The sequence below is a fragment of the Xiphophorus hellerii genome, chromosome 21 (assembly GCF_003331165.1).
Source record: "Xiphophorus hellerii strain 12219 chromosome 21, Xiphophorus_hellerii-4.1, whole genome shotgun sequence".
NCBI lineage: Eukaryota > Metazoa > Chordata > Actinopteri > Cyprinodontiformes > Poeciliidae > Xiphophorus > Xiphophorus hellerii.
The window spans coordinates 26,098,352-26,230,776 of NC_045692.1; the positions used below are offsets into that span (position 1 = coordinate 26,098,352).

The following is a 132,425-nucleotide window of genomic DNA, read 5'->3' on the forward strand; positions in this document are numbered from 1 at the left end:
CCTCCCCCCTCCTCCCTGTGCAGCTCGCGGGTCTCACCTGTTCTCACTTCTACCTGCGCCGCCGTCCGAACGAGCCGCTTCTTTCTTCTTCATCTCTCTTCGGTTCGGTTCTGAGAGGCGTATCTTAGAGCCGGGACCAGAACCAGAACCGGGACCAGGAGGAGGACTTAACCCAGAGGCAGCAGCAGCAGAGCCGGTACCGGTACCGGCAGCATGTCCCGGGGGGAGCAGCGCGACGAGGCGGACTGCGTGTGTTCGGTCGGGATGAAGCTGACCTGGGACATCAACGACCCCAAACTACCGCAGGTACCGACCCAAAGACCGGCCCAGAACCGACCTAAAGACCGGCCCAGAACCGAGTGGCTGTTGTTGTTTACCCTCTCAGGCTTTAGGCCCCGCCCTCCTCTGTGTGGAACCAGCAGAAAGGATTTCCTTCATTGAGCCGAACTTTCCGCAGCATTACCCACAATTCCAGAGCAGTGAGCCTTACTACAACCCCCACAATGCACTGGGAGAGGCCCCGCCCACCCTCCAGAAACCAGCCAACCCAAGACTGTACATGGGCCGACCCGGCTATGACTTCCAGGGATACCTGGCCTCACCTTCGTATCCTGTGACCTCTGACCTCTGCGACCCCAGGTCAGGCTCACACATCCAGCCCAGACCAAGTTCTGTTTCTGGTTCAGACTTCACTCAGAACCACTTTACTCCTGAGTTTCACCATGGAAACAGGATCAAGCAGAAGACTGGAGATTTAATTCAGATCCAGAACCAGAATCGGGTTCTTCTGATGCGCTCCGGTTTGACCAGAACTCTGTAACTCACAGATTTAGTTCAGAACCAGAACCAGAACCAGAGAGATAGGGTCTTTGCTGGGTTTGTATGTGTGACCCAGATCCGGGTTTGTTTCCAGGGTAACGCCCGTCCTGGGCTCCTCTTCAGCGCCTTCATCTTCCTCGGCTCCGCTCTCATCCTCCTCATCCTCCTTCGACCCGCAGACGAAGGCGCCGCCGGCCTGGAAGGATCTCCTGAAGAGCTCCGCCCCCTACGCCGATAACCACCACTACTACAGCGCAGAGTACCCCTGCCGTTACTCTAACAACGCCCCAGGGTCACCCGCTGGTCTGCAGACCATTATTACCACGACAACCAAGGTAAGCCAGGGTCAGTTGGGGGTCAGAAAAAGAACGGTCCTCCATTTTGTTTACACCGTCCCTTTCAGAACACCAGAGACTCAGCAGGTCCGAACCAGTTAGACAGAAATACAGAACAAACCCGGTCAGACAAGAAGACAAAACCACACAGATCAATGGCACATGGTCCGGTCCGGTCTGGTCCGGTTTGAACAGACTGATCTGGTCCAGTCCGGTGTAACCCTTGATACGGTCCGGTCCAGTCTGACCTGAAATGTAGCATCATCTCCTTTGATGCTTATCAGTTTTTTAAGGTAAGCAGGTCCTGCTGTTTGGATCCCGTCCTAGGTTTTGGAGCAGTCCTTCCTCCAGAGAAAGGAAACAGTCCAGGAGAATCAGAACCAAAACCAGGCTCAGTAAGCGCACAACAGACTGGAGGTACTTTCATGCAAAGTCCTCCTCAGGGTAGAAGGCTGCAGTGGTTCTGACGTGGCTCCTGTGGTGGCTCGGTCCACCATGGAGTCGAGGACTTCAGGACTCTGTCAGTCCAGCTGTGCCATGAAGGATGGCTGAAACCTCGTCCTACAGGTAGAGGACCTTCCAGCAGGGTCTCCTAACGGCCGCTGGACTTCTTTGGTTCAGATAGTTCTGGTTCTTTGAAGCTTGCTTGCTCAGTTCTCTCAGGGTCACATTAAAGTCCTAACCCAGAGTGCCCTGGAGCCGGTTGGACGTGTCCTAACCCAGGGTGCCCTGGAGCCGGTTGGACGTGTCCTAACGCAGCCTCAGTGTTAGCAGTAAATGGATGTCTGTTATCAGTGTACACTGAGTGTGTGTGACAGAGAAAGCGTGGTGTTTGTGGTGGCAGTGACGATGAGGGTGCTTTTCTCCTTGTCCTCTCCAGGTGTCCTACCAGCCCTGTCCCAAGCCTCCGGGGGCGCTGCCTCCCTACCAGTCCTGTCCCAAACCGTCGGCCGGCCTGCCGTCCTACCAGCCTGCCAAAGCCGCCGGTCTGCCCGGCTGCTCGTCCCTGCTGGAAGACGCGTCTCCGTCTTCGTACTCTACTGAGGTCAAGGTGACCGAGGAGTCCGGCGGAGTCATCAAGTCTCTGTCGTTTCCTCCAGAACCTCTGCAGACCAAGACGGAGCGGCTGGACCCCTATGACTACCACTACGCCTACCCCAACGCCTATCGCTATGACGACTACTGACTCAGCACCGACTCTGCCGCCATGGCAACTGAAACTGATGAACCAGACTTCCAGACGGAGGAAGGGTTCAGGTTCTGACCCGAATCACCAAACCTTCAGAGGACGAATCAGAGCCATCAGATGAATCTTGTTCTGGAGGTTCTGTCCAGACCGGCCCAATCCGTCCACAGGACCTCCAGGAGCCGGCTTCGGTCCTCTAGATGGTTCTGTAGTTCTGCTCGGGTCGGTTCTGAAGGCGTCAGATCTTATTAAATGTGCAGTAACTGTTGTTTTTTATGAATGATCTGCTTACCGTCCTGATTCTGTCACCGATCCAAACAAGATGTCCAACACGGACCCGAACCGGGTTCTGACCTGGTCCTGACCAGATTCTGACCGGACCCCGACCGAATTCTGACCCCTTGGTCTGAGGCAGCTCCACCCATCAGCTGCTGTCCTCTGGGTGGCGCTGCTACGCCTGCCGGGTTCCTGAACAATGACAGAGAATATTTTGTTGTTCTGGAAGAACCCGGAAGGTTCTGGTTCCGCCTGCGTGTTGCAGCCATTACCCAGCCAGATGTCTGTAACCGGTTTTATTCAGCCAACCGGATCATCATCATCCAGTCACATTTTCACCCTGTCATCCATTTATAAAGATTGAAGCTAAATGTTTAGTTTTGGACAACTGAACTTTTATCTCCAAGCTAAATATAAATCTAATATTCAGCTAAATTTGCATCTTAGCTAAACAAACATTAAGCTAAACTGCATATATTTAGCCTCACAGTAAATAGGTAACTTGTAAAATCAATATTTAGCTCCAGGCTAAATGTGTAGTTTGGAGTTAGACATGCTAGCTAAATAGTTAGCCTCAAGCTAAAAAGTTAGCCTCAAGCTAAATAGTTAGCATCAAGCTAAATAGTTAGCCTCAAGCTACAAGTTTGCAACTAAACATTTAGTTTTTAGCTAAACTCCAAACTATTAATAAGTTTTAACTCTAAATATTTAGTCTGCTAACAGATTTTTAGCTTCAAATTGTGTGATGTGAAACTGTGGAAATGTTCTGGTCGGGCTGCCGGTCCACAGAACCAGCAGGGAACCATCTGTTGGCCTGCCTGGTTCTGGCCAGGTTCTGGTTTGGTTCTGGTTGGTGAAATTGGACTCAGAGTTCTACAGATCCAGGAGTTTTGTTCTGCTGAGCATAAAACCAACCCAGAACCAGGTGACCCAGTTGAGTTTATGAGGACTGGTTTTGGTTCTGATGGTCTGTCCCACATTTCAGCTGATGAAGAATAAAAAGGTTCTGACATTTCTGAGTTGGACTTACTTTCCTTCAGCAGAACCGGCCGGGTTCTACCAACTTCACAGGAACATTAAGGGTTCTGTTCTGAAATGTTTCCTGCTTTCTGTTCTGGTTGGCCCGGCCGGCTCTGCCGGACCCGTCTGGGCCCGGCGCCTCAGGTTGAGCAGCCTGCAGCGGTGATCAAAGCGGTGGTGTTTGGACACGGGCCGGTTCCGGTCGGGGTGAGTAATAAATGTTGTTTTGACAGAAACGTGTGGGAACAGAACCGGCTCTGTCCTCAGACTGAACCTCTAAACCTGCCCGCTCTTCCTCCTCCTCCTCTTCCTCAGCTCACCTCATGCGGTTCTACAGAACCAGCTGGGCCCAAAGTTCAGGAACCGGAGCGGATAGGGACCCAACAGTTCTTTGGGTTTCTATCACAGGTAAAGCAGAACAGTTCTGGTTCTGGTTCTGTAACATCTTCAGGTCTAGTTCTCCTGGATCCTTCTGGATTCGTTCAGAACCAAGCTATTACTTTTGGTTCTGACCCACTTTCTGGTTTAGCAGCAGAATCTGAAGTTTGGAGTTTTGCTAAAAACTAAGATGAGTGAAAACATCAGGAAGGTTCTGAAGAAAAATCACCAGGCTAAGACCAGAACCAGAACCAGGTTGAGATCTGGATCAGCCGGGTCATAACAGAACCAACACAGGAAAGTTCTAGTTTTTATTAGTGATAAAGACGGAAGGATGTCGGATGATCCGGCTGATCTGGAATCAGATCTACTGCAGAGGGAATCCTGTCACCTGATTGGCTGCTGTGTTTCCTCAGCAGCCAGGAAGGGTTTATTACTATTATTATTATTATTATTATTATTATTATTATTATTATTATTATTACTATTATTATTATTATTATTACTATTATTATTATTATTATTATTATTATTATTATTACTACTACTATTATTATTATTATTATTACTGTTATTATTATTATTATTACTATTATCATTATTATTACTATTATTATTATTATTATTATTATATTACTATTATTATTATTATATTTACTATTATTATTATTATTATTATTACTGTTATTATTATTATTACTATTATCATTATTATTACTATTATTATTACTATTATTATTATTATTATTATTACTATTATTATTATTATTATTACTATTATTATTATTACTATTATCATTATTATTACTATTATTACTATTATTATTACTATTATTATTATTATTATTATTATTATTATTACTATTATTATTATTATTACTATTATTATTATTATTATTACTATTATTATTATTATTATATTACTATTATTATTATTACTATTATTATTATTACTATTATCATTATTATTATTATGATATTATTATTATTATTATTATTATGATATTATCATTGTTATTATTACTATTATCATTATTATTATTATGATATTAGATATTATTATAATATTATTATTACATGTGGTCTTTCTCCTGTTGATCTTCAGCTTTAGTTCAGCTGATTTATGATTCATCATCTACTGAACACAATAAACACAAACAAGTTTTTCTGTTTCTCTTATTAATATATAAATGCAGCACAAATCTGCAGCACAACAGTGAGCCGCCATTTTAGTAGCTTCCCTGAACATTTACCCACTTCCTGTCGCTTTGGGAAGCTTCTTCATCCTTCCTGTCTCTCCATCTTCAGCTGCCAGCCCTGAAGCAACTTCGTCCCTCAATCTGAAGGTTGCTGGTTTGATTCCCGCTCCACTTAGTAACACCGTGGCCACTGTCCAGTAGCTCTCCACCATCGGAGGGTGAGTGACCGGATGCAGGGTGAAGCTCTGGCAGTTAGCAGAGTGGGCTCAGGAAGCTAATGTTAGCTTGGGGTCAGAGGTGTTGATGGGGCTCGGGGGTTTGAGCCGTTGGGGCTTTTGGGGGTTTGTGTTTGGGTCCCACGTGTTGAACCAGGCTGATGTTGTCCTGGAAGCAGAGCAGCAGCAACGGCGCGGCGTTCTGACTGAGCAGGTTTCTGAACGACTTCAGGAGGAATAAAGCAAACAAAACGCCATTTATGACCGTCAGAGCTGCTGACGGCAACTGCTGCAGCACAAAGGTCGCGGCTGCAGCACAAAGGTTGCTGCTGCAGCAGGAAGTTGTGCTGCAGCAAACACTTCCTGCTGGAGACTCATAGATGAAAGTCAGATCTTGATATGATGGAATCTGAAACGTTTCAGGAAAACATCTTCATGTTTACAGCAACTGAACTGAAGAGAAACAAACCGGGACATAAACAGTTCGGTCAGCTGGAGGTCCGGTTGGCATGGCAACAGCAGTCTGGGTGTTTCTGCTGTTGAACAGAGAATCCAGGTTTGTACCTGGATGGACAGATTCCCTCTGAGTGAAGCAGCAGGTGGAGGGTGGAGGGTGGAGGCCGGCCCCTATCAACAAGCTGCTGCTGCTAACAGAAGTGAAATCATATCAACTTCAAAGCAATAAAGGAAACCAGATAAAGCAGCTGATGGAATCCATCAAAGTGCGTCAATAAGCAGGAACCTGAAGGCAATGATCTGCCGTTCCTCACTTCGTTCCTCACGGCGTTCCTCACGGCGTTCCTCACGGCGTTCTTCACGGCGTTCCTCACGGCATTCCTCACTTCGTTCCTCAGGGCGTTCCTCACGGCGTTCTTCACGGCGTTCCTCACGGCGTTCTTCACGGCGTTCTTCACGGCGTTCCTCACGGCATTCCTCACTTCGTTCCTCAGGGCGTTCTTCACGGCGTTCCTCACGGCGTTCCTCACGGCGTTCTTCACGGCGTTCCTCACTTCGTTCCTCACGGCGTTCCTCACGGCGTTCTTCACGGCGTTCTTCACGGCGTTCCTCACGGCGTTCCTCACTTCGTTCCTCACGGCGTTCCTCACGGCGTTCCTCACTTCGTTCCTCACGGCGTTCCTCACGGCGTTCTTCACGGCGTTCTTCACGGCGTTCCTCACTTCGTTCTTCACGGCGTTCCTCACTTCGTTCCTCACGGCGTTCCTCACGGCGTTCCTCACGGCGTTCCTCACTTCGTTCCTCACGGCGTTCCTCACGGCGTTCCTCACGGCGTTCCTCACTTCGTTCCTCACGGCGTTCCTCACGGCGTTCCTCACGGCGTTCCTCACGGCGTTCCTCACGGCGTTCTTCACGGCGTTCCTCACTTCGTTCCTCACTTCGTTCCTCACGGCGTTCCTCACGGCGTTCCTGACTTCGTTCCTCACGGCGTTCCTCACGGCGTTCCTCACTTCGTTCCTCACGGCGTTCCTGACTTCGTTCCTCACGGCGTTCCTCACGGCGTTCCTCACTTCGTTCCTCACGGCGTTCCTCACTTCGTTCCTCACTTCGTTCCTCACGGCGTTCCTCACGGCGTTCCTCACGCTGCCAACAGGGATCCTGATCCTCTTGGTATCGTGAGAAGTTCTTATCACAGCAGGACGACTGGCAGAAATGTACTGTCTTCTTAAAGAAGCATGACAGCCTCTCTGATCGCTATCGGCGCCGATAGCATCGGGCCGGATGAAGTTTGCAGCTCTCTGGAAAATCAGCATCTTTTTGTGACTCAAACTCTGATAAGAAGTCGGCAGCTGGAGACGACGACGCGTCACCGAGGAGGAACTCCGTAAAGGTTCATCTGTAGCCCGGGCGGATCTGACTCACCTCTCACCGCTCTGATGTTTGAGCTCTTATTGTGACAGGCAACAGGGTAGTTGCCCTTGCTTAGGTTACCAAAGGCAACTGGAGGAGCAACAAGGTTGAATGAGTGACACAAACCCGACGTGTTGGACATTCACTGGGAGACTCGCTAGAAAACCAGAACTGAAAACATTGTTTCCATGGAACCCTCCTGGTTTTCAACCATTATTGCGTAGACAAGTCAACCTGCTGTTCACAGCAACCTGAGTTGCTCCTGTACAGCAACAAAATGCGGGTTTGGAGCAACAAAATATTAGAGGCCTGAGGGTGGATCCTGTGGGATCCACATTTAGAGCAACACAAAACGTTCTGTGGTTCTAATCCCAGCGATGCCGTGAGGATCAACACAGACCAGGGCAACCGCAGCAGGCAACTATTTTGGGTTGTTGTCATTTGAGCAACATTCCTGCAGGAGGCGCCGCGACACACGGGCCGAGGAACAGTCCGCCACTCTGGGAAGTCAGAATGAGGTCAGATATTGAAGTTTTATCAAGAACCTGCTGCATCTCAGATATTTTCAGTTCCTCCAGAGGAAACACAATGCATGCTGGGAAGCATCTCCTGACCTCTGACCTCTGCTGTTTATTGAAACCAGCCATACCTGCCGCCTTCAGATCTTTGTTCAGCCTCTATCTCTTCTCTTCATCCGTCCATCCTCAGCGTCTGTTTTTATCTCCTCTTATCTTCACATCGTCACACTGTCAGAACTCGCAGGATCGTCACGTAGGCTGAGCGCGTCCTGGCCGCCCGCCAGCTGCAGCAACCGCAGCGCCGCAGCAACCGCGGCGCTGCTGCTGGTAGCTTTGAAGTGTCTTCAAAACAATCCGGCCAAATGGAGGAGCCGCGCCGCTACGCTGCCGACGCTAACGTAAACTACAGCCGACCCGCAGAGCCGCAGGGAAACAGGACCAGAACCAGAACCCGCATGTGTCCCGGCCCGGTCCTTCCCTGTGTTTCGGAACCGGGCCGGGCCAGCGGCAGCTCCTCCGCTGCGGTTCTGGTTCTGGTTCTGGTTGAGCGCTGAAGAATGAAGTCGGTTTACGTTGACTTTTATCTTTGAAGCGTCAGAACCGGACTGACAGAACAAGTCCGGACCCGACACAGATAATCTGCCAGCCGGGTCACTGGACCAGAACCTGAGTCACACTGAGCCGGGGTTACAGCCGGGTCACAGTCAGAAACCGGGTCAGAACCTGACGGGTCAGAATAAAGTCCTGCCCGGCCTCTGGCTGGATGGTTCCCATCAGAACCAGTCTGTGGGTCTCTGTGTTCTGCTGGACCAGGTTGTGGTTCTGGTTCCGGCCCAGCTGCTCCTCTCCAGGTGTTGGACCCGTCAGAATGATGGATCTGTTTCCCGGCCGGCGCTGATCCGGAGCAGGAATGTCAGCTATGCCGGGTCACATGATCAGAACCGGAGTGGGAAGTTCTGACACCGGATCAGGACCGCTTGAGGACGGCTGGACCTGACAGGCTTCTGAGCATGCTCAGTACGATCCATGAAGACCAGCAGAACTTACCTTCAGAACTGGGTCAGAGAGTCAGAACCAGAACCTGGACCAGAACCAGGACCAGAACCAGAACCAGAACCAGAACCTGGACCAGAACCAGAACCAGAAACTGGACCAGAACCAGGACCAGGACCAGGACCAGAACTTGGACCAGAACCAGAACCAGGACCAGAACCAGAACCTGGACCAGAACCAGAACCAGAACTTGGACCAGAACCAGAACATTTTAATAATTGTATTAAATATTAATTTTCTGTTTGTGATCCAAACCAACTAGCCAGAGCCTGCTGCTGGTTCTGGTTCTGCCCAGCATCAGATGTCGGTCCGTTTCGGCCCGGTTCTGGTCGTTCCTGGAATTAATGAGGCATCACAAGCTGAACAGAACCAGAGTCCGGTCCAAACAGTAGCCTGGGGGCGGGGCTCACCTGTCCTCACCTGTTGGCTGTAAACACACGGAGCGCCACTTTCTCCTCTTCCCATCATGCTCTGGGGCACCAACACAAACACAGCTGCTGTCCGCCATGTTTGGACCTGAGCTGGAGGACAGAGTTCTGGTCCATACAACCAGAGCGGTCCGGTTCTGGTTTTATTTTTTACAAGTTCTGATAAAATTAAATTCAGAATAAAACTGAATATTTTATTTTCAGCTTCAGTTTGTAGGGAAGAGGAAGAGGAGGAGGAAGAGGAGGAGGAGAGCAGGTGGCCCGAAGCGGGGAGGGGAGGGGGGGGGGGGGGTCCTTTCATCACCTTCATCCTCCTCTTCCTCCTCTTCCTCCTCTCACCTGCTGTTTTCATTCCATCATTAAGTCTCGGCCTTCGGCTTCAGAACCTGATTCTTCCTCGTTTGGTCCAGAACCGGGTCTGATACCCCCCCCCCCCCCCCCCCGGGTGGAGATGAAAGCGGGGCAATAATGGAGGAGCAGAGAGGAGAACAGCAGCTGCTCCCTGACTTAACATCAAGAAAAATCACTCAGACACTCAGGAACACTCCGCCTCTTCATCTTCATCCTCCTCACACACACACACACACGCACACACACACACACACACACACACACGTTGCTGTATCAGCGCCTGTTTTTCATCAGATCTCAGAGTTTCTCCGTCTTCAGGCCTTTTTTTACGAAACATTTTTATTTCCAACATTTGTCTCGTCATGAAGCTGATTGGCTGGTTATTGATCACTATAATAACAGGTCTGTAGCTCCCCCTGCTGTCTGAAAACAGGAACTGGTTCTAGAGAAAATCATCCAAACATTTACAAATAAAAAACTGAAAAGTGCGGTGTGCAAAAGTATTCAACCCCATTTTCTCTGAGGTCATCCAGATGCCTTCAGAAGTCACCTGATGGTTGCTAATTAGAGTCCAGCTGTATGTAATCTAATCTAATCTAATCTAATCTAATCTAATCTAATCTCAGTGTTGGTCCAGCTGCTCTGTGACGCCTCAGAGCTTCAGAGATTATCTAAATGGCATCATGGAGGAGTTCAGGGAGTTTACAGCAAGCTGATTGGACACGTCACCGTCCAATCAGAACCCAGAGTCTGGCCCAATGGAACCAAGACACGGCCCAGTCAAAGCCCAGCTGAACCTCCAGGCTGAACGAGGAGAGCTCTGATCAGAGATCAGCCAAGATGGAGACCAAATGATAGAACTAGGATCATTACCGGCAACCTGTCCACAAGGCAACTATCAGAAGTCCGGTTAGCGGTTAGCGGTTAGCAGTTAGCGGTTAGCGGTTAGCCGGTAGCCATGTTGGACTCAAACAGGAGGAACTTTGGCCAGATCAGAAATAAACTAAACTTTTTATCTGTGAAAATGTTTTGAACCATGTTTCATTTTTTGCTTCCTGGTTATAAAACACTTTTGTTCTTTCGCATTGAAATATGTATTTGGTTATAATGTAGCAAAATATGGAAAAGTTTAAGGGATATGAAAACTTTTGCACAGCTGTAATTTGGACATTTTGGGTTTTTCCTGTTTTATTTAAAAACTTTCAGGGTTTTTATTGTAATTGTGATTATTTATAATGTTGGATTGTTTTAAATGTAATTTTATTTCTGAATCTGTTTTAGGTTTTCTGTACTTTTGCTTTGTGAGTAGAAAATTATTATTGTCATAATTGTTCCCAGGAGAATGTCAGCAGCTCAGATTACGACTCGATAATATTAATGAAAACATGAAGGAGGTCAAACGAGGCATCAGCATCTAGTTTCTGCTGATCTGCAGTTTCCATCTGCTGCGAGTTTGCTGCCCCCCACTGGCGATGTGTAGGAACTGTTGGTCCAGCACAGACAATGGTCCAGACTTATGGAGGAATTTTACTGCCATAATTCCACAGCACACAGTTCCAGTCTGAAAGCAGGACTTCACTTGAACTCCAGGCTTCTGCTCCCTTCAACTATTCACTCTGCTTTCTCAAACCTTTCTCCTCGTACTCAAAACTCGTCTCTCTGCTCTCTTAAGAAACATTTTCTGCTCGTGCTTGGAACAGAAAAGTACTGTTGCCTCGCAACCTCTCAGCCAATTGAATGCAAGTGTTATACTGGGTGCGTTTGTTTCCTTCTTGTGGAAGTGAAGAATTCCATGTGTGTAACAAACTGTGTGTGCGTCCTTGATAAGCGTCTCAACAACTGTTACCTTGGACAAGCCCTGCAAACACCCAGTGGAAAGAGACATTTTCAATTTTCAACAGACCGGAAACAATCGAAACAACCTGCAAAGAGCCCATTTATCTTCACTCCGTCAGCCAGTGACAGGAAGAGCTGGTGGACCAACCAGTCACAGGAAGTCGCAAACCCGTCACAGGAAGTCACCAACCCATCACAGGAAGTCGCCAACCCGTCACAGGAAGTCACCAACCCGTCACAGGAAGTCACCAACCCGTCACAGGAAGTCACCAACCCATCACAGGAAGAGCTGGTGGACCAACCCGTCACAGGAAGTCGCAACCAGTCACAGGAAGTCGCCAACCCATCACAGGAAGAGCTGGTGGACCAACCCGTCACAGGAAGTCGCCAACCAGTCACAGGAAGTCGCCAACCCGTCACAGGAAGTCGCCAACCCGTCACAGGAAGTCACCAACCCGTCACAGGGAGAGCTGGTGGACCAACCCGTCACAGGAAGTCGCCAACCAGTCACAGGAAGTCACCAACCCGTCACAGGAAGTCACCAACCCGTCACAGGAAGAGCTGGTGGACCAACCCATCACAGGAAGTCGCCAACCCGTCACAGGAAGTCACCAACCCATCACAGGAAGTCACCAACCCGTCACAGGAAGTCACCAACTCGTCACAGGAAGTCACCAACCCGTCACAGGAAGTCGCCAACCCGTCACAGGAAGTCACCAACCCGTCACAGGAAGTCACCAACCCGTCACAGGAAGAGCTGGTGGACCAACCCGTCACAGGAAGTCGCCAACCCGTCACAGGAAGTCGCCAACCCGTCACAGGAAGTCACCAACCCGTCACAGGAAGTCACCAACCCGTCACAGGAAGTCACCAACCCGTCACAGGAAGTCGCCAACCCGTCACAGGAAGTCACCAACCCATCACAGGAAGTTGCCAACCCGTCACAGGAAGTCGCCAACCCGTCACAGGAAGTCACCAACCCGTCACAGGAAGTCGCCAACCCGTCACAGGAAGTCACCAACCCGTCACAGGAAGTCACCAACTCGTCACAGGAAGTCACCAACCCGTCACAGGAAGTCACCAACCCGTCACAGGAAGTCGCCAATCCGTCACAGGAAGTCGCCAACCCGTCACAGGAAGTCACCAACCCGTCACAGGAAGTCGCCAACCCGTCACAGGAAGTCACCAACCCGTCACAGGAAGTCACCAACCCGTCACAGGAAGAGCTGGTGGACCAACCCGTCACAGGAAGTCGCCAACCCGTCACAGGAAGTCGCCAACCCGTCACAGGAAGTCACCAACCCGTCACAGGAAGTCACCAACCCGTCACAGGAAGTCGCCAACCCGTCACAGGAAGTCGCCAACCCGTCACAGGAAGTCACCAACCCGTCACAGGAAGTCGCCAACCCGTCACAGGAAGTCGCCAACCCGTCACAGGAAGTCGCCAACCCGTCACAGGAAGTCGCCAACCCGTCACAGGAAGTCGCCAACCCGTCACAGGAAGTCACCAACCCATCACAGGAAGTCACCAACCTGTCACAGGAAGAGCTGGTGGACCAACCCGTCACAGGAAGTCGCCAACCCGTCACAGGAAGTCACCAACCCATCACAGGAAGTCACCAACCCGTCACAGGAAGTCACCAACTCGTCACAGGAAGTCACCAACCCGTCACAGGAAGTCGCCAACCCGTCACAGGAAGTCACCAACCCGTCACAGGAAGAGCTGGTGGACCAACCCGTCAGAGGAAGTCGCCAACCCGTCACAGGAAGTCGCCAACCCGTCACAGGAAGTCACCAACCCGTCACAGGAAGTCACCAACCCGTCACAGGAAGTCGCCAACCCGTCACAGGAAGTCACCAACCCGTCACAGGAAGTCACCAACCCGTCACAGGAAGTCGCCAACCCGTCACAGGAAGTCGCCAACCTGTCACAGAAAGTCACCAACCCGTCACAGGAAGTTGCCAACCCGTCACAGGAAGTCACCAACTCGTCACAGGAAGTCACCAACTCGTCACAGGAAGTCACCAACCCGTCACAGGAAGTCGCCAACCCGTCACAGGAAGTCACCAACCCGTCACAGGAAGTCACCAACCCGTCACAGGAAGAGCTGGTGGACCAACCCGTCACAGGAAGTCGCCAACCCGTCACAGGAAGTCGCCAACCCGTCACATGAAGTCACCAACCCGTCACAGGAAGTCACCAACCCGTCACAGAAAGTCACCAACCTGTCACAGGAAGAGCTGGTGGACCAACCCGTCACAGGTAGTCGCCAACCCGTCACAGGAAGTCGCCAACCCGTCACAGGAAGTCACCAACCCGTCACAGGAAGTCACCAACCCGTCACAGGAAGTCGCCAACCCGTCACAGGAAGTCGCCAACCCGTCACAGGAAGTCGCCAACCCGTCACAGGAAGTCTCCGCCTTCTGCCTGGCTCCCATTGCGGGGTTCCTCCACCCATTTCTATTTGAACACAGAGAAGCTCTGAATGTGTCGGAGTGGCAGACGCCCTGAAGGAACCGTCTGGGTTTCCTGCAGTCCTTCCCCAGTTCTGTCTGGTTCTGATCCATTCTCCTGTTTGGTTCCGGCCTCAAAGATCTCTCTGGAAAACTGAGGCTCATGTTTGAGTTTGTCATGCAGTACCTCCTGGTGCCACTAGAGGCGCTGAAAGAAACCAGAACCAGAACCTCAGACTGTGGACCCAATTGAGCTGCATCAGAACCTGATTAACTGGATCCGTTTGTCCCATAAATGAAGGGAAACGTTCCAGAAAGTTCTGCGACAGAAGACAGATTCTGAGCTCCGGCTCGGTCCGCTTCATCCAGATCCTGGAGCACCCAGGTGGCGCTGCTGGTTCCTCTGATCAGGAAGAGAACCAGAACCAGGTCCAGATCCACCTGCTTCTGGTTCTGGAGAGGTGATGGCCTGGAAAACACAGAATGAGCTGAAATGTGGTACCAGGACAGAGATGAGCAGACCTGTAACGGGTCACCACCGGACCTGGTACCGCCGAACCGGACGGACGGATGCAGTGTGGTGTCAGTGAAACTGAGGCTCTAAGCAGTTGGCTGACAGACAGCAGCAGCTGTGTGTGTGTGTGTGTGTGTGTGTGTGTGTGTGTGTGTGTGTGTGTGTGTGTGTGTGTGTGTGTGTGTGTGTGTGTGTGTGTGCTCCTGAAATAGAACTCCTTGTCCTGGTAAACACTCACAGGCGGCCCGGTCTCCTGAGGGTCGGCTCTCAGCGATTCCCGGGTTTCTCCTGGTGCCGTCGAGGCGTTTCGGGTCGTCAGGTAGGAAACGTTCATGAATGTTTTGTCTTAAAGCGCCAGGAAGAGCCTTTGGGTACCAGGCGGGTTTAGGTTCTGATTGAGTTCTTCTGGTTCGTCTCAGAGCTGAAGGCCTGAAGAACATCAGTTCACCACCAGGGGGAGACAAACTCCCACTGGCTGTTAGAACCGGTTCTGTTCATGATGACAGGTCCACCTGCTGCTGTGATCCACACAGATTACATTAATCCGATTCAGTAGCAGTTATCAAACAACACACACAGGTTCTGGTTATTATTTTAACTGGTTATAAGTTTTCTAAGTGTTGAAAGGCGGTTAGCAGAACTACAAGTTATTACAGAATCATGTAAACTAATAATCTGGAAAAAAACTTCCAGAAAACTGCTGAAATACCGAGTTCCTTTAAATCAAGGCTAAAATCCCACTTGGTGTCGTCTTTGATTCATAACTGTAAAATGATCAACTGTCATCGTTTCCTTCTGTTGGTTCTGTTGGTTCTGTTGGTTCTCTTGGTTCTTTGCTTTCATCAGGAAGAAACTTCGAACACCAACTACATCCAAACAGGTTTAGGTACAGAGTCTAAAGTATCAGAAATCTGAAGAACAAACAAGTAAACTGAATTAGATTTTTAATGGAATCAGTTTTATTTTAAAAGAATCCCATAAGAATAAACCCTGGATTATTCTTATTCTCCTCTATTGGTGAAAAATCTTTCTAGTTTAGCGAAAGTCTTTTTCAGCAGCGTCATGTCGGCTCCTCTATTGATCTGAAGCAGTTCACTGCAGTCTGGAGCCAAACTGCTGCAGGTATTATCTGAAGTCTAACAGAGGAAGAAACTCTACGGACACCATCACCGATCTGAGAAACCTCAGGATGAACGGCTGCTCTGTGCCGCCTTCCCACCACAACCCATAAATATTTAACAGCACTGTCTGATACAATGAAATTTTCAGGGTCACCGGGGTCATCGGGGTCAACGTGGGTCACCGGGGTCACCGGGGTCAACGTGGAGTCTCCCACGATCGCGACCAGATCAGTATTTAACACCAAACGGAGCCGAGGAACATCCGTCCTTCTACACAGAAGAACCAGCTGGACGCTGGCAGCAAAACGACATCGGCGATGGCACAAGAGTGAGATCAGCCCGGCTCCAGCTGTAGACATCTGTCTAGAGAGGAAGAGGAGGAGATGGGAGGAAGAGTGTGCAGGGAGGAGGTGAAGGAGGAGAAAAGGAGGAGTCCGGGCAGAGAGGACAGCCTGTCGTCTGCCGACAAAATCCAAAGATTCTCCAAGCAGTCTGGACACAACGTCCTGAGCCTGGCCCGCCGTGGACTCAAGGTACAGCAGCACCCCCTGCTGGAGGGAGGCAGCGGCGGTGCTACCTGAGGCGAAGGTGGAGCAGGTGTTATTGAAATAAAAGTGGTGCATGTTGCTGCTCCTTCAGGACGCTCCGGGGGAGCTGTGGGAGCTGCAGGAGCTGGAGAAGCTGAACCTGTCCCTCAACAACCTGAAGGCGCTGCCCCCTCAGCTGGGCCTGCTGTCCAACCTGCTGGTCCTCAACCTGTGGGGGAACCAGGTGAGCCCCGTCACAGCCCTCCTCCTGCAGCATGCTTTGGTCAGAACCGGACCTGACGCTGTGCCGTCTGCAGCTCAGCAGCCTGCCGGCAGAGGTCGGCCAGCTGAGGAGACTCCGGGTTCTGTTCGTCTACAGAAACAGACTGACGGAGGTTCCTGAGGAGCTGGGGGCCTGCACGCAGCTGGAGGTACGCCTCGTCTCAGGTCCGTAGCTGTGCGGCGCCCCCTCCGGAGCTCATCCTCTGATCGCCTCTGTCTCCGCTTCAGGTCCTGAGTCTGGCCAACAACCAGCTCTCCTCGCTGCCGGCTTCTCTCTCCAACCTGACCAGACTCAGGAAGCTCAACCTCAGCCACAACCTCATGGCTCACCTGCCAGGCTGCATCTACAGCATGAAGGCCCTGGTAGGTGTCCACCAGCCAGAGAGCGGCCCAGGCAGCCTGCAGGTGACCCGCTGTCCCCCTGTCCTCCTGCAGGTCTTCCTGGATCTGTCCTGCAACCGTCTGGAGAACGTGGCTGAGAACATCCAGGCTCTGCTGGAGCTCAAGATCCTCATCATGGAGGGAAACCAGCTCCAGTCTCTGCCCAGAGGCCTCTGCTTCCTCATCAGGTAACTCCACCTGAACGCCTGGTGCCACAGGACATTCAGCTGTGGAGAACTTATTTCTCCACCTGATGGCGCTCTCCTGATTTCCTTCAGGCTGGAGCTGCTCAACCTGGACTTTAACCACATCAGAGACCTTCCTGAGGTGAGCAACCGACCCACACTGACGAGGATGATGGTGGTAATAATGTTGAAGATAAAGGTAATAGGGGCTGCACAGTGGTGCAGTTGGTAACACTGTTGCCAAGAAGGTCCTGGGTTCGATTCCCGGCTTGTTCTCCCTGTGCATGGTGGGTTCTCTCTGGTTCTCTGGTTTCCTCCCACAGTCCAGAAGACTGTCAGGTTAACTGGTCTCTCTAAATTCTCCCTAGGCGTGTGTGTGTGTGTGTGTGTGTGTGTGTGTGTGTGTGTGTGTGTGTTCATGGTTGTTTGTCCGTCTGTCTCTGTGTTGCCTGGCAACAGACTGGCGACCTGACCAGGTGACCCCACCTCAGCAGCTCCTCCTGACCTACTGGGGACCAGGGGTTAGAAAATGGATGAATAATAATAATAATAATAATAATAATAATAATTCTCTGCTGCTTGCAGTTTTCCTCTCCATCCACTAGATGGCGCCTAGAGGCTGCACTACCTGGAGCTGCCTGCTGTATGGTAATATTAATAACATGATGAGATGGTGTTCTACCATCTCATCATGTAGGAGTACATGAGGAGCGGGATGCCAGCACTTTGAGTGTTTGCCAGTTATGGTACTCTGCGTCCCTCTGAGTTTTCTTTCTAGTTTCCTGAGGTTACCTCTTGCAATATTCTCCTGTCGATTCTCCTTCAGGTGTTTCCTCATGATGCCTTGGATTTATCCACTGTGGAGCCTGAGATCCTGGCCTTTTGGATTTTCCCCTCTTGACGCCGTGGACTGTTACCCACTGGTTGCCCGAGTCCCTTTCCACCTCCACAGAAGAACCACAGACAGTTCCTGGATTTTCAGCTGGCAGTCAGAGATCTCCTCATCTGAAACATACCTGTCTTCCCTCCACTGCAGCCTCTACCTTCTACCTTCCACAAACTCTCCATCTGAACCTCACCCCGGAACCTGGACCCTGGACCGCTTCAAAGACCCCTGCAAAGAGTCCGTAGCCCCGGAGACCGCGGTACCAGAACCTGACAGAACCTCATCATCTTCCTGTAAGATCACTCCATTTACCTCTGAGAACTCTTTTGTCCTACACACCTCGAACTCACCGTCTTTCCCTCACCATCCTCGGAGTGCAGACGGCCCCGGCTCCCATCGGCAGGACAAGAACCACACAGCTGCAAACTTCAATATTGTTTCAATAAACTTTCTTTTTCTGATATCTGTTCTCTGCTTGTGTTTCTGCATGTGGGTTAAAAGATTAGAACCAACATGACAAATAATAATAATAACAGCGATACTACTACTAAATATAAAAATAAGTGATTATCATCATTTATTATCAATAGTGATCATAATAATAACAATAACAATATTGTTGGCTGTGTGTCCAGGAGATGCACCATCTGTCCCGCCTGCAGAAGCTGGCCTGCCATCCTCTGGATAAAGGTCTCCACATCGTCCACAACCCGCTGATGAAGCCCCTGAAGGAGGTGATGGAGGGAGGACTGGCGGCGCTCTTCAATTACCTGAGATCAGGTGGTGAATAGGGGGTGGGGCCTCTGAAACCTGGGGGCGGAGCCAGTTCCCTCTTGAGGATGGCAGCGAAGCTTTCTGAAATCATGATGAAGAATTTTGAAGAACCAGAACTTCAGACCTACTTCAATCTTCCAGGCAGAGTTTTCACCCACCTGAGGGACAGGTGAAGTGGGCGGAGCTTCTTCAGAGGCATTACATTTCATTATGGGATGGAGAGACGGAAACAGCAGCCATCTTCTTGGTTCTCTTGCTGATGTTCTTCACTTTGGAACGACCACAACGTAAACAGAACCGCCTCAGAACCGCCTCAGAACCTCTTGACCTCTGGGCTGTTACTGTTACTGTTATCCTTACTGTTAGTGTCAGTGTTGTTCTCACTGTTAGTGTCTTTCACTGTCACTGTCCATACGGAGAGTCTGAGCTGGAGGCCAGAAGGCAGGAAATGAAGTCAGCATGTCAACAAGCTTGGCTTTAGTTTCCCTGATGGTGTGTTTTTAATCAGTTCTGTAAGTGAGCATTGTTCAACTCCTAAGATCTTATTCATAGTATTTATTACTGTGCCGAATACTAAGATTTCCAAACCAACAGAGGAGAGAAAACATCAATATATGATCATCTTTGACTCATCAACCTGAAACTTTGCCAGTTTTCTTAGAACAATCTTTGCTGGCTCTTTTTTTGCAGGTTCTCTGAATGGCAGGTAAATTTGAACTTATTATCCAAGATATTTATAGTTTTCTACTGTCTGACCTTTAATTACTGTTTGAGTTGAGTTATGAAGCTTCTATCTAAGATCACAGAACATGTTCTTTGTTTTCTGTACATGTAATAAAAGAAAAGTTTATCCCACCAGTCAACAAACTCATGGGCCACATGTTTGTCGTGTAGAAAGCTAACTATCAGAAGAAGAAGAATTACTTTATTCATCTCAGCAGGGAAATTATTTCGCAGTTACAGCAAGAATTTTTTATACACAGATTAACACACACGACAGGAGCTGCGTCTGCAGGCAGCCAGCTGAGCCGGCGCCATTTTTGAAGGAGGACATGCGGCAAAGGTCGTCGGGACCGGGAGTCGAACCGCGACGTCCGCGGGCCTAAGGCCTCCAAATGTGCTAACCCCCTGCGCCACCACAGCACGCCCCACCACTGAGTCATCTGCAAATTTTAATATGAACATATCATTGTTAATGTATTCACATGATTTACAATTTTCTGTTTTTTTTTTTTTATATTATTTTTATTAATTTTAGATTCGTTACAATATAAAGAACAAAGAAGAAACCTGTGCCGCCACACACATACAAACAAACAAACAAACAAACAAAAACAAAACAAAAAATCTACAACAAAATGCCCCACATGCACGAGAAACAGGGTGTCCATCCTGTCCTCCAGTCCACGCCACCCCTCAGCCATCAAGAGCGGAGAAACAAAAGCAGGCAAGAATAAATAGAGCTATAAAACAAAATAATAATAATAATAATAATAATAATAAAAAATAAAATAAAATCCTAGGGACCAAGCAGAAAAGACTCCAAAGTGTCAAAAATGTATCTGATTTGTGATTAAGATCATGGTCAGCTTTTCCAAAGGAAGGATAACAGATATCTGTGTGAGCCACATATTTACTGTGGGGGCAGAAGGAGAAGTCCGTTGGAACAAAATACATTTCTTGGCAAGAAATTGAAGAATTGTAGACAAGGATTTAGAATGTGCATCCAAATGATTGGGGGAAACATTTAGAAGATAGAACACAGGAGACAAAGAAAAGCGAACACCCAAAACCTTTTCAATCACCAAATGTACGTCCCTCCAAAAGGTCCTTCATAAATCACATGACCAGAATAGATGGAGAAAAGTACCTCTGTGCCTCAAACATTTGCAGCACAGATTGGAACGGTTGGGGAACATTCTCTGAAGACGAACAGGGGTAAAGTAGGATCTATAGAAAAGTTTGAAATTCTGTTCTTGTATAGAAATAGTAGAAGTGCATTGAGGAAAGGTTCCATTGCAAATCTTAAGCCAATCTAAAGGGCTGAATTTCATCTCCAGATCACGCTCCCACAACCGCTGACAGAGTCAAAGCTTGATGGTACAGAGCAGAGGAAGAATCAGTGTTGTCACTGTCAGTCTATACGGAATCCATTGGACCGAAATAATGAATCCATAAAATGTCAAATCTGAAGATATTTATAAAAATCTTTCTGAGGAATGTTGCTGATTTGATTAAATGATTTCATAGCACCGGAAATCAACAAATCAGAGAAATCATTCAGACCAGAACAAGACCAGTTCAATAGGCCAATACTTCTAATAGAAGTTGGTAGGTCTGGGTTTAAAGTCAGGGGGGATCTAACTGAGATAAAGGAGGGAATATTCAAGCATTTCCTTATGTCTTGCCAAGCTAACAAAGTACTATAAACTACCATGTTTTCCTTCAATGAATCCAATTGATCTAAGTTATTGATAAAAGGGAGAGAACTTAACCTTCTAGGACAGCATGAAAAAGATTGAAGGCCATAAGCAGGTGTCTCTACTAGAAAACCAGTCAGACATCATTTTAAGCTGAGCAGACCAGTAGTAGAGCTGCAAATTGGGTAAAGATAAACCTCCCAACTGCTTGGGTTTAGTAAGAGTGGAGAACCTAATTCGTTGCAATTTTCTGTTTTTGACAGAAAACATTAATTAATGAGCATAAAGTCGCACCTTTGTTAATGTCTTTCTGATTTTAAAAGTCATTTAATAAAACAAACTTGATTTGAATCATGATGTGCTGCAGTATACATCATGACCAGCAGGTGGCGGTAGAGACGCAACAGAAGAAGTGGAGGCCAGAATAAAAAGTTTTTCTCTTTTGTGTCAGAATTTACTGAGTTATGAATCCAGTTTCTTCTTTTTATTCCAGCTGTGCTCCTGGTTTAAAAATCTGCTTAAAGGAACCGGAAGCATGTTTACTAACATGATCTGGTCTAGTTTGAAAAGAACTGGTCCTCATATGAGAACGTTCTGTCTGGCTACCGGATACTTCCGTTCAGAGCCGGAGACCCGCGCAGTGACGCACAGCAGCCAGCAGGGGGCAGCAGCCGCTCCGGTTCCGCTTCACAAACACCGAAAAGTTCATCAGAACTCTGATTGATCCGGAACGTCTGACCCGGTATGACGTCATGACACTAGAACCCGGCCAACACCGATGTAACAGATTCTAACACAGCTTTCATCAAACCAGATAAAAACATGAAACCCGGACCAGAACCGGACCGAACCAATGAGACCTTGGTTCTGCTGACAGAGGCCGAACCGGAGGAAATGGTTCTGATAAACTTTATGGAGATAATAACATGGGGTTCTAGAGGTTCCAGGTCCAAACGGAACCGCAGCAGAACCTCAAAGTTCCCACAAATATTCAACAAATGATGAAATCAATAAATGTTCAAAGTTTTAACCGGAAGCAACAAAATAATTAAAAACCTGGAGCCCCCCCGTAATCCCCCCCCCCCCCCCCCCCCTCTCTCTCTCTCTCTCTCTCTCTCTCTCAGTGTCTCTCGACCCCCGTGACGTCACTAGCTCATCGGTACACCCTCTCGGCGTCTCGCGCTCTCCGTCTGTCTGTCTCGAGCGCAGAAACCAGCCGGAGGATCAAAGAGCCGAACTCACCTGTCTGAACGCTCACCTGGCCGCGCGCCGCAGTCCCTCCGTGTGCGCGTGAGCGCGTGTTGGAGCGCGAGGGAAGTCCAGAACCCCTGAGGAAGAGGAGGAGGAGGAAGAGGAGGAGGAGGCTCGGAGTTCTCCGGAGTTTTCCCAGATCATGGAGCGGACTGGAAGTTTCCCGCTGCCCGCGGTTCTCCTCCTGGTTCTGCTGGGAGTTCGGGGAGCGCGAGCGGACACCTTCCAAGGTAAGAGGACGATTCGGTTCGGTTCGGTTCGGCACCTGGTGGGGGCCGGGGGGTCTGCGGAGGGAACAGAGGAGCTCTGAGTGTTGGCATCCAAGTTTCCAGCTGGAAAATCTCCTCCTCTTCCTCCACTCTGCCCGTCGGTTCGGTTCGGAGGTTCTGGAAACTCAGCGGCCCTCAGAACATCCTGCAGTCTTTGTTTCCTCTTCCAGTTCGGTTCGTGTCTCAGAAGCAGCCCAGCAAGAACCGCCAGGTTGGAACAGAGAGGGATCTTCTGGTTCCGGTTCTGGTCACATTTCCCTCCTCCTCAGCAGAACTTTGGAGAGAACAGGTTTTATTCCTTAAATCAGAATTCATTGATCATCAATCAGAACCAGAACCAGCTGAGCTGTTGGTCGTGTTTGATCAGTAGAACCCAGTAGAACCAGGTTCTGAGCTGAGAGCTATTTATCCATCAGAACCGACTTCCCAGGTTGAAATTCCTGCTCTCTAATACATGGATCAGAACCGTCTGGTTGAGTTCGGGTCTTCCTGTTCTGCTGCATTGATCTAATTTTATTTTTGGTTCTGGTTTCCTGATTTGGGTCAGGTCTGGTCCGGGTCAGGTTCGGGTCTGGTCTGGTACCGGTCCGGGTCAGATGGGAACGTTTCCATGACGAAATACAAAGAGGAGGAACTCTGGGCTCTGAGCATTTATTAATAATAATAATAATAATATTAATAGACTTGTACTTTATTGATCCTTTGGGAAAACTCCCTCAGGAAATTGAAGTTACCAGCAGCTCCCAGGAAAAACACAAAGATAACACACAGTAAGCAAAAGAATACAAAATACAAATTAAATACTAAGGTACACACTAAATGTGAGTAACCAAAACCTGAAATTATGCAAGAAACAAGGAATAAGAATATAGAATATAAATGAATATAAATACAACACAAAAAAATATAAGAATTTGGCGGATAGATTGACCAGTGATATCGTATTGCACTATGTGGTTTGACCTGATAAGTATGGAGAAAAATACAAGGGGTCACTACTCCTTCCACCCTCTGTCCTGTGTCACCTCCCCCCCCCCAATGAGGAATTGTACAGTCTGAAGGCATGGGGGACAAAAGAGTTCTTAAATCTATTGGTCCGGCACTTGGGAAGCAGCAGTCTGCCACTGAACCGGCTCCTCTGGCTGCTGATGACGGCGTGTAGAGGGTGGCTGCTATCGTTCATGATGTCCAGCAGTTTGTTCAGTGTCCTCGCCTCTGCCACCGTCACCAGAGAGTCCAGCTTCATGCCGACCACAGAGCCGGCACGCCTGGTCAGTTTGTCCAGTCTGGACGTGTCCTTCTTGGATATGCTGCCTCCCCAGCACACCACGGTGTAGAAGAGGACACTGGCAATCACAGACTGGTAGAACATCCAGAGCAGTTTGCTGCAGATGTTAAAGGACCGCAGTCTCCTCAGGAAGTACATCCTGCTCTGCACTTTCCCATACAGGTGGCTAGTGTGTTTTGACCAATCCAGTTTACTGTCCAGCCACAGCCCGAGGTATTTGTAGGAGTCCACGACCTCAACCTCAGTTCCCTCTAATGCGACTGGTCTGGGCTTTGGTCTGGACCTCCCAAAGTCTATAACCAGCTCCTTCGTCTTAGCGGTGTTGAGTTCCAGGTGGTTTGTGTGGCACCAGAGAGCAAAGTCCCTCACCAGATTTAAATGATGATGAGTCTTGCACATCTCAGCCAATCACAGCTCTGGATCTGTTGGGGGAGGAAGAGGGGGGGTCAGATCCCATCAGGCTCCTGATGATGATGATGATGATGATGATGATTGTGAAGGCTCTACAGCAGTGATGAAGAATCTTGATTCTTCTGGAATGGACCAGGAGCTGGACGCCTTGAACCATCCTTGAACTGGTTCCATGTATCTACTGTGGGTCAAGGCCGGTTCTGATGACTCAACATGGTGTCATGAAATGTAGCGGTTAGCTAAAAGAAGCTAGCTCTGCTCGCTAGCTCGTTCTCCAGATGTTAAACCTAAAAATGAACAAAATTAAAATCATATAATTTACAGTAAAGTTACAGGAATCAGAACATTTCATCCACAAAGAGCAGAACCGGTTCTAACGACGCGCTGGACTTGATTTAGACCGCTTGTCCCTAGTGACACGGAGACAACCGACGGCCTGGACTGGTTTAAACTGGTTTTAAACTGGTTTTAGACTGGCTCTAGATTGGCTTTAGATTGGTTTAAACTGGATTTAAACTGGTTTTAGATTGGGTTTAAACTGGTTTAAAACTGGTTTTAGACTGGTTTTGAACTGGTCTCAGACCGGTTTTAGACTGGTTTTGAACTGGTCTCAGACCGGTTTTAGACTGGTTTTGAACTGGTCTCAGACCGGTTTTAGACTGGTTTTGAACTGGTCTCAGACCGGTTTTAGACTGGTTTTGAACTGGTCTCAGACCGGTTTTAGACTGGTTTTGAACTGGTTTTAGACTGGTCAGACCTGGCTCTGAAAAAATATCAATGTCATGATGCATCACATTTTCGTTTTAGAAGGATTTCTTTTTAAAAATAATTTTCTCTACCAAATCTGGGCTTCTGTAGTTCAGGTTGAAGTGAACCATCTTGTCTTCAGCCCACCCAGGGTCGGCCATCTTGTCTTCAGCTTGTATTTAGTTGAAATTTGTTTCCCAGAAGGGAGGGTTGAAATAAAAACTGGTTATGGAACTGAACACACACACTGAACACACACACACACACATTGAACACACACACTGATGACCCACTGTGTCCAGGTTCAGAACTGTCGCTGATTCAGAACTTTACCTTTTCCTCTGAGTGTGTTTTACAGGCTGCGTGTACGTGTGTGTGTGTTTCAGTGTGAGTTGGCGTGTGTGTGTGTTGCAGTGTGAGTTGGCGTGTGTGTGTGTGTTGCAGTATGAGTTGGCGTGTGTGCGTGTGTGTGTTGCAGTATGAGTTACTGTGTGTGTGTTGGTGTTGTGTTCAGGTGCAGTCAGCTCTTTGTTCTGTCTCGTCAGGGTTTTAATGAAGCTCACAGATTAACACACTATCCTCAGGTGTGTGTGTGTGTGTGTGTGTGTGTGTGTGTGTGTGTGCGTGTGTGTGTGTGTGTGGGTTCTCTGTGAGGCAATTATCTCTATTCAGAACTCTTTTCAGCTGGAGAACCTTCTGGACCGAACCGGAAAACACATGAGGAACACATGATCTGGTGGTTTGAACTTCAGAACCACTTGGTTCGGCTCAATGATCCGGTTTTCTTGACCGCAACACAGCTGAATGAGTTCAATTCTATTTTTACCAGAACCCAACAGAACTTCTGCTGGCCGTCTCATGGCCTCACTTGGTTCTGGAGGCAGGAGTCCGACCGGGCCTGGGTCGGTCCGATCCTTAGCTAAAAATATTGCAGCACTGTAGCTAAAATGTGTAAGCTAGCATTTCTTTAGTTTGTTTTGATTTTTGGCTCAGAACGTAATGAAGCTAATGCGATAAAGCTAATAGCAAACAGGCTAACTGCTAACACTGCTTTAGCAGCGTAACCGCTAGCTGCTCCAGCATGTAACCTCTAGCTGCTTTAGCAGCGTAACCGCTAGCTTCTCCAGCATGTAAACGCTAGCTTCTCCAGCATGTAACCTCTAGCTGCTTTAGCAGCATAACCGCTAGCTGCTCCAGCATGTAACCGCTAGCTGCTTTAGCAGCTTAACCACTAGCTTCTCCAGCATGTAACCGCTAGCTGCTTTAGCAGCTTAACCGCTAGCTGCTTTAGCAGCGTAACCGCTAGCTTCTCCAGCATGTAACCGCTAGCTGCTTTAGCAGCTTAACCGCTAGCTGCTTTAGCAGCGTAACCGCTAGCTTCTCCAGCATGTAACCGCTAGCTGCTTTAGCAGCGTAACCGCTAGCTGCTTTAGCAGTGTAACCGCTAGCTTCTCCAGCATGTAACCGCTAGCTGCTTTAGCAGCGTAACCGCTAGCTGCTCCAGCATGTAACCGCTAGCTGCTTTAGCAGCGTAACCGCTAGCTGCTCCAGCATGTAACCGCTAGCTGCTTTAGCAGCGTAACCGCTAGCTCCTCCAGCATGTAACCGCTAGCTGCTTTAGCAGCGTAACCGCTAGCTGCTTTAGCAGCGTAACCGCTAGCTGCTCCAGCATGTAACCGCTAGCTGCTTTAGCAGCGTAACCGCTAGCTGCTCCAGCATGTAACCGCTAGCTGCTTTAGCAGCGTAACCGCTAGCTTCTCCAGCATGTAACCGCTAGCTTCTCCAGCATGTAACCGCTAGCTGCTCCAGCATGTAACCGCTAGCTGCTTTAGCAGCGTAACCGCTAGCTTCTCCAGCAGCGGGTTAGTCTTTATTTTATTGCTCCAGATTGGAGGCGCTCGCTGTAAAGCACATTAAAAATCAGTGAACAGAACCGGCAGGAGGAACCAGAACCACCAGAACTTCTGCAGCTCTGGACCTCAGTGTAACCCATAAAGTCATGGTTCTGGTTCTGTGGTTGATCTGCTGCTGAGTAAACCCCAACCGAGGAAGTCCAGGTGCCGGTACCGACTCACTGTGGGCCGGTACCGACCCGGCCCGCCTAATGTCAGGAGCTGTCCTGGTGACTCACCTTGGTGGGTCATGTGATCGTTACCGTGACAACAGAGGAGCTCCTGATGCTTCTCAGATTAACCAAATTATTCCTGCAACAGGAGATTAAGTCAGCATGTCTTCCCCAGATTAACACACACACCAACACACACACACACACACACACACACACACACACACAGTGACACACACACAGCTGCAGAGGGTCTAATCCTGTCCAGAGATGTCAGTGTGTGATTAGTGTTTGGGTCCAAATCCCTGATCACAGTCAGGATTATTGTTGGAGACAATGCTGAGAGTGTGTTTCTGTGTGTGTTTCGGTGGGTGTGTGTGTGTCCACACCCCCTGCTGCTGTGTCGTATTGGACCCGGTTCTGGTGTGTGAGGAATGGATTCTTGCCGGTCTCTCGGGTCAGCAGCACCGGGTTCTGTTCTGGACCCGGTTACCTGAACTGGACCTCTTCTTCAGAAACCTGGATGAAGGGGTTTGGTTCTGGTCGGGCTCAGGCCAGTTTCTATCTGTCAGAAGCGGGTCGTGTCCAGAACCTGCCAGGCAGCGCGGTGCCTTCGCTGCCTGCGGGTCCGTCTGAGCGCGCTCGGTAACCTCTGAGTCGAGACGTCTTTGAGTTTCTGGGTCACGGCGAGCCGGGCGGAACCGACCCGCTTAGCGATCGTCTGCAAGTGTGTCAGAGCGTAACCATGGCAACCGGGACCCCTGGGACCGGCCCGGGTTAAGAGAGGCTAACGACTCCCTGAGACGCCAGACCGACTTCCTGGTTCTGATGGACCGGCCCAGTTTCTCTCTCTTAGCAGCAGGTGACCTTCTCAGGTCAAAGGTCAGGAAGGAGAGCAGCAGGACTTCTCTGGTTGGTTCCTGCAGAGGTTCTGGTGCGGTTCTGTTCGGGTTCTGGACCCACAGCAGGTCTGTTGTCCTCTGGTGGACATGTTGGCTAATGATGACTCTCCTCCTCCGGTTCTGGTCCACTCCCCCCGAACAAGGAGAAACCTCTAGCAGAACCAGAACCACATGAGGTTTTCAGGAGAACCAGAAGGTTCTGCTCAAGAACCGGTCCGTTCCATTGGAGAGGTGGACGCAGAACGTCCTCTTCCTCCTCCTCTTCCTCGCCTGGAGGCGCTGCAGCCAGAGTGAGGAGGAGGAAGAAAGAGGAAGAGGAGGGTCAGATAATCAGTGTGTATGTTACAGGGTAATTATTAGTAATTAGCATATTATTCTAATACCGTCATGCAGACAGCCTCGAGTGCAGCCGCATAACACACTCACAAACACACACACACACAAACACACACACACACACACCCTCACACTCACACACACCCTCACACTCACACACACACTCACGCGCACAGCCAGAGGCAGCAGGCTGAGTTCTGCATAATTCATGTTTGGCCGCAGGCGAGTTAGCTTGGTGTGCTAACCCTGATGCTGGTTCTGTTCCTGCTGGAGATCACAGTTTACACACACACACACACACACACACACACACACACACACACACACACAGTTCCAGAGCACATTTTACTTCTCTAAGACTGACGGAGCGTTCAGGGTTCTGTTTAGACAGTCCAGTTTGGACCTCGGTCCTTCAGTTTGTCTCCAGCAGAACTCCTTCCAGCCGGACCTGACAGGACGTCTCCTGTCCTCTAGTCTCCTGTCCCTGTGTGTGTTGGACGGCTTCTGTCATCATCACGTCTTGTCCAATCAGATGTCAGGACCCAGGGTGTTAGCTAGCAGCTAACTAGCCACATTAGCTGAGCCTGGTTCCACCCAGATAATTGGGCTCAGCGGGTCAGGAGCTGACTGAGCAGCTTCCGGCCTCCAGGGTTCTGCTTGTTCTTGAATAACCGACCAGAACCTTTGCAGCTCCGTCTGAACCGATTCTCTGGAGTTCTGCAGGCAGTTAGTTTGGATCAGAACCAGCTGACAATAAGAAAGTATCGCTTGGTTTCAACCAGCAGTACCAAAAGAACCAGGTTCTTCTTTTTTATCATTTTGGTTTGGATGGACGGACGGATGTTTTGAGTGTCCTAGTCAAAGCGAGGCGGTCCGGGTTTCTGTCTGTGGCGTTTCTGCTGCTGGAGGTTTTGTTGTTTTTGACTCCATGTTGGATCCAGTTGAGTTCAGCGCTGCTAGCTGCCTCCTGTTTCCTGTTTCCTGTTCCTTCATTTCCTGTCCGCTCTGATCCAAGCTGGGATTGTTTTCTGGCCCAAAGCTTCGCCTCAGCCCGAGGCGTTTTCCTCCCTCGGTTTCAGCCGGCGCATCGGGACGCCGACCCAGTTCTGGGACACACGTCTGTTTCTTTCTTCAGGTTTAAATTTCATCTTGAAGATCATAATCTGGATTATTTTAATCTGAACCTTTCTAATCTCTCTTTTATTCTCGTCCAGCTGTCCTCTCATTAAAGTCTGCTCTGTTTGGCCCGATGAAGCGTTTTCACCCGGACCGGCTCCAGCAGAACCTGTTGACCAGGCCCGATTCTGCTGGGGAAGGCGGGTTGGCGCCTACAGAACCTGATTCTAGAGGAGAGGTTCTGAAGCCCAGCGCATCGTTAACATTCAGCTGGTGATCCAACGCTGGCGACCGCAGAACAACAGGCTCTGTGTGTGTGTGTGTGTGTGTGTGTGTTCTGATGTCAGACCCAAACAAACTGGACCGTCTTCATTTACAATGATTAAATCAGAGGATCTGATAGATGAGCTGCTGGATCAGTTTGGTTCTGGTCGGTTCTGATTGAAACATTGAAACGGATCAGCTTTTCGGGTCGGACCTCGGACCGGGTCACTGACTCTGAAGGACTTGAAGTCCTAGGGCAGCCTTTAGAACTGAAGGGAAGAAGTGTTCTGGATTAAACAAGATGGTTTCCTGAGGTGGACCGGTACCAGCCGACTGTTAGAACCTGAGACCCGACTGAGTTTAACTTTGCTGGATTATAGAACAGCTGGAGACACTTTAAACCATAAATGGGTCAATTTCCTGATGAGATCATCATGTGACTCTGTCATCTCAGAGACAGAGACACGTGATCCGGTCCGATACATCCTGACCGTAGCTTAGCTTCAATCCGTAGCTCAGATTACAGACCGCTACTCTGGGTTTGTACTGATGGATCAAATTTCCTTTTTTAATCAAAGGGAAGCGTTTTAAAGCATTTCCTGGTTTCAATGAAGCTACCTTTAGAAGGGACCCGATGTTAACCCTAGTTCACAGTTAACCCTAAGCTACTGTTAACCCTGAGCTACTGTTAACCCTGAGCTACTGTTAACCCTGAGCTACAGTTAACCCTGAGCTACAGTTAACCCTGAGCTACTGTTAACCCTGAGCTACGGTTAACCCTGAGCTACGGTTAACCCTGAGCTACAGTTAACCCTGAGCTACTGTTAACCCTGAGCTACTGTTAACCCTGAGCTACTGTTAACCCTGAGCTACTGTTAACCCTGAGCTACGGTTAACCCTGAGCTACTGTTAACCCTGAGCTACTGTTAACCCTGAGCTACAGTTAACCCTGAGCTACTGTTAACCCTGAGCTACAGTTAACCCTGAGCTACTGTTAACCCTGAGCTACAGTTAACCCTGAGCTACAGTTAACCCTGAGCTACTGTTAACCCTGAGCTACGGTTAACCCTGAGCTACGGTTAACCCTGAGCTACAGTTAACCCTGAGCTACTGTTAACCCTGAGCTACTGTTAACCCTGAGCTACTGTTAACCCTGAGCTAATGTTAACCCTGAGCTACAGTTAACCCTGAGCTACTGTTAACCCTGAGCTACGGTTAACCCTGAGCTACGGTTAACCCTGAGCTACTGTTAACCCTGAGCTACTGTTAACCCTGAGCTACTGTTAACCCTGAGCTACAGTTAACCCTGAGCTACTGTTAACCCTGAGCTACGGTTAACCCTGAGCTACGGTTAACCCTGAGCTACTGTTAACCCTGAGCTACTGTTAACCCTGAGCTACTGTTAACCCTGAGCTACTGTTAACCCTGAGCTACTGTTAACCCTGAGCTACAGTTAACCCTGAGCTACAGTTAACCCTGAGCTACTGTTAACCCTGAGCTACGGTTAACCCTGAGCTACAGTTAACCCTGAGCTACTGTTAACCCTGAGCTACTGTTAACCCTGAGCTAATGTTAACCCTGAGCTACGGTTAACCCTGAGCTACTGTTAACCCTGAGCTACTGTTAACCCTGAGCTACAGTTAACCCTGAGCTACTGTTAACCCTGAGCTACTGTTAACCCTGAGCTACTGTTAACCCTGAGCTACGGTTAACCCTGAGCTACTGTTAACCCTGAGCTACGGTTAACCCTGAGCTACAGTTAACCCTGAGCTACGGTTAACCCTGAGCTACAGTTAACCCTGAGCTACTGTTAACCCTAGTTCACAGTTAACCCTGAGCTAATGTTAACCCTGAGCTACGGTTAACCCTGAGCTACGGTTAACCCTGAGCTACGGTTAACCCTGAGCTACGGTTAACCCTAGCTCAGCTCAGGGTTAACCGTAGCTCATGAAGGGGATGTAGAGGAATCTTGTTTGAGACTTTTTGGGCGCTGTACTTTGGGCCATCAGACAGGCTTTAGCGGTTCTGTAAGTCCAAAGCAGGAGCCGCCAGCGGTAGAGCAGGCTACCATCCCACCTGAAACATCGAACCTGAAACGGTGAGAGTCTGGACCTCAGCAGCTGGGTGGGTGGGATTCCTCTGCCGGGTGGGTGGAGTCGTCTGTGCCGCCAGGGTCCAGTGAGAGGTCCAGGCGTGGCGTCGGTGTTTGAGCTCCAAGGCTTTACTGGAGCCGTGAAGCTGCTGGAGGAGAGCAGAGCCAGCAGGCAGGAAGATAAAGAACCTTCCAGCTCCGTCACAACAGGAAGTAAACACAGCCTAGAAAAAGTCACGCTGCGCCTGAGCGCCAGGTCCATCCGCCTGATGTTGTCTCCATGGCAACATCAGCAGGCCCATAGCGGCCCCGCCCCCCTCCCAAAGGTCGCAGGTCACGACCCCTCCTCGGGTTTCGACACATGCTTTCATCAGGATCGGTGCAGCGAGGTTTCTGTAACCATGGCAACAGCACCAACAACACCAGAACCTCCCAGTCCAAAGGGAAACAGAATCAGACCAGAACCAGGATCAGGACAATGAACCACAGAACCCTTCAGCAGAGCTCTGGAGAACAAACTGGGTCCAAACCCAGAAGGTCGGGTCAGAACTGGTCTGGTTCCAAAGAACCCGATGGTCTGGCTACAGATCAGAACCACCAAACATTTCAGCGACCCGCTGGGAGCATCAGCTGGACCTCCTTCCCAGGAACGCCTTCTGGGAGCCGCAGCCAGGAACGTCGGTCCCCCCGGGTCGGTTCCCCCCGGGTCGGTTCCCCCCGGGTCGGTTCCCCCCGGGTCGGTTCCCCCCGGGTCGGTCCCCCTCAGCCTGGGTTATTGATCAGCAGCTGAAGGAGGCCGGCTGATCAATAACCGCTTGTTTTGATTAATTACGGCCTTGCTTCGTCACACACACATTCAGACTGGGGGGTGTGTGTGTCCTCGGTGTGTGTGTGTGTGTGTGTGTGTGTCCTGCCAACACACTCAGGCAGGAATGTGCTGCGGATCCCTGGAGGCGTTTCTGTCTCATTTCTTGCCGAGGTGATGAGAGAAACGGATCATGACCTCTGACCTTTCCACGCCTCCAGCCTTCCATTGACAACAGGCAGGTACCACTGGGTTGGGCCCAGTTTACAGAAACCCAGACCAGGTTCTGGTCCTGGTCCTGGTCCTGGTCCTCATCAATAGTAATCTCTGCAGGCAGCGATGAAGAGAACCAGAAGGCCCGGTCCGGTCCGGTCCGGTCCGATCCGGCCCGGTCCGGTCCGGGGAGCAGATCGATGATCAGGGTGAACATCGGTTGATCCATCATCAGATCCAGATATGGATGATGATAATTTATTTCAGTCATTTCACCAACTAAACATAATAATAAAGATTTTGATGTTTCTAAATGTCTGGATACCAAATATTCAAACTCAAATATTTATTAAAATCTGCATGATGAAGTTTAACTTATATAATCATATTCCTTTTCCAGTCATTAATTCATAACATACATAGTCTTCCTGTTTCCAGTACCCTTTCCAAAAACAATGAAAATAATAATAACTATGAAACATTTAAATAACATTTGAAGCTACAAACTAAAACTACTGAGAGAAACCAAAATACAGAGATGGATGAAAACAGAAGCATAAATGATGGGATGTTGACAAACCAGATACATTTCAGAGGGATTAACTGAGATTAGCTTAAGCTAATGGACACCTGGTATATATTCCAATAAAATAATATTTTATTACTTTAACTAAATTAGAAATAAATCACCTTTTGTAGAACTGATACGTAATCTATAAGTGCTGCAGCGATCAATAACTCTAACTTGGAAAACAATGAAAGAGTTTAAATGAACGTCAAGAACTGAATGTTTTTCTGTTCAGACATTTTATATCCAAACGCCGTTAGCATCAGCAGTTAGCATCAGCAGTTAGCATCAGTAGTGATTATTTCTGAGTTTTCAACAAGCATCAGGCAGCTTCCTCCTCCCCATCAAAGGCTAGCATCATCAGCTAGCATCAGCATATAGCATCAGCAGCTAGCATCATCAGCTAGCATCAGCATATAGCATCATCAGCTAGAATCTGCAGCTAGCATCATCAGCTAGCATCAGCATATAGCATCATCAGCTAGCATCTTTGGGAACCTGCAAGTTCCTTCTGCAGAATTCTGAACAAACCAGATTGGCGGTTTATTCCTCCGTCCAGAGGATTCATTCATTCAGCAACATCATTTTACAACTTTAGTTACATCTGAGGAAAAACCCACATGCTGCTTCTCAGACTGCGAAGGTTAAAGGTCATGACCCTAACCTGTGTGACTGCTTGGAAGGGTTTCCTCTCTGGAAACAAAATGGCTGCCAGACTGACGTTGGCAAAACTGCAGCTAGACTTCTGGGACGAAGTCCACTGGACAGACAGAGGAGACGGAGCAGAACCATCTGCAGCGGAACCACATGATCCACATGTACCAGCAGAACCAGCAAAACCAGCTGTACCAGCGGTACCAGCAGAACCAGCAAAACCAGCGGTACCAGCAGAACCAGTGGTACCAGTAGAACCAGTAGAACCAGCGGTACCAGCAGAACCAGTGGTACCAGCCTCTGTCCCAACTGGAGCAGCTCGTTGGGTTGACGGTTATATTTAGCTTCATGTCATCAAGTCCAGATTCATCTTTGCTGTTCAGCAACTCAGAGGCTCAGATTAGTTTCTGTTTTCCTGAGGCAGCGCTGGGATGTGTGTGTGTGTGTGTGGGTGTGGGTGTGTGGGTGTGGGTGTGTGTGTGTGTGGGTGTGTGTGTTCAGTTTGCTATATAGATGCAAATTCATAGAAGCAGATTAAACAGATTGTGTCTGGTATCTGTTGACGAGCTAACACTGCCCAGCGGGATGATCCTGTGTGTGTGTGTGTGTGTGTGTGTGTGTGTGTGTGGGGGGGGGTGTGTGTGTGTGTGCTTAATGCGCCTTCTGTTACAAAGGAAGAAAATGAGCCTTCCAGCTATTTAATGTCAAGGCTTTCAGATGACGGCCACACACACCCGCAGTCATTACATTGAAGAGGCTGACGAGGCGTCAGAGCCACACAGTACACACACACACACACACACACACACACACACACACCACCTCAGAGTGGGTGTGTGTGGCAGCATGAATGGAGGGATTTAGACGTCTTTGAGTCGGGAGGAAGGAGGAGGCTTCCATCTATTATGAGTGTGTGAGGAGCCGGCAGCGAGCATGCTGGGAAATGGTAATGAACTGGAACCGTCTCCCTCTGAAGAACGACATGTTTACAAGCTGCTGCGTCTGCCGAGCGCGAAGGCAGCGCGAAGGCAGCGCAGCGGCCCTACTGGACCACAGAAACGGCCTCTTCGGCCTACATCTGATTCCAGTTGGAGAATCCAGAACCCCAAACTGGATTGGGGTTCTGGAGTTCTGTGGTTAGGGTCAGGGTTAGAATCTGAGTTGCCCATTCAACTGGGAACACCCAGTTCCCAGTTGAATGGGCAACTCAGATTCTGGGGTCTTGAGGGTCAACAGCAGCTCTGGAACAGACCGGTACAACCTAAACGGGCCTCACATGGTTGGTTCTGATCCGTGTGTTGTTGCTACGGCGATGCTGGTTCGGGTAGCCGTTCCGACCTCCACTCCGTCCACCTTCGGGTGCAGGAAGACTCTCCACCGCCCCGCCTGCTGGTGGTCAGACGGTGCAAACTGCCCAGTAACTGAACTGGAACCGGTTCTGTTCTCCATCCAGTGTTGAACCAGTTCATCCTGAAGAACTTGTTCTAATTTGAGTTGATTCTGAATTCATGCTCAGAGTCTGAACTGTTTGTCCTCCCTGTGAGCTCTGAGGCCTGCAGCGGGAACAAGATTACTCTGTCCTAGTCAAAGTAAAATCGAAAGAACACTAGCTCAGTAACACACATGGACAAAATTGTTGGCGCCCTCTCTGAGGTGGTCACTGGAACAACTTGAAAGTGACAGAAGTGATGATGAGTTGGAGGTGAGGCAGACAGCAGATCCAGTCACCTTGGAGGGAAACGCCTCAAACTGTTGCATCATGGCTTCAGTCCCAGCAGAACTGCTTCATGCTGAGATGAAGAAGTGACACCAGAACTTCCGTCTTTCAGCTCCTGTTTGATTTTATGTCTCGCGTTTTGTGGTTTAAATGAAATTTACTTCATTACCTCAACATGAACTGTGAGTTTAGTTCAGATCTTTGGGTTTGATGTTTCCTAGACATCAGAACTCGTGTTCTGATGGAGCCAGAACCAACCTGTGGTTGGGTTGGGTTTGGATTTACAGCGGATCAGAACCATGACTGAGATCTTTCTGGTTCTCTTTCAGCATGCCTGGCCGGTCAGGGCCCAGACTGCACTCTGGTCCAATCCAAGGAGGACGACTTTGACTGGGAGCAGGGCGACACCAGAGGGCGGCCCAACAGCAACCCATGGATCCCTGCAGGTACGTTCTGGTGGGTCCAGGTGGAGTTCCTCAGGGAGCCCGTCTCAGGCCTTCCTTTTTCCAACATGTTTTTATGAATATTGTGGTTTTGTTTCTTAACTGAAGCAGATCTGTGCAGTGTGGAGCTTTTTTCTCCTGTAACTCGGTGGTGTCCAGAATCCCATTTTATGTCTTAGTTCCCTCCCGGGTTCAGCACACCTGAGTCCAATGAAGGTTCATTAGCAGAACCTCTGCAGAACTTTGAGTTGCTGAAGAGGCATTTGGACCATCTGAATCAGCTGGGATGGAGCAGAGACATCTAACCCGGACCAGGAGCCTGATGCATAACAGAGAGCGACCTTTTCACAATAAAACTTGGCGTACGGAAAAATGTAGGAAAGTGCGGCACAAAATAATCTTATGCATAAATCCATGTGCAGCAGGAGGCCGCGCAGCTTTCCTTTATTAATCCTGATTTACAGGAAGCTGATCAGCTGCTGCTCCGCCTGTCTGTCGCCTCCATAAACATCTTCATGTAAATTAGTATAAATACCAGGAAGTTTGCCGCCAGGTGGAGCAGTAACCATGGCAACGTCATTGTTTGTAGCAGAATAAATATTTATAATAATAATAATGATATATATTTTTAAAAGGTGCTTTCAGGGAACATAATGTAACCTCACAATAATAAAATAATACATTTTAAAGAGAGAAAAAAATCCAAATAATAAAAACTATAAAATAAAGAGATTCTGTAAATACCTGTTAGAACATCAAAGCGTTCAGCCGAGATTTAAAGACTCAGAGTCACTGAGAGGAAAATGGACGTTTATTATGAATTTACAGAGTCCAGATGATTTCTGGCTCCACTGGAGGACGGCTGCAGCTGGACCGGTACCGGTACCGGTACCTGCTTTAAGTTCTGCTCAGAGCTCCAGGATGATCAGTCTGGATGAATCTAAACACCAATAAACCATCAGATCAATCTGATCTCTGATCAATGGCTCCATGTTCTCCATCAGAGCCAAAGCTCCTCAGGTAGCGGCTCACCTTGATGCAGCTACTGATATACCTGGGATTGTCTCCACACCTGATCACCTGATCAATAATCAAACTGTCTGGAGTTAATCTGCTGATCCAACCAGGTTTCATTTTTACTGAGAATAAATGACCCATAGATTCATTCAGACGAAGCGTTACATTATGAGACACAAACTGAGGAAAATTATTATTTACATTCTAGTGAAGTTTTCACATCCTTTATTTTATTTTCTTTATTTGGTGTGTGTGTGTGTGTGTGTGTGTGTGTGTTAGCTTATTGTCTGAGGATAAATGTGGTTCAGTTTCATCGTTTAAACACTAAAATATTAAAATCATGAAAATCATCAGGTTTGATGCTTTTTGGTCTAAATAACTGAATCAGATTTCAGTGGATTTAGTGAGTTTTGACTCTTTATAGTTTATTTTTGTTCATAGTTAAAGTTTATATACACTGCTCAAAAAAATAAAGGGAACACTTAAACAACACAATATAACTCCAAGTAAATCAAACTTCTGTGAAATCAAACTGTCCACTTAGGAAGCAACACTGATTGACAATCAATTTCACCTGCTGTTGTGCAAATGGAATAGACAACAGGTGGAAATTATTGGCAATTAGCAAGACACACTCAATAAAGGAGTGGTTCTGCAGTTGGGACCACAGACCACTTCTCAGTACCTATGCTGTCTGGCTGATGTTTTGGTCAGTTTTGAATGTTGGTGGTGCTTTCACACTCGTGGTAGAATGAGACGGACTCCACAACCCACACAAGTGGCTCAGGTAGTGCAGCTCATCCAGGATGACACATCAATGCGATCTGTGGCAAGAAGGTTTGCTGTGTCTGTCAGCGTAGTGTCCAGAGGCTGGAGGCGCTACCAGGAGACAGGCCAGTACACCAGGAGACGTGGAGGAGGCCGTAGGAGGGCAACAACCCAGCAGCAGGACCGCTACCTCCGCCTTTGTGCAAGAAGGAACAGGAGGAGCACTGCCAGAGCCCTGCAAAATGACCTCCAGCAGGCCACAAATGTGCATGTGTCTGCACAAACGGTTAGAAACCGACTCCATGAGGATGGTATGAGGGCCCGACGTCCACAGATGGGGGTTGTGCTCACAGCCCAACACCGTGCAGGACGCTTGGCATTTGCCAGAGAACACCAGGATTGGCAAATTCGCCACTGGCGCCTTGTGCTCTTCACAGATGGAAGCAGGTTCACACTGAGCACATGTGACAGACGTGACAGAGTCTGGAGACGCCGTGGAGAGCGGTCTGCTGCCTGCAACATCCTTCAGCATGACCGGTTTGGCAGTGGGTCAGTAATGGTGTGGGGTGGCATTTCTTTGGAGGGCCGCACAGCCCTCCATGTGCTCACCAGAGGTAGCCTGACTGCCATTAGGTACCGAGATGAGATCCTCAGACCCCTTGTGAGACCATATGCTGGTGCGGTTGGCCCTGGGTTCCTCCTAATGCAGGACAATGCTAGACCTCATGTGGCTGGAGTGTTTCAGCAGTTCCTGCAAGATGAAGGCATTGAAGCTATGGACTGGCCAGCCCGTTCCCCAGACCTGAATCCGATTGAGCACATATGGGACATCATGTCTCGCTCCATCCACCAACGTCACGTTGCACCACAGACTGTCCAGGAGTTGGCGGATGCTTTAGTCCAGGTCTGGGAGGAGATCCCTCAGGAGACCATCCGCCACCTCATCAGGAGCATGCCCAGGCGTTGTAGGGAGGTCATACAGGCACGTGGAGGCCACACACAATACTGAGCCTCATTTTGACTTGTTTTAAGGACATTACATTAAAGTTGGATCAGCGTGTAGTGTTATTTCACTTTAATTTTGTGTGTGGCTCCAAATCCAGGCCTCCATTGGTTAATAAATTTGATTTCCATTGATGATTTTTGTGTGATTTTGTTGTCAGCACATTCAACTTTGTACAGAACAAAGTATTCAATGAGAATATTTCTTTCATTCAGATCTAGGATGTGTTATTTGAGTGTTCCCTTTATTTTTTGAGCAGTGTATATTTACACAACCTTTGACATAAAGTCAATTTTTATAAATGCCAACTTGTGCATAAAATATGGCGCCACACATTTTTAGTGCGCAGGCTTTATGCATGAGGCCCCTGGACACCCTGGTAAGAGTCGGACTGATTTCAGGTTCATGAACGTCTGGCCTCCTGTTGGGCGCTGCAAGGCAAAGTGACTTTATTAGCAGAGCATAATTTCAGCAAAGATCTTTACGATGAGAAGGAGAATCAAACAACAAACAAGCAAAAAGCAAAACATCCAGAGGCAAGAAACAAGGACGGGCTTAGAAACGCTTCATGAAGCTCAACTTATAGAATAGAATAGAATAGAAGTACTTTATTCATCCCAGCAGGGAAATTATTTCGCAGTTACAGCATAGAGACAAGACACAATAACAACTACCACTGAGTAGTAGTTGTAGATGAAATAAAAATAAAATATAAAATGCTATAAATTGTAAAAATATAACATGCTGTCAATATAAAAGCAGCTTAGAGCAGTCCTTGCAAAGATTCAAAAAATGCAGATATGTATATGTAAATATATGTACAGCAAGTGTACCACAATGCAGTTGTGCAAAATCGGACTGATTAGTGCAGAACAATGATTTAGCTTTTATTGTACAGTGAGATGGCCTGTGGCAGGAAGGATTTCCTGTATCTGTCCCTACGACAGCGGAGCTGGAGCAGTCTATGTGAGAAGGTGCTCCGCTGTCTGTCCACTATGTGGTGGAGAGGGTGCTGTTTATTGTCCATAATAGACAGAACCTTCTTCAGTGTCCTCCTCTCCACCACAGTTTCCAGGGACTCCAGCCTTAGTCCCAGTACAGAGCCAGCTTTCCTGATGATTTTGTCCAGTCTATTAGAGTCGCTGGCTCTGATGCTGCTTCCCCAACACACAGCAGCAAAGAAGATGGCGCCGGCAACAACACTGTGATAAAAGGTCTCCAACATCTTGCTGCACACTTTGAAGGATCTCAGCTTCCTTAAAAAATAGAGTCTGCTCATCCCCTTCTTGCACACAGCGTCAGTGTTAGATGCCCAGTCCAGTCTGTTGCCGATTACAACTCCCAGGTATTTGTAATCCTCCACCTCCTCCACCACTTCCCCTTTGACCTTTAGTGGCCGTGAAGGTATCTTCTTCCTTCTGAAGTCAGTCACCATCTCTCTGGTCTTACTAATGTTGAGCCTCAGGTGATTCTGCTCAGACCACTCAACAAAGCTGTCCACCAGTGTCCTGTACTCCCCCTCCCCTCCATCCCCTATAAACCCAACGACCGCTGAGTCATCAGAAAACTTCTGTAGGTGACATGACTCAGAGTTGTACTGGAAATCAGTGGTGTACAGGGTGAAGAGAAAGGGAGAAAGCACAGTTCCCTGTGGAGCTCCTACGTCACTGACCACCACATCAGACAGGACACTGCCCAGACGGACAAACTGTGGCCTGCCTGTCAAGTAGTCAGTAACCCAGGAGATCACTGAGTCGTTGACACCCATCCTCCGCAGCTTCTCACCCAGCAGCAGAGGCTGGATGGTGTTGAAGGCTGCTTTTGTTATGAAACAAAAGCAGAACTCTGGTTGGACCTGAAACCCACCTGGTTCTAGTCAGAACTCCAGCAGCAGCGTTCTGGACCGTTGTGTTGTCAATCAGACCTGTGAAGACGCTGCTGCAGGAATCAAAGCCACTAAAGAGAAACTAAAGCCTGGATGAGTTTCTCTGATCCGAGACTTTAGTCTCTGGTTCTGGAAATGTTCTGCAGCTGGGAGAAGAACCATGCTGGAACCGGCTTTATGTGGCTCTGGAGGGTCTGGGCAGAGGTCAGAGGTCAGCCTGATCTCTAGTTTACAGATGGAACAACTAGATCTATAACCCTAGATCTATGACTCTGGATTGTTCCTCTATAATAACTCCAGTTTCAGAAAGTTTTGTCTCATCCACACATTTATCTGTTCTCAGCATCTGTTCAGTAATTGCATGGGGTCAAAGGTCACCTGGTAGCATCATAACGTAGAGCTGCGTATCATCTGCGTCGTCGTGGTAACTGGTATCATTACTTGTTTCTGGAACATTCCCAGTCTTCCCTGACCTGGAGGACATGGTGGTTTCAGTGATTCTCCTGAAAACGATTCCTGGAGGTTTTATTGTTCAGGCTTCTTGGTTCCAGTGGTTCTTGTTGTCATGAATGTGGACACCGTCGGGTGATGGAGTTAATTAGCTGGTTAACGAAGCTCAGGTGAAGTGGTGCAGTCCTCAGGCGGCCAGACTGCTGTTCCTGCAGGTTTGTTGTCAGAGTAATGAAGTATCGAACCGTCGCTTTAAGGCTCGCTGGCTCTCCGTTTGGCCCGCCGCCGCCGCCGCCTTTGTCTTATCTCCTATTGACCTGCCACACTTCCTGCCTGAGTTATGGACGGACAGCCGGAGTTCACAATGAGCCGGGCAGATAACGCCGGCCGCGCGCCGTTTGTCTCGTGCTCACAGAGGTTAACCCGCTGACGAATGAGAATGCAGCAGTCCTAAATCACAGAGCCAATCGCGTGAGAGACAGGCTGAGCGAGGACACAAGGAGGAGGCGGTTAGAGTCTGTTCACCGTGAGTTATGGAGGAAGAGGAGGACGAGGAAGAGTTCACCTCTTTCCTGCTTCACCGTGTGACTAACTACAGCCAAACCCAGCACACACACACACACACACACCCACCCCTACAGACACACACACCCACACCCACCCACACACACACACCTCTCTAGGTCAGTCTCCTCCCGGCTGGTGTGTGCAGTGTTGAGCAGGACATTAAATCAAACTAACCCTCCACAGCCCGGATCCGACCTGAAACAGAGCCTGGAGGCTCAGACCGGTTTCAGACCGGCCCAGTAACTGGACCTCTATGTCACCAGGAACCGGAGCGTTCCCTCTTTCGTCGCTCCGGTCCAGATTCTCTCAGCGGTTCTGATATTTCAGGTTCTGCAGCATTCGGCACCATTGGCGTTTACTGAAGCCGACCAGAACAAACACAGAACGGGTCGGGACGCTGGACCTGTCAGCTCCACAGATGCTTCTCTGGACCCGGTTCTGCAGGCCGTAGAACAAGTTCCAGCCGTGTTGTCTGGTTCTGTAGACCCTGGAACTCCTACATCCAACCCATCCAACCCCTCAGTGGACAGGTTGGACCTGGGAGCGTCTCAGTGAGGTTCTGGTCTGGTTCACCAGCATCAGGTCCGGTCCGGTCCAAACATCAGAAGGTTTGAAAGGTTCTGTCTGCCTGTCAGTCACTGCTGAGGGCTGAAGGAACGCTGCCTCTCTGGGTTTTAGTTGATTGGCTCCAATCAGAACGAGCGGAGGGAACACACACACACACACACACACCCCTACACACCCCTACACACACACACACACACACACACACACACACACACACCCCGCTCCGTGGATGCCTTTGGTGTGTGTCTCTGTGGGTTCAGGGTGTATTAATATTTCTAATAGGCCTGTTATCAGCTCACTGCCAGCTGTACACAACAAACACACACACACACTCTGTGAAGCTGCAAGGCAAATATAAACACACACACACACACACACACTCGGCCTGGCTGTGCGTCGTGTGATAACTCCCACAATGCCTTTCTGTGTCAAAGAGACCTGGAGGTCAAAAACACTTTTCAGCGTGTGTGTCTGTTAAAACGAGTTAAACACAAACACACACGTTCTGGCTTTAAAGTGAAAACAGATAACACACACACACACACAGCTGCAGGTAAACAGTGTTTAAAGGTGAGTCGGGCGAGCGACAGAGAGAGGAAGAAGTCGACTCTTCATGAATAATACACACCGTGTGTGTGAGAGTTGTTGGGTTAACGAGTGTTAAAGGGTTTATCAGCGTGTCGGCACGCTGCTGCAAACTCTGCTGCTGAATGTGACGGACGGACTGACTGACTCTGGGTTCTGCCACACATGGGTCAGCTCTGCTCCAGCTAATCACACTTTCTGGCCCCATGTGGGCCCCATCTGTGGCTCTGTTTAATCTGTATTTGCTGCTTTGGTGATGATTTCCATGTTTATCTTCCCATTGGCCAAAGAGCATTGCATTGTCTAAATGACTTTAGAAGCTAACAGGCTAACAGGTGTGTTGGCTACTGGCTCCGCCCTCTTTACCTGGCTGCTGTTTGGACACGCCCCCTCCTGGTCAGAATGTCATCGCTGTGGAGCCTGAAGCGTCGGCTGCCCTGATGCGTCTGCATCCCGTCGCATGAGGCCCTCAGAGTTCTGTTCCTGCCGAGCTGAGCCCAACTCCTGTAAACGGACCCCCGCCAAGGTCCTCCTTCCACCTAACTTTACTCTAGACCAGGGGTCACCAACCTTTTTGAGACTGGGAGCTGCTTCACGGGTCCAGAGCAACACGAAGGGCTACTTGTTTGATACAGACAAAAATTTTCTTGGCTCAGCCTTTACAACAATAGTATACATATACAGTATGTGTATATATGATTACATGCTGCCTGATCATATTAATGTTAGGGACTACTGACAATAATTATCAGTAATAATTACCATGGCAGCTATGGTTAATTGCTATTATGTGATCAGAAGTTCTCAGTTCAGAGTTTTAAGTTTGATTCCCTTTTGGAGATTTTCTGTGTGATTCTAAATTGTCCACAAGTGACTGAGAGTCTGGATTGGTGCAGCTGCAGCTGAACAGATTTTCCTTTAAATAAAAAAAGAAACATTATTGTATTTTTTATTATCCAACCCTCTTTACTATTAACAAAATTGTGGAGAGAAGAAAAAGTTATTTTGTGCCAAAACATCTTGTATGTAGCAAACATCAGTGTGAGTCTGTGGGGGTCAAAGGGCAGCCAAAGCCTAAATCTTATTGGTCAGTTTGCTTTTTCTGTGAGCTAAAAATTTATGAGTGGAGTTTGAATCTCCCGTAGTTCTAAGATCCCGCCTGAACTTTTTTACAGTGTGCAGTTCTGGCGGGTCGCCGGTTTATTAGCTTTTTTTGTGGTTTCGTGAACTTAAAAGCTGACGAGTCACCAGCTGGCTGACACCAGCAGATGTCGAAAAAAAATGTCCGACAGATTGGAAGGTGCAAAACTATCACTGCACCTGAGGAACACAACCACCTCTCCAACGCTCATCATGTGGCGTCGCACAAAACCAGAACAAACCTAAACCACTAAAGCAGCGCAGCCTGTTTTCATTTTACACAAACGATGCTAAATAATAAAGACATGGAAGCGAAGCCTATATACCGGTGTGATCCACAGAAAGAGGAGGATGTTGATTCCCAGGTCCAGGTGGAGTCAGACGTCCAAAGGAGGAGAAGGTGAAGCAACAATGTTTGCTTAGTTTCTACTTTTTTGGGGAACGTTTCCACTAGATTAAATTGTTTAACCCTCAGTCTTAGAGCGACGCTCAGGAAGAGGCAGATGTCAGTTAACAGGCGACCATCAGCTCTCCAGTTCAGGAACATCAGAGAAGCTCAGAAACCGACGACCCGCCAGAACCGACACAGTAAAAATCTCAACCGGAATCCAAACAGCTCTTAGAACTACTGGAGGTTCAAACTCCTGTCATTCTTTTTTATCTTACAGAAAAAGCGCCAAGCCGCCAAATAAACAAAAGTAAACTGACCAATAAGATTTAAGCTTTGGCGTGCCCTTTGACCCCCAGAGACTCAGACGTGCGCTGCGTACAAGATGTTTTGACACATAAGATCTTTTTTCTCTCCACAATTTTGTTAATTGTAAAGAGGGTTAAATAATAAAAATTTCAGAAATTATTCTTTTCTTTTTTTACTTCAAGGAAAATCTTAAGGTAGGCAGAGCGGCTGCAGCCGTCCAGCCGTGGGTCCGTGGGTCCAGCCGTACAGCTGCAGAGTGGGTCCGTGGGTCCAGCCGTGGGTCCAGCCGTACAGCTGCAGGCGCTGCTGCCCTCCGATAAAATCCTGCAGGCGTCTGAGCAGTTCTGAACTTTAACCCTAGGAAAGAGTTTTATGCATAAAGCCATTTATTTAAAAAATTTTTGTAATTTACTTTAAAAAAACTCTAAATATAAACAAATGTAATTACTTCAATGTAAAAACATTAAATTAAATCATTTCTGTGGCAGTGCTCCCTAATGACAATGGCTATTTTCAGAACTTGCTCTGCGGGCGACTGACAAGGTCCCCTCGGGCGACCGGGGGCCCGCGGGCCCCGTGTTGGTGACCCCTGGTTTAGACACATTACAGCCAGACTAGTCCTGTTGTGCTGGACACAGCCAATCGTAGACCCATCATAGTTCTGATGGGTCGGCTCTGCAGAGAAATGGTGACCTCTCTGTGACCTCTGTATCTCAGGGCCTGACCTCTCTGTGACCTCTGTGACCTAGTCATCAATAGTAACTGATATCAGATTTCATTTTCTGGGTCCTCTGATCGTCTCCTTGCCTCAGACCCAGCAGAACTCTGGTTCTGTTGGGTCTCAGTCCCTTTAGGCTCGGTGTCCTCATGCAGTCTGGGTCTGGATCTCTGCTGCCCCCTGGTGGGGCTCTGCCCCTCTCCCGCCTGTTGCTGCACACTGAACGCCAGCTGACTTAGACACATTGAAAAGCTCCAGAGGTCATGACCTGGAAACAGAAGGCGCTCCGCCCGTCACCGCCCTAACTACCTCTGGTTCCAACCAGCAGCGGGTGAGTTAAAACTAGACGTCTGTTAACCAGCTGACTACCTCAGCAGCGGGTTGGTTAAGACTGTCAGCCTTTGTTTAGCTGGTTAACGGTTGGTCAGTTAGCAGCTACCAGGTCGGTAAGTGGTTATTGGTTAGTAGCTGTTTGGTTGCTGACAGTTAGATATCTAGTTACTGGTCAGAGGTTGAAGGGATAACTAGCCTATTTGTTATCACCAGTTCATGAAGGCTTAACTGGTTCATACTGGTTTTGGAACCAGTGTGTATTGAATGAATGTGTGACTGCGCCTTTAAACTGAAGATCAGTTTGATGTTTTCAGAAATTTAAACTTTCAATCAGCTCCTGAAATAAATCCCTGAGAGCAGGAAGGCAGGACACACACACACACACACACACACACACACTTCCTGCTGGTGTGTGTGTCAGTAAATCTCCTCAATGCGCTGCAGCTGCCTCTCCTCACGTCTTGATACAACTCTGGTAATAGAATTACGTCTCCATCTGTGTGTGAGAGTGTGTGTGTGCGTGTGTGTGTGTGTGTGTGTGAGAGAGAGAGTGAGCTGGCCCTGCTGGGATTGGCTTGGAGCTGGTAGGGCTCAGCTGTGATTGGCCGACAGGTGAGAAAGGGGCGGGAGGTGAAGGAGGCAGCTGTTGGTGTTTGTTCCTCCTCCGCTCTGATTGGTCGACCGGGTCATGAACCCGCTGATGATGGAGGTCTTTGCAGGATGAAGAAGGGTCTGGACCGGATCAGTACCAAGCAGAACTCTCTCAGCGTTTGGGCTGAACAGGCTGGACCGAGCCACAGGGACAGAACCCGGTGTTTAGGAACCAATCAGAACCAGAACATTTCCATGTAAATGAGCTCATCAGAACCAATCAGAACCAAAGTTTTGTTCTTCATCAGTCCTCCTCTTCCTCCCTCCACTGTGATTAAAGCTCTTGTTTTTCTAATCGATCCTCCTCAAGGGCTATTGATCTGCTGACACACACACACACACACACACACACACACACACACACACACACACACACTGAGTCCTGTTAGCGGTGGACCAGCCAGTCGGTCTCAAATTGGAGAATCGTCTGTTTGAGGTTGGAGGTCGATCCGGTTCTGAACTCTCCTGCAGAGAGGAAAAACCGACTGTTTCCTGGCCCGGGTCGGACAGAACCTGCTCCAACCCAACCTGGAGGAGGCTCCTGTGGTCCAGAACCCAGTAGATGTAATCAGACGGGTTCTGATGAGGCAGAACGTCAGGGAACAGAAACATTAGATTGATGGGTTAGCTGGTTCTGGTCCAAACTTTAAGCTGCCAGAGGCGTACTGAAAGCCCTGAACCATGGAGGCTTAGCCCCGCCCACTAGCAGCGGTGGCTTAGCCCCGCCCACTAGCAGTGAATCGGTTAATTCACAAGTTTATTAATATGTTTATTAAAAATAGATTCAGGTTTATTTAATCCAAAGGCCAAATTAGTTTTACTGCAAGTCAAGAACAAATAGAGGAATAAAACAACAATAAATATCCATATAGGTTCTGGTTCTGGTTCTGGTTCTGGATGGGTCCAGTCTTTAATCTGTTGGACTGATGGGATCACAGCCAGGTGAGATTCGTCTCCGGGGCAACAGGACTGACAGCCCCAGAGCCGTCGCCGCGCCGCAGGCCGCTCTCTCCTCCGGTTACCATGGAGACGCCCTTCAACCCACACAGCGAGTTTACATTTCACAGAAACTTTGCAAAGCGACCTGCAGCGGCGAAGCGTCTGACTGACAGCTGTAGTCGGGTTGGCGGCATCAATGCACACTAATGAGGGCGTGCACGTGCACGTGCACACTCACAGGCAGCAGGGGCTTTTATTCTGAAGTCTTCCAATTAAACCAGCAGTTTGTGTCTCGGTGCTGCAGATGAATTATTGATTTTCTGCTTTTATTCGCCATCAGACTTTTAATCTGAAAGTTTTGTGCTGGCTTTTATTTTGACGGTGAAACATCACACGCCTGTGATGTTTAGCAGCTGCCTGGTTAACCCAGGAGGCTCAGGGTGGAACCAGTCTGGGGATCTGGTCTTTGATTTTGAAGGTCCACGGGCTTTTATTTTATCTTTATGGTGACCTCCAGGTACTTCCTTCCTGTTTGTGAACACATCGGGTCGCTACAGCGGCCAGCGCGCCCAGCTGCTGCTGCCGCCGCTCCGCGAGAACGACACGCACTGCCTCAGCTTCCAGTTCTACCAGGCGGGGGGCCGCGAGGGGGCCGCGCCAGCCACACTCAACGTCTACGTGACAGGTACGGCGGGGGCGTGGCTGTCTGTGGGCGGGGCTCTGGATGTGTGGGTGGAGCTCTCAGGTGTGTCTGTTTTACCTACAGAGAACAACAGCCCTCTGGGAGTTCCTGTCATTAACTCTTCTGGCCCCGCCTACCACATCTGGAAAGGGGTGGAGCTTGCTGTATCCACTTTCTGGCCAAATCACTACCAGGTAAAACACACGCACACACCTGGTCTACAGGCTCTGCATTGCTGGGGTTCGGATGACGTAGCGCCGAATCCACCCAGTGCAGATGGAGGAAGGAAGGAAAAGCCTAAAGTCTGAATCCTGTACGGTTGTTCCAACCGTTCTAACAGACAGAAAGATAAAACTTATTTTCATGTTTTGAAGGGAGTCGGTCACAAGGGAGTTCATTTTAAAAACTTTCCGAAAAAAGAGGAGAAAAGTGGATCAACGATCTACAGCTAAAAACAGGAGGTGTGAAAACTAAGAGTTTACCGCGCCGAGTTTCTAACAGGCAACAATCGTTTAAATTGTACTTTCAGATTTTATTGGACAGTTACTTAGAAAGACCAGCGTTCATATGTAAGGTAGATATATCATTGTAGCCGCCCTTCCTTGGCCGAACCATCTTTTAATGGGGTTTCTGTATGGATCGCCTCCATGCGGGTAAATCCTCAAGATTATATGACAAGTCTTTTTTACAGAGATAATACGGATCATATCATAAATATAATCCTATTTTTTGAGATGCCTCGTCTGTTCCAGCCCATTTATGGCGTTAGCTACTCACTGTGATCCATTTTGCTCTGTTAGGAACCGGAGAAATCCACTTCCTGACCTCCATCTGCATTTCGCACATCGTCAGAGTCACCTGTCTGAAACACAACTGGTTCCCTTTGGGTCACAGGTTTAACTTTCTAAAGAAAAGACTGGCGGGAACCACATGTGTGGCGGTGCTATTAATCTGACGAGCCATATCAGGACGTAGATCCTAGTTCAGTGAGTCAGACTGTATGTATTCACATTTCACTTTGGCTGCATTGGTAGCAGAAAAAGGTCACATGACTTCATCAGATCAGAGGCCTTCACTTCCTCACAATGCCTCTCCACCGACCTGCAGCACAAAGTTACGCCCCTGCTTTGGGTTCCATATTGGTTCCATATTGGTTCCCTTTGGACCCAAAGGGAACCAATAGGTCCCCAGACTAGGTTGGGACTAGGTTGGCTGGGTCCAAACCTGTATATGTTCTGAATCGTCTCCTCTGGTTCGGTCTCCGGCTCCCGGCCAATCAGAGACAGACATGCAGGTGTTTGAAGTGCCGCCCCGTCATCACAGCGAGGCGCACTAATTAGCTACATCACCACGGCAACAGCTCATCCACCTCATTAGTGACGGAGTAAATGAAAGAGGAGGAGGAGGATGGAGAAAAGTAGAGGAAGAGTTCTGGAACAGGAAGTGGAGGAAAACAGATGGAGGGAGGAGCGCTTCCTGTTTCTGGCCACTAACAGGAAGTGTGGTAGCGGTTTCCATGACGATTAGACCATGGAATGTGTCCGCATTCCCAGAGAAGATCGCAGCTGGTCCATCATCAGCTTCCTGTTTGTCCCCGAAGCCTGAGAGGACGTGTCCTCTCTGCTGCATGGCTGGACAGGGACACCTGAGAGACACCAGGGACACCTGAGAGACACCAGGGGACACCTGAGAGATGTCTGTCCTCTTACATGTTGCTGAGGTCACAAGGTTCAGTTCTGGCGGAGGACGGAAACTAGTGGAAGTGTCCTCTGGACAGCGGGTCAGGACGTCCTGCACAGTGGTGTAGGAGTGATGACCTGGACACTGAGCTTAACTAGAACGTCTCTGTCCAAATGTCCAACAGTCTCAGTCTGTTGGGTTTTCAGTCTACAATAAAGTTACATAAATAAAAGGCAAAAGTCTGTTGATCTGTTGCCTTTTATTATTTATAGTTCGTTTCTTGACTTAAAGAGCTTTGAAAGGCGCCTTCAGAAAAAATGTATTATCATTATTGTTATTATTACAATAAAACTGTTAACAGAGCGAAGAGACTAGTTTAAAATAAGTAGCTAGCTGCTGTGAGACTCGGGGCCCAGAGACTCGGGGTGGGACTCGGTGCTGCCAGGTCTGTGGGAAGTACGATGGATTTCTCAACAAGGAACCTGAACTGACCTGGAGTCGCTCTAACTGGACATTAATAAAATGTTCCTGAGGTTCCCGCATGGGGCCCATAGGACACTATATTAGCTTAGCGCTAACGCCTCACTGTAGAACAGAGGCTAACTGAGCAGCTGTTTGCAATTTGTAATCCATAATGGTTTAATAATTATCACTTTACGTTAAGTATGCAACTAGACAATTAGCCTGAGGCTAAACTGCTATAGCTGCAGATGGTCTGCCGAGTCCCAGCCGGTCTGCCGAGTCCCAGTTGATCTGTCGAGTCCCAGCCGGTCTGCCGAGTCCCAACTGCCCTCTGCTGTCTTCCAGGTTCTGTTTGAGGCGGTCAGCACCGGGCAGAGAGGAGTCCTGGCCATCAGAGACATCACTCTGCAGGGACATCAGTGTAGTAAGTACACACACGCACACACACACACACACACACACACACACACAACAACAACAAGCAAGCTCCGCCCCTTACCAGAGCAGGTCTCTAATTGATTAACGAGGTTTGGGTACCTAATTGGATAATAATGTTAAAAGTTCTACTGGCATCTTAAAAACAAGGTCAAAGTGTGTGTGTCTATCAGTGTGTGTCTGTGTATCTATGTGTGTGTGTGTGTGTGTGTATCTATCTGTGTGTGTGTGTGTGTGTGTAGGCAGGGGAGCTCATTAAAATATAAATTGATTAGCATGGACTTTGATCCATGCGTCTGTTTATCTCACTGCTCATCCAACCAGCCGCAGTTTAGATGCTGCCCTGTTTTTGATGTATGTGTGTGTGTGTGTCTGTGTGTGTGTGTGTTTGTAATACCTTGTGGGGACCGAAGCCTGGTCCCCACAAGGTGAAACGCTGTTTTTGGGTCCGGGGTCAGATTTAGGACTAAGGTGTGAATTGAGTTTGGGTTACAGGAAGGTTTAGGCTGTACAAAGACAGCCACGCAAACATGTGTGTGTCAGAGGCAGTCATCCCGTGTGATTCCAGGTGTGTCTGCTCTGTGTTGCTGACTCAGTGTTTGACCTCTGACCTCCCTGTGCAGTGAGCACACCCCACCCGCTGCACCTTAAGGCGGTGGAGGTGAACGCCGGCCAGACGGCCTCCTTCCAATGCACGGTGAACGGCCAGCCGCAGCGCCACCTGCTGCTCTACCTGCAGGTGAGTCCGCCGACGGCTATGGTTTGGCCACACCCCCTTCCTCTCTCACCGCCGCTCTCCGGGTCGCAGGGCATGGGGGGTCGGCAGGCCGTTGCCAAGGAGACCAGGCCGGTGAACCCCCGGCGTTACGTGGCGAGCTTCGACGTCAAGAACACGACCAAAGGAGACTCGGGACGCTACCGCTGCATCGTCCAATCAGATCGAGGAGTGGGCGTGTCCTCCTACGCAGACCTCACAGTCAAACGTGAGTCCTGGCCTCTGATTGGCTGCTGGACACTTTTACCTGTCTGACTGTTTTAAGGGATGAAACCTGAATGTAGGAGACCTGTGTATGTGTGTGTGTGTGTATGTGTAGGGGTGTGTGTGTGTGTGCCTTCGAACTGGGTCAGGAGGAAGTGGAGCAGCTCCTCTGAGGATTCTGGGTAATAGAATCCAGGTCTGCTGTGATTCGCCGAAGGTCACGAATATTAATTAACTCGTTAACTTTTCCCCCTTCGCTAAGAGGCCAGTGAGACCCTGAGGAGTGTGTGTCTCTGTGTGTGTATTGGACTGATCCTGGATTTCCTGCTCCCTCAGAACCACCGGTACCAATTGCCCCACCTCAGCTCACTGCGGTCGGCGCCACCTACCTCTGGATCCAACTCAACGCCAACTCCATCAACGGAGACGGACCCATCGTTGACAGAGAGGTGAGTCCTGGTCCGTCACTGACCGTTGGCTGTGCTGGTCTGCGGGTGGCGGGTCGGGAGGGTCCAGAGGTCTGACCTGGGTTCCAGTCATCAACTGAGGTTCTGCTGGACCCGTTAGGGACGGGTCAGGGGATTCTCCGGCTCTCTGCTGATGTACTGCGGTTTTCCAGAGGTCTGCTCGGTGTGAAGGAACGGTGGTTCCTCATGTAAGGCCCACATGGAGTCCAAGAACCTTCCAGAGAGTTCCTGCTAGCTACTGGTAACTTCACGCAGGTCCAACGCAGGAGCCTGGCGTTCGCCCTTCCTGGTTTCACTGGACTCTACCGAGGTTCTGGTGTGTTTGAGGAGTAGAACCTGTAAGGTTGTAGAAGATCTCAGAAAATGTTCCCCTGGTTGTTTGGTTCTGCATCCATCCAGCCCTCGTGGCACTGAACTCCTGTAAACATCAGCTAACAAGGTTCTAGAAATCTTTGAGACGTTCTGGTTGCATACCACGGCTCTAAGAACATCGAAGCTCCTCTTGAGTCAGGTTGGCATCTAATTATGGATTCTCACCACATCTTTTCAATCCTGCTCCGGTTCGCTTTACAGGTTGCTCTGTGTAGCTGCCGGGTTCTAACGCTGTCCCGGTTGCCAGGTGGAGTACCGTACGACGGCGGGCATGCTGATCGACACCACACCTGTCGACAAGCCCACCCACAAGATCGGACACCTGGACCCAGACACAGAGTACGAGATCAGCGTTCTGCTGACCAGGCCCCTGGAAGGAGGGACTGGGAACCCCGGGCCGCCGCTCAGAGCCAGGACCAAGTGTGCAGGTGAGTGAAGCCAGTGGTACCTGATGGATGGCTGGTCTGCAGGCCGCCTTATCTCTTCAGGACGTCAATGTTGGACCATTAATGCTAAGCTAACTCATCAGGCGGCTAATGGCCAACGGTGAGCTCGTTAAGACAGCCTGCTTCGTTAGTGCTGCGCTCATTAGCCCTGAGTGGAGCTCTCATAGCACGCGCACACACACACACACACACACACACACACACACAGATTTAATGTGTGCAAACAACAAACAGGATGTGATTAGCAATTAGCTAGCTAATTAAACAGGTGCAGCAGCCGCAGAACTCTGGAGGTTCTTCCCTCTTATTTATGATTTATGTTTATTATTATTATTATTGTTGTTGTTGTTATTATCTGGGTTTGGTTCTGAACTGTTGGAGGTTTTATCTTCCGTTTATTTTCATGTCACTGATAACACACTCAGTTATAAAATATTTAGCTTCCATAAATAATAAATATTTACAGCTCATTAAAAATAGATTGAGAGTGAAAGATGTTTATGGAGTAATTACTCTGATATGTCTGAGCAGAACAACAGGAACCGCCAATAACTTCACTTATAACAACAATAATTATCATTCAGTTTCCAGATGCTGGTTTCCCCTCCAGGTTCAACATCAGAATCAATTCAGTTATTGATTTATTATTATTATTATTCATATTGATTCTAGTCTGAGTGAATTCCTCGCTGCAGGTCCGGTCTCAGGTTCTGGACTGGTTCTGGGGAGATGATGCATTCGGGTGCTGCTGTGTTTTTCTGGACTCGTCAGCAGATCTTCTGGCGGTTTGAAGATGAAACATGGAGCTGACCGAGGTTCTGCTGGTTCTGATGGATTTAATGACCGACTGATTGGACCGATTGGACTGATCCATCTGTGGTTTCCATCAAGAGGTTCTTGATGAAGATGAGCTTTAACTGCTGATATGATCAATCACACAAACCTGATGAATTTATCTCATGAACTAAGTTAGACATTGATTAATCATTAAGTGGAGAACATAAAACAAGGTTGTAGCTGCCCTAACCCTGAACCCTAAACCCTGAACCCCTAACCCTGAACCCTAAACCCCGAACCCTGAACCCTAACCCTGAACCCCTAACCCTGAACCCTGAACCCCAACCTCCAACCCCCCAATACGCTCCGAGCATCAATGAAGCTAAAACAGTTATGAAGACTCAAACCTCGTCAGGTCGCTTCGTTTCATCTTCACCGGCTCCAGATTCAGTAAAGGAACCTGATTATTGCATTTAATGTTTATGATTTTTTAAATGAATTTAATTTTGTTCATTTGCATCTTAAATTTTTTTCCCATTTTGCATAAAATGGATGGAAGTTGTTGGATGAAAAACCTGCAGAATGTTTATTCACTCAATCATCAGAGTAATCAACCAAAATTCATTGGTTACCACAACAACCGTTAGCTGCTGCCTGAGGGCCAGGGACCGGTTCTGATTGGGTCGTACATGTTGGACCGGTTCTGATTGGGCCTGCAGAACTGTCTAATAAGGAAGTTCTGGGTATTTATTGAGATGAGCAGAACCTCCACCTGCACCAGGTGGTTCTGCTGGTTCTGCTCTGCCTGGTGCAGGTGGAGGTTCTCCAACAGGTTGGTGTTCTCCTGAAAGACACGTCAGACAAGCTGTGATAACCTCCACCCGTCTGAGCTGTCAGCTGATAAAAACAAACGCTCCTCAGAGAGAACAGCAGGAAACAGGCAGAAACATGAAAAGACGTGTGTGTGTGTGTGTGTGTGTGTGTGTGTGTGTGTGTGTGATTGGCAGCTCAGGCTCTCGGTGAGCTTCTGAGCGATCATGTTCGCTCTGATAAAACTCATCTGTGTCTTCAGCTGCTTTTATTTATTCATCTGACTGGAGATGAATTATGGAGCAGTCGTGTGTGTGTGGGTGTGTGTGTGTGTGTGTGTGTGTGTGTGTGTGTGTGTGTTTAATAATGAATGAGCGTTCCCATCAGACCCGCTTTAGGACGCGGCGCTCAGTCAGGCGACTCGACTTGGTGACACAAACATCTGCTGTCGCCAACTTCTGGCTCGGTTCTGATCCAGAACCTTCAAATCCTCCACTGATCCATCCAGACCCGACTGGGCTCCAGAAGAACTTTCACATCCAAATCAAATCTTCACAGGTTCCACCCCGACCCGGATCCTTCTCCAGAACCTAACACCGGGAGGTCCAAACATCTGCTGGATGAAACCAGAGAAGAACCGGTCCTGGTACCAGAACCGCTTTGGTGGGAAGAACTTGAAATGAGGAACTTCAGGGTCCGTTCCTCTGGTTCTGTAGAACACATCCAGAGTTTGGACCTCTGCTCCAGAACCAGACTTGTAGCAGTACCACAGACCACCCTGACCCGGTGGTTCTGGACTGGAGCCGGTGGTTCTGTTGTAGATGTTCTGGAGCAACGGTCAGGTTCTTTGTGGTGATCCGTAGAGAGCAGTTTGGTGCCAGATTCTGGACCGGTCCGTTAATCCTGAGTTTCTGATTGGACCAGCAGCTGGATGGTGTGGCAAAACCAGAACCTGCAGAATCTAAAGTGTGGTCCAAATGATTCTTGTTGACGTGAAGTTCTGGTGGACCAACCAGAAACGTTCCTGAGATAAACTTGGTGAAGGTTCTGGTGCCGCGATCGGAACCAGCCAAACTCGTGGCTTCAGTACCAGAACCAGAAGGCCCAGCGGAGCGCCGGCGGTCCTGAGATCCGGCCCGGTTCTGTTAACATCCATTAAAGAGCGACGGTCCGTTTGTCTGCAGGCTCTCAGCAAAACACCATCAATATTTCACTTCCCTCCATCCGGGCTTTTTCCACCTCAGATTTTCACGCTCTGCTCGTCGCGCCGCCGCGCCTGGCAGGTTGGGTTCCAGTTCTGGACTGGATGGAACTGAACCGGATCGGACTGGGTTGGTGTTTGTTGTATTAGATTGAATTGAACGTTGTGATTTTATGGCGTAGAACTAAGTCAGTTAGGAACGCAGATCTATAAATGTGAGTACGGAGGCCCAGAGAGGTCAGAACAGCAGAATGTCCAACAACCCATGGACATTCTGTCCTCTGACCTTCGTCCAACACGTCCTCATATTTACAGGAAGCGCCTGAATGCATCTTCTGCAGGGGGCGCTGCCTGCAGGGGCGCCGCCACTGCTACATGCTATCTGTCCTCATCACACTGAATGTTAGAGAAGCAGGAGGTCTGAGACTGAGGGCAGAAATATAATTCACAGCAGCTGCTCTGTGTGTGTAGGTGTGTGTGTGTCAGTGGCTGAATGCCAGAGTCATGTAGGAAATCTGTTTCAATCAGTCAGGGTGGCGTTGGCTGAAAAGGTCAGGCAGCGAGGCGGCGACTTTTCAACAGTCAGACTGGAGGAGGAGGAAGAGGAGTAGGAGGAGGAGGAAGGCGGGTCACATGGTGCAGCAGAGGGTCATCAGACCTCAAGTCGTTTAGCAGCAACACTCTGCAGGTCCGAGCCGCTGCAGAACCTGAACACCTGTTGTTCCAGAGGAACGCGGTCCGACTGATTCCAGGCCAGATCTTTGGTCGGATCCAGCTGATTGCGTCAGGCATTAGCTCCGCCTCCTCAGCAAGCACATGGCGACAGTGGACAGGAACCGCTCTGCATAACCTCCATCGGAACCAAATAAACTGTTTCTAAAAACAGTTCCTCAGGCAGACCTGAAGACGGGTCCAGACCGAGTCTCCTGCCGACCCGTTTGGACCTGAAGACTCGGTTCCTTAAATATGGAGCCGGAACAGAACTCCATTTGGTTCCATTAGTTCCAGTGCAACAAGTGGCTGCTTGAAAATCTGCTGGACAGAGACGTGTCCTTCAGAGAGACGTGTCCATCAGAGACGTGTCCAACAGAGAGACGTGTCCTTCAGAGAGACGTGTCCATCAGAGAGACGTGTCCATCAGAGACGTGTCCATCAGAGAGACGTGTCCATCAGAGACGTGTCCATCAGAGAGACGTGTCCATCAGAGACGTGTCCATCAGAGACGTGTCCATCAGAGAGACGTGTCCATCAGAGACGTGTCCATCAGAGAGACGTGTCCATCAGAGAGACGTGTCCATCAGAGAGACGTGTCCATCAGAGAGACGTGTCCATCTGTCACTCAGAAACATTTCTTCTTTGAGGAATTGAAGGATTTCATGAGGCGGTTTTCTCTTCCCCCTGGGGATTATGGGTAATAGGATCCACCTCAACCCCTCCTTCTCTCCTTGAACCCCGACCCCAATTGTTGCCGTGGCGATGTTAGTATGTGTGTGACGGTGTGTGTGCTCTACATGCAGCAGAGTTTTAGCGTTCTGTCCATCTTTCATCCCACAATCGAGAAGAAGCTCAGAAGTGCTGCGGTTGTGCTGCACTAACAGCCTCAGAGGGCGTGTGTGTGTGTGTGTTTGTGTGTTTGCGTGTGTGTGTGTGTGTAGGGGTGTGTGCATGGCCACAGCTCAATAACAGGACGTTTGTGAGCAGCCTTCATCGACCACACACAGATGAAAGGTAAGAGAGAACAGGAAAGGTATTGTTCTGCATGCACACACACACACACACACACACACACACACACACAGGGAGGCAGTTTTGTCAGGAGAAATTGCTCTGAGCTGCTTTCATCCATCATTCCTCCTCTGAGTGGATCTCTGTCTGTCATCCAGAAACACAGAAATACTGAACCCAGATTGGCTGCTGTTTGTGTGTGTGTCTAGGTGTGTGTCTAGGTGTGTGTCTAGGTGTGTGTATGAGCGCGCTCAGTGTGCTCCTTTAATCTCTGTCTCAGATGAAGTTGAAAGTTCTGGAGGTCTGGGATTAGAACACGACTGTTCCCTCCACATGGTTCTGGTTCGGTGAGAGGATGGTTGGACCTGTTAGTAGAATTGACCTGTTGGACTGAGCCACAGAACCTCAGCAGAGGAACCACAGAAAACTGGCTGAGCCCAGAGTTTGAGGCCGCTGGGGCAGTAAAGTCTGGAGGTGGTTAAAGTCTGGAGGGGTTAAAGTCTGGCGGTGGGGTAAAGTCCTGATGCGACTCGCAGTCGCGGCGTCTCATCGTTGGCTGGTGTGTTTGTCAGATCCAATGCACGGCCCGCGGCGCCTCCTGGTGGCAGACGTTCAGTCCAAACAGGTGACGGTCCGATGGCAGCCGTTCGGATACAACGTGACCCGATGCCACCGCTACAATTTGACGGTGCAGTACCGCTACCGGCCTGCAGGAGCCACCAGGTAAGCAGAGTGGGAGCCACAATGATAGCAGTGGGCGGGGCCAGTTGGTGGGCGGGGCCAGTTGGTGGACCTCAGCCTCTGTCTCCTGCAGGGAGGTGAAGGAGCAGGTGGGGGAGGAGGTGGTGTCGGACACCATGAGCGTGCAGCCGCAGCACACCGTGCGTAACCTTCCGCCATTCACCAACGTCAGCCTGAAGCTGTTGCTAAGCAACCAGGAGGGACACAAGGAGAGCGAGGAGCTGCTGGTGCTGACCGACCAGGACGGTACGATGCTGAGTGGGTCTGAGTGGGTCTGAGTGGGTCTCTGTGGGTCTGACTCAGTTCCGGTGACCCGGTGTGGTTCTGGTTGCAGTGCCCGGTGCGGTCCCGGTGGACTCCATCCTGGGCCGCAGCTATGAGCAGCAGATCGGACTGAGCTGGAGGGAGCCGCAGCACGCCTATGGCCTGATCCGCCACTACGAGGTCAGATCAACCTCATTACCCACAATGCCGTGGTGCCCGCTCTCACGCCCAGTCTCTCCACAGATTACCTACAAGGCTCTGAGCTCCTTCGACACGGAGTTCGACCTGTCCAATCAGAGCGGCAAGGTGCTGAAGGCGGCCAATGAGACGAGCCACGTGTTCTCGGGGCTGTCGCCAGGCTCCACCTACTCCTTCACAATAAGAGCCTCTACCATCAAGGGCTTCGGGCCCCCAGTCATCACCCAGTTCACCACCAGGATCTCCGGTCAGTCGGCTTTAATTTGTTGTTCTGGTGAAGTTGCCCCTGTATCTAACCCCCCTTGTTATTTACCCCCAGCCCCCCTGATGCCACCCTATGACCAGGAGCCCCCTCTCAACCAGACCGACTCGTCCGTCACCGTCCTGCTGAAGCCCGCTCAGAGCCGCGGCGCCCCCGTCAGGTAGCCCTGGGCACGCCGCCCACCCTCACACCTGGCAGAACCTCCTACAGTCGTTCTGCCAGGTGTTACTACGGAAACGGTTGCCATGTGGACAGCTGCGGGGCAACCAGTGATTGGTTCAAATAAGAAGCGGTGGGTGGGGCCAATCCGGAACCGGGTCGGGTTCTAATGGGACCGCCTTGTTCCTCTGAGCTGCTCGGGGGGGGGGGCTCCACTGTGTGTGTGTTGCCGTGGTAATTGAGTCGGTGCTTCATGTCGTCGTGTTTAAATTTAACTGAGCTTTGAGCTCCGACAGCGCAGCTTCACATCGCAGGACAAAAGGTGTTGCTGCAAGCGACCTGCAGCTGTAATCAGATTACTGTCACACACACACACACTCTGCGAGAACGGAGGAATGTGATTGGAGACGGTTTGTCAAAGAAGAAAGGAGATAAAAGAGACAAGAGTGGGAGGAAAGAAAGAGAAGGAAGTAGTGGAGGAGCTAGAGGCCACAAATGACAATATATGTGTGTGTGTGTGTGTGTGTGTGTGTGTGTGTGTGTGTGTGTGTGTGTGTGTGTGTGTGTGTGGAGTAAATTGAATACAACAGTCTGTTTTTGAATAATGTTGCTGAATATTTCAACCTATTCTTTGAACACGTCACTACATATTAAGACAATCCAGTTCAAGTCTTTCTGCTAATCTGGTCTCCAGTCTCAGTACTTGCTGGTACCGGTACCAATTAAACAAGTTGGTTTTTAGAACCAGACCTTTTGAAGACAAAAGTGTTTTATTTAGAACAGGCTGGCTCTTCATCTCTGATTGTTTTAACAAATCACAAATGGAGCAATACAGATGGCTTAGTCCGCAAATACTTGATCAAATTTAAAGATGCATTTTCTCTAGAATTTAGATCCATATCCCGACCCGAAGTCTAGATCGGACCAGAACTATTTGCCCGCTGGTGGCTCAGGCTTCTGGTGCATTTAGCCTGCAGTACAGAGAAGGTCCAGCAGCAGAAACGACCAGATCCTTAACGAAATCTGATCACTTCATGTTACCTGATTTAAAAACTTTCTCACTGCAGAGAAAAAGCTACATGTTCAGCTTGATGACATAAAAATGGAAATAAAATGTAATTAACTTATCATTTGATGGACAATGAAAAAGTGTAGCTCAGCCTCTGCTACGAACATTGTGGCCTCTCTCCCTTCTTCAGTTGTTTTTCTGCCTTTTTTGTGGAGGATCAGTAAATCATTTTACTGCTTCTGTGTTTCTCCTGCTTTAGCAGCGCAGGAGGAACATCAGGACGCCTAGAGTAGCAGCTGATATATATATCGTCACATGGCCTGTTATAAAGTTTATACATTTTCTTTTTTACATATTAGGGTGGCTTACAATGATGCCAAATACTTTCTAGGAACGGCCTGGTGCTGTCATGTGGTGATCAGTGGTGAGGCAGAACGCTCTAGACCCAGGATGTAATAAATTAATTATTTTAATGATGAATGTCCAGAATAACATAGTCCAAAAACACCGGGCAGCGGAGCAGAAGGCAGAGCTCCACGCCGGTAGCAACCGGTTACCCAGGGGTGTCAAACTCCAGTCCTGGAGGGCCGCAGTCCTGCAACTTTTAGATGAGCCTCTGCTGAATAGAATAATTAGGTCATTAAGGTTCTGGAGAACCGATCTACACAAGGAGGAGGTCATTAAGCCATTTCATTCCAGTGTTTTGTACCTGTGGCACATCTAAAAACTGCAGGACAGCGACTGGAGGACTGGAGTTTGAGACCTGTGGGTTACAGGAAGGACTGGATGACGAACTGGGCACACAGACGACAGAGGCTAAACGAAACGACAGCTTAGACAAGGACGCAGACACAGGTGACACTAAATACACAGGAGGTAATCAGGGAATGAGACACACCTGGGAACTAATCAAGGGGAGACGGAACAACACGGAGACTCAGAGACAGAGAACTCGAAATAAATGCACAGAAAAACACAGATCAGGACAGGTGCTGCTACATGTCAGCAATCAGATGTCTCTGGCTCCGCCTCTGGGGGAAGTAGAGATGGGATCCGTTTCCTCTCAACAATGAGAGTCGCTGCGCACGGAGGGTTGGGGTCTTCCTGGCCTCCATTCATTTCCTGTCCAGCAGGAAATGGGACAATGCTGCAGTCCTACATCCTGAGAGGACGTTAGAGCGGCACATGGTGATGCATGAAACACAACTATTGTTCCCAGCATCCCTCAGGACACGGGGGCAGTCGGGGCGCCGAGCGCGGTGCGTTCAGGCGCAGTTGGGGCGCCGAGCGCGGTGCGTTCAGGCGCAGTTGGGGCGCCGAGCGCGGTGCGTTCAGGCGCAGTCGGGGCGCCGAGCGCGGTGCGTTCAGGGACATATTGATAAATGGTATTTATTACCATTAAGTCAATGTATTTCATTAACATCACAATCATGTATGTTGATTCTTAGATTAATTGTCAAGAAAATAACTGACTGGATTGTTTTGTTTTTAGATTAGTTGTTAACTAAACTAACTAACCAACCGTTTAGTATCCTGACCAGCTGGTTAAGACCAAGTTATGTTTCTGAGGTTTTGCTGCGAGCTCACCTGTTGCTCTGCGTCACAAGCAGAACGGTCTCATGACGTGTGTCCCCGGCAGTAAGTACCAGGTGGTGGTGGAGGAGGAGCGCCCCCGCAGGCTGAAGAGAGGAACTGCAGAGATCCTGCGCTGCTACCCGGTTCCGATCCATTTCCAGAACGCCTCGCTGCTGAACTCCCAGTACTACTTCAGCGCTGAGCTGCCCATGACCGACCTGAGGAGCCCCACGCCCTTCTGCGTTGGTTAGTTAACTAGCTTAGTTAACCATTAGGTTAACTCGCCAAGTTAATTTTAGACTAATTAACTAGCTAGTTAACTAGCTATGGTACTACTACAATGTACAATGGTAGCTGTACTGCCATTGTACTAGCTAGCTAGGCTACTCTTCTGTAGTTGTTGAGCAACTGGAGCTGTTAACCAGTTACCAGGTTAAACCTGCACGTTTCTGTCTCGGCTTCTTTAAGGTAACCTGTAGCAACAGGTATGAGGTCAGAGGTCACTGCGATGTAGTTCCTAGAGCTGGTTGTAGCTTTTAGCAGGTGAACAGTGTGTGGGACGGGTCGGCTAACCCGCTGCCTGTGTGTTGGACAGGAGACAACAGAACCTACGGCGGCTACTGGAACGCGCCGCTGCTGCCGCACAAGAGCTACGGGGTCTACTACCAGGCCGTGAGCTCGGCTAACGGGGTGAGTCACTGGTCACACTGGTTATACTGGTTATATGCAGGCGTCCCTCCAGGAGGACGCATGGAGGGACGCAGGCGTCTCTGTGGTCTGCAGAAAGGGGTCAGAGGTCAGGATTTCCCATCATGCCTCTGTGCATCAGCGGCATGATGGGAAATATTCGTTCCTTCAAAGCTTCACATTCACTTCCTGTTCCTGCTGCCAGAGCCAGGAACACAGAGCTCAGTGTGTGTGTGTGTGTGTGTGTGTGTGTGTGTCTCAGCTCACATATTGCTGCAATTAAAGGATAACTGCTCACTTTCACACACACACAGATCGGAGTGTGTTAGTTTCATTATTGATGCTCAGAGCTTTAATTGGTGTGTGTGTTGAATAATGCAGGCGTAGCAGAGCTTTTTACTGTCACCACACACAGACACTGTGTGTGTGTGTGTGTGTGTGTGTGTGTGCGTGTGTGTGAGCATGAATATTCATGAGCTCTTGTGGTTAATTTGTCGCTTGTTTGTTAAAACCAGAAACATGCAAGATGTTCTCTCTCGCCTTTCACCAAGCCAGCCTCACTGTGTGTGTGTGTGTGTGTAGGGGTGTGTGTGTGTGTAGGGGTGTGTGTGTGAGAGGATTGTTAAATGCCACCAGAGGCACTGATCCACAGCCATTTGCCTTCTGCCTGCTCTGTTTACGATGAGTCTGTGGGTCTTTCTGTCTCTCTGTCTGTCTGTGTGTGTGTGTGTGCGTCGGTGTGTGTGTGGGCGTGGGTGTGTGTGTGTGTGTTCCTGCCGGATGCAGCCAGATGTGACAGCTCATATGTCTGCAGTTGTGTTGACAGGAAACTAATTTGTTTCTCTCTCCACCAGGAGACAAAGATCGACTGTGTGAGAGTCGCCACCAAAGGTAAGATGGAGGCTCCTCTCAGCCGCACTGGTCCCAGATCGGCCGCACTGGTCCCAGATCATGTAGAAATAACAATATTTCTTCCAGATGTGTTATTCCAGAAACTTTAGCCGCCGTTTGTTTTGCAATTATTGTTACAGAATATTTCAGGTATATTATTAATAGATTTGAAACAAAATGTTCTGTTAAAAGGTTTTTCCATTTTTCAAAACTGATTGTTCCCATTTATTCTACGAATAGTTGTCTGAGTCATTCCAGAAGGATTGTTGTCAACGAGGGTTTCCTGCAGGGCAGCAAACCACTAGACCCGGTTCCTATGGAAACAGACGGGGGACAAAAGAAGGGACGGACTGGGGGACGGGGTTGGAGACGGGGTGGGACGGTGGGACGTCCAGCAGCTGAAGGACTCTGGTTTGGTTATTAATAACTGCTGAGGGAAAGTATGAGTCAAACTAATAATTTAGATGAAAATGGCTGAGATATGTGATATTCAGAATGATGATGATCATAAATGCTAGGCGGTTTAGTCTTATTAATTATCTGTAAATGCTGCCTGATTAGGTTGAAATATTAAAATAACACAAAGGAAATAAACACAAACTCTATCCAATATACAAGAATTAATAAACAATTTATTTACTCTAAACAATAAAATGTATTGGAGAAAAGTTTGAATTAAGTTCAAACAAAGAACTTAAAGCCAATCATTTTTGACATAAATAGAAAGTAACATTTTGACGAATTGATTCTTATTCTATTGATCAGTTATTGAAGTCATCAACAGTTTAATCATCTGGAAAGAAGAATTTAATGTTTTCTGTCCAAGACACAAATATAAATTATTTATGTGCATCAGCGGTTCACTGAGGCTCCTGAACAGGAAAAGCTATATGTAGCATTAGCCACAGTTAGCTTAGCTTCTGTTAGCTTTAAGAAGAGAACACATTAGAACGTTTTAGATCTGTTTTATGTAATTTAGTGGCCAGAAAGGCAAAATAAAAATAACCGCAAAAGAAGCAAGCACTGCTTACTGGACTAAGTTTGACCAGTCTGAGCTCTGTGGTTAGCTTTAGCTTCACCCCCAGTGAACATTAGCATGATCACTCTGAGCCAACGAACCAACACCAGCAGCTGCTGCTTGGCTCAGTCGCTCCCATCAGGCCTGCTGCAGCAGCCAACACAGTCTCGCGATGGGCCCCTTCCCCCTCCTGATGGACCCCTTTCCCCTGTGTGAGCGGAGCTAACAGTTAGCCTCCTGAATGCTAACAGTTCATCAGCAGGGAAGCAGACGCTCCGGTTGGTTTCAAAGCCTGGACTGGACTAGAAACACCAAGCTGTAACTTCCTGATCAGATCAGAGAGTAAAACCAGTGTGATGTGGTGCAGAGCTACAGGAGGTCTGGATTACCAGGACATTACACCCAATAATCCAGACTCTAGCTCCAGATTAACAGCAATCAGCTGCAACTGGATGGAACTTCCTGTGAGTCAGTGAGAGCCAATCAGGAGGCTCGATAGAATCAGGGGATCCCGGTCCGATCCCAGGTTCCTCCTGACGTCTTGAACAGGTGAAGGCACCTGTTGGAGTCCAACCTCTGCTTCTGGCTGAATGATTGATTACTAATGTCTGAGCACTGATTGGCTGATTAACGAGCTTCTCTTCAAGGTGTCTTTCCTGAACTAAACTACTTCCTGTTGACCTGAAAAGCTCCTGGTTCTCCTGAAGGAGGCTCAGCTTTGACCCAGAATGTTTTGGTTTGGGGGTTCGGAGCTTGAACTAGGCCGTTTCTCTAGATCAGGGGTCTCAAACTCCAGTCCTCGAGGGCCGCAGTCCTGCAACTTTTAGATGTGCCTCTGCTGCACCACCTGAATAGAATAATTAGGTCATTAGCAAGGCTGGGAGAACTGATCTACACAAGGAGGAGGCAATTAATCCATTTCATTCCAGTGTTTTGTACCTGTGGCACATCTAAAAACTGTAGGACTGCGGCCCTCGAGGCCTGGAGTTTGAGACCCCTGCTCTAGATGACCTCCTTCAGGAGAGCCGGAGTCCCACGCTGATGTCTCCGCTTCAGCTCGTCTCTCTGTCTCTGTCCCCGTCTCTGCATGCCTTCCTGGACCAACAGCTGCCATAATCGCCACCCAGCTCACCACGCCGTACGTTGGGGTGGCCCCGGCGGCGGGCAACAAGCAGCTGACAGGTCAGAGGAACACACGGCTCCACCTTCTCCATACGTCTCTGGTTCCACTCAGTCTTATGCTCTCCAAGTATCTCAGATCGGCGGGTCCGGTTCCCCCCCTAAAGTCCCCAACCAGGACCGCCGCAGGTTCCAACAGGTTCCAACTAGATCTGATGAAGAGAGTCTGCTGCTTTCTGACACTCAACGTGACAGGAAACCCAAACGACGCTTTACTGACATCTGGCACGTCTCAATCTGGACCTGGCTGTGTGTGTGTAGGCGGGGGTGTGTGTGTGTGTGTGTGTGTGTGTGTGTGGTAGAGTGCAGTGAGTAAACTGTGTGTTGTTGTCAGAGGAAAGTTTCCACCTTCAGGCTAGTAAATATTTAAATGTAATTTGGAGTGAGTTGTGGATCAGAGTGTGTGTGTATCCACATGTTCACACACACACACGAACACGCACACGTATGAACACACACACACACACACAGAAGCTGTGAGATAAATTCTGTCTTCAAAGTGTTTTGATAGCCTTTAAACTGAAACAGCAGCTCTGCCTCTGAGGAACACAGAGTGTGTGTTAGTTTGTGTGTGCGTGTTAGTGTGTGTGTTACTGTGTGTGTTAGTGTGTGTGTGTGTGTGTTACTGTGTGTGTGTGTGTGTTACTGTGTGTGTTAACTGGTTTGAATCCTACATAAAGAACAGGGATTTCTTTGTTTCAATTGAAAACTTTTCATCAAAGAGGCCAAAGGTCACATGTGGGGTACCCCAAGGTTCAATCCTAGGGCCCCTTTTATTCAATATTTATATGCTCCCACTAGCTCAGGTTATAACAGGAAATAATATTAGCTACCATAACTATGCAGATGACACACAGCTCTACATTATGATGTCACCAGGTGACCTTTGACCCCATCCAATCACTGAACAGATGCTTAGAACAGATAAATGTGTGGATGAGCCAAAACTTTCTCCAGCTGAACAGAAACAAAACTGAAGTTATTATTTTTGGACCTAAAGAGGAACAATATAGAGTTATAGATGTAGAGTCACAGATCTAGAGTCATAGATCTAGAGTCATAGATCTAGAGTCAATGCACAGCTTCAGTTATTACAACTGAAAACCAGCGATCAGCCCGAAACCTGGGAGTAGTGATGGACTCTGACCTGAACCTCCAGAGCCACATAAAGACAGTTACAAAGTCGGCCTTCTATCACCTGAAGAACATTTCCAGGATTAAAGGACTAATGTCTCAGCCAGATCTAGAGAAACTCATCCATGCGTTCATCTTCAGTCGTATTGATTATTGCAACAGCGTCTTCACAGGTCTGTCCAATAAATCAATCAAACAGCTGCAGCTGATCCAGAATGCTGCTGCTGGCGTTCTGACTAAAACCAGGAAGATAGAGCACATAACACCAGTTCTAAAGTCCCTCCACTGGCTCCCTGTAGCTCAAAGAATAGACTTTAAAATCCTGTTGTTAGTTTATAAATCACTGAACGGCTTAGCACCACAATACATTAAAGATCTGCTGTTGTTGTATCAACCTTCCAGACCTCTCAGGTTCTGGTTCTGGTTCTGCTCTGCATCCCCAGAACCAGAACCAAACGAGGAGAAGCAGCTTTCAGCATCTATGCACCACAAATTTGGAACAAACTTCCAGAAAACTGTAAAACAGCTGAAACACTGACTTCATTTAAATCTCAACTAAAAACCCACCTGTTTAGAATTGTATTTGAAATGTAATCAATTACAAATTTATTGATGGAACTTGAATGATTGATTCTATATTGCATTGTGTTTCTGTGTTTGTAATGATGTAAAGCACTTTGAAATGCCTTGCTGCTGAAATGTGCTATACAAATAAAATTTGATTGATTGATTGATTGATCTGTGTGTGTGTTACTGTGTGTGTGTGTGTTACTGTGTGTGTGTTAGTGTGTGTGTGATCAAACCAAGGATCCTGTCTGACCTTGGGAACTAAAAGGAAAGCAGCTCATTGTTTCAGGAAGGGATGTGATGGTTCCACCAGAACCGACCCGGTTCTCCAGCAGTGGAACCTCACCACTAATTAACATGGTTGATCGATACTAACCTACTGGTTAGTGGCTCCAGGGTTAGCATCAGCTCAAAGTGTTTACTGTCTAAAAGGTTAAGTTAAAGTTCTGTCAAAGTTGGTTAGTTGATTAGTTATTTTGTTATTTGATTGGTTATGGTTAGTTGGTTAGTTGATGCTAACTATTGTTAGTAAATGTTAATTAGTGTTTTAGGAGGTTAACCAGTTAGTCAGTTAAAGTTAACACATCCAGCTTTAAATCCTTTTCCCATCATCCTCTTGGTCTGATTTGTTCACAGAAACTCGTCTTTTCAGATGTTAATGAGACGTTTCATGCAGCGCCCCCTGCAGGTCACACACTGCACTCCACTCTCTCCGGCCATTTTTGTAGTTTGATAGGTAGTTTGGTAGATACGATTATCTACCAGCTGAGAAACGTTTTATTCCAAAGTTTATTAAAGATGTGAACAAAGGAAGACTCGTCCATCCAAGCGTCCCTGTTGGACCCAGAGCAGAACCAAGAACCTGCAGAACCGAGCTTTCGCACCAACCATGAAAAAAATGACAGATTAATAAAATGATGACCTTGTTTAGCAGTTCCACAGCAAATGTATCGTCACAACCAAGACAATGTTCTAGAGAACAGAGAAACATGAACAGACAGAAAAATTAAACCCAAAACGAATATAAAGACATTATGCAGGACCAGGAGAGAACAAATGTACAATCTTTCCACTCCAAGATACTCAAAGTGCAAAACTATAGTCTGCAGTCGGTCAGTCGTTTAGGAATGAACGAGTTGAAGGCAGTAAACGCTAGTCACTGTTTTCAGGAACGGCAACCAGGAAGCCAGAACCAGAGCAGGAGAAACAGACGGACCACACGGTGAAGATCGCTGGGTCCATCGCTGGCATCCTCCTCTTCATCATCATCTTCCTGGGAGTCATCCTCCTGATGAAGAAAAGGTCAGAATCCAACTCACAGTCAGATTTCAACACGATTTCTAGGTTTGGAGCCTCGAGTCATCAGCGGCTCTGAATTATAACAAAGTACCACTTTGATTCTTCTGTGGAGAACAAGCAAGTCTTTAGATGTGTGTGTGGGGGCTTCCTCTGAACAGTTCCTCTGAACAGTTCTAAGGAACTGTTCAGAGGAACTGACTCAGTGAGAAGAAAGCAGGAAGCTGCTTCTCTTTAGCAACAACGCTACAATGCTAACGAGTCACTGGTTTTACATTGAAATCCACAGCAGACACAGCCGTCCCACCGCTACAGAACCCCCCAGTTACAGAACCCGCCATATAGAGAACCCACCGTATACAGAACCCCCCAGTTACAGAACCCGCCATATACAGAACCCCCCAGTTACAGAACCCGCCATATACAGAACCCACCATATACAGAACCCCCCAGTTACAGAACCCGCCATATACAGAACCCCCCAGTTACAGAACCCGCCATATACAGAACCCACCATATACAGAACCCCCCACTGACAGAACCCACCATATACAGAACCCTCCACTGACAGAACCCACCATATACAGAACCCTCCACTGACAGAACCCCCCTTCGGTGACAGTGAGGAAGAGGAGGAATAATGGAGCAGATTGCACTAATCACCATTAAACTGTATTTGGACTGACTTTAGTCTCCAACATCAAACACACAGCCCCGCTGGGACACACACACGCCCACCCCCCCACACACACACACGCCTACACACACACACACACGCCTACACACACACACACACACACACACACACAGAAAAGCGTCAGTTTTTGGAGAACGTTGGAGATGAGAGAGAAATTTAGATGAAAGAACGTTTCATTCTTTTTTTCTCAGTCTCCTCAGGCTGAATGGCTGCAGGCTAGAAACACACATATTTGTGTGTGTGTGTGTGTGTGTGTGTGTGTGTGTGGGTACAATGTGAGTCGGGTCCGCCTGGCGGGTCTATCGAGCTCTGATCTGTGTTCCTGATGCTACAGAGACAGAAACGAGAGGTGCTTGTTCGGTCTCTAATGAGGTTTTTAATGTTGACGGGGTGCGTTTGATTTCCACTCTGTGACCAAACGGAGGTTAGACTCATTACAGCGGGAGGCTGCGTGCTGCAGGGCGAGGAGACTCTCCTGACATGAAAAACATCCGGCCCTCGTTAGCGGACTCTGTCATGTCGATAGCGAGCTTTTGGAAACGGCCTTTCGTCTCCTTCACACAGCTGCAGATTTATCTGAGAGCGCCCGTTTCAATAAATCAGCAACAAGCAAACAAGCACCACAGATAAGTGGAGAAAATGATGAAAGGAAGAGTCTGAGGCACGCTCTGCAGGCACAGATCTGATGTTTACTCTTGAAATCTGTCCATTTGGGATGTTTGGAGAAATGAAATGTTCAGAAACACAAACAGCTTCATAAATCGCTAACAGTCAAACAGAAGAATGGGAAATAATGAAGGATCGTTTTCATTTGACTGCAGGAGCTGAGAGGCAGTTTCACAGGATGTCTCGCTCCCGGACGGGGCCCCGACTGGGCCCAATCCGGGACCGTGTTGTAAACAGTTGATAACTAAAACTTCAACATAGACGTTGAACTTTATTCAACTGAAAGTTTACAAAACAGGTGGGTAAATTAGCGCTTTGCATTTTATCTGGAAAATTAATTTAGGCGAAGCTAAGTACGCTCAATGTGTTCAAAGCTAGCTGTACCGCTAAGATAAAAACTTAGCTCTGCTGTGTGCAGGTTAGCGCGAGTGTAAGGAGGACGTGTCATGCAGCATAAAGCAGAGGTAGTGCCTCTACCTCTGGAGGGGCCCATCTGGAGGACTGGGCCCCTCCAGATGCTAACTGGAGGGGCCCAGTCACTATCTGGGCTGACTGGGCCCCAACAGCGAATCAGGGAACATTTTGAAAACAAAATATTTTTTGGACAAAGAATCTTCTGAAAGTTTTTCTGGGATGTCCAGTGGAGGAAGGGTTTCAGGTGTTGGGAGGACTGGGAGAACTGGGATGAACTGGGAGAACTGGTTGTGATGGAGGACAGAGGAACTCCTCTGGCTCCAGATGATTAAATCAACGTCAGCTTGTTCCTTCAGCTGCTGGTTTTGTGTTCAGATCCAAGTTACTGTAGCTCTGCTTTCAGACTGTTTCCATCTCACACATTAACCCAAACCCCGCCCCCCCCACCACCAGCAGCCAATCAGCATCGCCCCCCCCCCCCACCACCAGCAGCCAATCAGCATCGCCCCCCCCCCCCACCACCAGCAGCCAATCAGCATCGCCCCCCCCCACCACCAGCAGCCAATCAATCCTCTGATATTTGAACTCATCTGTTCTTCTGTTGCTTTTTCTTCCAGACATTAATCTTTTTTCCTTTTTCTGTTTTTCTTTTTCTTTCCCTCCATTTCATCCCTCTGCTTCGCCCCCACCATTCAGACGAAGAAATTATCACTCCTACACTTACTACCTGTAAGTAACCTGTTTGACCTTTGACCCTAACAACACCTGAGTGTTTCCTGCCTGAAACTGTTCCCTACCAGAGAACTGATGTGTTTTATAGAAACTATAATTTTCATTAAAATATAAATCCATTAAACTGATAAAGAAATAAATCATCAGCCAAAAAAACAGCTGGATCAATGAAAAACCAATAAAAGCTGAAAAGGTGCTGATCAATAATCAAACTCCATCTTTAAACTTGATCCTGATGATGGATATTTGCTGAGATAGCTGTGAAGTTTGTAGTGACAGGACTGAACTTACAGTGTAGCTGCTGGGGTCAGGGGTCGTTTCCATGGTGACCGGTTGGTAACTGAGAAGTTCAGGCTGAGAATGTTGTTCTGGGTTCTGGGGAACCCAGAGGTTCTGATGAGCAATCTGGTTCTGAAACAAACTTTGGCTCCATCAGAGGACCCAGCGTCCTGATGGATCAGAACCACAGCAGAACTGGATCAGAACCACCAGTCTTCCATTTGTCAGGAACCAGTTTAAACAGATCTCTTACTGCTGGTGTCATCTTCCTTTAACTGGACACTAACACCATGTTTCTCATGACCGACACTTGTGCTGCGTGTGTGTGTGTGTGTGTGTGTGTGTGTGAGAGCAACGATCATTTGATCAGAGGGGTTTATTACAAGCGGCTAATTCTATTAACCCTGCATCACTGCACACACACATACAATAACACACACCAACACACACCGACACACAGACCCAGAGTGTCTCCTTCCTTGCAGCTAACAGCTTTGCGTTGCCTCTCATTAGATTAGCATAGATTAGCCTTGACATGCGGTGTGTCTCCATGTTGAGTGTTAAATCAATCGTCCCCGACACCTTGCTGATGATGTCATGACACACACACCTGAACACACACAAATCAACTGTCTTCAGAAATCAGAGAAGATTTCAAAGCTTTTCATCTGCAGCTTCCTGGAAACCAGAGTTCAGCTCATGGTCAGCCTGGCATTCCCTGTGGGGGTCAGGGGTCAGAGGGTTCACCCATAGACATGAACACGCAGACGCCTCATGGAGCGGGTCGGCCCGTTGCTGCGATACGTCACAGCGTCCGCCATGTTGAATGCGGCCTTTCTGCCTGTTAGCTAATTAAATGGGCCGAACTTCACACAGTGATGTTCTACAAAGTATGTTTAGTTCAGTTGACACGTTTTCTCACACACTGATATGTTTGGTAATCAAAGAAATGACTAAAAAATGTGATTATTGAATTGTTTTGGTGGATTTCTGAATAAACAGCACAATGTTTTTATTTGATAGAAATGATTCTGATAGTTTATATATAGACATGGCTGACCAGACACACACTTTTACAGTGTTTTATTCAAGAACATATTTACATTATTCCATAATTTAATGTACATTTAACGTTTCAAGATATGAAGAAAATTTTTTTATTTCCTTTTATTTTTTATATTTTATTGTAAAGACAATAAACTTTGATAAATCAGTCATTGTAAAAACACATTAGCTACATATTTTTTTATTACAGTATGATATGTCAACTCTGCTATGGACAGCAAAGACAGAAAAAAAATATATATTTTCAGCTCCAAAATAAACTTTTATTTAACTGATTCTCATTCTCCTGTATGTGTTTTTGCATGTGGGTCAAGCGAGTTGCTCCTAATATAATTTTTATTTCATTACATAAGCTGTCTTAATGTACTAATACTTTAGACGGACATATTTCTCTTAAAAATACACAAAAACTGAAAGATTAAAGTGTTCAATAAATGCACTTCCTCTCTAACAGCAGTTTCTCATCAGCTCTCTCTCATTAAAACAATATGAAAACGTAGCTACGCTAACAATCAGTGGTTACTTCGGGCCAATTTAGCTACACAGGAAATATTTCTCGGTTGTTTAGAAGCGAGTTTCTGGCTGCAAAGTGAAGTAATTCTGCTCTTTCATCCTTACCTGTGAAAGGTAAAGCCAATGAATCCAGTTTGTTTTGTAAAACCAAACGGTTGAAACAAGTCCGAACAGCACAGGACTTGGAGCTCCGATCGCTCTGCTGCCACACACAACATGGCGGCGACGTAACGTAGGACTCAGCGCTCAATGAGGCGTCTACGTATTCATGTCTATGTGCAGAAATCCTGGGGCTGTTAGCAGCGCCTCAACAGTGAATCCAGGGAACACTGCCTCCTGGTGGTCAGGAGGAGGCAGCAGCTGGAGGTCAGAGGTGTTTGCTTCATTCTGAACTGCTAGCTGTTTAGGAGTATCAGAACCGGATCAAAACCGCACACACACACGTGGACCTGAAGGACTTCCTGCTAGCTGGAGCAGAAACATGGAGGTACCATCAGCATAGAGAAACGCGCATTCCAGAACCGGACCCAGGATGTAGCGCCAAGCTCAGGTTGGACACTGACCCATTGTCTCCTGGTCTCAGCTCCACCTCCAGGTTCCGAGCCTCTGACTGCAGGTTCTGGTTCTGGTCTTGGTTCTGGTCCCAGCTCCGCCTCCTGGGTTTAGCCTGATCTCAGGTGTCGGAGCCTCTCTGCGCTTCCTTGCGTTGGTCTTTTATCAGATTTCTTTAGCGTGGATTGTCTCTCTGAGCCGCGGCAGCAGGCCGATCCGCCTGCTGGTGTTTTGGGAGAGCAGCAAACGAAGAGCTGCTGTTGTTGCTGTTTGTGTGTTGGGCTCTGAATCAGAGAAGAAGAGCAAGTGAGACATGAGGGGGTGGAGGGCAGCGCCTCGCCTGGGGGCTCTTTCAGCGTCCTCCATGTTGACCCGGTGCGCACGCCGCGCTGCGCCTTTAAAAGCCCGCTCTGCTATTTCTATATCTGCTCTCAGGTCGGGGTTAAACTCTGTGAGCAATCGGACAAATGGATTTTCTTTCCTCAGAATAGAAAGAGAGAAACAAGCAGAGAGGAGGCAGACCGAGGACGAGATGAGGAAACACGTTTTCCTCTGCTGCGGTTTTGCAGCATCCGAACATAGTTAAAGGGAGGCAACCTCTACAGGTCCATCAGAACCACCAGAACCTGGAGAGGTCCACCAGAACCAACAGGAGAACCCTCCTTGGGGTACCAAACTGCAGTCAAGTTCAGTCCAAACTGAGTTGTTGCTCTCCAGAACATTTCACAGAACCTGGAACCCGTCTGGGTTTGGTTCTGCTAAAGGGAATCCATGAAGCCCGATTGTTAATGACAAATACACGGGGCAGAACTGCAGGCTGGGTTCTACCCGTCTCTTATCCAGAACATTCCACATTAACACACACACAAAACCACCTTAAGATCCAAGCAGCTGATTCAACTGGACCGAACCAGATCAGAATCACATTAGAACCATTGAATTCTTCTATTCTGCTTGACTTTGTTCTGATTCTGATTGGATTTAATCTGGATCCAACTGGTTCTACTGGTTCTAATTGGGTAAGTAGAACCAATTGGTACCAGTAGGTCTATTCAGGACCAGTGGGTCTTAAATGGACCCTAATGGGTCTACTGGTTCTAATTGTTTCTACTGGTCCTACTGGTTCTAATGAAGCTGCAATCTGTTCTAGGCTGATTTTAGTGATTTTTTTCTCTTTATTTACTGATCATTTAATGAACATCAAGTCCAAACGGCTCCCTCTGGTGGAGGAGCCCAGAGTTACTGGTTCTTCAGTGGTTCCAAGGGCTCAGTTGGTTTTGGCTGGTGTGATGGATCCTCAGGCAGTGGGTCCATCCATCCATCCATCTGGCTCCATCTGGGTCCAACAGAAACTCAGCTCAACCCCATCACCTCTGTCTTCAGGAAGTTGGCCAAGAAGAGGAAGGAAACACTGAGCTCCAGACAGGAAATGACTCTGATGGTGAACAGCTCCCAACACACAGCCATGGTGGACACACACACTCTGAACGGCCGCAGTGAGTCCATGCACACTCACACACAATCACACTCACACACTCTGTCCAATAGGCATAAATCTGACGAAAAGACGAAAAGGTGGACAGATGGGGACATGAGACAGATCTGGAGTGTTCATCTCAACATCATGTGGGCGGAGTCATTATGTGGGCGGAGTCATTATGTAGGTGGGGTCATGCTATAGGCGGAGTCATTATGTGGGCGGGTCATGCTATAGGCGGAGTCATTATGTGGGCGGGGTCATGCTATAGGCAGAGTCATTATGTAGGTGGGGTCATGCTATAGGCAGAGTCATTATGTGGGCGGGTCATGCTATAGGCAGAGTCATTATGTGGGCGGGTCATGCTATAGGCAGAGTCATTATGTGGGCGGGTCATGCTATAGGCGGAGTCATTATGTGGGCGGGGTCATGCTATAGGCGGAGTCATTATCTGGGCGGGGTCATTATGTAGGTGGGGTCATGCTATAGGCAGAGTCATTATGTGGGCGGGGTCATGCTATAGGCAGAGTCATTATGTGGGCGGGTCCTGCTATAGGCGGAGTCATTATGTGGGCGGGGTCATGCTATAGGCGGAGTCATTATGTGGGCGGGTCCTGCTATAGGCGGAGTCATTATGTGGGCGGGTCATGCTATAGGCGGAGTCATTATGTGGGCGGGGTCATGCTATAGGCGGGGTCATTATGTAGGTGGGGTCATGCTATAGGCAGAGTCATTATGTGGGCGGGGTCATGCTATAGGCAGAGTCATTATGTGGGCGGGTCATTCTATAGGCGGAGTCATTATGTGGGCGGGTCATGCTATAGGCGGAGTCATTATGTGGGCGGGTCATGCTATAGGCAGAGTCATTATGTGGGCGGGTCATGCTATAGGCGGAGTCATTATGTGGGCGGGGTCATGCTATAGGCGGAGTCATTATGTGGGCGGGTCATGCTATAGGCAGAGTCATTATGTGGGCGGGTCATGCTATAGGCGGAGTCATTATGTGGGCGGGGTCATGCTATAGGCGGAGTCATTATGTGGGCGGGGTCATTATGTAGGTGGGGTCATGCTATAGGCAGAGTCATTATGTGGGCGGGTCATGCTATAGGCGGAGTCATTATGTGGGCGGAGTCATGCTATAGGCGGAGTCATTATGTGGGCGGAGTCATTATGTGGGCGGAGTCATGGTGTTGCTAAATTCTGCTCTGTCTCTGCAGCCATGTCGTCTCCGTCTTCTTTCACCCTGAAGACAAACACCATCAGCACCTCCGTCCCCAACTCCTACTATCCAGGTAATCTTCATAGCAAATCATTTGGTCAGTGAATGCATCATACTGACAGTGAACGCATCATACTGACAGACGGCAGCACAGAGTCGTCATTAGGTCCAGATGTATGAATCATTGGGTGTAAATGATGAACTTTCAGCTGAATTTACTGAAATTCCTGGGTGTTTCGGCGGCCAGCCAGACCCGCTGTGGTCCACTGACTCGTCTCTTTGTCCTGTCTTTCTCTCTGTCTGTCTGCTGCTCTTGTGTCCTGATGGCAGACCCATTCGTACCGACAGCCATCTTGGGTGAGACTCTCTTCCTTGTTTTCTCTGCAGGAGGTTAAAGTTCAGGTTTAGTGGTAGACAGACCAGAAGAAGACAGGCAGACAGACAGACAGGAAGTGGACCGGCAGGTGAAGGGAGAGGACGGACAGAAAGAGAGACAGGGATTCTCTGGCTTCCATCCATTCCTGCTTGCTTGTTCAGCTGCTTTTGTTTTCTTTTTATTCTGTTTATTTGATTTTAGTGACCTGTTCTGCCATCTTTACTGTTTTATTGTTTTTAACCCTAACCCTTTACTTTTGAACTTGAATTACGCTCCTTCACGTTTTTCTTCGGTTGAATAGACTCAGTTTGTTTACTTTTGTTTTATTTGCAATTTAGAATAATTTTTTCTGGCTCCTTGGTTTTCACCCTGTTTTCTTGTTTTGTGACTAAAACGATGGTGGGCTTCACTCCATCCCCACATCCACAACATTCCTGCGTGTCGTGTTGACGTCACGTCTGTTTGTGACCTTCAACCTTTGCATGGACACAACACGCTCTGGTGGACTTGGGGAGTGGGAATAACACGGGAGCTGTTTTACTTCCTCATCTTCAGCGTAAAATCTGAATGAACTGAGAATAATAAACTAATGGAGCGCTCACTGACCTGTGATATTTTCTAGCAAATGTCAACAGTTGGTTTGAGCTTTGACCAGTGTTTCTGTTTGACTTGTCTGACTTAAAGAACCTGTAGTTACCACAGGAGCCTGTCAGTAGTTGGACCTATGGGTTCATAGCTTCAGTCCAGGACACAGAGCAATAGTTTGAACAGAAACCATGGCTTTAACTGTCCACCATGATCGCACTGTTTAATCAGATGGAGCTTCCATCAACCCCAGCCGAACATCCCAAACACCTTCAGGACATCCAGAGTCCTCCCAGCCTGTTGAGTCATTAGTTGACCCACTTCATGGAGACGTTGCCGGCACCGCACCCCGATTTCCACCCAGAACCCCAAACTGAAGCTTTCAGCATGCAGTCTTCCATGGTCTTTCATGCTCCAGTAAACTAGCTGAGGAACCTCCTGCATTGCAGGATCATCCAGAGCACCAAGCGCTCTGGATGATTCTAGTGCCCCATAAGGGTCTTTGTCCAGTGTGAAGGGGTCCTCCAGCATCCGGGAAGTCCTGTGATCAGTTTCATCCAGACAATAAGGCTCCTCTGATGGACAACGTTCAAAGACATTTCTTAGTAGCAATTAATGACTCCTATTTCCTGTGGAAAACAAGATATATTTCCTTTTGTGCCTTTGGCCTAACATACTCCTCTCTGACCTAAAATAGCCCCAATATGCCTCAGCTAAAATTTAGGATACATCAGTGGACATGCAGGCAATAGAAACTCTGCTTAGCTAGCTAGAGGAGCAGGAATCCGAGGAACTGGGTGTTTCAGGACATTAGCCAGGTTAGCTAGGTTGGTCATGTTACCTAGGTTAGCAAAGTCAGCTAGATTGGCTAGGTTAGTCAGGTCAGCTAGGTTAGCTAGGTCAGGGTTAGCTATCCTCTGGTAGAAGGGTCCGGGGTTCAGCGGAGCTCCTACAGTGTTTGGTACTAGCTGTGTTAGCAGCTAGCTAAAAGCTAAAGTTGTTGCTCATCTCGTGTCTCCTCTCTTCTTCTCTTCTTTCCGTCTCTGTGTAAAGTGCCCATTAATGGTAAGTGGTTAAACTTGGGGCTGAGTAGGGGGGCTCGTGTTTGGGGGTGTCACCACTTCGCATGGAGCCACACCCATTACCTGCTGTGATGTCATCATTAGTATGGCAGAGCTTCATTTGTACCCTCGTCATGATGTCACAACCCAAGCCCCTCCCATCATTCTGTATTTAACCAATCAGCTCATTTGATGTCTTCTGATTGGTTGTTTCATCCATCCAATCACCAGCCACCACCTCCATCACCTCACCTTGACTGGTTGGACTGTTCAGGTAGAACGCTTCTGATTGGTCAGTTAGCCCCCAGGCTAGCCAATAAGAACAGCTAGAGAGCGTAGTGGAAGTTGTGTCCGCCGTGTCTTTGCTGAAACGTCCCTGCCAGAGTTCTGGACGGGTTTAGCTCCGATGTCCACTTCACCACCAAGGTTTGTTCTTTTCCAGGACTCTGAACTCTGCTCTTTTCACACTGCCGCTCCAAGAACCCAAACTGTTCTGGACCGGTTCACACAGGCAGAACCAGGCTGTTCTGGACTGGTCCAGTTTTACTCTTTGTACCGGACCATACTGGATCTGGACCGGATGTAGACCAGTACCCTTACTGGGACTACAGCTGGGATCTTTGGCCGCAGTGTGGAAAGAGTCCATCATCATCCTCTCTCCAGACATGTAATATGATGTCATGTGATGTCATTCATCTGTGTTGTCGTGGTAACAGTCTTGTAGGAGTGGATGTGGACCAGAACTTTTCCTTGGTTCTGGACAGACTCAGTGCAAACTGGTTTCTCTAAATGAAGCTGGACTCACTCGCTCCAGACTTTGACTCTTTAATCAGACCATTTAACAAGTGGATGGTTTCCTCACAGAACCAAGGAGCTTGACAGAGCAGAGAGAAAAAGAACCACAGCAGCTGAAGTTCTGGTTCCAATAGAACCGAGTCTACCAGACCCAGATGTGGGAAAACAGCCTAAAGTGGTTTCAAAAACTCAGGGCTTCAGTCACAACCACAAAGGAGAATAGTTTGAAGCTTCTTGATAGGAAAACAGCATTAGACAAGGTTATTAGAGGAACTCTGTGGTCCAGAAGGAGCATCGTTTGAACAGGAGCTATGGGGCTAGGGGTCAGGGTTAGGGGTCAGGGTTAGGGTAGGGCTTTCTTTGTAGGCAGTGGCAGGGACTGGAGTCAGATTCTGACTATCTGGGAAACTCAGAAGAGGTCGGTGTAGATGAGCCAGCTTCTGGACCACCTGGAGGGTTTGATGTTCTGGACCAAAGCTGTGAAGTGATCAGGAGGTACGGAGAGGCGAGGCTCAGGGTGATCCACTCTGGATTGAAACCCGAAGGTTCTCCAGGTCCAGCAGGATGGGTTGTTGGTCCTGGAAATGAAGCTCTGAGGTCTTCCGTGGTTTGTGTCTCCTGAGGGAAAATCCAGTCAGTAGAGATGTCTTCTCAGGAGCGAATGGACCTCTAGAGGGTTCTCCTGGTTCTGTGGGGAACGGCCTTCATCAGTGTTCACCCAGTCAGAGTCTGTCCAGAACAAAGCTTCAGCATCAGATTTTGTGTCTCAGATCATCTTCAGAACCCGGCCTTCAGACCGAACCGGATCTAGTTCTGCTGGATCATTAGAAATGAACAGATTCTGGTTCTATCTGGGTCAGCCTGGTCCGGTCCATCACGTGTCTAAGGTGTCCTGTCGGCCCCTGTCTGATCTGCCCGTCTTCTGTTCCTCTGCAGACGACAGCAGCCACACCATGACCAGTGAAACCAGCAGCCTGGTCCAGTCCCACTACAAGCAGCGGGAGGCGGAGCGGGAGGCGCTGCCCTACCAGACGGGTCAGCTGCATCCGGCCATCCGGGTCGCCGACCTGCTGCAGCACATCACCCAGATGAAGTGTGCCGAGGGCTACGGGTTCAAGGAGGAGTACGAGGTGAGAACACGACTATCTGACCCAGCTGACATCAAACGGATCAGAACCGGTGGGGCTCTGCTCGGCTCTGGTGGAACGGTTCCTAAACCGGAGTCAGAACCTAAACCTGCTCCGGTCCTCCAGGGTTACCATCACTCCTGGTAGAACTAAAACTAAAAGAAGATGTTTGTGAAAAGGAGGCTGAGGCGAAGCGTCGGCAGGGAACCAGAACCGACCAAGGGAGCCTAACGGACCGGCCCAGGTTCACACCCTGCCATCATGCATCCATTGCTCAGGTCTGGTCTTGAGCCCCCTCTGACCTTTAGATCCAGCTTCAGTTCTGATCCGGTCCATTCTTACTCCTCTGGGTTCCCTGGCTGCGTGCTGCAGTCGCACCGTGTGAGTCCAAGGAGTCCAGTTCTAGTTCTGGTCTGAACAAACTAGGTCCGCTCTGTCCAAGTACTTCAGCAGTGGAGTGTGGTGCAGCCAGTTTCTGCCAGTCCCAGACCGAGAGTTCTCTGGTTGGCCGATCCGATCATCGATCAATGATATCAATCCGTCAACCAGTCCAAGAACCAATCAGAGTCCTCCGTGAATGATCTGATCATCTGCTGAGAGGAAGGTCGTCAGGCATGAGGAGTCTGGAGGTTCTGGAGGAGGTGCAGTAAAAACAGAAACCACAGAAAATCCTTCCAATAATGTTCTCTAAAAGCTGCAGGTTGGAGCTTCTCGAAATCTGTGTGTGTGTGTGTGTGTGTGTGTTTATCCATTTTAACAGGAGAAACTTACTAATGGATGTTACTTACCTGAACACACACACACACTCACAGACATACATTATAGATCTTCCCTGCAGCTAATGGGCCCAAACAGGGAATGGCTCCAGTGTGTGTGTGTGTGTGTGTGTGTGTGAGCAGTGTGCTTGCGGGCTGCCCTCAGGGCTGATCCATTATACATACTGAATACACACTCAGAGTTTTCACTCTCCATTTGCAGAAAGTTATCAGTGAGGAGTTCTGTTCTGGTTCTACTCTGATTCTCTTGTGGTTCTACTCTGGTTCTGATTCTGTTCTGACCCGGTCTCTAGCTGGAATGGCTCCCAGTTCACGTCTCTCCACACCAGTAGGTGCTGTGAGCTGGTTCTGATCCAAATCAGGAACCATTAATGGCATAAACTGAGCCATAAACCGATTCAAAGGCAACAAGAGGTCTGCTCCAATCTTCAGAACAAACAGCTGGACCCAAACTGGTTTTAGAACCAGAACCAGGAAAGGAAGCATGGCTGCAGCAATGATCCAGGCTGTGGAGAACAGGACCGGTTCTGGATCCCTTTGGGTTCACAGCAGTACAAGTAAGGAGACGGGTCAGCCAGGGTCAGGACAGGGTCCCAGACGAGCCCCTAGCAGAACCACAGGTCCGGTACCAGTCCAGGCGACTCTGTGTCGGTGGGCTCCTGATGACGAGCACCGAGATCTTCACCCACGGACCGAGCTCCGGGGGGTCCCGACCCTCTGAGGGGTCTCAACGCTGATGGAGACGTCTTGAGACCGGTCGGGTGTCTCAGTCACAGAAATGAAACGTAAACATGTCAGGATCTGCCTTTTCACCCAGATTTTCAGACCCATTTAGTGAAGTGAGTGATGATTGGTCGATGATTGGTTGATGATTGGTCAATGAGGTGAGGTGAGACGGGCCGCCGGTCGCCCCACTCATGACTCTTGTCTCCCTGATCCCTCCATGCTTTTCTAATTTATCTGATTGGACAGCTCAATGAGGTAAGACACCTTCCTGGTTTTCTGTGTTTCTGTCGTAGATTCAGGTTTAGCTAGCACCTCTGTTAGCACTCTCCTAGCCTAGCTCCACCCAGGCCCAGTTTGTTTATCTGCATTACACACCAGTCTCCAGGGCAACCCGTTTGCATCCATCAGGATCTCTGTGTCTGATTCAGGAAATGGTTCCTGGAAGACATGGGGTTAGGGTTAGTGCTGGTAGCATGGGTGTTAATGGGAGGGGAAACCAGCACCACACCCACTGGTCAGGACCTCTGTACCAGCATAGAACTGGGTTCTTATGCAGACTAGTGACAGAACTGGAAAGAGTTGATTTACAGGGTGACCAGCAGAGGGCATCTGGTTTCCAGTAGCCGAGGGGCGTAATTTGTACCCTGTAAGTGGAGGCTATAGCTCTAGAGTTGCTGACTGTGAGAAGGTTGCTGCATGCTTTCCTCTTTGTGTCTCTCTCCATTTCCTGTCTGATGACTGCCAGTAAAGGAAAACCAGTGACTGCTGACCCAATGCTGGAACCATTGGGTCATTGAGGAACCCCCAAACATCCAATCGACCCGTGTTGGAAACAGTCCAACATCCAAAGATCTCACAGGGACCGGGCATCCTCACTGACGCACTGGTTCCAACACCTGTTCACTGGGACATCCGTCTCCTCCACCCGCCCTCATGCAGACCCCGCCCTCCCCATGACCCATGACCCCGTGTGTGCCTCCATCAGTGCTGCTAATGCTCATCCTCTGTGCATGTTGACTTTCCCTCTGACTGTCAGATGCTCCAGTAGCTGCTTGAAGAGAGTATCACTCCACTGCTGATTCCCCCTGGTGGCCAGTTTGTGAATCTGATCATTTCCATCCCATCACTGGTCTGCATGAGGACCCAGTTACATCCTACTGGGAGTTGAACTGGTTATGTCAGTGTCCAGTGGAGGTCCAGCCAACCTCTGGAGCCAGACTGGACTGGTGTCAGATTGTCTGTTTATTCTTATTTTCACAGAAACTTTGGGTTTTGTGTGTGTGAGGGTGACAGCTGTGCTCCCAGCCGTCTGGACGCTCAGAAGGTCTGAGGAATACGGAGATTTTTAGATGACTCTAGTTCTGTTTCCACCAGCAGCAGAACCTCCTGCTCCAGGACTTGGTTCAGTAGGAAGTTCCAGCAGCGCCACCGCTGGCGCCACTCCAGTCCTCTCCTCACCCAGGTCCTCCTAGTCCGGTCCAGCCAGGTGCCATCTCTGGTATCAGTTCTGGGTCTGGTCCATCATCACATGTCAGATTAGGTTTAAAAAGCAGTTTTTAGTATTAGTTTCTCTGATATTACTTCATGTTTCGCCATCAGGGGCACCGTATACAAAATAGGTTTTTTTTCATAAAACATTTTAAAATTGGTTCCCTGTCAATTACAAAATTAATCATATTATGTTTTCTAAAATTGTTTATAGCAGTAAAAAAATAAATGTTACCACTCCCAAACCAAAAAGCACAGATCCATATTCACTGGATCTGCAGGAAATGGTTGGTTCCTGCTTGGAGCTTGACGGTGACCATGTTCAGAACAAGACAAGAACGACTGTGGCTGTTACTATGCTGAAATGTTACTATGCTGAAATGTTACTATGCTGAAATGTTACTATGCTGAAATGTTACTATGCTGAAATGTTACTATGCTGAAATGTTACTATGCTGAAATGTTACTATGCTGCTAAGAAAAATGATAATCAGGTTTACAAAACATATAGAGATAGAGAGAGAAAAAGATAAGAGTGTCAATTTGTAACAGTTTTTTCCTCCGAGAGGTGAGTAGACTGTGTGAGATTATCAACCATTTAGCATAGTTAGCTTAGCTTCAGACTGTTTGCCTCCACTTCACTAGCATTTAATGAATTAAGGAAAGAAATTACCAACATATTCAACAACAGGTGAGTCAGTCAGCAGCAGCTCTGACCTCCTGACCCGTCCTCTCTCCTCTCCTGAGGGAAATTAAAGCTGCACTATGTCACTTTTATAAAAAATATTTTTTTACATATTTGTTAAAACTGTCATTATGTTGTGACAGTATGGAATGAGACATAATCTGTGAAAAAATTAGGTAACCCTTTATTTGACGGGTTGTGAGTAAGACTGTCATAAACATGGCATAACACCTGAACTCATGAACATGAGAAAGTCTTCATGAATATTTATGACTGTTGTCATGAAGTGTCATTCAGTAAATCATGACACTTTTAATACAAAGTTGACATTATTCAAAATGTCTTCATTATGACAACTTGACATTAACCAAGAAATCATCATCTGTCATAATAGTAGTCATAATAATGTCATTAAGTGTTATTACACTGTCAAAAGCTTTAACAGTAATTAATATTTCCCCCTACCTGAAATAAAGCGGAACAAGTAGGACCAACAGTAAAGATTTCATTAAGCTTTATTATACTGTCAAATGATTTATTAACAGAGTCATTAATAATTCCTCTTACATCAAGTGGAACAAGTAGCATCAGTAATAAAGACGTCATTACAGTGTCACGTGCTATATTAACATGTTATTAATGTTAAGTCTTACCTCAAGTGAAGTGGAAAACACTGGACTACTTATAACTACCATCAGAGCTGTACTAAACAAAAATAAAACTAAAGATTACTTGTTCTTCAGAGGCTTTAACTTCTGTTCAGTATATTGTGACTGAAAAACTAAAACAGAATGAATTATTCTTTAACTGAAGGAAATCAGTTCTTTCAACAGTCCTAACATTTTTGCTCTGATCATGTCGGCCATCTTCTTCGTTATAGACTAACGTCTTCATGTCCAGGAAGCAGAGCTTTGAAGGAAATGCTCAGAAATTATAGCTGTTCTTGCTATAGTTAATCATGGTGAATTCAAACTTGGTGAATCTCTTCAGGACATTCTCACAGTGGGTGAAGACTCAATCCACTGAGGTCACTTCAAAAACCAATAAACAAAAAACAATGTGATCTTAATTCAGAATTTATTTAAATATCATTTTAAAAATGTCCCTTGCTGCAAACTGTCAGGATGGTAGACTGGCAGACAAATGTCTAGTTAGCATGACTGGTTGTTATAAAGTGCAATTATTAATACAAGTAGCATAATGACTAGAGCTGAGCAAAATTATTCTGAATATTTGTTTGGCAGAAATTCATACAGCCTGTTATTCAGATTGCATCATTTAATGTATAGATTTAGGATCTTTTCACTTAATGAGCATTTGAAATTATTTCCAACCAGATACTCTGGCTTATGGATGTTTGCAAGAAGTTTATTAAATAAATAGAATAAACACCAGTTTTTCATTTGACAACAATTAGTTCTCTAAAATGTAACTTGTTAACTGGTGGATGTTAATTCCTGCTCCCCCTTACCTGCCCCCCCTTCACCTGGAGAAAATAGTAACACAAAAATGACTTACCTAATTTTCTTTGGGAATATTTCATCTGCTTCTTCCTCTGGTGGCTGGTCCTCATCATCATCCTCCACACCTGTAGCTCGTCTTCATTAGCCGCCTTTGCCCCCCACCATGTGTCCTTAGGCTGAAACGGGTCTTTATGTGGATAAAGTTGCCAAAGCAAACAACACAAGCACCATGTTGCATCAGCCAAGTTGCCTAATAATGCACATAAAGGATAACTTTGACTAACATATTAGCTTTTAATTTGTCAGATTAAAATTGGAGGGAAAAAACTATGGAAGACCGAAACTGACATAAGAAATAAAAGCATAAATATATATTTAGTTTTTCCTTGTCCTTACACATACGTTTCTGTTAAGAAATATATATATTTTCTTTTTCATTTCCCCTAAACATGAGATCTTGTCAAGAAAAGTAGATATTTTGTTTTGTCTTTTCCTTATACAAGCCCTTCTTTTGTCATGGCCTCCTCTCCTCTTTCTGCTTCTCCATGTCCGTCGTTATGTTAATGAGGAGATCTGCCCTCTCTGTCCAGCTCCTACTGTTGGCCCATAGAGCTGTGGAACCAACGTCACTGCGTCAGACGTTGTGGGGCGTTGATGTGTCACGCAGTCGCTCGGTTCCATCTTTACAGGCCACAGACCAAAACAAACTTTCTCCCAGTGTTTTTATTGTGTTACCGACTGCAGTGAAGTTAGTTTCGTGTTGGATATTCCAATATCCGCCGAGCAAACGGCGTTTTGCTCAAGGTTGATCCGATTTATGAATGCTAATTTCGGCCAGCCGTTCTCAAGCTCCCTCCTCAAGTTCTCAGAGGTTCACTTAGACCAGGGGTCCCCACAGTGGGTCCTGGAGGGCCGGCATCCTGCATGTTTTAGTTCTCTCCCTGGTTTAACGCACCTGGATTAAATGATGGCTCGTTAGAAGGCCTAAGAAGAACACTGACATGCTGAAAAGGTTGTTGGTACCACCAGGGAGAGAACTAAAACGTCTAGGTTGCCGGCCCTCCAGGACCCACTTTGGGGCCCCCTGACTTAGAGACTGGCAACAAATTTCCAAACCAAACACTCCGGTCAGACAAATGGTAATAAATGCCTTGTGACCAACTGATACAAAAAGGTGGTAATTCAAGCTTTTACATGAGACACACGACCCTCTATTAAAATGTCAAGTCATATTCAATAGTTTAAATCATTTTAATATTGAATAATATCATTCACACAGATTTTGACTCAATAAGTCAGCTCTAGAAGCTGTTGAAGAGAAATAGTAAATTTAAACAAAAAAATATTTAACAAAAATAAAAAAATGAGTTAAAATGCAATAAAAATGCGTGTGCCTCATATATACAGTTTAGTACAACAATTACGCACTGACTTCTAGTCAATGTGGCACACGTCATGGACGTCACTGAAAACATTATATAAAACCTATTTATCTGCCTTTAAAATATGTTTAATATTAAGGGCTAACCTTACAGTAATGGAGTTTAATAACTTTAGCTAACATTAACTTACAGCAAGGTAGCATTAGCTTGAATGGCTCATAGCTAACATTACAAAGAAAGAGAACATAGTCAATGTTATTTTCTCAAAGAAAATGTAAAGTTAATAAGAAACATACCTCAGATGTATTAGGTGTCAGACTTCGGTTATAACTTGTGTTAGTTTGGCCCCACAAGATGGAAGATTTCTTCTTCACCAACACACTGCACGCCTGTTGGTGCACTGTTGCCTCCCACTGGTGGAGATGGTGTACTGCACTACTTAAAACAGCCTGAAAAAATGTTTCAAATGCAAAGTTCATGCGTGCTTTGCAGACATCTTGCTGTAAAACTTCAGATCAATTAGAAATTTAAACAGCATGGCAGAGCAATATAATATTACCAGATAAAGCTACATAATTTTTAAAGTTTAATCGGTAATACTTTTATAACAAATGTATGTCAGATCATGATTTCTTGGTTTATGTCAAGTTGCCATAACAAGGACTTTTTGAATAATGTCAACTTTGTATTAAAAGTGTCATGATTTGCCAAATGACACTTTATGACAACAGTCATAAATATTCATGAAGACTTCCTCATGTTTATGACAATGTCATGACAGTCTTATTTACAACCCGTCAAATAAAGTCTTGCCAAAAATGATATCCTCGGCCTTCTCCCAGTGCTACCTAGAAACAACCAATCAGAGGCAGGAGGCGGGTTTTAGTGCTGTCAATCACAATCTCATGTGGCTGCTCCCTCCCCTAGCTGTGTGCTATCCTGCAGCTAGCATAGCCAGTTGTGAATACTCAGCAGATAAATTATTTTCCTGTAACAATAAGTTGTTTCTCCACCATTAGCATTTTTCACAGATTATCTGTCTCATAACAAACTGTCACGACAAGGTGCCAGCTTTAACAAATATGGAGGAAACATTTTTTATTAAAGTTATAAACTGCAGTTTGAATAAAATGCAGCTACATAACATTTTATGAGAAGTCTGGATTGCTTCATGTATATTTTGCATGTTGCCTATGTTGCTGGTGGGGAGAAACATTTCAGTAATCTACGTGTAATAAGAAAATTAAGCAACCTATTTGCATACTGTATGTGGGCTGTTGCATGTAAAATTCACTAGTAGTAAATATTGTCTAGTATCAGTATTGGACCAATGAAAACAAGACCATTAAAATTGTGACACTTTTGATGAGTCTGATTGACTCAAGAAACTGTAAGAGCAGCTGCTGGGGGCCAATCTAATTTTTTGTCATGGGGCCCAAGATTCCTGGCGGCGCCCCTGGTTGCCATGGTTACATTGGTTGTCTAGAGTGACGACCTTCAGTCCTCAGGTCGTCCAGCTGCAGCGAAGGACTAGATGGCATCTAAGATCAGAAGACTGGAGCTGATGTCAGTAATCCCTAAAAACAATAACTGTGGTAGTGAACACCACTAAAGCACAACACAAGCATAGAGGAATCCAAAACATAAACCCAATTATATACACAGAACTGCCGCTAACTTTCAAAATGAATGTGAATGTTTTCCAAAAGCCCCAGATTTTCTCACTAACTGGCAGCACAGAATGATTTTATCCTCCAGCTATTTGAGGGGAAAATGTCCGAGTGCAGTTTGTCCTCAACGGAGAAAAGATGAAGAATGATTTGTGTGTCAGTGTGGTGAGACGGAGCGCGCACCGTCAGCGTCCTACCAGACCCGCATGGACAGATTGGCAGGTTCTTCTGGATCCCAGATGGATTTCAGAAACCCTGAAAGGTTCACTTGGACAACTGCATTCAGTTCAGTTCAGACAAACTTCATGGCTCCAAGCTGAGCTAGTTCAGATTTAAATCATATTGTGAGTCTCAACGTGCATAAAGAACAGAAATGGACGAACTGGTTGTTTGGGAGTTCAGCTTTGTCTCCAGCTGTCGCCTCACACCTGATGGGGAAATCTGGAGCAGGCCTGCAGTACCATCCAGACCATTCTAACCAATGGTCCTCCACCTGTCCCTGTCCTCCACCTGTCCATGCCTTGGTACTGCATCCAGAGCAGTAAAGGGCTGCAGGGCAGATTTTCCTCTGGGTTTCACCACAAATTGTTCCAAGCTTGTGGAGTGAAACTCTAGTGCTGCATGACGTTGTGGGATTCAGAACCAGAACATCTCCAGAGCTTACCTTCGAGTCCAGACGAGTCCAAAAGGAGGAGAACCTTCTGCTTCAGTTGTAGGAACTGAAACTTTTGTCTCCAGTGTTGCTCAGAACCCTCTGAGATGTTCTGGCCCATTTAACCAAAGACACTACTGGACCTCACAGAACCACTGCTGAAACCGAGGTCCACTTTAGAAAACGACTGGGTTCTTGCAAGGTTCTGGTTGTAACCAGAAACCCGGAACCAAGGAGCCGAACAGCTGCAACATGTTCTGTAGCCGGTACAAGCCCTGACCTGTGACCTTTCAGAAACAGGACGGAAACCACCGCCTGAAGAGCGCACGCACACACCCACACACACACACACACACACACACACAGTGGGCCACAAACAGACAGGGAGAGGTTCTGCCAGCACTCATTAGTTCCATTCTTTGCTCTGTTTTCGTTTCTCCTGTCTTTGTTCCTCGCTGTCACTTATGTCTGTGTGTGTGTGTGTGTGTGTGTGTGTGTGTGTGTTGCTCACCTCACAGTTTGATGGATGTCTGAAGCTGTTAGACGGCTGTCACACACATTCTTATGTCTCCCGGCGTTTTAATGAGCGACTCAGGAACCTGCTGTGGATCAAAGTGGCAGACGTTCACACAGACAGAGTCTGACAGTACAAACGTTTGTGTGTGTGTGTGAGTGGAGGAATTTAAATGTTTGTTTCCTCTTCCAGAACCTGGATTGGTCTGAATTTCTAAGTCTTTGTTCCCTCACAGCCTCTGTCTGTAATTGGACTTAATCATGTGTTTTGTCCATGGAGGCGGACGGCGAGCAGCGAATCAAACGCACCCTCTGCATTATTCATGTCCTTCATAGCTGCAGTGATGTGTAACAAACTGTCTCTGTTCCTACAGAGCTTCTTCGAGGGACAGTCTGCTCCCTGGGACTCAGCCAAGAAGGACGAGAACCGCATGAAGAACCGATACGGGAACATCATCGCCTGTAAGAACCGGGTCTGGGCTGGAGGACGGGGCCGACCGACCCACATGGGGCCCGGTACCGCTCCCTGAATGTCCTGGTAGTTTGTCGAAGCTGTCCAGAGAGGGTGGGATCCAGTTGGAGATCAGACCGGCTTATCAGTTAGAAATGCACATTGTGTCCCTGTGCTCCACCTGTCCTCCACCTGTCTCTGTCCTTCACCTGTCTCTGTGCTCCACCTGTCCTCTACCTGTCCCTGTCCTCCACCTGTCTCTGTCCTTCACCTGTCTCTGTCCTCCACCTGTCTCTGTCCTTCACCTGTCCCTGTCCTCCACCTGTCTCTGTCCTTCACCTGTCTCTGTGCTCCACCTGTCCTCTACCTGTCTCTGTCCTTCACCTGTCCCTGTCCTCCACCTGTCCTCCACCTGGCCGATCTGCTCCTGGTTTTCCTGACTCTCTCTAACGAACTGAATCAGATGTAATTAAAAACTTGTGTTGTTTTTACATTCAGCTGAATCTAATTAAGAGATTATTAATATGTTCATAGATCTTTAATCCACTGGAAGCTAATTAGCTCTGATTGTGTTGAGCTCCACAGTGACAATGAGCACAACAACTAACGCTCCCTGCTGTGTGTGTGTGTGTGTGTGTGTGTGTGTGTGTGTGTGTGTGTGTGTGTGTGTGTGTGTGTGTGTGTGTGTGTTAGACGATCACTCCCGTGTGCGTCTGCAGCCTCAGGATGGAGACGGCGGCTCAGACTACATCAACGCTAACTATGTGGATGTGAGTACCAAGGTTTCCTCCTGCTGAAATGTTCTAGAACCCGACCGAGCTCAGAACCTCCAGTAACCATCTGAAGGTTCTGAGCTTTCATGAAACGTTCCTGAAATGTTTCCTCCTCCTTTTTCCTCAGGGTTACCACAGACCCAACCACTACATCGCTACACAAGGTGAGACACTTATCCTTTTCCTCCAGATCACGTCCAACAGCTTCTGGAGATGCTGCAGTTACCTGCTCTACCCACAGGGGGCGCCACACCAGCAGAGCTTTAGCATAAACCCACAGACTCTGCTCTGCAGGTAGAAATCCCAACCAGCAGCTTCACTAGTCGTGTTTTCAGCAACACTTTTCTTTCAAAGTATCGCCTTACAAAAAGTTGATGGAAATTTCCAAAATTCCAAATAATTTATTTAATCTTGCAAGAAATGTTTTTATGCTCGCTTGAGGTGATTTTTGTTTTTTCCATAAAATAGTTAATGTGCTAAAGGGGAGATGAAAACACATTTGTTCCCTACAACAAGTTCTGATGTAGGGAACGCTGCCTTCTACTGATGGGTCTGTGCCTTACCAGAGGAACCAAGATGGAGTCCAGGGTGGAGGACAATGCTAGCTAGCAACCGCTACTTCCTGTTTACCAGAGTAAACATCTGATGATGTCACGCTTTGCACAGCCTGGTCGATTTGCTCCAAACCAGCCAATCGAAACACGACTAATTCACATTTACTCTTTTAAGCTAATGCTAAGTTAAGTTAGCTCTGAGTTAAGAGTGAGTATAGGAGAAGCCCTCGTTAATGGGAGGCAGATAACTGGTTCCACCATGGCAACAGGAGGACCAGAAGCCTGACAGCGCATATTCAGATAGAAATGTGTGTGTGTGTATGTGTGTGTGTGTGGGGGGGGGGGGTGTGTGTGTGTGTTCAGGGCCCATGCAGGAGACGTTGTATGACTTCTGGAGGATGGTGTGGCAGGAGAACTCAGCGGCTCTGGTGATGGTGACCAACCTGGTGGAAGTGGGCCGGGTGAGTCTGCTGCTGTTTTTCTGCGTCATGATGTTTGGGACTTCATTTCCCAGAATGCCTCTGTCCCTCCGTGCTGTGGGCTCCAGAACCTCTCAGCAGATTGTTGTCATGTTGGATGCAGCGGGTTCTGAAGCGCCGGCGCCGCTCAGTCGGGGATGAAGCTGCTCATTTCCTCCTGAAACTGGAGGGTTTGACCTGAGAGCAGAACCCCAAACCTGGAGGCGCCGCCCGCTCTCATTACCCACAATGCACCAGGGACCTGCCTGGCTGAACTGCCAGAGCTGCACAGAGGGATTCTGGGAGATTTCAGGCTGATTATCTGACCTGTCGTTCCTCGGCACACACACACACACACACACCCACAGCCCCCCCCCCACACACACATCATTGATTGTTCTGTTTCTGCTCACCTGGCTGGTTGTCGTGGTGACACAGAGACTGTAGTCTAATAGTGAGGGGCGGAGCCTCCATCAGCTGTGTGTCAATCAGTTAATGACAGCGTGTGTGTGCGTGTGTGCGTGCGTGCGTGCGTGTGTGTGTGTGTGTGTGTGTGTGTGTGTGTGTGTGTGCGCGCAGGTGAAGTGCTGTAAGTACTGGCCTGATGACACTGAGATTTATGGCGACATGAAGGTGACGCTGATCGAGACGCAGCTGCTGTCTGAGTACGTGATCCGGACCTTCGCCGTGGAGAAGGTGGGTGATGATGATGATGATGATGAAGGTGAAGCTGTGACCCTCTGTCTTCATGATAACCCCTTCTGCCCCCAGAGGGGCGTGGCTGAGATCAGGGAGATCCGTCAGTTCCACTTCACCGGCTGGCCGGACCACGGCGTCCCGCTGCACGCCACCGGCCTGCTGGGCTTCATCCGCTGCGTCAAGGCCAAGACTCCGCCCACCGCCGGCCCCACCGTGGTCCACTGCAGGTCAGACTCCGGCCCCGTGCTCGGCCCCCTGTCGCCGCTGCCGCCGCTCACCAGGTGTATGTGTGTGTGTGTGTGTGTGTCAGCGCGGGCGCGGGCCGGACCGGCTGCTTCATGGTGATCGACATCATGCTGGACATGGCGGAGAGAGAAGGCGTCGTCGACATCTACAACTGTGTCAGAGAGCTGAGGGCGCGAAGGGTCAACATGGTGCAGACCGAGGTACACACACACACACACACACACACAGAGAGACAGAGACTGTGGAAGAACCACAGTTCTGGTTCTGGTTCTGTTGGACCTCAGTGCTGATCATGTTACTGAAATAACTGGAGAGCTGGTCAGACTCTCTGGTCCAGTTCTGGACTGGTTCCAGTCTGACATAAAGAACTGGGATTTCTTTGTTTCAATAGGAAACTTCTCAGAGAGGTCAGAGGTCACATGTGGGGTTCCCCAAGGCTCCATTCTAGAACCCATTTGATTCAATATCTATATTCTCCCACTGGCTCAGGCTATAGCAGGAAATAAGATCAGTTACCATGACGACGCAGATGATACACACCTCTACATTTTGATGTCACCAGGTGACCTTTGACCCCATCCAAGCACTGAAAACAGATAAATGTGTGGATGAGACAAAACTTTCTGAAACTGGAGTTATTATAGAGGAACATCTAGAGCTGTAGATCTGGAGTAACAGATCTAGAGTTACAGATCTAGAGTCAGCACACAGGTTCAGTTGTTCCATCTGTAAACTACGTAGAGATCAGGCTGACCTCTGACCTCTGCCCTGCCCCTCCAGAGCCACATAAAGCCGGTTCCACAGTGGTTCTTCTCCCAGCTGCAGAACATTTCCAGAACCAGAGACTAAAGTCTCGGATCAGAGAAACTCATCCAGGCTTTAGTTTCTCTTTAGTGGCTTTGATTCCTGCAGCAGCATCTTCACAGGTCTGATTGACAACACAACGGTCCAGAACGCTGCTGCTGGAGTTCTGACTAGAACCAGGAGGATAGAGACACCACCCGGTTCTACATTAACCAGTTCTACACCACCCGGTTCTGCTGACTCTAGGTTCTGGTTTTGCTCTGCATCAGAACCAGAACCAAACATGGAGAAGCAGCTTTCAGCTTCTATGCACCACAAATCTAGAACAAACTTCCAGAAAACTGAAAAACAGCTGAAAGCCTGAGCTCCTTTCAGGTTTGCTATTAATTAATAATAAATGGAACACTGATCAATATTTCAGAATCAATATATTGATTTATATTGATGACGATTTTCATGTTCAGAATCAGCAAAATGTGAAATGTTTTTTCATAATTCTGACGTTGGACTGCCTTGTTGCCCTGGGCTCTGACCTTTGACCCCTGCCTCACCATCCTCCTCTTCCTCACTCTGAGCTCAATGAGGAAGACGAAGCTCCTCAGGTTGCTTCGTTTCCTGACGTCCTCCAGCTGACAGGAAGTGACAGCAGCATAACGTCCCGCCCTTCCTCCAACTTTTAATGTCACTTTTCCTCCTCCTCTTCCTCCTGTGGACATAAATCACGGCTGACGTGACATTTCCCCGTCCTGCTGTCTGTCGCCATGACGCCGTCCGTCCCTCTGTGTCCACAGGAGCAGTACGTCTTCATCCATGACGCCATCTTGGAGGCGTGTCTCTGCGGAAACACCGCCGTTCCGGGCAATCAGCTGCGTTCGCTGTACTACGAGATGAACCGATTGGACCCCCAGACCAACTCCTGTCAGATCAAGGAGGAGTTCAGGGTACAGCCAGCAGGGGGCGGTGCCACCAGCACTGATTAGGACTGGAGGATCATGGGAAAAATCACACCAAAGAAATAAAGAAAATATTCCAAAAAAAATCCAGATTAAAACACATTTATGTAATGGATATTAATTATTGATAACTTCATCTATTATTATTATTATTATTATTATTATGAAATAAAATGACATTATGGCCAACTAGGCCTGTCACGATAGCAAATTTTGCTGAGCGATTAATTGTCTCAAAAAATTATTGCGATAAACGATAATATTGTCTGAAGACCTTTTTACACTGATTTAATGGAAATAACGTAATAATGCATGTGATTTCCTGCCAAAGATAGATACACTTTATTTTCAAAAGAATATTTAACACTGGAACTGATAAACAAAATAAACAAAACAACCAAAAACAAAAATAAAATGGATTCTCAGTCTCCATTAACAAAAAACACACTTGAAAAAAAAAACTAAACAACATAAAGCCAAAGTGGAAATAAATACTGCATTCAACCAAGAGTGCAGATTATGAAGTCTGTATATTATGTTGCCCTTCAGTAATAATTAGATTTAAATAGAGAAGATGGGCACATCGACTACCTGATGCAATAATTCACACTACATGATTTTTTGCTCCTATTTTTCCCCTTACAACAATATTAAAACGTTGGTCTTTCTAAGATTGTGTGGTGTGTTACGGTAGATCGTTGTTGCCGCTCTGATCTAAATCAGGGGTTTTTCCCCGACTGGGATCCTTAACGCAGCCTGTTGAAAGTGACAGGCAGCCAATCAGAAAGCGCGGATTCCCCTCCTACTTTCTGAGGGTAAATTACGGAGGGGAATCCCAAACAGCTGACACGGCGCAACCTGAAGTCCAGCGGACATTGGAGATGATATGTGGAAACAACATTAATGTTTATTCAACATGCAAAGAATATAGAAATGACAAGAGGAGGAGTTGGAGCCAAATTGCTACCGCAGTTGATAAACCCGGTAACTTTTCAGCTGTTCTTCGTTAACGTGACATAAATAGGTTCTAATGATTTTCATTCAGTCAGGACTTTACGCTGACACTAGCAACATGCATTGCAGGTAGATTGTAGTAAAGCATTGATTAATGCCTGGTTTTAAAATTAGTTCACTGAACTTGTAGCCATTATTTTGTGCCCATTGTTGGACACCACACGGCAGGACCGAACCCGATCGAACCGTTATACCTAGGATTTCTGTCGGCTAATGTGTGGTCTGTCAGGTTTTGAAAATGGGCCGACAATCGGCCGACAGCTCTAAGATCGTGTAGTGTGCGCTGGGCTTTACACTGAGGAAATGAGGAAGGGAGGGTCAGTGGAGAGCACCGGAGTTGAGCCTTTTTTCATTCGGTGTCATCAACAGAAAGAGAAAAAGGCCGGAAGAGACGATAATGCCGATAATTGAAATGACATCGATAGTTTTAATTTATCGTAGGATTAATTGATTTATCGTTTATCGCGACAGGCCTATGGCCAACCTGATTATGTCCAACATCAGATATTGGACATAACCAGTCCAATACCTGGTTATATTACTTAATATACTTAATATTGTAAATACCAAATGTTAAGAATTAAACATAAAAACAAATTTAAATTAAAAATTATATTTTTCATTAGTAAATGATATTTTTAGTAAAAATTCCTTTATTTGCTTTAAAAGTTCAGATTACAGCAATCTACTATTCATTATTATTGTTGTTATCAATACTAATAATAACAATAATAAATTATGTTAAAATGAAGTAAATCTTAAAGTTTTTCTCTGTTGATCCAGAAAGTCCAGAATATTTTACCTTCAGTCCGTTTCATGTTTTCTCTCCAACCTTCTCATTCAACATGGCTTCCGTCTGCACGCGCTCAGACCCTCAACATGGTGACGCCCACCCTGCGCGTGGAGGACTGCAGCATCGCGCTGTTGCCTAGGAACCACGAGAAGAACCGCTGCATGGACGTTCTGCCGCCGGACCGCTGCCTGCCCTTCCTCATCACCATCGACGGCGAGAGCTCCAACTACATCAACGCCGCGCTTATGGACGTACGTCACGCTACGCTACTGCTAACGCTAGCGGGGTTCTGCCGTGTGACCTCACTTCCTGCGTCGGTGTGTTGCAGAGCTACAAGCAGCCGTCGGCCTTCATCGTTACCCAGCATCCTTTGCCCAACACAGTGAAGGACTTCTGGCGCCTGGTTCTAGACTACCACTGCACGTCCATCGTGATGCTGAACGACGTGGACCCCGCCCAGGTGAGGTCAAAGGTCAGTGGTGAGCAGCGAGCCGCGCGGTCCAGTGGCTGACGGACGTCTCTGTCTCAGCTGTGTCCCCAGTACTGGCCGGAGAACGGCGTCCACCGCCTCGGCTCGCTGCAGGTGGAGTTCGTCTCCGCGGACCTGGAGGAGGACGTCATCAGCCGCATCTTCAGGATCTACAACACCGCCAGGGTGCGTTTGATCTTCACACCTTCCGCTCCCGGGTCTGGAGCCTACAGTCTCCCAGCTGCCCTGAATGCCTCATAGGCTTCTGTTTTCCTTTTTAAAACACCTTCCTGCTAACTTCCTGCTAACCTCCTGCTAACTTCCTGCTAACTTTATGAGAACGTCCTTCCTTTGATCCAGCTCTCCACCCACCTCTCAGGGTGCGTTTGATTTAAAGCCTGTCCCCCTCCAGCCGCAGGACGGGTACCGCATGGTGCAGCAGTTCCAGTTCCTGGGTTGGCCCATGTACCGGGACACGCCCGTCTCCAAGCGCTCCTTCCTGAAGCTCGTCCACCAGGTGGACAAATGGCAGGACGAGTACGACGGCGGCGAGGGACGCACCGTCGTCCACTGCCTGTGAGGCTGCACACAGTACTACACAGTACTACTACACAGTACTACTACACGGTACTACTACACAGTACTACTCACAGTACTACTACACGGTACTACTCACAGTACTACTTCACAGTACTACTACTACACAGTGCTACACAGTAGTACACAGTACTACTACACAGTACTACACAGTAGTACACAGTACTACTTCACAGTACTACTACTACACAGTAATACACAGTAGTACACAGTACTACTACATAGTACTACACAGTAGTACACAGTACTACTACATAGTACTACACAGTAGTACAGTACTACTAGCTGAGGTTCCCAGGTATTTGCAGAAGGTCAGGTCAGGTCATGGCGTCTCGGTCATACAGGATACATGAGATCCAAACTTTAACTGGTTTATTTGTCTTGATGCTCAGAGTTGCCAACAGTCTGTAGTAGCAGCAACATTCCTGCCACTTTTGGATTATGGAGATGTTTTATATATGAATGCTTCGACCAAATGTCTTCAATCATTAAATACTGTGTATCATTGCTCTTTAAGGTTTATAACCGGTAGTAGACGTCTGACACATCATTGTGATTTGTACGCAAAAGCTGATTGGCTCCTTTAAGTGAACGGAGAAACAATCATTTAATGATCCTGATGTATAAATCTTTACTCGGTCTAACCCCAGCATATTTATCCACTCTCCTACATAGAACTGTCGGTTCTCTTCGCTCCAATAACATTATTCTTCTGCATGTTCCACGCTTTGAACTGAAACAGTGAAACAGGCATTCAGTGTTTTACCCCACAGCCTGGAATCAGCTGCAGTCTGAACTTAAGATGTCGGAAATGATTTCACTGGACTTATTTTGAGCCGTTCTTAAAGATAGGCAACAAGATTCTATGAAACAATGTCATTGTTTTTAAATTGTTTTTATTGTTTTATACTTGTGCATATGTATTAATTGTTTTTATCTTGTAACCAGGTTGCTATGTATCGCAAATTTTTGCTCAGGTCCCTCTTGAAAATGAGATCTAGATCTCAACGGGGTTTACCTGGTTAAATAAAGGAATATATATATATATATATAATAACAAATAAATTGCCATTAGGCTAATATATTACAGCAATAGAGGTTCAACTAATACAAACTCAAACAAAAATATCTAATAAGAAATAAACTCAGCCATCCACATGTGCATGTAAATCCACAACATACACAAGTAACTCAGTTCACGTAAAGGTTACATCATTAGGCAGAAAAACCACCAACAGACTAACAGAAGAGGCTCTGTGGCGCCATCATGTGGCAGATAAAATCCCTACACAATGGCAGCAGCTGGCAGCGCCTGCCTTCATCACTATATCTGCTGCAATAACTCAGCAATGACAGATGCAGGTAAACCTACGGAGGCTGAGCAGGTTCTCTGAGTCCCCGCCCTCCTGCAGTTTACACAAATAACAAACTGAATCTAGAATAAACAAACAGCACGCTAAATGCCATAACTTACTTTGTGTCATCAACTTAACAGTCGGAGCATCACTTCTCAGGACTGCACCAGGAACGCCGCCTCACATGCTGAAAATGCAGCAAACATCCCCAGAAGTGTATTAGATTGCTCTCGTAGCGTAGCACTAAAACTTATGTCACTTCCTAGGATCATCTCTAAACCAGGGGTCACCAACACGGGGCCCGCGGGCCCCCGGTCGCCCGAGGGGACCTTGTCAGTCGCCCGCAGAGCAAGTTCTAAAAATAGCCATTGTCATTAGGGAGCACTGCCACAGAAATGATTTAATTTAATGTTTTTACATTGAAGTAATTACATTTGTTTATATTTAGAGTTTTAAAAAGGAAATGATAAAAACTTTTAAAATAAATGGCTTTATGTATAAAACTCTTTCCTAGGGTTAAAGTTCAGAACTGCTCAGACGCCTGCAGGATTTTATCGGAGGGCAGCAGCGCCTGCAGCTGGACAGACTCTGAGAACCTTGAGATTTTCCTTTAAGTAAAGAAAAGAATAATTTCTGGAGTTTTTATTATTTAACCCTCTTTACTATTAACAAAATTGTGGAGAAAAAAATATTTTTTGTGCCAAAACATCTTGTACGTAGCGCACATCTGTGTGAGTCTCTGGGGGTCAAAGGGCACGCCAAAGCTTAAATCTTATTGGTCAGTTTACTTTTGTTTATTTGGCAGCTTGGCGCTTTTTCTGTAAGATAAAAAAGAATGACAGGAGTTTGAACCTCCCGTAGTTCTAAGAGCTGTTTGGATCCCGGTTGAGATTTTTACTGTGTCGGTTCTGGCGGGTCGTCGGTTTCTGAGCTTCTTTGATGTTCCTGAACTGGAGAGCTGATGGTTGCCTGTCGGCTGACATCTGCTGCTCTTCCTGAGCGTCGCGCTAAGACTGAGGCTTAAAGAATTTAATCTGGTGGAATCTAATCTAGCCAAAGTCGAGTAGAAATTAAGCAAATATTGTTGCTTCACCTTCTCGTCCTCTGGACGTCTGACTCCACCTGAACCTGCGATCAACACTCTCCTCTTTCCTCTACCACACGGGTCGGCTTTGCTTCCATGTCTTCATTGGGGCCTGCCATGCAAAGCAATGGCAGGAACCTATTACTATTCTCCCAATTCTTTATTTTTCATCCGTAACCGTTAATGCGGCTCATACCGCTGCGTGCACACCTACAAATGAGGTATCAAAACGTGCAGAAAATTCACGCCATTGGAGCTATTACTTTTGGTGGGATTCGGGGTTAACATGGCGACATAATTCGCAAAAAACTACGAAAAAAAACCCATTATAAGTCAATGGGAAAAATCCTACAAATACCCTATTTTTGAGGATTTTCTGTGTCGTCACGAATTCACGTAGAAATGCCATTCAAATTTCATTTTGTAGATACGTCTGTGATGTCTTCGAAAGTGAAGACGGCTCGTCGATACCAGTTACGGTTTGTCCACAATTTGCCTCTAAGCGACCCAAAGTTTCTCATTTTTCCTAAAATTAGAGTGCGTCTCTTCCTGAGTGCCCCTCTGCTAGAGTGAGAAATGAAGAGAATTTTTCACCCCAAAATAATTTTGAAATCGCCATCACGCCCACAAATATCGCACGATTGGTATCAAAATCGGTCCTGACATTGATACGCATGTCTGCTCCGGTAAAATGTTTTCGAAATTTATCTAGATCGTACGGTTTTCTGTCACGGTGCTTCAGAGCAAAGTCATGCGACAGGATTTTCTGAGGCTGTCTCAGGCTCCCATGTATTTGACTACAATTTCAGATCTGGGCACAACATTTCTTTCTCTCATCGCTGTTATTGCTGTGAGGGAGGTACAGATATGAATCTCAGGACTATCGCAGAAGACACATAGCCCTCTCATACGCTTCAAACGGTTTTCGAATATGTATTACGGTTCCCGAACGGAAAGGATTTGTTCCCAATGCTTTTTTTCAGTAAAACTGCCTGGCTCAAACAAACAATTGTCTGCCCAGCCTCTCTCACTAACAGTTCACACTTTGGTGAGAAAATTATTTACCATAGCAACGGAACTCAAGAGGCTATTGGCTGCTGATTAGGACTACAAATACGCATCATTGTAGTTCTATCTATAGTGGAACGCTCAGTTGAAACAGATCAGGACTGAACTGGCCTTTAGAACTACTTGCTGCTATGGGCTGTATTTAACTGATTTAACTCAGTAACTGTTACACATGGGATTAGTTTGGACCTTTAAAATGAAGCATACTGAAAATTTCAAAATAAAAGCCTTGAATATTTTTACATGATGTAATTGCTCTTTTTGGCTTTATATGACTTTTTCATCCAAAGGACTTTTAGACATGGTAATAGTTTGGCCCTTTGAAATGAAGCATACTGAAAATTTCAAAATAAAAGCCTTGACAATTTTTACATGAGATTATTGCTCTTTTGAGCATTGTATAACTGATTTTATCCAATGACTGTTACACATGGGATTAGTTCGGAACTTTAAAATGGAGCATAATAATAATTTCAAAATAAAAGCCTTGAATATTTTTACATCAGGTAATTGCTCTGTTGAGCATTATATAACTGATTTAACCCAATGACTGTTATACATGGGATTAGTTTGGACCTTTGAAATGAAGCTTAACTAAAAATTTCAAAATAAAAGCCTTGAATATATTTACATCATGTAATTGCTCTTTTTGGCTTTATTTGACTTTTCCAGCCAAAGCAATGTTACACATGGATTTAGTTTGGCACTTTGAAATGAAGTTTTACAAAAATTTCAAAATAAAAGCCTTGACAAAAATTTTAAATCATACTGAATGGTGCACGTCCACCTTACTTAAAGTTCTTGTGATTCTCCACATGCTATTGATTACATTGCAGCGTTCTTTAGCATTGATGCTAATTTCTAGCATGACAACGCCGGGCCCAAACCGACGGGCACGCCTTGGCAGGCCCCGGTTAAATTTCTTCAGAAATTTTCTAGTTATTTAGTATCGTCTGAAAAAGAAAAGTCTGTTGCGGTTTAGCTTTGTGCTGAGTTTTGCGCGTTGGAGAGGTGGTTGTGCTCTTGCAGGTCAGGTGCAGTGATAGTTTTGTGCTACCCTCCGATCTGTCGAACCTTTTTTTTTTTTCGCCATCTGCTGGTGTCAGCCAGCTGGTGACCCGTCAGCTGATCGGTTCGCAAAACCACAGAAAAGCTAATAAACCGGCGACCCGCCAGAACCGCACACTGTAAAAAAGTTCAGGCGGGATCTTAGAACTACGGGAGGCTCAAACTCCACTCATAAATTTTTAGCTCACAGAAAAACGCCAACCTGTGAAATTAACAAAAGCAAACTGACCAATCAGATTTAGGCTTTGTGCCCCACCTCCCCCCCACAGACTGACACACAGCTGTGTGTACAATATCTTTTGACACAAAAGATCTTTTTTTCTCCACAATTTTGTTAATAGTAAAGAGGGTTAAATAATAAAACAATAACTTTTCTTTTTTTATTTAAAGGAAAATCTGTTCAGCTGCAGCTGCACCAATCCAGACTCTCAGTGACTTGTGGGTAATTTAGAATCACACAGAAAATCTCCAAAAGGGAATCAACATGTCCCTCCATGTCCCCGTGTCCTCAGGAACGGCGGCGGGCGCAGCGGCGTCTTCTGCAGCGTCAGCATCGTGTGTGAGATGCTGAGGCAGCAGCGCTGTGTGGACGTCTTCCACGCCGTCAAGACGCTCAGAAACAACAAACCCAACATGGTGGACCTGCTGGTGAGGCTGACAAACGTCATTATTATCAAAACTATTAGCATTATGTTTTATTAAAAGGTCATTAATATCGTTGTCTCTTTTAATACTTTGTGGGGCTTTTTATATATTCTGGGCTTTATGTTATATTATTAGAATGTATTAATTATTTTAGATTAATTTATTATATTAATTATATGTTGTGTCTCCACAGGAACAATATAAGTTCTGCTATGAAGTGGCTCTGGAGTTCCTGAACTCTGCTTAGCTGGGACCAGCACGCCCTTCATCACCTCCTCCTCCTCCTCCTCCTCCTCCTCGTTGTGCTGCAGGAGGAAGAGGAGGAGGAGGAAGGTGTGTCCTGCCTCGTTGGACGGACAGCGAGCATGGACACCCTGACTGTCCTCTTTGTCGTCTTGTTGGTTTTTCTTGTGTCGTAAACCTGGCAGTGACTCGGACTGAAGCTCCGCCCACCTGCGATGACCTCATCCTGTCCAGGTCCGGTTCCTCCTTACCGGGTCTTCCTGAACGGCAGCAGGACAGCGTGCCACTACTGGGACACCTTGACACGACAGAATCAGAACCGCGACTCAGCAGAACCAGTCCTGTCTTCAGAAAGTCGAGTCATCGGTTCTGCTGCCATCTTGTGGTTGGCAGCAGAACTGCACCAGCGCCGACCCAAATACCGGACATGACGTTCTGTCCGTTCCTTTTATCTGCTTCTGTTTTTATTTATAGAAGTCCAAAGAGACATGCATGTTGTAAATTGTTCCAGCCGTCCTCACAGATCCAAAGACCTTCTTCTGGTTCTGGACGGTCTTCCTGCAGACCGTCGGACCGGTCCTCTGCTGGGGGCCCAGCTATGAGCCATGTGGGACACCGTCCGTTCAGACAGAGACGGACAGTCTGAAGAGGCTCTGTGATCGGACCGGATCGCAGGAACTCGGGTTCTGCTGGTTTTGGTTCTGTTCAGGTGCCGGACCTCAAACTGGTGGACACAACCTCTGGTTGCCATGGAAACCATTAAAAGATCCTCCGATTGTGATGTGGTCAAACCATGTTTACACTGTGTAACCTGGATCACATCAGGCATTAAACTGGTTTAAACTGGTTTAATCCTGATCACACCGGTTCTACACTAGTTCTAAACTGGTTTAATCCTGATCACACCGGTTCTACACTAGTTCTAAACTGGTTTAATCCTGATCACACCGGTTCTACACTAGTTCTAAACTGGTTTAATCCTGATCACACCGGTTCTACACTAGTTCTAAACCGGTTTAATCCTGATCACACCGGTTCTACACTAGTTCTAAACCGGTTTAATCCTGATCATTCAACCCGGTTCTAAACCAATTTAACCGGGCCAGCCTCTAGTTCTGCTGGACCCGTCCCTTGTGAGTCCAATATCGGATCAGTTACTGATGTAGTCTGGCCAGGACCTCGGCATCATGGGGCATTTCATCTCCCAGGTTTCCATGGCAACGGCCTGCCGCAGCAGCATAGTTCACCCTGGAGAACACCAGGGGTCAGTGTTCATCTTCTGTCTTCTTCCTTGGTGTTTTGTATCGCTGAAACTAACTGGACCGGACCGGGCCTCACTTTGGACCTTGGTCTGGTCCACTTCTGGCAGTCTGGTCCTGGTGGGCCCGGTCCGTTTGGGCCCGGTCCGTGTGAATAATGTACATAGTGAATATTTATTCCTTCGCTGTCGTCGTTCTTGTGAAGCACAGAGGCTGACAATCATGGCAGAAGATCTTCCTGTTCCGCCATCAGTACCGCAGCGGCGCCGGCGGTCCAGTCGGATGGAGTCTGACCCGGTCGTGACTGGACCCAATTAAGGCTCGGTACTGGTGCTGAGAAGAACATCACTGTAATGAAAGCTTTTATTTATGTTGTATGATTCCAATAAAACTGAACACGCTGCCTCAAGTCTCTGAATGTACGGACCGGACCGGGTTCTGGTTCTGCAGAATGTTCATGTCATTTCCACATCAGTTTTTAAATGTTCACCGGTCCGGTCCAGTTCAGGTGGGCTGCCACCTGAAGAGCTGGCGTTACCATAGTAACCACCCCTATCCTTCAGTTGCGCAGTTTTTCCATCACTTTTATAAAACTAACCTGGTTCTGTATGAAATACACAGAAACTACCAGTTTAACTTTGACTAGGCCACTAAGCAGCCTCATTATTCTTCATCAGGTACCATCTCTGGAACCGGTTCTGGTACAAGTTGCAGGCACAACTTTTCATTCTCCTTCTGGATTCATTGGAGACCTTTGAACTTTGGTTTCTTCCTGATGCTTTCCAGGTCGTCACCATGGTTACGCTGGCTATCTGCTTTAAAAACGGTTATTGGAGAGCAGCCAGGCGGATTATTCATGTTAACATTGAATAAGGTGCATAAATTTATCAGAGATGTTTGCTATAATCTGTTCACTGCAGAACAGAGAGCAGCGTGAACAACTACAGATTAGAATAATGATGCCAACCAACCTGCCTTTGGACATATTACTCCCTCCCAGAAGATGGCAGTAGTGTACCAGAGTAGGTGGGTCACCTCTTCTATAACCAAAGGAGAAGTTTCTCTGTTTAATAATCATAATAATAATAAATAACTAAATTTTCCAGGCCTCCAGTGTGGAACTCAGCGACCCTGCAGAGATAAGCGTGTTGGACAATGGATGGGAGTGGAAGAGGGGTTTTTTACATTTAAATTGATTATTTTTTTATTATTATTTTTTAAAAAATAAAACTTTCTAACAATGTAATAAGCCTGTAGTTCCCGTCGCGGCCGCTGGTGGCAGCAACGAGAAGGAAGCGTCGGCAGAAGAAGAGCAGCAGCAGCAGGGTTCCTGGCGTGGCCTGTTGTGGTTCTGATTCTGTTGGGTTCGTCAGGGCCGGTGTTGAACAGAACATGGAGTTCGGACTTTAATCTTTATATTCCGGGTGTGACGTCACAGTGGACCCTGCGGAGGTGGCCTCGCGACCGTCAGGTGAGCTGACCTGGTGAGTTAGCATCGAGCTAACCGGCTCATCCTTCGCGGGTTCGGTTAAATTAGAGGTTCCATTAGAACGAACCGGAACCGAATCTGAGCCTGCAGGTTGTGGTTCAGAGGTAACCGAACCGCTGTGGACCGGGCTGTCCTCCCGGAACGTTTTGTAGAATCCGGTGGTCGACCCAGACCTCTAATGAGTCTGCGATAGTACCAGGGAAGGTTTAGGTTCGGACCTGGTTCCGGTCCAGCTCTGTCTGTGGAGCGCCTTCCCTCCGTCGCCATGGTTACAGGAAGTTCCGGTGGTCCAGATGGAAACCCTCAGACCAGTCTGGGTTGGTTCTGACTTCAGCCTAGAGCCGTGTTATCTGGATCAGGCTGTGTTCTGTAGGTCTATGAGATCTACTGGTGGTCCTGCTCTCTGTCCTGTCCAGTGGCTCTGGTTCTGACAAGGTTCTGGTTCTGCTGACGAAGCTGAAGTTGGTTTCCGATTCTGCTATTAGAGCAGAATAATCCAGTCCTGGTTTGAATTTTCTAGGTGTTGTAGTTCTGGAGCTGCAACAGTTCTAATGTGGTCCACATGTAAAAAGTGGTAAAATCAACCTTTATTGAAGTTTCACAAATCAGATAAAAGTTTCACAAATCAGATAAAAGTTTCACAAATCAGATAAAAGTTTCACAAATCACAAACATGGTTTGAAATATTCTGCTATTAGAGTAGAATAATCCAGTCCAGGTTTGAAGTGTCTAGGTGTTGTAGTTTTTAAACGAGTCGATTAAAGATGCGGAAAGTAGTGAAATATTAGGTGGAATCGCCCTTTAGCCATTTTCCGAATCGGAAACTGGAATCGGAAACCAACTTCAGCTTCCTGTTCTGCTGTATGTTCCTGCAGGAGCAGCAGCTATGGAGCCCCCTGGTGGAGGAGAGGAGCTGTGCATCCTGCTGCTGAGGCAGGGCGGCAGACGGGAGGTGGGCTGCCAGTGGGAGAGTCCTGAGGAAGAGGAGGAGACGAGGAAGGAGGTGGGCTGCCAGAGCTGCAGAGCCGAGACCAGGGAGGCGGCTGTCCAGGTGGACCTACTGGGTCAGAACCAGAACCTGTTGGGTCAGAACCTCAGCTGGAGACACTCAGGTGAGACACATCGTCTCGCTCTCTCTCTCTCTCCTTCCTGGTGCTCTCTTGCCTCACCTGCACAGGTAGACGCTCTGCCTCTGCACTACTGCAGCCTGAGGACCTGATCCAGCTATGATCCAGCAGGGTGTGTTCGATAAATTAATCTCATGGTTGATAGGAAGATCATGAGTCTGACTGGAGAACATGAAGCTCTGCTGTTCCCATAACAACAAAACCTGAAGTAGAACAGGCTGCCGTTTAACCACGCCACTACGGTTTAACCTCGTTACTACGGTTTAACCTCGTTACTACGGTTTAACCACGTTACTGCTGTTTAACCTCGTTACTACGGTTTAACCACGTCACTGCGGTTTAACCTCGTTACTACGGTTTAACCACGTCACTGCGGTTTAACCTCGTTACTACGGTTTAACCACGTTACTACGGTTTAACCACGTTACTGCTGTTTAACCTCGTTACTACGGTTTAACCACGTCACTGCGGTTTAACCTCGTTACTACGGTTTAACCACGTTACTGCTGTTTAACCTCGTTACTACGGTTTAACCACGTCACTGCGGTTTAACCTCGTTACTACGGTTTAACCACGTTACTGCTGTTTAACCTCATTACTACGGTTTAACCACGTCACTGCGGTTTAACCTCGTTACTGCGGTTTAACCGCGTCACTGCGGTTTAACCGCATTACAGGTCACTTTCTACGTTAACCTGAAGAAAAGTTATACAAGAATCTGATATTATATTCAATGTAATAATAAAGAGGCAAGCTCACAAATACACTTATAAAATGTCTAAACTCCAGCTTTTAGTTTCTGTATTCAGCTCCAGTCAGTTTAACAGATGAACTTTGACCTTGTCCAGACATTTATAGCTTTGTGTTCATGTTAGCGACGGGATTTAACACCTTTGTTTGTCACAGAAACTCATCTATCATCTGCGTGGCTCCATGATGAGCCATGATGAGCTCCACCACACATTTGTTGCAACCGGGATGATATGAAATAAATGTTCCGGTTCATCCTTAAAGCTACACTTTTGTTAATCATCTAAACCAGAACCGCCCGCTGTGTTCAGTCTGTCGGCTCACCTGTAGAAATACACCTTCAGCTCTTCCTGCTGCTCGCTCTGAACCGCCAGCAGGCAGCAGCTCCAGTCATTTTAAAGATGCTTATTGGTCCCCGAAAAACTACAAAGACTCAGACATTATCATCAATCAATAAAATCCTCTAAGGCTGAACCTGAAAACTGGACGTTATGCTGCTAGCAGTTAGCTTTCGTCAACAACTCAGGAGGAAGTGAGAGCTCTGAGCAACGCAAGTAACGACCCGGCCGGAACACGGTGCGCTAAATAATAAAATATAATTTAATGAAGCTTTGAGGCAGATATATTTTCCTCAAGGAATTTTAATAATGGAGGTCCTCAAATCGCTCGAGGAATCGTTTCAGCACTAAATTAAACTACTGAACTAAACAAGAACTGGTTCTCTAAAAGAACTGGTTCCCATTCCCAGGTGTAGTGATGTGTTTCTCACACAAGGAGGCAGCAGAGACGTTTGTTTCTTAATTATTCCCTGCAGTCTTGTCTGCAGACTAACTGGAGCCTGTCAGTCAGAACCCAGGGCCCAGTTTAACCCGGTTTGTCCCTGCAGGTTCGTCTGCCGACCTGCTGCAGTGTCTGACAGTCCGACCCGACGGGTCAGACGGCGGTGCCCTGCTGCAGCACTGCGTCCCGAATCGGACCAGAACCAGGATCATCAGACCTGCAGCCAAACTCTCTGATGAGCCCACCGACACCAGAACCAGAACCAGGAAGAGACCGGTTCCGCAGAGCGCCAGGCGCAATGGGAGGCCGGGCCGGCTGCGGCGCCGGTCACCTGACCCCCAGGAGGACGAGCAGGAGGAGGAGGAGGGGGGGCCGGAGGACGAAGACACCGGGGACCCCACCTGGACCCCCAGGGGAGGTGAGATCAGAACCAGAACCAGAACCTGCTGGGTGAAGGTCCATCTCAGATCTGACCCGTCCTCTCCTCTGCGTCCCCTCAGACCGGCCTCTGGCTCCGTCAGAGCCCGAACCGGACTCCACACCGGACTCCGGACCCGACCTGCAGCAGGTGAAGCTGGAGCCGGACAGCACAGTGTGCGACGTGTGTGGGAAGGTGATGAAGAACAAGTCGAGCCTGGCGCGCCACTCCTTCATCCACACGGGGAAGAAGCCTTTCGCCTGCCACCTCTGCCCACTGCGCTTTAACCGCCGCGACAACCTGCGCCACCACCTGGGTCGGCTGCACCCGGACGGTGCGCCGCGCCGCCAGCGCCGGTCCACGGCGCCGGCCTGGCTGTGCGCCGTCTGCGGGAAGACGTTTGTCTGCCGGTCGCGGCTGAAGACTCACGAGGCGATTCACTCCGGTGTCAAGCCGTTCCGCTGTGACCTCTGCCCCAAGGCCTACATGCGCAGCAATGACCTGCAGCACCACACGAACGTGGCGCACAGCTCCGGCGCCGCCCCGCCGCTCCGCCCCGCCTCGCTGCTCTGCCATCTCTGTGGTAAGGAGTTCAAGTGCCGCTCGCAGCTCGCCGTCCACTTCCAGACTCACACCGGGGAGCGCCCGCACCTCTGCGATATCTGCGGCCGCAAGTTCGCCCGTCAGTACCAGCTAAAGCGCCACAAGGTGCTGCTGCACCCCAGCTGCTCCACCGCGGAGCCCGGCCCTCCGCCGGACGCGGCGCCGGACCCGGCGTTCTCCTGCGGCGTCTGCGGCAGGCGACTGAAGTCTGAGATGCAGCTGACCGAACACGCTCGCATTCATGTGGGCGACAACTTGCACCGCTGCAGCGTCTGCCTGCGTGGCTTCCAGCGCCCCGGATATCTGCGGCAGCACCACCTGCGAGTGCACCTGAGGGCAGCGGCGGGCGATGCGCCACGTGGCTCCAGGCGGCGCGGCGCCTCGCCCAGCTCCTTCCCCTGCACCGCCTGCGGGAAGACGTTCCGGTTCCGCTCGCTGCTGGCCAGCCACGCCCTGGTCCACGGCGACGTGCGGCCGTTCGCCTGCGACTTCTGCAGCCGCAGCTTTCGCCGCCTCAGCCACCTGAAGAGGCACCGGCGAGCGGTGCACGCCGACGGGGCGCGCCCGCCCCAGAGCTTCGTCTGCCACATCTGCGGCAAAGACAAGAAATGTCGCTCGCAGCTCGCCAGGCACGTCGTCATCCACACCGGGGAGCGGCCGTTCGCCTGCGACCTCTGCCCCGCCCGCTTCAATCGCCGCGGTAACTTGCAGCAGCACCAGAGGCGCATGCACGGCGTGGGCAAGGCCGGCGAGGCTCCGCCCATCCTGTTCCAAGACGAGGACGATGCGCCGAGCTACAAGCAGGAGGAGCTGCTGGACCGTGTGGGCGGAGCTGGAGATGAAGACGAGCAGCTGGACTCCACCTGACCGGACGGTGCTCTGAGCGCGCTCACTGCCCGACCTGCCGTCCTTTGGACACCGTGAAAACCGTGTGGTTGGCACGGTAACGGGGTGTTTGGGGCTACTTGGGGCTTGAGTGTCTCCATGGCAACTGGGACCGATTAACCGCAGATTAAAGCATCACTGCTCAGGTCGACCAATCAGGAAGCAGCAGCTGCTTCGTCATGCTGAGGTACTGACGGTTCTGGTTCTGGTCGGGTTCTGCCTCAGTGATTATTTCTGTTTTCTTTCTGTCAGCTCGTTGTTTTGTTGGATTTCTGTTCGGACCTCTGTGGTTCTGCTGGCTCTCGGCTCGTTTCAATAAAAACCTTCTGATGTTGGGTGCTTTTATTTTTTAAAGGAGGCCTTTATTTTGACAGTCTTCAGACAGGAAGTGGCCTGTGAGAGGAAGTCATAGGGCAAAGGTCATTGAGTCGGCACTGAGGCGTCCGACGGTTTGATTTCTGATCAGATCCGGACCGTTCTACTGAGTCACCTTTGACCTTTGCCGGACAGAACCGCTCTGCCGACGTTTCGCAGCCTGCCGCAGATTCTCTGCTGGAGTCGGGTCGGGACTTTGACTAGGCCGACTCAGAGAAACCAAGCAGCAGCTGATGGAACATTTTTTATTAAACATCAAAGCTTCATGCATCAGAACCACAGAAACGCAGCAGCAGCTCCCTGCCGTCCAAACGTCGGACTCCCCTCGAACGCAGCATCAGCATCATGAGAGTTTGTCCCTCTGCTTGCTCCGTACTTCGTCTCCTCTTCTATCCAGCAGGAGGCGCCAGAGATTCTCACAACAGAACAAGTTACAACAGACAAGCTCCACCCACTCACTGTGACATCACTGACTTCGCCCCCTTTAACTCAGGCTGAGGGGGCGGAGTCACAGGAGGAGGGAGGAGCCAAACAGGAAACTGTTTCAACCAAAGTAACAAACTAAAAGTCTCTGACATCACTGATCTACTGCTGACATCACAGTGATGTCACACTTCCATGCCGTTGGGTTGGGGCGTCGTGGCGATCCAGAGATTTGATTGGTCGGCGGGGGTCTTGGTCCGAGGACGACTGGAGAGACACAGGATGACATCATCAGTGCTCAGTGACCAATTGCAGAGGTTACAGCAAGATTTTCAAAATAAAACAGGAAGGAGGCAGAAACCAGTGCCAAATCTAGTTTTATTGATTTGATCACTCTGATCAGTGATTGATAAATGTTCCTCACAGATCCAAGATGCTAACTACGGCATCCCACAAGGTTCTGTTTTACACCCCTACTTTTTTATTTACATGTTGCAGCTTGGTGGAGTGGTCAGGATCAGCTGCATATCGTCATGGCGACCCTCGGCCAATCGCTGCTGTCTCCAGCTCATCCAGGACAAAACGAGTTTTAATCATTGAAATAATTCAAAAATTATTAATAACTGTGTCTTTAAAGTCCAGGCTAACACTGACCAGGCTAACATTGACCAGGCTAGCCCTGACCAAGCTAACACTGATCAGGCTGACATTGACCAAGCTAACCCGGACCTAGCTAACCTGTTTGGCTCCCTGCATATTTCAGGTTTGATCTTAAGATTCTTTTACTGGTTTTTAAAAGTCTCAGTGGTCTGATGCCATCTTATCTTGCAGAGCTGCTAATAGCTGATGAACCCCTGAGGTCCTCTGGCACCGGATTGTTCCCAGAGTCAAACTGATCGATCAGAATGATCAGTGATTGATCAGAAGCTCCAGCTGTCCTCCCTCTCCAGCAGCAACTCGCAGTGCAGAGGCGTTCAGTGGTCCAGGTGTGTTGGAGCAGCAATGCATCTAAAGGTGGCTCCCTTAAAGGGACAGGCCACTGCATGTTGACCGTTTGAACTTGAATGGTACTGGAGGAAGTCTGTTTAACAGCCAGAGGCATGCTGGGAGATGTAGTCCTACCTCCTGCTGAGCGTCTGGAAGCAGCAGGTCCCTGAAGCCACCAGGATGAGCAGCAGCAGTGGGATGGTGGGAATCACCACGTACAGCAGCAGCATTCCTGAAACACACAGTGATGTCACTGTGACATCACGGAAGGGCAGAGGCCACAAGTGATCGTACCTGAAGATCCTGCCACAGCCACCTGAGGGGGGAAGCTGCCACCACCGTCCGCCTGGGTCACCACGCCTCCGCCTGCAGTCACAGCTGAGGGCAAAGAGTAGCCCAGGTTAGACAGCTACAGATAGCCCCGCCCCCTCACCTGGCTGGTCTCACCTGGCTGATACTTGCAGATGAAGTTGTGCTTCATGTTGCAGCGGTCGTCATTCCATTGGTGGAGATAAGCCCCGCCCAGCCCAGGGGGCGCGCTGGGCTGGTGGTACATGACGACGCAGGCCTCGCCGCCGCACGACGGCTCGTCCAGGTACCAGTTCCTGGAACGTGGGCACCATGGTTACCATGGTTACCATGGCACAGTTACGGGACTAGCATTATGGAAACCACCCAGGTAGGAGTCAAAGGTCTCACCTGAAGGTGGCCACGCTGCCATCGGTCCACTGGTACAGGTCAGGGCACGGGGTCGAGGTGTGGTTGGCTCCGCCCCCCCGAGTCAGGCCGATCCAGAAATCCCCGTCAGAAATCCCGCCTCCACCTTTGGCTCCGCCCACTGCTCCTGAACGCAGCGCCTGGAGGAGGGACAGATCAGTTGACTTTATTTCCAAAGCTTCGTTCTGAAAGCAGCGTCTCACCTGCAGCAGGTGCTCCACGTCGCTCTGCTCTGATTGGCTCTCCACGCTCAGGAGCGCCCCCCCGTCCATGAGGCAGGCCTGCTTCGCCTCGCCGAACGCCACGCGGCTCGACACGTCGTGGAAATACGCCATCTTGTAGCAGGGACGCTCGGCTCCTCCCACACACACCGTCTGACCTGCAGACACAAGCCCCGCCCACAAAGCGGCCAGTCAGAGCCGCAGGTGGAGAGCAGGCTGCAACCCCAACCCGAACCGATGGGCCTCATGGGGCCCAAAGCTCGTCCTAATGTGGCAGATAGTCGTGTTTAGGGTCAGGGGTCAGACTCTGTTTCTCAGTTCTGACCCCTGACCTTACAGTGAACTCTGAGGACCGGAGCTGAGAAACATGGAGTCAAAATCTCAGTTTAGAAACAAACTCAGAGTTAAGAGAGAAACGCTGAGTTTCTTTCTACACTCTGAGTTCAGGTTGAGAACAGAATAGTGATGGAGAGTCTTCAGTGTGTGTCAGTGTGTGTCAGTGTGTATCAGTGTGTCTCAGTGTGTCTCAGTGTGTCAGTGTGTCTCAGTGTGTATCAGTGTGTGTCAGTGTGTCTCAGTGTGTATCAGTGTGTGTCAGTGTGTCTCAGTGTGTCAGTGTGTGTCAGTGTGTATCAGTGTGTCAGTGTGTGTCAGTGTGTGTCAGTGTGTGTCTCCTCTTCCTCTCTCGCTGATTAGCTCCAGTTGCCTCATCATCATTTTCTCTCCAGCAGCTCTGGGTTTCAGAACCGGGCCGGAACCAGAAACCGTGCTGGGACTTGCTGAGTCTGCGGATCGTCCTGCGGCTCTGATTTTCGTCCAGAGCCGGTTCTGATTGGACGGAACCAGCTGCTTGCTGAGGTTCTGTCAGAGTAGATCGGTTCTGAAGGTTCTGGACCAGCTGGACTCAGGATGATCCAGAACCTGGAGGGATCACCTCCACTGAGCGGTTCTGGCCTGCAGGGTCGGAAGGTCGGTAAGTAACTCACCGCTCACCACTCGCGCCGCGCTGACCCCTGACCCTGCCGTTGCCATGGCGACGCCCAGCACCAGCAGCAGCATGTTTTCCTTAGCTGGGGCGCGTTTTTCAGAATAAAAGCCCGCGGCTCGGCGTCCTGCTCCGCGCGGCTCCTCTCCGCTCTGAGCCGAGCTGAGGAAGAGGATGAAGAGGAGCTGAGGCTCTGCGGCGTCTCCTCCTCCCGCATCGATCTGAGCCTCAGCTGGCCGCCCCTTCCCACCTCCCCCTGCTGTTTGCTGATTGGCTGCTGCAGCTGATCGATCGCGGAGCGGCTCCTCTGATGTCTGCAGCAACACTTCCTGAGCAGCGATCGATCCGCCGCGCACGCGCACGCTTAAAGTAATTAAAGGAAACCTGAGAGGAAGAGGAGGAGGATGAAGCTCCAGGTTGCAGAACCATCAGGTCCAGTCGGGTTGTGGGTAACTCTGAAACTTCTCTGGTTCAGATGACCCGGTCCAGTCCGTCTACGTCCAGACCGGCTCCCAGCTCTCTGATTGGTCCAGGGCCAGTGTTTGGGGCGGGGCCTGATGAACACATGAAGCCATCAGCTCTTTGTTTGACCCTCACACATCGGGGGTTCACTTTATTTTCAGTTGAGACGAATAACTTTAATAATTTGCGCAAAATTGAAAAGAGAAATTCGTGAGAACAGAAGCTGAATAAAATTTGTTTTCAAAACCTGAAGACTAAAATAAAAGAGCAAAGAATGTGTTTTTTTCTTCTGAATCCAGGAATCATGAGCAGAAGTTACATTTACAGAGTCCAGATGATTTCTGGCTCCACTGGAGGACGGCTGCAGCTGGACCGGTACCGGTACCGGTACCTGCTTTAAGTTCTGCTCAGAGCTCCAGGATGATCAGTCTGGATGAATCTAAACACCAATAAACCAGCAGATCAATCTGATCTCTGATCAATGGCTCCATGTTCTCCATCAGAGCCAAAGCTCCTCAGGTAGCGGCTCACCTTGATGCAGCTACTGATATACCTGGGATTGTCTCCACACCTGATCACCTGATCAATAATCAAACTGTTTGATCAGCCCTGGTTTCTCTCTAGTGAGAATAAATAGATGCATTCAGACGATGAGTTTCATCTTTATGAGACACAAACTGAGCAACATGATTATTTACATTGAGGTTTTCACATCCTTTATTTCTATTTTCTTTATTCTGTGTGTGTGTGTGTGTGTGTGTGTGTTAGGTTGTCTGAGGATAACTGTGGTTCAGTTTCATGGTTTAAACACTAAAATATTAAAATCATAAATCAGTGTTTTGTTGGTCTAATAACTGATAGTCGTCAGGTTTCAGAGGGTTTATGAGTTATAGTTTGTGTTACTGACAAACATTTTCACTTCAGGTTAATTTTTATATGCCAACTTGTGCGTAAAATATGGTGCCACACATTTTTTGTGTGTGTTTTATGCATGAGGCCCCAGGTGTTCAGCTGCAGGTGACCACATGTCAGGTAGTTTGATGCTTTTTAAACGGTCATTTATTGACCATCCAGCTGCTCATAGAATCTTGTTATGAATTGGAGGTTATGTTATTCCTCTTATGTTGGATAGTTTATTGTGGCCAGTAAAGCAGAAGACCTTTGCTTTGTTGTTCTTTGTTTGTAAGAAATACTGCCACCTGCAGGTGGGAGTTAAACCAAATAAGTTTCACCATTTCTGTAGAAAATAAACTGCTAGAATCTGTTGGAATGAATCACCAACCAGCTGACATGCTAACTAGCATGTAGCCCGTGCTAGTTAGCATGGACGACAAATCTCAGACAAAAGAAAAGTTTTGTTTTGTGCCTCTGGTAAGGCCCAGTGAATTGGAGCGTCAACCAGCTAAATGTTTAGTGAATATGCTAATTTATCTGCCAGTAACCACAGGTGGACTACCAAAATAAAATCAAATCCAAAATAACTTCTTTATAAGCTCTGGCTAATGTCACCTCTTTCCTGAGCTAGCTAAATGTTTAGCTTGCAGCTAACTCATTAAGTGACTCATAAACATTTATTATGCAAATATTTATGCAGTTAAATTAGCTGCAAACTAAATATTTAGTTTGAAACAATGACATTTATAAATTAATGTATCACCTGGTGAAAATGACTCAAAAATTCATCCCAAAATATTGCTGTTAATTTTTGACAGTGTATCTTTAGAAAGGGTTCATCAGAACCGCTTCAGGCAGAGACCGACTGGACATCATTACACACAAACACACACACACACACACACACAGTTTGTGGGGACTTTCCATTGACTTCAATTCATTTCTGCAGCCGAACCTCAATCCCCCCCTTTCATCTGAACCCTGAACCCAAAACAGTTTCCCCTCATGGGACCAAGGAAATGTCCCCACAACGTGTCAGGAAAATGGTTCCCACAATGCATCATGGCGCCCCCCGCCCAGCCTTCGGGTCGGGTCGATAATGGAAATTGATCGAGTCTCGACGTCCAATCAGACGGCGGCTGCTCTGACTGCCTGATGGCTCATTAACCTGCTGACTGAGGGGGCGGGGCCAGAGCGGTCTTGAAGGAGCGCGGCTCCACTGGACAGAAACATCAGAACCTCAGCTGGAACCAAGTTCTGCTGTAGAGACCGGGTCTCAGGAGCAGAACCAGAACCAGGGAGAACGGAGGCTGACTCAGAGTGTGCTGCCCCCTGCTGGTCCATGAGAGGAACAGCAGGGTTCTGGTCAGACCCACTGAGTCTGACCAGATACACGGTCAGAACCAGCAGGTTCTAGTAGATCTGACAGCTGGATCAGAACCTGGAGCGGTTCTGAAGGACAGAGACGGCGGCGAGACGTTCAGAACATTTTATTAGAGATTAAAAGCAGCAAAGATCAGAACGTTCCTTCAGTAAAAACTACAGATAAAAACCAGAACCGGAACCAGAACCCGGTCCCACTGGTCCGTCAGCCCTCCAGCTGCCACTGCTGCGCCTCGGCGCCGTCGCAGATTGCCATGGCAACGTAGCCCTTTGGTCCAGCTGGATGGGAAACGGCGAGACACTGACCCACAGAGACCTGGTAGAGCCGGTTGGCCTTCTGGAGAAAGAGAGCCAGGTCAGAACCGGGTCAGAGCCGGGTCAGAACTGCCACCATCATCAGAACCTCACCCCCAGGCTCCACTGCTGCGACCCCCCCGAGCCGTGGCACTTCATGAGCCGCGGGGGGTCAGAGGTCCTGACCTCTGACACGTCCAGGCACAGCAGGCCGGCCAGAACCAGCTGCCCATCCTCGTCGTACGACCAGTCCTGCAGAGGTCACAGGGTCAAGGAGCGCGCTCAGAAGTCACGGGGTCGGATCGCACCGAGATGCTGCCCTCACCTGCTCTGGGTCTCCGTGGTTACACGGCCTCAGGACGACGGCGCCGCCCTTCTGGCTGACCCGCCCCTGCGCCACCAGGCAGCGTCCGGTTGCTAGGTTACGCAGCTGAAAGACACACAAGAGAGGGTGAGAGCCTGCAGCGGGGTCGGAGGTCGCGGGGCGTGCTGCGTTCAGGTACCCGGCCGCGCTGCAGGACCTTGGGCCGCCTCAGGCCTTTGTTGACGAACGGAGGCGGCTGCTTGTTGCCGTTGGCGACTGCCCGCATCTCGGGGTAGACGGCGTCCAGGTACCAGCGGAACGAGCGGCACTGCAGCCGCTTCCTCAACGCCACGCGCTCGCTGATGTCACCGTAACCACGGTTACGCAGCTCGGGACGCAGCGACAGGTACTGCTCCTGAAGGGACCACAGGAAGCGAGGTCAGAGACAGGAAGTGAGGACAGACAGGAAGTGAGGACAGGAACCTTGAACTCATCCATCCAGACGTGCGCCAGCCGCAAGGAATTGTGGGCCATGGTGTCCTGTCCTCCAGGTGAGCCATAGGGCCGCCTCTTCCTGAAGATGTGTCCCACCCTGGAGCACGGGACGATGAGCAGCTGGCCGCCGCACATCCAGATCTGAAAGCACAGCGCCGTCAGCGCCGCCGGCGCCGCCTTCAATGACACTCTGTGAAACTCGGCGCTCACCCTGAAGGAGATCTCCAGGTTCTCTCCTCCCCAGATGTCCATGCCGCCGTCGTACTGTCCCAGCTCGAAGAAGTACTTCCTGTCCATGGCGAACAATCCCCCCGCCATGGTGGGAGACCTGGGGGCAGGGGGAGAGGTCAGGGGTCACAGACACCAGAAGGTCACCTGGCACCCCGTGTTCCGGGTTACCTGAAGGGTCCGGCGGCGCCGTCGGGCCCGCCGAGCTCGGCCGGCGGCACAGGGTCCCACTTGAAGTGCAGCCCCCAGTTGAAGCCGCCGCGGACGATGGGGGAGGCGAAGTACGCCAGCGTGTCGGCCGAGACGATGTCGATGACGGGGCAGACCACGGTGCGGCGGTCCGCCTGCACCGGCGCCAGCAGCGGCTGCAGCCACGCCTCGTTCACCTCGCAGTGGCTGTCCAGGAACACCAGAACCTCACCTGGAGCACGGAGGGGCGGGGCTTAGCGTGGCTCCAACCCGTCGGTACCTAAAGGGGGCGGGGCTGGGCTTACCTGTGGCGTGGGCAGCTCCAATCATGCGTCCCCGGATCAGCCCCTCCCTCTGCCGGTTCCGGACCAATCGGACCTTGTCCTGCAGCTCCGTCCTCAGGTAGCGGTCCAGCTCGTCCTTCAGCTCCTCTGTGGCAGAACACAGGCAGCCTTAGCGGGTGCGAACCGGGCCGGAGCCGGGCCGGAACCGGGCGGCGGGTACCCAGCTCGCTGTGGTCGTCCACCAGGATGACCTCGTGCAGCAGGTGGGCGGGGCTTCGGTCCAGAACGCTGTGGACGGTTCTGAGCAGAGCGGACGGCGCCTCGTTGAAGAAGCAGATCACTACGCTGGCGGCCGGCAGCGCCGCCGGGTACGCCTTCTGACGGCACCTGGGAACGGGTCGGAACCGGGTCAGAACCGGGACCGGTAGGAAACGGGTCAGATCAGAACCGGAACCTACCGCGGGTCGCGGGTGTCGGGCAGCGGACGGTGGAAGCCCAGCCGGTTGGAGATCAGGACGTTGAAGGCGTGGCGCTGGTAGCCGGCGTCTCGGACCTCCTGGTCCGCCTCGTTAAAGATCATCCCTGCAGAACCAGAACCTCTCAGAACCCGGACACACCCCACGTTCCTCCGGCGCCTGAACATATCACGGACACCCACCCATCTCCGGGGACAGCTCCGCCCCCTTGTGGTCAGACCCGGCTGCGATCGGCCGGCCGCGGTGCGGCGCGGGGTTCCTGCTAGGCTCCGCCCCCAGGAAGAAGTAGAGGTAGAGGAGGACGGACCATGTTGCCGAGGTAATGAGGCAGCCATAGCAGAAGTACCGCAGCGTGACACTGGGCATGGTGGGCGAGCGAGCATCGCCTCACATCACCTGCTGGGAGAGAGAGAGAGAGCTGATCTGGCTAAAGTTAGCGCACCCCGACCTCTGGGCTAAAGTTAGCGCACCCCGACCTCTGGGCTAAAGTTAGCGCACCCCGACCTCTGGGCTAAAGTTAGCACACCCCGACCTCTGGGCTAAAGTTAGCGCACCCCGACCTCTGGGCTAAAGTTAGCACACCCCGACCTCTGGGCTAAAGTTAGCACACCCCGACCTCTGGGCTAAAGTTAGCGCACCCCGACCTCTGGGCTAAAGTTAGCGCACCCCGACCTCTGGGCTAAAGTTAGCGCACCCCGACCTCTGGGCTAAAGTTAGCGCACCCCGACCTCTGGGCTGAAGTTAGCACACCCCGACCTCTGGGCTGAAGTTAGCGCACCGACCTCTGGGCTAAAGTTAGCCGACCTCTGGGCTGAAGTTAGCGCACCCCGACCTCTGGGCTAAAGTTAGCCGACCTCTGGGCTGAAGTTAGCACACCCCGACCTCTGGGCTGAAGTTAGCGTACCCCGACCTCTGGGCTAAAGTTAGCGCACCCCGACCTCTGGGCTAAAGTTAGCCGACCTCTGGGCTGAAGTTAGCGCACCCCGACCTCTGGGCTAAAGTTAGCCGACCTCTGGGCTGAAGTTAGCGCACCCCGACCTCTGGGCTAAAGTTAGCGCACCCCGACCTCTGGGCTAAAGTTAGCGCACCCCGACCTCTGGGCTGAAGTTAGCACACCCCGACCTCTGGGCTGAAGTTAGCGCACCGACCTCTGGGCTAAAGTTAGCCGACCTCTGGGCTGAAGTTAGCGCACCCCGACCTCTGGGCTAAAGTTAGCCGACCTCTGGGCTGAAGTTAGCACACCCCGACCTCTGGGCTGAAGTTAGCGTACCCCGACCTCTGGGCTAAAGTTAGCGCACCCCGACCTCTGGGCTAAAGTTAGCCGACCTCTGGGCTGAAGTTAGCGCACCCCGACCTCTGGGCTAAAGTTAGCCGACCTCTGGGCTGAAGTTAGCGCACCCCGACCTCTGGGCTGAAGTTAGCGCACCCCGACCTCTGGGCTAAAGTTAGCGCACCCTGGTTAAGCTCTAGCTGAAGGCAGCAGGAGACCTCATGTAAAGGAGTTAATGTTTATCACAGAACCCTGAACGCATCACGCGCTCAGATCGTTAAATAGTTAATGATCTGAGAGATCACAAGATGTTAATGTCAGTTTATTTATATGTTATATAATATATTCATTTAGAAACAGCTGCTAAGTGCTGCGCTGTATTCTTAATCCGAACTGAGTGTGAAATAAAGGAACGGTTCAGAGCAAAGGAACTGTTAGCATGAGTGAATCAGTCTGAGGTAATTAAGGAACTGTTCATTACTTTAACTGAATCAGTCCTAGGTTAAATGAACTGTTCATTTAACCTAGTTCAGGTGTGAATCTAATCAAGCTGCAGCCCAGGAGTTTAGGTCAGTCAGCTCACCTGTATCTCACCTGTAGGAAACTGTGACGTCACCTGGCTTCAGCGGAGCTGCTGTAACTCAACAGTCTGAAAGCCGAACCAAACAGAACCTGCCGGTTCTGACCCGGCTCCAGGTGTTGAACGAAGTTCTACTGGAGGGTTCCTGTAGTTGTTGGGTTTAAACCGGGATGTTCTGGTTCGGTTCGTTCAAACGAACAGCAGAAAACAACACAGCCAGTTAACGGAACCGAACCTCGTGTTAAACCCAGGTTATCCTGGATCAGAGCGGCCTAAAGGAAAGTTTAAAGCCTTTTCAGTTCCGATTATTAAAAGTTCTGATCCGGCCGGGAAAGAACTGTTCTGGGTTCGGTTCTGACCCCCAGTCCGATAATGGAACTCAGTGGGTTAGCGGCTGTTAGCTGCTCTCAGATAAAGCAGCCAAACACATTGGTCCAGTTCAATCATCGGACGGTACCTGCTCTGGGTCCGCGGACCGTCTGCTGCTCACTCGGCGGCACTCCGGCAGAAACCCCGGCCTGCAAACCGACAACCCGAACCCCGCTGCAGAACCAGCGGGACCACGTGACCCAACAGACGCCCCTTCAAAATAAGACGGAAAACACGACAGTAGACCTTCACAATAAAAGCCCCAAATGACCCAAGGAAAATAACGATGTCTAATAGGGAGGAAAAATAATGATAAATGTGAAGGATGTGGAGAGAAAGAAAATGTAGAAGATGTATTGATGAATTAATTGTAAAACATGAACCTGAAAGGGAGAAACTGAGCAGAATCAGAGAAATGAAGGAAACATAGTGGATATTTACATGTTAAGGAAAGCATTGTTTATTTATTTGCAGAATACAAAATTAAAAAATAGAATTTAATAGATGTAATGTTGCTACACACTCCTGTACAGTAGGTGGCGGTATGCACCTTAAACTTGGTTGCGATCCACCATTATAGAAGATTTTTATTTTTTATTTTTAACAAAACATTTATTTGTACAATAATTTAACGAAACACTGTTAAATGCATACTCAGGACATAATAAATGAATATTTGTTATATTGTAAACCCTCCGCCGAAGCTAACTCCAACCTCAGCTCCACAGAGCCACGGCTTCAAGCTCCGGTCCAGCCAGAAGAAGAAGAATGTGGGTCGGCTCGGCTTCCTGGATGAGACCGGTGGTTCTGATAAGTTCTAGAAGTGGTATGGGTCCACTCGAAAAGGAAATATCAGCGACGGCTCACGTGACTCACCGTAAGCGCCATGCAGGGGAGATACCAAGATGGCGGACTGACAAGCTGCGTCTCCCAGAGCTCCGCATAAGACCAACTTTCCGACTGAGTGACGTTGTGTATTTCCACCCGAAAGTTCATGAAGGATTCCTAGAAGCTTACAAAGAATACAAAATCCCGAACACCTGCAGTCTGAAAGCAACAACAGCTGCAGAGACCGACGGAGGGTGACTACCTGAATCTCAAATATCCTCAACTCCGAGGAAACAACCGACCGGTAAGAACAGCAAACTGGAACCGTAAAAGATAAATTCCTTCACAAAGTAACATACCCTTTCATTTCTTAAGGAAGTAGAGCTATTTAAATGAGATAAACAAAACCTGAAAGTGATTCTAGTTTCTCTCGATGGCCAACCTGTTGAAACTGTGACTAATTTTAAATACCTGGGGTCATTCCTGGACAGTCAGCTCAAAACACTGAAAACACTGGCTATATTTTCAAGAACTGTTCTCAGAGACCCTATCTTTTAAGAAGACCCAGTGATCTTGGGGTTATCCAACTAGAGGTTGTGTACAAGACAATGCTGAGTGTTTTAACTTTTCATCTCCTCAGCTGGTTTGTTCACATGAGCTGCAGACTAACAGACAAACTTTTAAGAACAATTTCAATGGCAGGTATAACAGCAGGTAAATAATGATGAAACCAAAAACAACTCTGTCTCAACTGTTTGCTGAAAGAACATGGAAGACGGCAAGAAATATTTTAGTAGAGAGCCTCCATCCCCTTTATTCATCAGATTGAACCTCTGAGCTCATGAAGGCGTTATTGTTTTCCTCTGGTAACTAAGAACATTGATTACAAGTTATTTATTGATAGTACAATAATTATTCTTAACCAAATTAAATAACATTTACCTGTAGTATGCTAAGTGTACTACTCAATGCACAAATTGTTGATATTGTTCAAGGATTCAAGAATTTTTTTATTGTCATACCACCTTGATAGTTTGTAGTACTAAATTTGTACTCAGGTCCCAGATCAAGAAATGTACTACAGTAAAGGCAGCTCCCCACAGTCCTCTGTGCAGCCTTGACCAGCCTCTGCAGAGCCGTCCTCTCAGCAGCAGTGCAGCTGCTGCGCCACATGGTGATGCATACAGAGAAAGCTCTCCACCACACAGCAATAGAAGCTCGTCAGGATTGAGTTCCCAAGTCCAGCTCCGCAGCTTCCTGAGGAAGTAGAGATGCTGGTGGACCTTCCTGACCAGACAGGAGGTGTTGGTACTCCAGGTGAGGTCACTGGATATGTGAACACCCAGGTACCTGCAGCTGGAGACCACAGCTGCTCCTCCGATGTACAGGGGCTGAAGGGGATCCTTGTCTCTTCTGAAATCCACCACCATCTCCTTGCTCTTCCTCACGTTGATGCAGAGGTTATTGTCTCTGCACCAGGTGTTCCACCTCCTCTCTGTATTTGGACTCATCACTGTTCATGATGCGTCCCACTACTGCTGTGTTGTCAACAAACTTCACTATATGACAGCCGGAGTGCCTTGCCGAGCAGTCATACGTCAGCAGAGTGAAGAGGAGGAGGCTCAGCACGCAGCCCTGTGGCGAGCCAGACCTGAGGGGGATGGAGGTGTTGTGGATCCTGACAGTCTGAGGTCTGATGGTCAGGAAGTCCAGAATCCATTTCCCCAGTGTGGGACTCAGTCCAGGAGAGGAGAGTTTCTGCACCAGGGTCTGTGGGATGAAGGTGTTGAAGGCTGAGGAGAAATCCAGGAAGAGCAGACGGATGTAAGAGTTCCTGCTCTTCAGGTGGGTGAGGGCTGTGTTGATCATCGATGAAATGGCAGTGGATCGGTTCTTCCTATAGGCATATTGATGGGGGTCTACAGTGACGTTAATGGAGTCCTTGATGTGGTTCATGACTAGCCTCTCGAAGCTCTTCATGACTACCGATGTTAAGGCTATAGGCCGGTAGTCGTTCAGCCTCTTCACTGTGGAGCACTTGGGGACAGGGACGATAGTGGCGGTCTTTAAGCAGGGGGGCACAGATGACAGTGACAGTGAGGCGTTGAAGATGTCCGCCAACACCTCAGACAGCTGATGTGCTCAGTCCCTCAGTACTCAACCTGGGATGTTGTCGAGGCCTGCAGCCTGACGGGGGTCGATTTCCTGGAGGGACGTCTTCACATCTGCTGTGGTCACACAGAGAGACGTGTCACCAGGTGGTGGCATTACTCTGGTGCTGAGGGAGATGTTAGGATCCTCAGAACGGGCATTCTATTGTGATTCTATGAATGAGTTTTATTTTATCGTTTTAGAGACGAAGGAAAATTTCCACCTTGATTTAAATAGATTCATCTTATGTTTTCCTGTACATAAGACTCGACCAATAAAAAGTCTATCAGAATAACAAACATGGCAAAATAAAAGCAAAAATGTGAATTTTAGCTTGTCTGTTAAACAACCCTGGTTGTAACAACCAGATTTGTTACTCTTCTGTGAACCTAATTAATTTGTTTGTTATTGACTTTTGCTCAATTAAGTTTCTTATGTATACATTGCAAATGGTATTTTACAATTTATTTTGTTCCCCCTATAACAGATGGAGATATATAGATATTATTTATAATGTATAAATATCTTGTTTGTCATTTAATTAACTCTATATCATTAAGAAAATAAAAAGTTGCGTTTTATTAGAGAATTTATTTTTAACAGTGCCAGTAATGCCAGAATTAATAGTAAAGACTTTGTGGTATTCTGATTAGTAATGTAATTATATTAGTTGTGTTACCACCCCACGCCAGTAGAGGCAGTATGAGGCCCAAAAAGATGCCACTAAGGAGCAGATTTAGAAGTTCACAGAAAGCTACAGAATCTGTTAAAAACTGTGAGCTGCACTGAAGTAAATAAAAGAAAAAAGTTCAAATACATGCTGAGAGTGAAAATCCTTCCTAAAGGTGAAAATATATCACAGATTTCAAAAGAAAATAAAAACAGGAGACCGTGGATAATATAGGAAATAGCGCCCCCTTTACTTCTGGAGTGCAATGGTCCCATTTCCAAATAAGGTCTGAGACTGACAGAGGTCCGTCTCGCCCTTCCTGTTTGCTGCTTCCAGGTGGACTTGGTATTATTCTGAGCTCCATACGTTCAGCCTTCAACTAGGAGGCGCCATCGAGACCCAGTCTGGAAAGTAAAGGATTCAGTGGTGTGCAAAGAACAAGGTCTGCGTTTGGTCAGGATTTTATTAAGACTGTCTGATCTGCTGTCCAATCCCAGTGATGGACAGCAAGGTGATCAAAGCTTCATCTTCTGAGACTACAGATTATTCTCTGTTTACTGCATCCTCCTATTACAGGGTTAAAAAAAATCAGTGTGTAGGAAACAGTTTTTCCTTTTAATACTGAGTTATATCTCTAAGCTTGTCATAGTAAAACTCTTATGTGCGCTCCTGGGGTTGTTTCTGTTTTCGCTCAAATGAAAAAGGAGCAGATTTAAGTTTAGTGAAGGCTGTGGATGAAGGCAGGTTGATTCCTCCATGTCATAATGTGAAGGGGATTCTTAGACTTCCCAGGTTCTTGCCTTTAGTTCATTCTGTCTTAAGAAAACTTTCAATATTAAGGTTTGTGTGTTTAAAACTTATCTTTTCTGTTTTCATTTTTATGTCTTTAAAATCTAATCTCAAGACTTCTGGGTGAGCAAGCAAGATGGCGACAGCTTAACCAGGTGGCTCCCCGATATATTTTTAAAAAAATCACAGGTTTGACGCAAGTGTGGGATATAAAATAAACTTAAAAGTGAGTCGAAATGCTCAAGTCTAAATCAGAGAGCACTTTGCAGTCTCGACAGTCAATGTTAAGAGAGGAAGAAACGAACGAAGAAGATATGGCTAACCTCTCGGGCTCGGAAGCATCATTAGCAGCTAACGGTTTAGCTAACGAGACAGCTAACCTACAAACTATTCTCGAAGAGCTAAGAGAATCACGTCGAGAAAATGGTGAGGGCTTCCGAGAGGTTAAAGAGGAGATAAAGAATGTAAACAGAAGACTGGGCGAGGCAGAAACGCGCATCTTGGAAGCGGAGAACAGGAGCTAGAGGTAGCTCTGAAGCTAAGTCAAGTGCAGGACGAGTTCGAGGCCAAGCTGGTGGAGATCGAGGGGAGATCGAGACGGGAAAACTTGAGGCTCCACGGCATTGTGGAGGGCTCCAAGGATAGCTCACCATCTTTCCCAGCTTTCATAGAGAATCTACTCAGACAGCAACTTTACATTCTGACATCACTCAACCTGAGCATTGAGAGAGCCCACCGATCTCTGGGACCCAGAGCTCCACCTGAAGCCCCCCCACGTTCAATAATATTTAAGTTCGCCACATCCAAGGTCAAAGACGAAATATTAAAACGAGCCTCACAAAAGAAAGGCTTCATGCTGGCAGGGAAAAAAGTCATAGTGGATCACGATTATGCTCCAGACGTGTTAAAACGGCGATGTGAGTACCATGAAGTGAAGCGGGTCCTCAGAGAAAAGAAGATTAAATTCCAAACCCCGTTCCCGGCCAGGTTGAGAGTATCCTACGAGAACAACACATGTGTCTACAACTCTGCCGCTGAAGCAACAAAAGACATGGTGAATCGAGGCTTTAAATCACCGTCATCCAGCCAAATACGACGTGGGTCGACAAGGTCAAGAGCACGATGTGGACCAAGTCGGGAAAGAATGACAAGGATCATCTACGAATGGAGCGCGGAGGAATATAAGAAGAAACTGGATGGGTTTAGAAGAGAACAAGCACAACCGTAGGAGCGGATTGGTCAGGCATATCCCGGTCTTTTTTTGTTTTTATTAATAATGCTTCTTCCCTTTTGATGTTATTTGGAGTCGGGGACCGCACCACCTAGAAAATGGGACGCTATAAACGGTAACGCCACCAGAGGGCCCTTCGCTGGTTTTCCCTCAAAATCGCTCACAAACTATAACACACAGGTGTCAAAGTCCAGTCCTCCAGTCGCTGTCCTGCAGTTTTTAGATGTGCCACAGGTACAAAACACTGGAATGAAACGGCTTAATGACCTCCTCCTTGTGTAGACCAGTTCTCCCAGCCTCGCTAATGACCTCATTATTCTATTCAGGTGGTGCAGCAGAGGCACATCTAGAAGTTGCAGGACACTGGCACTTGAGGACTGGAGTTTGACACCCCTGCGTATAACACCATTAAGGTCGTTAATAAGACCAGGGGAAAGGAAGTCTTTAAATGGACATGTGTTAGCTTAATTTACAAAACTAAAATGTTCTGTTTGTTCACAGTTCTTTGTTTGAGTAGACTAGGGCTGTCACTTATTTTATTTGTTCTGAATTTCCAACGATATACAATCCAATGACTTCATTATCACCACTGCAAATCACAACCTATAATGTAAAAGGACTTCTTAATCCAATAAAAAGGGCAAAAATATTAGGAAAGATGAAAAAAGAAAAAGCAGAAGTGATATTCCTCCAGGAAACCCGTCTCTCAGAGGTAGAGCATAGTAAACTTAATAAAATGGGCTTTAACCAGGTATTTAGTCATCACATAAAACAGGTGGGAGAAGGGGAGTGGCAACCTTAATATCTCAGAGGGTCACATTTGAATATAAATCAAATAAATCTGTGAATATAAAGACAAGGATGGTAGATACAATACAGCAGTGGGCAGACTCAAGGGACAAGAAATTACTTTTGTCAATGTCTATGTTCTATGGATTAGTTCGGAGTGGACATTTTATAAACATATCTTTGATATGATGATAACTAAATCACGTGGCTTAGTAGTCTGCGGTGGAGACTTTAACGTAAAACTAAATCCTTCTGAAGATACCTCTAAACAACCCAGAGTTAACAGCAGCATAGGTAGGAAGATCAGGAAGATGATCAAAGAGCTGAGGATAAGTGACGTTTGGCCAGAAAGAGGGATTATACGTCCTACTCTGCAGCTCACCATTCATACTCAAGAATTGATTATTTCTTCATGTATAACAAGGACTTAGGACGAGTAGAAAAATGTTGTATTGGGCTGATGGACCTCTCCGATCATTGCCCACTTCATATAAAAGTAAATGTTAACAAAACAAAAACCCCGTTTCTATGGAGACTTAACTCTAGTATACTCAAGGGCAAAACTAAAGAAGAGTTAAGTCAAGAAATTCAGACATATATGCAGGACAACGACAATGGAGAAGTCTCCCCTGCAATATTATGGGATGCCTGTAAAGCTGTCTTGATCTCATCTCTTATAAAAATCTAGACAAGAAAAATTAAATAATTTGAAACACAAATTGACCGAATTAGAGAATAAAATAAAAACAAAGTAGATCTAAAAACCTTACAAAAATAAAACAAACCAGAGATGAAATCAATCAAGAATTACAGACCAGTATACAGAAGAAACTTTTATTCTTAAGACAAAGTTACTATGAAACAAGCCTAAAATCATCAACATTTTTAGCATACACACTAAAAAAACAACAAGAGGAAATAAGTATATACAAAATTAGAGAACCAATAACTAATAAAGTTACCTATTAAGGTACAGAAATAAGAAAATGCTTTGAAAAATACTACCAAAACTTGTATACCCCAAAAGAACAAGAAGGAACGGACGAAGCTAACGTACTACTGAACAAATTGTTACTGCCTACTGTATCAAATGAACAAAATGAAGCTCTGACCAAAAATATAACACCTCAAGAAATTGTAAAAGCAATAAATAAATGAAAACGTAACAAATCACCAGGACCAGATGGATTCAGAGCTGAATGGTATAAGATCTATTTAAAAGAGCTGTCTCCTGTTCTTTTGAGAACATTTAATTGGGTTTTAAATGGGGACAAATTCCTCCCTCCTGGAGGGAAACAATGATTACAGTTATCCCAAAAGAAGGTAAAGACAAACGAAACTGTTCAAATTACCGCCCAATTAGTCTACTTAATCAAGACTCTAAAATCTTTACTGCCATATTAGCTAAAAGACTAGAACATATCCTCCCAGATATAATAACTTTAGACCAGACAGGGTTCGTAAAGAAGAGACAAGATTAGAAGAACCCTAAACGTGATCAACCATATTAAGAAGACTGACTCACAAACAAGCAATAATACTGGGTCTAGACGCACAAAAAGCATTCGATACTGTAGACTGGTCATTCTTATTCAGAGTCCTGTCCCAATTCAACTTTTCCAATAAATTTATAAAGATAATTCAGGAATTGTACAACCAACCTACAGGTAAGATCCGGATTAACGGGGACTATCAGAAGAAATAAAAATTGAGCAAGGGTGCAGACAAGGATTTTCCATATCCTCATTACTATTCGCCATATTTATTGAACCTTTAGCACAATGGATTAGACAAAGCACCAAAATACACGGCATAAAGATAAATCATAATGAACAAAAATTAGCGCTTTTTGCAAACGATATTTTAATCTACTTGACAAGACCCCAGGAATCCCTCCCAGAATTACATAAAGTCTTGTTGCAGTATGGGAAATTTTCAGGTTATAAATTGAACTCCCACAAATCTCAGGTCTTGACATTCAAATATTCATCCGACAATATTGACAAAGAAAACGTCAAAATAAATTGGGACATGGATTCAATTGTATACCTGGAGTGACCATTCCTAAAGACCCAAGGACTATTGTCTCAGTAAATTATGACCCATTAATGACTAAAATAAAAAATGACATATCCAGGTGGAGCCTGTTGCCTTATCTGGGTCTCATGCAGAGAATAGAGGCTATCAAAATGATGCTGCTGCCAAAGCTACTATACTTTTTTCAGACCCTACCAGCAGAACCAGCCAAATCTATGTTCAAAGAAATTGACAAACTGATTTTAAGATTTATTTGGCAAGGGAAACAGCCAAGGACTAGATTTAAAACTTTACAGTTAAATAAAAGTAAAGGAGGCCTTTCACTCCCAAATATGAGTAACTACTACAAAGCAGCACAAATAATCCCATTGGTGGAAATGTGTGACCCCTCATACACTGCAAAATGGAAGGAGGTTGAATGTATAAGCAATGATGCCTTCTTATAAGCAGCAATTGGAAATATAGACCTAATAAAAGACCTTAAAGAACTCAATCCATGTTCAGAAACAGCACTCAAGACCTGGTCAAAATTAGTCAAAGAAAATAAAGAGTCCTGTTTACCAATCAGATGGATAGCATATGATCAAGATTTGACCCCAAATAAAACAGATAATACTTTTAAAAATGGATTGGAAAGGGCTTGGTAAAATACAATGACTTATATCATAAAGGCTGTCTGAGGACCGTTCAAGACATTAAGCAAAAATATGGTCTTGATAACAGAGATTTTTTCCGTTATCTACAAATCCGGCATTATTTATAAAAAACGAATAAAGATGAACCAGACAGAACATTTGTTGGCTTATTGAATATCTTTCTAAAATCGTATCAATCAACCTCTGTTAATAAATTAACATCCAAAATGTATAATGAACTACAAAACCTGAAGGAGGGGATACATTATATATAAAGGAGAGATGGGACAAGGAAGGGAACTGCCAAATTCACATGAAGACTGGTCAGACATTTTGAATAACTGTTGGAAATGTACATCATCACTAGCATATAGGGAATGTGCTTGGAAGACTCTTACACACTTCTTCAAAACACCAGCTCAGAGTGGCAGACAGAGCAGGCTGGAGGTCATGTGGGTCGAAACAAGCTGGCCATTTTCATATTTCATGGACCTTTTTTAAAATAAAAGGTTTGTTTAAAAAATTGGATGCATAGATTTTGTTCTTAGATGTGACTTTGGTGTCGACAGACTTCCTGTTAAGTGATCTGCCTTTACAAGCAGGTTTTGTTGGGTTGGAAACTTCTGAACATGAACAGCTTCACTCCTCACCAAACTCCATCTGGAGCAACAGAGATGAGCTGCAGGAATAATTCTCTTTGTTCACATCGCTGGATGGAAAATTGGTCCACAAGACATTTTCTAAATGGTAATGGAGATTGGTTGAGGAACTTGGCTTATAATCTGGACCGCTCACTCTCAGTTTAACAGTAAACTGCTGGCTGGCCTGGGTTAGGGTTACGCCTTGGGATTCCCCCGGAGGAGCTGGAACAAGAGGCTGGGGAGGGAAGGCTGGGCCTCCGTTCTGAAGCTGCTGACCCCACGACCCCAGAAAAAATGGATGGATGGATGGGATACTTTATATTTCCTGTCTGACCAAATAAAAATGTACGTACCTTCATGCCACGTGATTCTGCACAATCGTTCAAAATGTTTAATAAAAAAAATACAGAGATGGACTTCCGGGTCAACGCTTCAACAAGATGGCCGCATAAAAACAGGCTCCTCCGTGTCGGTAATTAAAATTTCCCCCCTCGCTTAATTCAGATAATTAGCAAAACTCCAGGCTAAACCACTTAAAGGGGGAAAATGCCGAAAACTAACAAGACCGAAAAGAAAACGACTAAAACACAAGATAATGGCGAACAGTCGGGAGATGCTAGTGAAGATGACGCTAATGCTACCACGAGGAAAGCTAGCGTTGACCCACAGCAATCCGCGTTGCTGGAGGGTCTCAAGACGCTTTCAAAAGACTTAAAAGAGTTTAAAAACGAAATGAAGCACGACATAGAAGAACTCAAAGAAGACGTAAAGGCTACAATGAAGGAAGATCTCAGCAGATTCAGGGAGGAAATGATGCGTGAGCTGCAGAACCAGAAGGGCAGTATCACCAAGGTTCAGACCCGAGTGGCTGACCTGGAAGCTGCGTGCTTGGAAATGAAAAATGAGCTGCTTGAGACATTAGAAAGGAACAGAGCTATGAACGACAAACTTGTGGATTTGGAGAGTCGAAGCCGGAGAAATAATCTTCGCATCTATGGAGTTCCGGAAGGAAAAGAAGGTAGACCGGTCTCCGAGTTTGTCACCGATTTGCTAAATAAACAGCTGAAGCTACCAGATGGAAGTGAAGTCCGGATACAGCGGGCACACCGAGCATTGGTACCCAGGCCGCCTCCCAACACAGCCCCGAGATCTATAATTGTGAATTTTTTGCAATTCAATACAAAAGAAATGGTTCTAAAGAAAGCCTGGGAGCAGAAAGTGGAGATGGAAGGAAAACGCCTTTACTTTGATAACGATTATGCTTCGGATGTCATAGAAAGACGCAAAGCATACGGCCCATTAAAGGCAGCCTTGAAACAGAAAGGTATCAGATTCCAGACACAAAGATGAGAATCTTCTGGGACTCTGGAGTACGGACCTATGAGAACGCGGACGAAACAGCATCGGATATGATCAAGAGAGGCTTCGGCTTGACCTGGGTTCCGAAAGAAAACAAGTTAAGATTGGCCAAGGAGAGGCTGGACTCGCTGTTGCCATGGAAACGGATTCACAACACCGATACAGGTCAACGCGCGAGGGAGAAGCTTACTGAGTTCAGACGTGAGGATCAGCGACTCTGAACATCGACTCACAGGAGGTGGTTCGTATTATTATAAGAGCTGATTGACTTTTCCAGCCTGATTCAACCCAGTTTTGGATATCAGTCTCTCTTCTGTTACCAAAGTTATCTGTTATAGGTCTTTTGTTAGATATTTAACC

General features: G+C 47.8%; 7 protein-coding genes and 2 long non-coding RNA genes across 33 annotated transcripts in view; 5 read left to right on the forward strand and 4 right to left on the reverse strand.

The window, feature by feature from the left end:
* The window catches only part of sycp2l (synaptonemal complex protein 2-like), a 14,263-nt gene extending 14,170 nt beyond the window's left edge, over positions 1-93 (reverse strand). The window contains exon 1 of the mRNA XM_032552186.1: positions 38-93. Coding sequence (XP_032408077.1) covers positions 38-93 — 56 coding nt within the window. The remainder of the gene's footprint in view (positions 1-37) is intronic.
* A 120-nt stretch (positions 94-213) lies between these two features.
* gcm2 (glial cells missing transcription factor 2) lies at positions 214-3,631 on the forward strand. The gene is made up of 4 exons (XM_032552187.1): positions 214-306; positions 344-639; positions 914-1,154; positions 2,035-3,631. The coding sequence occupies exons 1-4, from the start codon at positions 214-216 to the stop codon at positions 2,338-2,340; spliced, it is 936 nt and encodes a 311-aa protein (XP_032408078.1). The 3' UTR covers positions 2,341-3,631.
* An 11,026-nt stretch (positions 3,632-14,657) lies between these two features.
* On the forward strand, positions 14,658-19,467 carry LOC116711892 (leucine-rich repeat-containing protein 30-like). 6 transcript variants are annotated; one of them, XM_032551497.1, is made up of 9 exons: positions 14,658-14,767; positions 15,718-16,102; positions 16,209-16,340; positions 16,414-16,527; positions 16,607-16,741; positions 16,814-16,947; positions 17,038-17,086; positions 18,466-18,773; positions 18,819-19,467. In XM_032551497.1, the coding sequence occupies exons 2-8, from the start codon at positions 15,953-15,955 to the stop codon at positions 18,619-18,621; spliced, it is 870 nt and encodes a 289-aa protein (XP_032407388.1). In that variant the 5' UTR covers positions 14,658-14,767; positions 15,718-15,952; the 3' UTR covers positions 18,622-18,773; positions 18,819-19,467. The 6 variants fall into 6 exon arrangements, with proteins under 6 accessions (XP_032407388.1, XP_032407391.1, XP_032407389.1 ...); XM_032551500.1 differs by lacking the exons at positions 18,466-18,773; positions 18,819-19,467 and adding exons at positions 17,530-17,690; positions 17,771-18,049; XM_032551498.1 differs by lacking the exons at positions 18,466-18,773; positions 18,819-19,467 and adding exons at positions 17,530-17,592; positions 17,771-18,049.
* A 2,686-nt stretch (positions 19,468-22,153) lies between these two features.
* Positions 22,154-103,485, forward strand: LOC116711889 (receptor-type tyrosine-protein phosphatase mu-like). Of its 13 annotated transcripts, XM_032551485.1 has the most exons (40): positions 22,155-22,505; positions 36,052-36,168; positions 48,003-48,170; positions 48,252-48,361; positions 50,655-50,733; positions 51,368-51,483; positions 51,553-51,727; positions 52,060-52,172; positions 52,810-52,990; positions 58,094-58,244; positions 58,336-58,508; positions 58,597-58,706; positions 58,770-58,971; positions 59,044-59,146; positions 61,794-61,975; positions 62,325-62,419; positions 63,271-63,307; positions 65,433-65,507; positions 68,375-68,507; positions 70,975-71,007; positions 74,803-74,915; positions 76,114-76,188; positions 76,446-76,472; positions 78,130-78,141; positions 79,869-80,062; positions 81,808-81,816; positions 89,789-89,876; positions 90,559-90,635; positions 90,766-90,802; positions 91,556-91,653; positions 92,230-92,346; positions 92,422-92,576; positions 92,660-92,795; positions 94,191-94,340; positions 96,237-96,410; positions 96,488-96,619; positions 96,689-96,814; positions 97,041-97,204; positions 102,313-102,448; positions 102,639-103,485. In XM_032551485.1, exons 1-40 carry the CDS (start codon positions 22,418-22,420, stop codon positions 102,690-102,692), a joined length of 4,515 nt encoding a protein of 1,504 aa, XP_032407376.1. In that variant the 5' UTR covers positions 22,155-22,417; the 3' UTR covers positions 102,693-103,485. The 13 variants fall into 13 exon arrangements, with proteins under 13 accessions (XP_032407372.1, XP_032407373.1, XP_032407378.1 ...); XM_032551486.1 differs by lacking the exon at positions 81,808-81,816; XM_032551481.1 differs by lacking the exon at positions 81,808-81,816 and having other exon boundaries at positions 22,154-22,505; positions 92,230-92,576.
* Positions 84,637-87,621, reverse strand: LOC116711894 (uncharacterized). Its single transcript, XR_004337357.1, has 3 exons — positions 86,876-87,621; positions 85,253-85,384; positions 84,637-84,765 (listed from the first exon to the last, which is right to left on the reverse strand). It is a non-coding gene; the product is annotated as an uncharacterized LOC116711894 (long non-coding RNA).
* On the forward strand, positions 85,935-86,657 carry LOC116711895 (uncharacterized). Its single transcript, XR_004337358.1, has 2 exons — positions 85,935-86,085; positions 86,293-86,657. It is a non-coding gene; the product is annotated as an uncharacterized LOC116711895 (long non-coding RNA).
* A 1,703-nt stretch (positions 103,486-105,188) lies between the features above and the next one.
* LOC116711891 (zinc finger protein 835-like) lies at positions 105,189-110,334 on the forward strand. Of its 2 annotated transcripts, none has more exons than XM_032551495.1 (4): positions 105,189-105,431; positions 106,312-106,548; positions 108,200-108,511; positions 108,594-110,334. In XM_032551495.1, exons 2-4 carry the CDS (start codon positions 106,323-106,325, stop codon positions 109,979-109,981), a joined length of 1,926 nt encoding a protein of 641 aa, XP_032407386.1. In that variant the 5' UTR covers positions 105,189-105,431; positions 106,312-106,322; the 3' UTR covers positions 109,982-110,334. The 2 variants fall into 2 exon arrangements, with proteins under 2 accessions (XP_032407386.1, XP_032407385.1); XM_032551494.1 differs by having other exon boundaries at positions 105,189-105,418.
* A 271-nt stretch (positions 110,335-110,605) lies between these two features.
* chodl (chondrolectin) lies at positions 110,606-113,868 on the reverse strand. The gene is made up of 7 exons (XM_032551503.1): positions 113,709-113,868; positions 112,705-112,880; positions 112,484-112,641; positions 112,232-112,389; positions 112,079-112,162; positions 111,920-112,016; positions 110,606-111,064 (listed from the first exon to the last, which is right to left on the reverse strand). The coding sequence occupies exons 1-7, from the start codon at positions 113,779-113,781 to the stop codon at positions 110,983-110,985; spliced, it is 828 nt and encodes a 275-aa protein (XP_032407394.1). The 5' UTR covers positions 113,782-113,868; the 3' UTR covers positions 110,606-110,982.
* Positions 113,869-116,536: 2,668 nt separating this feature from the next.
* galnt11 (UDP-N-acetyl-alpha-D-galactosamine:polypeptide N-acetylgalactosaminyltransferase 11 (GalNAc-T11)) lies at positions 116,537-121,163 on the reverse strand. 7 transcript variants are annotated; one of them, XM_032551511.1, is made up of 12 exons: positions 121,024-121,163; positions 118,899-119,115; positions 118,699-118,822; positions 118,461-118,627; positions 118,262-118,387; positions 117,939-118,188; positions 117,750-117,867; positions 117,528-117,680; positions 117,244-117,459; positions 117,066-117,170; positions 116,855-116,992; positions 116,537-116,780 (listed from the first exon to the last, which is right to left on the reverse strand). In XM_032551511.1, the coding sequence occupies exons 2-12, from the start codon at positions 119,080-119,082 to the stop codon at positions 116,652-116,654; spliced, it is 1,710 nt and encodes a 569-aa protein (XP_032407402.1). In that variant the 5' UTR covers positions 119,083-119,115; positions 121,024-121,163; the 3' UTR covers positions 116,537-116,651. The 7 variants fall into 7 exon arrangements, with proteins under 7 accessions (XP_032407402.1, XP_032407395.1, XP_032407401.1 ...); XM_032551504.1 differs by having other exon boundaries at positions 116,537-116,783; positions 121,024-121,162; XM_032551510.1 differs by having other exon boundaries at positions 116,537-116,783; positions 118,899-119,112; positions 121,024-121,146.
* Between the last annotated feature and the right edge of the window lie 11,262 nt (positions 121,164-132,425).

Coding starts and splice junctions, on each gene's coding strand:
- galnt11 (XM_032551504.1), bottom strand. CDS start 119,082: ATGCCCAGTGTCACGCTGCGGTACTTCTGCTATGGCTGCCTCATTACC. Junction 117,460..117,527: donor TCTGGATGGATGAGTTCAAG/GTTCCTGTCCTC, acceptor TGGTCCCTTCAG/GAGCAGTACCTGTCGCTGCG. Junction 117,171..117,243: donor AGGTCCTGCAGCGCGGCCGG/GTACCTGAACGC, acceptor TGTGTCTTTCAG/CTGCGTAACCTAGCAACCGG.
- LOC116711892 (XM_032551497.1), top strand. CDS start 15,953: ATGGGAGGAAGAGTGTGCAGGGAGGAGGTGAAGGAGGAGAAAAGGAGG. Junction 16,742..16,813: donor TCTACAGCATGAAGGCCCTG/GTAGGTGTCCAC, acceptor GTCCTCCTGCAG/GTCTTCCTGGATCTGTCCTG. Junction 17,087..18,465: donor ACATCAGAGACCTTCCTGAG/GTGAGCAACCGA, acceptor CTGTGTGTCCAG/GAGATGCACCATCTGTCCCG.
- gcm2 (XM_032552187.1), top strand. CDS start 214: ATGTCCCGGGGGGAGCAGCGCGACGAGGCGGACTGCGTGTGTTCGGTC. Junction 307..343: donor ACGACCCCAAACTACCGCAG/GTACCGACCCAA, acceptor ACCGACCTAAAG/ACCGGCCCAGAACCGAGTGG. Junction 640..913: donor TCTGACCTCTGCGACCCCAG/GTCAGGCTCACA, acceptor GTTTGTTTCCAG/GGTAACGCCCGTCCTGGGCT.
- LOC116711889 (XM_032551481.1), top strand. CDS start 22,418: ATGGAGCGGACTGGAAGTTTCCCGCTGCCCGCGGTTCTCCTCCTGGTT. Junction 58,245..58,335: donor CGGCCTGCAGGAGCCACCAG/GTAAGCAGAGTG, acceptor TGTCTCCTGCAG/GGAGGTGAAGGAGCAGGTGG. Junction 92,577..92,659: donor CCCACCGTGGTCCACTGCAG/GTCAGACTCCGG, acceptor TGTGTGTGTCAG/CGCGGGCGCGGGCCGGACCG.
- LOC116711891 (XM_032551495.1), top strand. CDS start 106,323: ATGGAGCCCCCTGGTGGAGGAGAGGAGCTGTGCATCCTGCTGCTGAGG. Junction 106,549..108,199: donor CCTCAGCTGGAGACACTCAG/GTGAGACACATC, acceptor TTGTCCCTGCAG/GTTCGTCTGCCGACCTGCTG. Junction 108,512..108,593: donor CACCTGGACCCCCAGGGGAG/GTGAGATCAGAA, acceptor GCGTCCCCTCAG/ACCGGCCTCTGGCTCCGTCA.
- chodl (XM_032551503.1), bottom strand. CDS start 113,781: ATGCTGCTGCTGGTGCTGGGCGTCGCCATGGCAACGGCAGGGTCAGGG. Junction 112,390..112,483: donor GGCAGCGTGGCCACCTTCAG/GTGAGACCTTTG, acceptor CCCACGTTCCAG/GAACTGGTACCTGGACGAGC. Junction 111,065..111,919: donor TTCCAGACGCTCAGCAGGAG/GTAGGACTACAT, acceptor GTGTCTCTCCAG/TCGTCCTCGGACCAAGACCC.